The following is a 144179-nucleotide window of genomic DNA, read 5'->3' on the forward strand; positions in this document are numbered from 1 at the left end:
TGTGGAGAAATTGAGCTGTTGTCTGTCATCAGGAAGCCCCTATATGGCCTGATGAGTTTCCTTGTCGATGCCAGTTCCCTCTGGATCCCATTAACGGCTCCATTTAGTGCTGTTATGCTGCCTGTCTGGAATTTTTCCCAAAATTTAAAGGAATTCACTGCCCATTTCTCACCCGGAGTAAAAGGTTTACAGAAATCCCTTGTTGCAGTTTACAGAGCATTTCAGACCACTGAGAGATGTCATTTAACAGTACCTGTATTTTGACTCAGTCCCTCCAGCTGAGTGACCAGCTACACATGCTCTTGCTGACACTATGCGAGGATCTGCCACACAAAAGGCTTTCTCCTGAGTCAATTCTGGAAGCATGTGAGACACATCAGAAAGAAGCTGCTTTCTTACCAGCTAATGTCTATATAAAGAAAATGGTCTTGTTTGCTGTGGGAAGTGTCAGTGAGGTAGGTGCTACTCTCATATATATCTTTTCTTTGGTGAAAAAAGGAGAGCAGCGTCATGGTGAGCAGTTGCTTGAAATTAATGCTTGTATGAATTTAGGAAGTTAGATTTGGTTTTAGACTTCTAAGCAGGAAATTGTGTGGCCATGTGTACAAGCAAATGAAGCAATGAAGCCATCTCTCACACCACTCTTACACTCCTGGGAAATGACACAAATCCAATTTGTACCTTCATTTCTTTTTGTTAATATTGAAGCAGTCATAACCTTTACAGAACCCTCATATTGGCCAGTTGTCTTTACACAAAAGATTTCTCCTTTGCCCCTCTGGTTTCAGTCTTTGAGAAATTTGAAGAAATCACATTTACATCATATTGAGAATTCAATTTGTCATTCTTGACTGGAACTGAACACCTGCTGTTCAATCAAGCCTGACCATGTGAAGTCCCCTAAGTGAGCACCTGAGTCTTTTTCAAGATTTGAAATATCAACTAAGAATTTTTGTTGACAAGCTGAATGAAACCAGAAGAAAATACACTGCAGGGTTGTGGGTTTTTTTCCCTGTTTTCAACCAGTATTCATTAATATTCTGAGATGACCTTTTCCCTTGCACTCCTTATTACTCCATTTCCCAGTGTAAGAGAGAGTGTCCTCTCTTAAACACAGCTTGCATGAGAGCAAAAAGCCATCAAAACTCAATCCTGCTTTGTGTTAATCTGAGAAGATGAAGTTGTTTATACCAACACAATCAGCAGCCTCTGACAAGCAGAGGGCAAGGATCACTTCAATATGAGAGTCCGAAGTCCACATATCGTATGACATTGACTTGCAATACTACTGTCTTCTAGGTAGAGCGGGTAGTCAACGAAGACAGCACAGCCTCTCAGCTTAACAGAAGTCATGTGATAAGGAAAAGGCTGCATGAGAAAATATCGGACAGCTCACCACTGTACTCCCAGATGAATTTTCACCAAGGTAAAAAAAGACTTACAATCTGAACTGTGTAATAAGGATACAGCCAGCCTTTTCTGAGTCTTTCCCAGTATAGGCGACTTGTTTAATTTCATGCTGTGGTGATTACAAGTAGTGTTGGATAGGATATTTATTACTTTACATATAAATGACTTCAGAATGGAAAGACTCTGAGGCAAGTCAGCAAGGTTTCTGTTCCTTATTTCCACAAAGGACAGTAGCCTGAGGGCTGTGAAGCAATGATAACGAATCAGCTTGTACAGATTCAACTCTTAAAGCCCTTTGCGTAGGACCTGTGCATATAAAAAAGCCTGATTTCAAAAATGCTTTTTATATGGAGTATGTTTTTATATTTGCATACTCCAGTGTATTTCTGAAGGTAAAGAGCGGGATTCTGTGAAGTTATCCTGTTGCCATAAAGAATATATATTCATCCTTCCTGATTGATTACTCAAGCAAAGATTTGTGAATTCTTTTTTATTTTAGTTTTGGTTTTGTATTCAGAGATGTTTTATAAATTCACACATGGATTGCTGGAGTGATTTCAAGACACAAGGCCAAATCCTGCTCACTATATAAATAAACCAGCATATACTAATTTCACATTCCATTTGACTAAACTCAAGATTTTATTATCCCACAGACTAATTCTCTAGCTGTAACTAAATGTGAGCTTCAGGTTCAGACAGTTAATTTTTTCTAGTCTCTATATTGTAATGTTCACTTCAACAAAAGTCTCTAATTCTGTGGGAAAGCGAAGGTTGGACAAAGCTATATTGGCATTTTTTTTTGGATATGCTCAGTATTAGGCATATGAACAATCCAAATCCTATTCAGCAAATCACATGTATGTTCCATTAACTCCAGCTAGAATTAAACACATGCTTAAATACCTGCAAAACATTTCTGTCCATTAGGTATTACTGGTCACAAGAAAATGACATTCTTTTGAAAACATACAGATAAACCACCCTTCAAAGCACATCAGCTCATTCAGAAACTGAGTTTATGGGTTCACACTTGCATAAGCTAGTAAAAACTCTGCTACTGCCAAAAGGGATGGTCCCATCTTCAACTCCCTGTTAGTTTCAAATTCCTGCCATTTCCCTTCTACTGGTTCTCCTGATTATGTATCTGGGGTGATCTCTGTGTTTTCTAGGGATTCAGGTCATGTGGCTTACACTGAAGGGCTTCAATGAATCAGGATGTTGATTACATTGAGAATGTGTGAACCGCACTTCTCAAGGCAGCATTCCATTTCTTTCTTTGTATTTAATAAAAAATTATAGCCTTCAGAGGTTCTGGAAAAGGGCAAGAGAATGCAACCAAAGTAAAGTTAAGGTGCAACAAAAACATGTACTTCCTAATGACTTAGAATGACTCCTTAATGGAATTTCTGCAGCCAACACTGCTAGTGGCTTGTCTCTGGGCACTCTCCATCCCGCACACAGAGATAATACTTTATAGCTGAAGGTTTTGGGTCTCAGAATGTAGGAAAGGAGAACTTTGCAGGTTATCTGCACTTTGCAACCTTTCCACATAACCTGTGGAATAGAATTAATATGTTAGATTCGTTTTATTCAGAATGTCTTAGGAGAACTATAAGAACTATTTTGGGTGAGAATAAGATTATGAAAGTTGTAGAATTAAGTTACCAAGCTTTCCTTGGTCTTTAAGGAGTTGAAGTCAGTGTTAGAAGACAGTGGACATGGACTATATAAAAATTAGTCCAGCCAAATGTTATTTACATTATCATGCAGATACAATGATTTATAATTAAAGTATGGGATTCACCATATTTCTTTTCTGTTTCCAGACAAAGGGTCCAGATTAATGAATTACAGTCAATCAACAGAAGATTACAGACAACTCTCTGTGGACTACAGTGACTCTAACAGTATTTCTGAAAGTACATCTTTGATACTGTCTAACCGAGGACACAGGAGAGGTAAGATTTTCCTGAAAGATTATGTTTATGAATTACATACTCATCTCTTTTGTCTCCTGAAATGTAAGAATACCCATGGAAGAGCAAAAAGTTCCTGTAGCCAAATGCCATCAGCATCACCTAACAAACCAAGCTTACATACCAGCTCCCCACCTCAGAAACATGCACATTTCTGCTCTCTATTCCACAGTTACACACCCTCCCTCCTGTTTTCAGACTTTTTTTTCCATCCTGCCTGGGGCATTTGTCCTGAGCTTCCAGTCCCAGGAAGCTGTACTTTGGAGTTTACATCCTCACACTATGAGCCTCTGTAGGTAGGCTCCATAGGTACTAGGTCCTCCTGTGGCATGGATTTAAATGTGTTCTGCAAGCATGTGTGGTTTTTATCCCAGAAATTTCCTCCCTATAATCCTAACATCCACTGTTTCAGTTATGATGCAACAAGGTAAGCACACTGACTGGTTAGTTCGTTGATGCCATAAATGACAGAAAACTGCTGAGTAGTCCTTTCTTTTTCTCACGGGGAAGCATTAATTTGGGTTTATGATATCCAGCTGCTGATTGTCATGAGATTTGTAGGAACATATTATTTACACTCTTCCAAATGTGAAAAGTTTAAAATTTACTAGGCAAAAATTAGAGCCGTAGAACATGATCTCAAGGCACAAATTTCCCTAGGAAAGATAGCAAAAAGCCCTGGGTGCCAATTGCGTTATCAGAAGCCTGCCAAGAGATGATTCGCAGAGAGAAAACAAATACTTCCTGGGAAACAAAGCAAAAACCCAAACAAAACACAAAACACAGCATGTAACAGCCTCTCAGCCCCAAGCCTTTGGCCTCAAGGATGAGGAAGGTAAGGCTACTCATACAACTGCTGTTGATACTCCTTAAAGGCACTTCTCTGAAGCTCCAGAATTGCTTTCAATATCAGCAGCAATAAAATCCTGAAATTGCAGCTGCTCCCTATGTGACGCATACGTGTCAATCACAGACCTAGTGGCACACAGTGAAGGTAAGCCCAGGAGCCTTTTTTGTAAGTCTTTTTAAAAAAATAAGGACATAAACTTGACAAAGGCCCATTCTAGTGAATTTGTGCATGTCTCAGTCTTCACTGATACACTGGTAGCTGTTTGTACTCAGGATTTTGTATGAAAAAACTAAATTACATGAGAAAACAACGTGAGAACTTGTTTGCTGCAAACGTTCTTTGATGAGATAATGTATTAGAAAAAATGCATTCTTCTCTGAAAAAAGATATTACCACCTAGTAGAGCACCATTATCAAGAGAGACCAACATTACTACATTAATCATCTGCAGGATCAATGTCTTTGAGGGCCACATGTTACTTAACAACAGGAATGTGTTGGATTTGTGATCAAAGCACAGCAGTCCGGCCACTGAAACTAGTCACCTTGTCTCAGTGCCATGACAACTGAGACAGAAAAACTAAGGGGAATTTCATGCGCTTGTCAAAATATATTTACACAATTATGTGAAACCTATAGTGTAAGCAGAGAACTTTGCAAGGCTTTCTTGTTAAAAAGCACATAGTTTCAGAACACAGGACTGAATTTTAACTTTGGTAAATAGCTCTGCATATTTGGCTTATCTCAAATCTCCCATTTTGACGCTACCATTTGTGGCTTGAAAACCATTTTATGCATATTTTAGCAATGTGTAGCTTTTCTAGTTTTTAAAATTGCAATTGGTGGTTGGTATACTAGAATTCAATGTCACATTTTCATGTTGGAATTCAGAGCGAGGTCTCAGGTTGTAGTTAATGGATATTTTATCTGGAGAAAAAGCTGACCTGTATGAGTGCTTCCACATAGCTCATCTTATCACCACTGCTTATGTAATAGTTTGATATGCAGTTCTTCAAATAGGATCAGTGAAATGGTCCAACTGATGAAAAATTTAACCTTCCCACCCTTCCCTACAGGGTTTAAAACACCTCTGCTGCTATAAGAGATGTTCACAGAACTTTCATAACTTTTTCTGGTTCTACCTCTAAATTTCAACTTTCATATATTTTGACAGAGCAATGCCTATCCTTTCTGTAGCAGCAGAGATGACTGAAGGTGAGAATTATACAAAACTTATTTGCTAGTAACTCAGAAGCAGTCCTATATTCCTACCAGATTTTTATGCTGTAAAACCATTCACAATATATTAAATGTAGCAAATAACTGTTGGAATATTTCTAAACAGTTTTCCTTTCATATCCTACTCTGATCAAGCCAGAGAAATTTCATGGCTTCCCCCAGCCCTCCTTCCCAATTTTATGCCTGGAGATAGAAGAACAAAGAATACTAAGGGTAATTTCTGAACAGCAAAAGCTCTCCATATATATGGAAATAACAGCCATTGTACCTACACAGCTATTTTCCAAATTATGTTCACATGAAGAGTTATGAAGAGGAAGTAACAATAACTAGAGAACTGGGAATACTGCTGGTGTAGTATTCACTTAACCTTATCAAATACCTGTTTGTCATGCCCAAGTGAGGACACGAGAGGAGGCAGACAGTCTAAATTTCTTTCTTGTTATTGTCCGAAGGTCTGATGCCGAGTGCTGGTTCAATTGCTTCAATTGTGAAATTTCCTCTGTTCATTTCAGGGAGAGTTCCACAGACACACCGGTCATGGGACCCCACCCTTAGTGGGTCAAGGACACAAAGTAGCTACAAGCTCTTCATAAACAGGTAATCAGAACTCATGTTCCTGAAAGATGGATGCTGTCTTATTGCCAGGTGAAACAGCAACTAATGAGGCAATGTCATTATCAGAAAATGCCTGATTGCCATCTGAACCCGTTTTGATAATAGATACTGTTTACACAGAATTAAAGTGCACCTAGGCTCAGTTTGGCTCCAAGCGAAACAGTCCAAACACTCTAGTGAAATGGAGCTTTGGCCCTGATCAATCCGTGCAAAATAAGCACACTGAAGTTTTCTACCATTACTCTTTACCACTGTGTCCTGCCAGCTGTTACTGGCCTCCCAAAACAGCTGCCCCTAGCATGTCCCTGGCATAATTAGACAGGTAAGGAGCAATAGCTTGCTGTGCCTGAAACAACTGCAAAGCAGCTCCACAGAGAGTGTGGAAAGGAAAAACATGTTGAGAGGGTGCAAACAGGCATTGCTTTAACTGCCAAGGTATTCTGCAGGGTCTATAATTGTCTACATTCAGATTTTGTATCTGGTCTTGACTTGCTGTCACATTAGCAGAGGCCTGACGTGTTCTGGAGTGGTTATGACAGACCATGCATATGATCCATCATTTTCAGTGGTTTATTTGCATTTCCATCTCAGTTCTTAAATCGATTTGCCTTGCTTTTGTCAGCCATATCCAGGCCTGCACCGCCACTTTACTGAAGAGTTTCAAGTAACACAGGGACACAACCAGTAAAGAACTTGGCTCTGTCATAAGGATTAGCCTCATTTCAGCCACAGTCTATACAGCAGCCCTGTAGACATAGGCAAGGAAAGCTGAGAATTGTACAGCTGATGCTTACTCATTTTCAAAAGCTGGGGAAACACCACTGCTGCCAAACAAGAGTTTTCTAAACAGGGTGTCAGCATAGTGAAGCTGTAATCGTGGCTGTTTCCTAACGAAGAGATGTAAGTACTGTTAGCCTGTAGGCACCACAAAGCCCGGAATCCCATAGTTAAGCACCATGTAATCCCTACAGACATCCCATTTAAATCGAGTTCCTGACCCAGTTAAACAGGAGTTTCTTCTTTTAACCATGGCATGAGTAATTCAGGCCCACAGGAAATGTTCTATTTAGATCAACACCCAATTAAATGTACTCCAGGTAAACAGTTGAACTTCCTGATAAATCAGCCACAATAATCTGTGTGATGTGAGATACCCGAGTACACCTCTAAACCTGCAATAAAGAAAGAACTACAAGCAGGATGTAGGATAGTGCCAGTTTTTGTGAAGAAAGAAGCCTCTGTCTACCTGTCTAACTACACACAAAAACATACATATGTGTGTAGACAGACATCTATATATGCGTTACACACCTGGGAATGCTATCAGTAACAGAAGATTTATTTACAGAGTATTTTGGAGCAAATGCAATGCTTCTGACTACCAACCTGGGTATTGTCCCCATATCCTTGATCTAAAATCATGCTGCCAAGAAAATGTTCCCCTCCTCTGCTGAAAGATGAACTCTTTTCTCTAAATTTCCAGCAAGCTGTTTACCATAGAATTTCAGGGACTGTAAACCTTACTTTTGGTTGTAAGCATCTGCAAGGCCCTAATTTAAGTACCACAACAGTGGAGTTTAATTAGTTTGGAAACCACTAACTTCCCATACAGAAGGACAACCAACACAAAACTTAGTGATGGGTTTACTATCTCTAAAGCTTACTAATATCATAATTCTATAAGCCATCCAACTGATACAGTTTACATCTCATAAAGTTAAGCTTGAAGTACACACAGGACTCTGGCCTATATATAAAGAAGGCACAAATGTCAAGTCTCATACCTCCCACCTTGCAGGACTAATAACAGGAAGTGTTTTCCACAACAAAACAAAATCTTCTTAATACAGTGTCTTGGGTTTTGAGCTAACAGTATTTTCATACACACAAAAGTCACTTCAGGTCATTTTTTAGGTGTATTTCTTAGTTAAATGTTGATCTGTAAGAGATTGTGTACGTCGAAACAAAAGTATCTGGACAAGTTTATAACAGAGGAATTTAGGATAGGATAGGATAGGATAGGATAGGATAGGATAGGATAGGATAGGATAGGATAGGATAGGATAGGTTTGTTCAGTTCAGTTGGAAGAGAACTGCAACAATCATTGAGTTCAACTTCCTGACTCAGTGCTGACCAAAAGCTAAAGCATATTATTAAGGGCAATGTCCTAATGCCTCTTAAACAACTGACAAACTTGGGGCAGTGATCACCCCTCTAGGAAGACTGTTACAGTGTTTGGCCACTCTCTCAGTAGAGAAATGCTTTCAAATACCAAGTCTGAACCTTCCCTGACACAGCTTTGAACCATTCCCACATGTCCTGTCACTGGATATCAGGGAGAAGAGGTCAAGATCAGCAACTACTTCAGTAACTTTACTAAAAACATTTTGAAAACTCCATGAATAGTTCCCTGAAGCAACTCAACAACATGTAAAAGAAAAGGATAAAACTTTGGAATAACAAAAAATGTGTGACCTTGGCATTTTTTTAAAATGTAATTAACAAAAACCTACCTCAACAAAATCTTTCCTCCTATACCACATAATCAATATTTCCTCATTGGTAAGAGTATATATTATACTTTAAGTTTATTCTAAGCACACATGTTTCTGCTCATGTGGAAAACATCATTACTGTATGTATTAGAAGTATAGTGTAAAGACATCTTTCTGATCTGAGATTTCACACATCTTTGTCTTAATTAAATAGAAAATTCCGTCAGTTCTCTTAGACATTAATTTATTCTAATGAATTAGTATTAAGATAATTTAATTTCCATTCCTGGAAAACGCTGAATAATGCAATAACTAATGTTATGATTTTGGGAAGCTTTTTTGCTCCAGAAAATAAGAAATTAGGAATTTACTTCATCCTGCAGAATTCACAGAAAGACAAGGGCTAAACTCTTTGCCCGTTGGCTTCACCAGAATGAATGAAACCAGCTAGATCTGACTCATCAAACAACAACAACAACAACAAAAAAGCAGATTTTAGATGTATTTATAAAGGGTATCAGTAATATAATAATATAATCACAGTTGATTTATTTTTGTTTTTTTTCTGTAATGAAGCATATAACAACTTGTAACTGACAGTGCCCTGGATTTCATAATATTCTTGCAGTCAATGCACCTTAAGCTCTTTGTTCTCAAGTCTGTGTTGTTTTGATCGCATGCTATATATACTGCTCACTACGACATTTCTTTTGAAGATCGGTCAGTGCTGTAGAAGAAATCCCTACTGGAATTCAGAAGAACAGCAGACAGAACCTGCTAAATTTAGGTTCCACCTTCTCTGTGTCTACAAAGGACTACACAGCAGCTGCTACATCACAGAAATGTTTGTTCCACAGGAAGGAAAAGGTGACTAATGAAAAACTTATAAGCTAATTAAAAACGTAAATATCACTAAAGAGAAACTTCTTATCCAGTTGTCGTTTGCCAGTGACCTGCATGAGTCATATCATTAGATGAGTATTCTAAATTGACAAACTCCAAATTAGGCATGATCCTGTCCTGGTAACTCAGAACTGAAGGCAGTGAAAGCTCTTGTCTGTAAAGACTAAGCAAAAGCTTATAATCAAACCCTGTCTGACCTACATGTGTGGTTTCTGCAAGCATCAAGCACCATATGGTCTGTTTTCATTAACCACTTTGACAGGAGCTTTAGTACAGCAAAAAAAAATTACAGAGACACTGAACCCAAACACCTGCTGGTCAACAGTGCTCAAAGATCTTAAAGTGCTTTTATAAGTATATGCCTGGAAAGAAAGCATAGGCTAGCAGAGAGTGTGCCAAACCAATAGTTCACCTAAGGGTCTATTTCTAGTTGCTAATTTGTTGTAGGACTCTGCTAAATGGAAAGGATAATGTTGTTTTTGGCCGTTTGGTCACAAAAATCTATAAATAATTGAATCAGAAAACTCCACAATGGAGTTTTCTCCATTGTTTTGGAGTTTTCTCTTGTTTGGAGTTTTCTCTTTCAAACTACCATGGAGCTTTCTGGACAGTTTTCAGGCTGGTGAGTCCTTTAACCTATTCCCAATTCACCAGCTACAGACTGACCAGTGGCAGAACTTTGATCAAGAGTTTCAGTTAGATACATTGGGAAATTATCCTTTTATAAATAAATTTAGTTTTAAATTTTGTGAATATGGTTTTGCTGGGATAATAGAGTTCCTCAGGCATCCAGTAACTGTTGCAACAAAGTGCTAGACTCTCGTTATATGTGATACAAAATTGAATTGTCTTGGTAGATGATACTAGTATTATGAATCTAACCATATATATTCTCAAACAAAAATAAGAAAAAGGGAGATCTAACTGGTCAAGGTACTAAGTCACGGAGAATGGTTGGAAGGATCCACATCTTGCCACTTGCAGACATTCATTTTTTTCTGTCTGCTTGAAGGATATAAATGCATAGATGAATATGAAAAAGAACAATAAGCAAAATTCCTTGCGATAGATGCTCACTAAGAAAAAGCTCACTAAGTGCTGTTAAATTCTGTGGAAGTTAAAGGAGAAGAATACAGTGTCTGCTAATACATCAGTCAACTTTTATTACAAGGAAGAAAGTAGCTCTGTGTTCCAGTCTGGTTCCCTACGGAAGCTAGGCTTATGAAAATCACAGTAGCATGTATGTTGCTATATACATGTCTGTGACTGTCCTTATAGTAACTTGGGAATCAAATGACAAAAGGTCTTAGAAGAAATTAAGTTTCTGTGGGTGTCATGAAAATAGGTGCCTTGCAAAGGATCTTGGTTAAGTGTCTTTACAGAAGAAAAGGCTTCAGCATGACCTTACACCTATTTAGACCCCAGAGAGCCCATACAGGAGAGATTCCAAACAGAGAGAAGTCTTCAGTCAGCATTTCCATCTTATTAGACACTGAAGTCAATTAGCTACAACATACAGACAAACAGAAATCGGTTTCATTGGTACTGCTGTTTGGGATCTTCATTATATTAAGGAAACATTTATTAAATTTCTAAATTGCATCCTTACAGTTTTCAGGTCCAGAATTTGTTATTTTGTCTAGTGAACCACCAGTGACCTTACAGCTGCCTGGATCAATTGTGGTAAGTATGAACATTAAGAATTTAGAACTAACCTGGTGATCCTTTAGTTGGGGCTTTTTGTAAGTTACATATGAGTCCCAACTCAGTATTGTTGTGCTCCTCCCAAACCAAGTGAGGGTTACTGCAGAGGTATTGAAACTTGAAAGGAGGTCATTTAGTTTTCAGTGCTATGTATTTTTTTCTCTTGGTGTGAAATAGCTTAATTTATCCTTCTCAGCAAAGATGCTTACTTTAACACAAGACGTTTTGAGATTAAGATTATACATTGTATATTAAGATTATACATTGTATAGATGCAATGTGACATCTAGTGCCAATGTATGGGACTCCTTCAACTTGCAGGCACATCCTCTGCCTTTTATTAAGATAAAGTCTGACAGCATACAGCAGTGAAAATGAGGGTGATTGTAGAATCTGAGTATGCTTGGCTGTTTTGTTGGGATTCCCTGGGTTTTAAAAAATGAGAAATGTTTGGGATATTAATCTGTGAGAAGGGAGGCAGGGAATAGTATTGTGTTGTGACCAACTCCATCAGTTTATGTAGAGACAGGAGACTAGGGGGCCTCAGCAATAAAATGCGGTGGAACTTGCATTGCTTGTACTTGACACTCATTCTTCATTTTTTTTACATGTTCTTAGACTAAAAAAGGGAAATCCTATTTGTCCCAAAGGGATCTCAATGTGATTCTACTCAATGGGCAGTGCCTTGAGGTGCAATGTGACATCAAGTCCAAGGCAAGGGATGTTTTCAACACCGTGGTGGCATATGCAAACTTGGTGGAACATTTCTACTTTGGCTTGGCTTACCTGAAAGGTAATGAAACATAACTAACTAGAGTAACAGTTCTCCCCCTCAGTGCCTTTGTAGTCACTTTATTAATGAATTGCAACAAGTTCCTTTAAGGTCCTCAGATGAAAGTAGATCCAAAGCTTAAGCAAAAGTCAGGTATGTTGATTTACACTGTATTGCAGAGGTGTAAAGTATGTCTACCCTAGGGACTCTGCATTAGCACGACCATACTGTTATTATCTGATATTCTCATGCAGCAAAGGCTGTGTCCCAGCCTTACACTGGAATAATATTGAGCCACATAGCTCCCTTAGAAATTCCAGGAAGCACTGTAATGAGGAAGGCTGTCTGTTCCTAGATATAAATTGGAGTACAAGCTCAGCTATTTTATCTACAAGACACATATCTCGCTAGCCCATTTCTGATAGTAAGCATAGCTGAGGCGCTAGGAAGAAGCATACCTTGTGTGTAGGACATGAGGATTACAGTGGTGAGCAGAATACAAGCCCCATTGATTTTTGAGTAATTCCATAGACACCTCACCAATCCAGCATCAAACAATTGTAATCCTAAATTGCACACTGTTATCCTAATTTCTCTATCAAAGAAACAGTAAATTAAGCCATGATGCAGAGAAATATATCTCAGCTAACATCCATGATCCCTTTTATTTTTTATTGCTAGTGATGCACTGAACAAAGATAGCAGAACTTTGAGCAACTGAAGTATCTCCAGATTTATCACAGAATCCAAAATCTCATTTCAGGTAAAGAATTCTTCTTTTTGGATGAGGAGACCAAACTCTACAAAGTGGCCCCAGATGGCTGGAATGACCAACCCAAGAAGAAAACATCCATCATTAATTTCACGCTCTTTCTAAGGATAAAATTCTTTGTCAATCACTTTAATATTATCCAGTAAGTGTATGGTTCTGCTGATGGCAGGAAAAACAGAAGCATTTAAGGTGACTGTTCAATGCTTCGCCTGTGTTCCTAAACCTTCTTTATGTTCCAGGCATGGCTTGACAAGGCATCAGTTTTATCTTCAGCTTCGTAAAGATATTTTGGAGGAGCGACTGTATTGCAATGATGAGACTGCTCTGAAACTTGGTGCTTTGGCTTTACAGGCAGAGCTTGGCAATTATGCTCCTGAGGTGTGGATAAGTAATACAATATTTCTCAGAGGTCTCTCGTTTGTCATCTAGAGGTTAAAGAATAAATGTAAAAAGCACATAATTTCAGCTAAGTCCTTTAGTAATCACATTTCAGATTTAATTTTAAAAATTACAAAGTTTTCCTGATTAAAGAGCAATAATAAGCCAGATGAATTTGGTAGGCAATATGGCAGAATCATGAAAGACTCTTGGTCCTTCATAATTAATATTAGAGGCCAGAAACTCCAAAAATCTGTAGAAAAAATTCAACATAGGCACAGCTTGGATGTGTAGAGGGGTTTAAAGATATTAGAAAACATGGAAGAAAAAAAATAAACACTCCAGAATTCACAGCTATTTTGTGTGTTGGCTCAGATCCACAACCCGCAAAGACAGAAAATACCCCTTCATGGTCTTTGCCATATCTTCAGTTATACAAATCAGTGCAGCTCTATTAATTGAACTCTGAGTGGTCTGATCTAACTGGTTGGATCCATCCCTGCACTGGGTCTCCCCTTGTAGTTTGTACTGAGGCAGCTGTAGCTGTCAGCTCCACATGCACAACTGCAGGCATGCACAATACATACAGTAGTGTGTACTTTAAGCACCTGGCTGAGCGCAAGTACAAGAGGAATATTTGGCTGTCATGATACTACCTGCTGTTCCCCATCTTCTCCTAGGAAATAGCAACAGGGTGACTTCAGCACATGGGTCACCTTGAAAATGGAAATGCACCAAGTAAGAAAAGTCAAGAAAGAACAAAAAGCTCCTCTCTTCTGTTGTTTGGGTTGTTTATTTATTTATTTATTTTTCCTCCCAAAGATGCACGGGAAGAGCTATTTTCGTGTTGAAGACTACATTCCAGCAAGCCGAATAGAGAAAATGACCCTGGCACATGTACAGAGGGAGCTTGCTAAATTGCATCGTATGAATCGTTCCCTATTTGAGGATGAAGCTGAACTAGAATTTTTAAAGGTAACTTGCTATACCCCAAACACTTACTTATTTTGAGATAGAAAGCCCCTCTCTGTTTACACTGTCTATTATTTTTTTCTTGTCTGATACAGTATATTTTAGATATGGTGAACAAATTTGGTCAACAAAAACATGTGAATTTCATTCTGCTGCAGATACTGCTACTCTAAATAACTTCCATGACATTTTCATTGTAGGTTCCTTTTCACTGATAGTTCATAAAGGGTTAATATACATTTCAGTGTATTTTCAACATCCCAAGGGTTGATGCAAATTTTCAGCATGTTACCAACATGTCTGGGCTCCAGATGATTATAAATGCACCTACTGAATGTATTAGGGATGATTATAAGCATGGGAATAAGCACTTTCTTGACTTCTGAAACTACAGCAGCTACTCAGCTACTTTCTAAACATGTAGTAATTATTTGTTTAAAAATATCTGTGAACTCTGGAAGGGAAGAATAAGTTCTCTGAAGTATTTTCTCACATGACTCTTTCTCTAGGGCTCTAGACTGTCATGATGACATATTTTTTTCTTTCCTGATTTCTCATTCTCCCCCAAACTTCCCTGCTTGCCATCAAATGAAAAATATCAGGGATTTGATAATGAATAAGTATCAGTAGCCATTTAGATGCAGTGCCACATGTTTTTATTTATAGCATAATTTTAACTCAGTTGCTGTTTAATTATGTTAGTTCCTCATCCAGTGTTGTCAGTGGAATTGAAGAAATAGATTGAAGCTTAGCCTTAATGACAGTTCCATCGTGCGTGGCAAATCCAATGAAGCAGCTTTGTTAGTATCTGTTTCAATGAATAAGTTTATAGAAGAAGCCAACACATTATACAAAGTGAGAAAAATAGCCCCCATGGCAAGAACATGCACATTTCAAATATAAAAAGGATTAAAAATTAAAACCTAGATTCAGCTAATAATCATAGATGCCCTAGTTTTCAGGACCTAAATATTTGTGCTCTGGATGCTTTCTGAAAAACTTACTTTCTTTTATTTTTCATTGCTGAAAATCCCTTTTCATTACTGAAAAGTAATATGGGGATTCTACGTTAGCTTCTCCCCCCCCCCCCCAAAAAAAAAAAAAAAAAGCTGTAGAATACACTTTTACTGATCTGCAGATCACAAAAGAGAATGAAAAACCCTCTTCATATTCCATAGTTCTGTAAAGGGTCTGAGTCATATTTTAACATTTTGTTGCCAAGTGCAGGAGGTACAAAGGCAACAACCCAGAACCTCTGGGTGAGTTCCTCAGAGTATCCTCTGTACAGACAGATGGCAGGGGCACAAGCTGGCTCTTCAGTCCCTTGAAGTATATTCCTATTTAATGTTTTGCCTAGCAATGTTCATTGTGCAAGAAAGAAGTGACACCTGCTATAGAGTCTGGCACCGAAAGGAATTCTGGGACATTGAAATTCCCTCAAAAGTCACCACTATATCTGGGTGAGGTAATTTAAGGGGCAAATTAGCAAACCCTATAATTTAAGACCTTGGCAACAGAAATCTGTAATGTCTGATTTTAAAAGATGATGGCCATGAAGGAATGGACATATGTACCTATATGGACATATGTGTGAGATAGCTGCAGGCAGGGAGCTGTAGTGTCACTGTCCAGTTGGATGTCACTATTGTTGAAAGGAAACCACACAAGCCCATAAAAATGTCAGAGTATCCCTTGCACCAAAATATTAGCAGTTTTACTAAGACCGTCATATTTGCTGTACTTCATGGTTTCTGGGTTTGCTCAGGCAAACAAAGACACAGGAAAGAAAATGAAATGAAACAAGGTTTAACAGTAGTCAAGCAGCGCTAATCCTGCATGGATTTCTATTCAGAAATGCACACAAGTGCCAAGTAGCAGTAATGCTGAATACCTCAGTGGCAACGTGATGTTTAGATTATTGTGGAGGAAGGTATATAATCCTCCTGCCTCTTCAAATGAGCTACGTGTGAAAGTGTTGCTTCAATTTTATGCATGGAAAATGAATGCATGTAATGGTCCTATGACATACCAAAAGTAAAGGGATGATTCTGTGAGGCAGCAGATAGGAAAATTTGGTAAGGGTTTTCAAAGGTTTCTTGACAGAGTGAAAGAATATTGAGTAAAGAGACTCAAAACCATTTCCTTTCCCAGCTACTTACCTCTTCTTCCCATGCCTCTTTTTGAGTAATGCTTGGTAAATGCACTTTTTCTCTACAAGGTGACTCAGCAACTTCCTGAATATGGAGTCTTATTCTACCGTGTATCCCAAGAGAAGAAAGGAGCATCAGGGGACATCATCCTGGGAATCTGTGCCAAAGGCATCATTGTTTATGAGGTTAAAAATCAAACAAGAATTGCCAGCTTAAGATTCCAGTGGCGTGAAACAGAGAGAATTTCTGCTCATGTGAGTTGGAACCAAGTGATTCTCTTCTCCACTCTACCACATTACGCCCCTTCTGCCTGTCACTTTGATAAATATTGCATTCAGAGCCAGAATTAAACTCATTCTGTACAAGCAAGTCCTTTTTGAAAACAGTCTAAAATAGAGGCTGGGTGTGGATGTAGTTACCAAGATACCCAGCTCTCAGTGAGGTTTAGATCTGGAGGTTTTTTTGCCAAGGCTGGAGTCAAATTACTATAAAACTGAATAACCTGGTGTTGACTGTTACAGAAACTATGTCAAATCTCTCTATGGCACATTCCCTATTCATTCCCATCTTCCCCTCTCTCTTCGCCCCCCCCATTCCCTCCCCCCCCCCCATTCCTTTTGTTTTCCTACCCACAGCAGGTCATGGGATCACATCTCCGTCTTTCCAGATCTCATTATTTCCATCCTCATCTCTTGGTATACTGATGCCTGTTAACAAACTGGTACTGGTGACAAGATTGTGATCCCTTCTAAATTCTATTTTGCCATCACAGGTATATCAATCTACCATCGTACAGTGTAGGTGTCAACCTGCATCATACATTTCCCAGCCTGCCTGCTCTCCCAGGATGGCCTTTCTGCCCCTTGAAGATATTTTTGGTTTTACATTAAATTGGTTTAATTATTTTAACACCTGTAAGGCCAAATTTTGCCAGTTCTATCAACCTGCTCTCAACGTAGTCAATGTCCAAAGGCTCCTGACTTTTGACATAGGGTAGAAAACTGCCACCTCAGTAACAACTGCTGAATTTATGATAGGTATTTACTGTACTCAAAGGCATGAAACCAGGCATAAATACAACTGGACAAACCAACAAGATTATGTAAAATGAACTTTCAGTGCCTCATTGTAATGACTGATATATGAAGCAAGCTGTGCTTTTTATCCTTTTAGAGAAAAAAGTTCATGATTGAAAGCAGCTTCAGTGGCAAGAAACACACCTTCATTACTGATACAGCAAAGACCTGTAAATATCTACTGGACCTCTGCTCTGCCCAGCACAAATTCAATGCACAGATGAATTCTAGGCAACTTCGGCAAACATCATCAGGTGAGGTATAAATGCACTTTTCATTATTTAGGATATAGGACAAAGTTAGCTATTAGAAAAAGTGCATTCAGTGAAGCTGAGAATCAGAACATGCCACATCAGTTTCACTCTGTTTCAGTTTCACATTCGCAGAATAGAAAATAATGTCTCCAGCTCACTAGAATTTAGAGATGTATAAGTCTAGTTTACTCTCTGGATGAGAGTGGGCATGTGCAGGGGGTGGAGAGGGGTTCTCTGATGATAAAAACTATGTAGCTAACCCAGATTAAAAAAAAAACCCACAAACATGATTATACTTCCCTTCAGGAAATCTGCTGAGAAATCTGAAGAAACATATCAAGCTTACTCCAACTGTATCCTGAGAAATGTTGCTCAAAATGAATAAATATAGTAGTGCCCAGATCAGATGTGCTGGAGCTGAGCTTAGTTAACTAGCCATCTTTGCATAAGACAGGGGTTCAGCTGTATGGTTCAGTCCAAGGTCAAAACCACTAAACCCAAGGCACATCCATTATACTCACTCAACTATGTAGCTGCTAGCTGCTTTTATCTTAGATTTTGCCATGTCTGTGGAAGATATGACTAATACCTCCTTAAACTTCAGATTTTCTAGTTTCAAAGACAAATTATGCTCAACTAGGGCAGTTACACAGCACTTATCGTGAGGATCATTATAGGGAAACTGAGGCACATAAGAAAAAATAGCCTAAGCTGATAACTGTCATGACTCTTGACTTCAGTGGATCAACATGAGTTTTCACTAGCTCATCCACTGTTTTGAACAGAATCATTATCATTTACAGCCACTGGGTATTTGACCCAGTGAGTCATAGCGGGAGAGTCAAGTGTCATGCCTTATCTGCTGGGATACTCCTTTCTCTAGTAAAACTGGAAAAGCATAGGCAAAAAATTTTATCATGGAATATAACAGGATGATTGATACATGGCTTCTTTCCCACTAAAATTATTTCATGAAAGTGAAATTCCACCTGTACGTATTTGTTACCATGGCAAAGGCGCTAGGATGACATTTAGGTTCAAAGCATCTTTTGTTGCTTGTGCTCCTTTAGCTTCAAACATAACTTAGTGGGACTGTGATCTGTAGCATACAAATGAGTGCTAACAGTGAATCTTAAAGTTTCCTGTGTCACATTTGCTTGTGGTAGCATATCTTAACAAAAATTACTACATTCCATATATGAGAGCTGAGAAAATTATAACCCAAATCTTGATTATAAGCCCCCTCCAACCACTGAAAAAAAGTGAGACTTACACAAGCCATGTGACTGCAGGTTCTGAGGTTTGATATGCGCTTGCTGTCCCAGAAATAAAGGCTTTGTGAAGGCAATGACAGGCAGTAGTTCAAAATGCTGCCTTAGTCACCACTGTGGGGCTGTAAGACATTATAAGGCTCTTTCTTCATGAAGGAAACTTGTTTCTGCTGCACTCTTCAAATGTACAAGTCACCATCTCTCCAAAAATTGCTAGCAACCCCCTACTTTAAAATTATCATGGCAACTCTCAGACTGTGCTGAGACTGTGGACAGTTAAGCCTTCTGATGCCTCAACAAATGCCCCCTGAACAAAGTCACTGAGGAAAGAGGGAGCCTCAGTTTAATGCCTCACAGTAGCATTCTAGAAAGTTGCATTCAGGCTAACACTTGTTAGGAAAACACATGGCAGGTCAGCTGTCATGTATAAGCACAATTAAAGCCTGTATTTCTGCTAACCTATACCAAGCTTGTTTTACTTTCCAGCATCCCTCCTATTGCCTACTGTCCTCTCTCCTTCAAATCCCCTGTCCAGCCCACCAGCTGAGAGCCTAAATAAATTAACAATCCCTCCCCCAGCACTATCTTGTTTCAGGGAAATTAAATCTTTTGAGAGGATAGATTTGTATATAGCAGAGCCTAGATGTCATTAAGCAAGTAGTAGATTTCACACAGAGGTGGAAAATTGGATAGAAAGCATTGCCATCAATATGGCCCCTTATTCAACTTGTGCAAATCACTTAGAGCAAACAGCCAGCTCCTTGGTCCCTCTCTGAATTTAAGACAGCATGTGTTAGTGTAGCTCCTGTCTTTTCAGATACATATATGTCAGAGTGGTGTCCTGTCCATGAAGGACAGGAAACTACCAACCTGACTAATTCACTCTCTGACAGATGGGTATTTCTCCATACACTGAACATTTCCAAAGTATGCTTTACAGAAATATTCAGGTTTAAATTATACAGGATTGTCAATTTCATCTGTTTGTGGAAAGTATAATTCATAGAAATGAAATCTAACTACAACGTATCCTTTCTATGACAGAAATTATTTTGAAACCCTTTCCACCCTCTCCAAGGCCTAGGTATCCCCAAGGATACCAGAACAAATCTATCTGTGATGCTAAGCTTTTTTTGCTGGCATTTTCTAAAGGTTAGACAGAAAGTGCCTTTGAGCTTAAAAAGATGGGAAATTATCAGTGGATTTATCTCTCCTTCCTCCCTCTCTCTCCCTTCTTATTAAGAGGAAAGTAAATTTGTGGAAATAGACAAATCAAATTCTGCATATGCAGCTCAGCATGAACACCTTGCCCTGATTCAGAGATTGTCTCGTTCAGAGAATGTGCTCTATGGAGCAAACCTGGAAAATCTGTCTGCTGGGATGATGAGCAAATCTTGTGATAACCTCAGTGTGGAAACCAGCAACAGGACTAGACACAAAAGCAATCTTGGCAGGTGGGTTTGCTTTTTCCTCTAAACATGTATAAGAATACTCAGTCATGGACTATCACTGCAAACGTTTATGGTAAGCTGTGAGGCAGATGGGGATTTTTGCAGCCTTTATTGTGGCCACACCAAAAGTCCTGGGGTTCCATGGTGCCAGCAGTAGCACAAACACAGGCGGGAAGCTAATCCTTTAACAGAGAACTTCAAAAAGAATGACATTTAAATTTGTACTAGACTCAGGAATGAACCACTTACTGGGTTATGGAGAGGGATAAAAATAAGGGAGAATAAAATAAAAATCTTTAGTATCTGTATCTTCTCTGGAAATGGCAGTATGTGAACTCAATGCACAATTGGAAGCTGTTTTGAGCAGGTCTTGCCTAATTGATTCCTCCTTGTCTAAAGGTGCAAATCACAGAGAACAGTGTAAGAACTTCTCCCTTTTCATTTGCATTGGTACATTCACCAGTGTAGGCGGTTACTATGGCTGCACACAGTCTCAAGGCCGTTGATGAATTCTAGTTCCTTTTAGAATACTGAGAATAGAGCCGAGAAGAACAGGAACTACTATGAAAAGTTTCAGACAAGATTTTGTTTAAATGGACAGCAGGGCTAAATGAATCATGCTGAGACTATGCTCTGTTTTCCTGATGCCTGCACCCAGCTCAAAGAATACACAAGGCTAAATCAGTTGTGATGTGAGTGGTCTAATGGCAGCTGTTATTTGGAAACTAATGCTGGCAAGGTTAGACTACCTCTACTCTACAATGAAATGCGGCGAGAAATCAGAATAATCATTGAAAGGCTATAAAGACATGTGTTCCTAACTTGGCTCTGGCAGAGTAATGACAATGAGGAGTGCTAAATACCATTGCTGATTTGTTCCTGTAATGAGGTCTTTACCTCCTGCCATGCAGATCCACATCAGGACTATCCCAGTCAGAAATGCACATCAATTTGAATGGAAAGCAAAGGAGTTATGACTACCTGTCTACCCATTCAACTCAGAACACAATCAATGGTGAGTATAATAATCATAGAGACAGTACCCTTCCATGTTATTATTTTAATAGCAGGAGGCCGAAATATGGGAAATTATCATTCAACTCAGAACACAATCAATGGTGAGTATAATAATCATAGAGACAGTACCCTTCCATGTTATTGTTTTAATAGCAGGAGACCGAAATATATTTTACTTACAGATTAAAGAATATCCTTTTGCACTTCTAGTCCTGGCAATTAACCTAGATTTTAGCAAGACAAGCTCTTTTCTTCCCTTTCACACCTGCTTTCCATCAGGATTAGTGGTAGGGGACTTAATGATATAATTACTCTATCAATGGTGCCTAACGCTCTTCAGAAACATGGTTCAGTATCCCCAGGACTCTCACATGAGGCAATACCCCAATGCTCAGAGGTCATCATTTGATTTGCAATTAAGATCTACAACCCAATAAATAATGTATGGGATAACATAGGCTCCAGGTCCTTCCTCTGTTCCTGCATTTGTATGACACAAACTAGAATAAGATCTGGACACCTAATTGTCTAACATTGGATGTACAAGTGAGGAAATGTATGAAATACAAAGCTATGATTATTTGTTTGGTCCATTTTAAAATTAGAACTGTATTTTGGACATGCTGTGGCAATTGCACAATATTAAGTAGTGTTAACACTACAAAAGTCATCATCCTAATCAGTGCTGATTGGATTGCACTTACAGAGACAAAAGGGCCCTCAGGGACAAAGTCTAGAGTTTCCAAAGGAATCCATAGGAGATTTTGTCTCCAAATCACCCTCATGTTCAATGGGCACTACAAGCCTCTCTCTTTAGATGTCCTAATCTTAGAACTATTGCAGATAAATGCCTAGTCTCCCAGGAAGGAACATTATAGGAAGAACTTACACAGCTAGTGTACATATGCTTTTCTAAAGAATACAAATTTTCAGACACTTGTTTGAGCTTCCTTCGAGTTACATTGTTTCAGAAGTGATGGTAATGTTGAAAAGGACAAAATATATTTTTCATTTTGAAGCCCCAGTTTTTCATACTATATGACTCTATTGTCTCCCTGCATTAATCTGCATTTATTCTAGCTGTTTTGTTTCTGCAGCACCTGGATCACAAGCCATCCAAAAGGAAGTTTTACTAAGTGGTTTAGAAAGGGAAATAATTTGTGTCAACCTAAAACGTGACCCTAAGAATGGATTTGGTAAGTAAGGAGCACGAATGTTGCGTTTGTTACCGAGACTTTCAGATCCTGGTGCTAACACTGATAGTTGCTGACTCAACCTGGCCAAGACTGTAACCTTCTTCACCTCACTTATTCTTATAGAATAAAACTACCAGTCTTAGTGAAGGACTTAGAATATCTGAGACTGAAAAGAACTAAGCACATAAATCAAGACATTTTTTTCAGAAGATGAACTAAGGCCACAGAGGTCAAGGGGACCAAGTGCTAAGAGTACAGTGAAAGGAAAAATGGTCTATTTTTGTATCTGAAATGCAAGCTCAGTGATTTTATTTATCTTAGACATTACACAGGGGGAGATCATGTTCTGCAAACCTTTTAAGTATTGCCTGTGGAAGTGCAAAATGTGTACACAAGCTTAACATTAATGTTTCCTGACTTTTGGATTCTTACTCAGACAACATTTTTTGTTATATAATACATTACTACATTCTATCCTGTTCTTGTGGATAAGTTCAGAGGACCATCATGTTACACAGCTGACCATTAACAAAATTAGGCATTAAGTTTCTAAATGGTGCATGTCTGTGTGGAATATCCTCATCCCAAACACAACTATGCTACCAGAAAGAAGAATATATTCTGCAATAAGCAGAATATTCTGAACTAGGATAGTGAAACTGAACTCCTTGACAATAGATTTAATTTTCTTAGATATACTTTACATTTCCATTAGAAATTTACATGGCCCACCTGACAGGCCCTACACTACATGATGCAGAAAAATGTCTAATTTATTAAATGAGCTTTTATACCATTTTACTCCTGCAGGTGTTAAATACTAAGGTCCATATACAAGAGTTTATGACTCTTGTAAGAAAGTAGCTGGAATCTTTGAAAGTCCCATGGTGGGAAGGTATTCTTATTGAGAAATTATATACCAGTAAAGTCACCAGCACACTTTAATTATAATATAATACAAATTCAAAGCTCTTCCAAATCAAGACCTTTTTTTTACCTGTTTTACAAATGCCATGTAAATCAGAGCTCCCCATTCTCCAGACCATGTATAAAACTTAAGCCATTAGAGCAAGAGCTTTTTATGCTTCTAAGGTTCATCTTTTCTAATAATGCCAATGTTTCTGCATTCTCATGCTATCTCATTTTTGCAGGTTTTGTAATTATTGGAGGAGAAAATGTAGGAAAATTAGACCTCGGTATCTTTATCGCTTCAATTATCCCTGGGGGACCTGCAGACAGAGCTGGAAATATCAAACCAGGTCATTGTCCTTAGTTTTTAATTAGAATTAAAATACTTTCATGATTTAAAGTTAGCTATTCTGGATTTATGTCTCTGTTTAGATTTCCTCTGTCTTGGTTTTATCATTGCGGGGTTTTTTTTGTTTTTTTTGCTTTTTTTAAGGAGGACGACTCATCTCTGTGAATAATACTAGTCTTGAGGGTGTTTCATTTAATACTGCAGTTAAAATCATACAGAATTCTCCTGATGAAGTGGAGCTCATCATCTCTCAACCCAAAGGTATAAAGGCAAATGCCTTTCCTGCCTACGGAATGCAAATAGTTAACTCAGGACGCTGGTACTTATTAGGCACTGGGATGTAGTAGTACTTTCTTGCTGCTCAGTGCCTGTCATAATAACCATAGTTCAGCAGTGAAAACAGTCAGCTTCTAGTAGGTATCAAGTGATCTCTTTTCTACAGTCAGTGTGAAAAGATTATTGGCTGCTTTGCTGAATACCAAGGGATTTTGTTCATTTCTTTCTCTCATAGGGAAACAGTCCTCTGCAATGATAAAGCAAACACATTCTCCACATTCATAATAGCAGAGCTCCACTTTAAAATGACCGACTCATTTTATAGATCTGATTTCACAAGCACCTGGTGTAGGAAGTTATTTTGCCCTCCTGTGCTGAGGTATAATAGTATTTGCCTTCAAGTTTACTTACTGTTTGCATTCAGCAATGCTTTATTTTGCTATGGCTTTACAGACATATGTGAAGAAGGACTAAATGAAGAAAAGAATCTATCAAGAGGAAACAGCACTAGTGGATCTGAGATCTCCTGTGCAGACAACAGGAGAAAAAAGATTCAGGATTGTCATACAGCCCTCCCCAAAGAGCAGGACAGAAATGTAGATGCACTTGAGAAGGCCCTTTCCTGGAGTTTAGTACCAAATGTGGGCTCTAGGATTCAAGTTCCTTCAGCTGATAGCCTGGATGTGGAGGTAACTGAGATTCTGATGCAATTCAGTACTTTTATGCCCAGTATGTGTCTTAACAACATGCCAGCTTGTTGTTAAGAGTAGAAAGTAACCAAGAAATTAAAAAAAAAAAAATAAAGGAGAAAGAAAACCTTGGAAGATGTCGCTTGCTAAATTACATTGGAAATGTCAAGATGATAGACATGTCTAGAATATGTGAAAGAAAATAGGGAAACTGTTCCAGAAAATGTTATTAAAAATTCTCCTCCCTTTTCCAGTGAGGGTACAAAATTTTGATTGTCTCCTTGCATTTTCTTAAGTTTTCAACCTGACAGAGAACAGCAACAATTTGTGTCTAATTTTCCACTATTAGACAACCTCCCCGTTACTCAGCATATGCACATTTAGATTATATTTTGAGAAACATTACTGTAAGCTTGAAATAGTGTCAGGGATATAAATGTTACTGCTCCAGGCTTACAGTGTCAAACCCTCCTGGAAACTCTCCTTTTTGTTCCTCTTTACTCTCCTTTTTTATTGAGATGCTGCACTCTCATTACTGTTTATATTTTTGAGACAGGAAACTGATTCTTCGCACTTACCATCTCCATCTGAAACTAACTCAAAGGAAATTTATACTGTGGAGCTTGTTAAAGAAGATGGAACTTTTGGAATCAGTGTGACTGCAAGTGTTATTGTTAATCTTTCAGTGTGTCTGTCAAATGTTAATGACCAAGAAACACACAGAGAAGTGTATTTATGTGGAACAGAGACAGGAGATAGGCTGATTACAAAAGATGTTCTCATGGCACATTTCAAACCTAACTGCCCAACTGACTGACTGAGAAAGCATAAAGTACATGCTCTGCTCATTCCCCAGTGGTTGCCTGCAGAAGCTGTGAAAGTGTGCCAGCCTAAAGCACATGGCAGCACAAGCCCTTTTCAACCTTAGTCTGAGAACAAGACCTGCCATTGAGTTTGGTCAGCAAGGGATATTGCTAGGGCTTCTAGAAAATGCAGCAATTCAAGAATTCTCCAAGTCATGACTGGTTTTGCTGCTCCCCTACAGCTCCTAGAACTCAAAGGCTGTGTCTGTACAAGCAGGTTGTACAGGACTATGGCATGGGATCTTTTAATTGTTGACAGCCCTCAAAAGGGCTTTGGCCTGTGCCTCAACAAGTAGAATAATAGAAGCCATCCCATGATGAAAGTTTAGCTTGTGGACTCAGGCATGGCATCATGCTTCTTACTCTGGAGGCCAGAGAAAGGGCCATGGCCAATTTTGTTTCCTAATATAAGGAAATACAGTTGACTGTATATTCAGAGGACCAGAGAAGGCAGCAATAAAAACCATCTGGCACATTTGAATAATGATTCCTTGTCCTGGCTATTGAAGTTGAGTTTACCCCTCCAGGCTGAGATGTCTTTACAGTCTTTGTTGAAACGGAGTTGGAAGCAACAGCCATTTCATTACCTGCAGGAGAAATTGAGGGCTGCTTTTTCATCTAAATTTGCCAGGGCGTGCAGATGGGCAGAACATGATTCTTGGATTAATCTGGTATTCCTCTGAGCTGGCGGTTCTCACATGGCTGCACAAGTTCAGGTCCATGCTTTGTGTATTGTCTGAAACAATAATAACTGCATGGATATTGCATAGTGTGGAATCTGGGATAGTGACTGACTGAAAGATGCAACATCTTCTTTATGTCAGCACAGGGAAAAAATTAAGAACATTTAGTAAATGTTTTTATATAGCCAAGTGGAAATGCATTGCATTTTCCTGAGAAAAAAACAAAATTACTGCCTAGGGAAGTATATTACAACTAGATGGGACTTTGGAGTAACATACTCTTCTCCTTTTTTTTTCCTATATTTATATAAAATGTAATTCCTGAAGCAGTTGTTTTGCAATGCATGTAAAAATTGCTTTGATTTTGTCATGTAAAGACTCTAATCTGTAGGTGTATGTTTTGCAGGGTGGAATTAACACTAGCGTACGCCACGGTGGGATATATGTGAAGTCAATTATTCCCATGGGACCAGCTGATAAAGATGGACAAATAAAGATAGGTAACATGTCTGTCAAGAAAACTCTGGGCTGCAGAAGTCAATGTTAGCAAGGAATGCTTGTCATAGGGACAATGAAACCCATCTGGGATCGGAGATCATACTACTGTGAAACGTAATATGTAGTCCATTATTCGTCAGGCAGTCACAGTACTACCTATAGACATCCCATGGAAAAAACAGGAGCCTCATACCGACATTGTACAGTTACTCTGTGTAGCTGCACATCAGGCTAGTGACTTTAACATCTACTTTCAGAAGCTGCTATGATAACCAGATACTATCACTGCATTTTACTTACAGAATATGCTGGTATGTTTTAAGTGCTAGGTATAGAATGCTGTACAACAAGCAGTATTGCTTTCATACAAAGTAGCATAGTTTGACACTTGTAAGCATGAAGGTCTGTTGCATCATGGGTAGCCTCAAGGTTTACACCCACTGAACTTAGACATCAAAGCAACTTGAACCCTTTTTTGTTTGCTTCTTTGTTTTGTTTTGCCTCAGGTGATCGTCTCCTGGAAGTAGACGGCATCAGCCTCTGTGGCATCACTCACAAACAGGCTGTGGAACACCTGAAGAAGTCTGGCCAGGTTTGTACAACAGCAAAGCTCAGTAAGATACCCAGGAGACTAAACTGCATTTAATATGAAGCACAGTAGCAAAGCTGGACGAGGAGAAACTGCACCCCTCCCCCATCCATCTCTATTATAAAAGCAAAAGTAAAAAGAAAAGACTTAGGGCTTACTGTGTACTGTGTAACTGGAACCTGTTCATCATTATTTTAGATTGCCAAGCTGGTTCTAGAACGGGGAAACTACCAATCAGCAGAGCCATGCCTGACTGCTAATGACAGAAAGGAGGACCAATGCGCAGTTGTTTCTGTAGCGACATCCTTCACAGATGATATCAAGGACTACTGCTTTTTGACAGATGGTGAGTGATAAAAAAAAAAAAAAAAAATCTCAGGGTGACTTTTTACCGTGTGCAAGAAAGGAATGAATGAAAATAATCCTGTGAAATTTCTGTGGATTGGAAGGAAAACTGCATGTTGAATAAACATATAATGTGCAATATTAATGACATTATAAAAAAATCAATCCCAAACAAAATATTTCTGATGCACTTAGAGTTATAGTTGCTAGATATAACTGAATTTATCTTAGGCATAAATACTGTACTGTCATGAGCTGGGGCTGGCAGGGGACATCCCTGTCTGTACTCTATAGCACCACTGGGCATGAAGCAGCTGTGTTGATGTTGCCAGGTTGATACACAAAGGGAGGACCACCAGCACAACTGCTCATCCTATGTCAGTGATGAAGCCAGGGTGAACTGCTGCCCCAGGAACAGGACTGGAGAGTGCCAGCACTTCATTTCTTAAAAGCAGAAGGTTCAGAGATCACTCTCACTGAATTTAGCCAACAAATAAATGCTGTTTCTTTTACTGTAAGGCTGCCTCAAAAACACCATGCTTTCTTGTGGGCACACTTCTCTACATTGTCCCTAGCAGAATGGGGTTCAGCTGCAAATACTGTATTTGGAAAAAGTCTGGTCTCTTGTTCTTGTCTGGGAAGAGCAGTAAATTTTATTCTAGGTTATGCTGGTTACTGCAGGACCCAAACTAACATCAGGTATCAACACAGTAGTAAGATATACTCAACACTTACAGAAAGAATGTCAGAAAAGAATAGCATTTGAACCTTACTGTTGGCACAAAAGACTTCTTCCTTTATGAGCTTGTAGCAGATGGCATAAAATCTGTGAAGACATGGTGAAACAGAATCCAGTTATCCACATTCTACATGTGCTATTTCAAGGGCTCACATAAGTTAAAGCAATACCAAACCCTTCTTTTGCCATTATTACCAGTAGATATACTTCTGCAGGACACAAGGGAAAGGACTGCTGAGAGTATAATTTACATCAGCTGCATATGTGGGATTCTATGATTCTATGTGTCACATCTCCCACTCTTTTTCTAATCCCCACTTTGAACAGATAATATATTTGAAGTCAAATTAACAAAGAATTTGGGAGGCCTCGGCTTTAGTGTTCTGCAAATGGAAGGAGATGGTTGCGAACACCTCGGAGGATCTATCATCAGGATCAAAAGACTGTTTCCAGGGCAGCCAGCTGAAGAGAATGGCGAAATTGAAGTCGGAGACATCATTTTAGCTGTGAATGGGAAGCCTATTCAAGGACTCCTATATCAGGTACGAGGCAATACTATCACTGGAACTCCAGATAGGTAACATGATAACAAGGACAATGGGGTGAAAACTCCATTTGAACTTAATTATTACCAGAGGGAGTCAGAATTAACATATAGTTAATCTGATTTCTATGTAGGATTATTCTCTACAATTCTTAAGGAGAATACCCTCCCTAACAGAATTTCTTCGTTATTTAGTTTATAACTTTCTACTATTGATGCACAAAGTCTATTGTCAGATGCACACCAGTTGTTAATTAGTTGGACTCTTTATTGCTGTTCTGCATAGCTGGAACATTTTTTCCCCATGGTCATTTGTGTTTTGCAATGCCGTGCCCCAGATTCAGATCTCTACTGCATGAGCTAAGTCCAGTTCAACTTTCTTACTTAGAATAAGAAATTATTTCTATGAAGAAATTAAATGGTAAGAAAGGACTGCATGTGGATTTATTTTTTTCATTGTAAACTGTTTACCTTATGAAAAATGCCACTTTTGTATGTGAATATGCATATACCAATAGATGAAGTTGGTAACAAACAGAAACGTTGAAATCATACAATTTGGAATGGCATGTCACCTGTATCATTAAGTAGCTAGGGCAAAAGGCAAGGTGCTGTAAGTCCCAGACACCTGGAGAGCTGCTGTAATTGTACTCCATTTTGGTTTTTTTTTTTTCTTACCTGGAATTTGTCCCTTTCCAGCAGTGTCTTGCTTTCTGACATACAGCCTTTTTACTCAGTTTGCGCAGAGGGACAGACAGGGTGTTTTTGCCTAAAGCATCATTCCCCCCCTCCCCCCCTCCCATATTAAGTATTTCGTCTCTCACTTTAGCTAAAAGCTGAATGCCACTGAAGAGATATTATGTCAAGGAGGGGCTTTGAGAAAGTCTCCCTTTTATTAATATGGCAGTCTGCAGAGGTGTGCTGGTACAACTGACAGAAGATGTGTCACTGCCACATGCAACTTGAATGAATTTGCCTGAAAATCCTGTTTTCTTCAAGAAAAGAATTTAAACTTACGTGTTTATTGGTGGAACAAAAATATGTAAATAGAACTGACTTGACTTTAGATACACACTCACATAAAAACTATGGTCCACTTACATGACAATCATACAGTGGTGAATTTTGTCCCCCAGACACAACTGAGAGACACAAATACTAGAAACTGGCCATTCACTATAAAAATTGTCTCCATCCCAGTTGGTAAATTGACATGTACAAAAGACTGTGTTCCATAAGAAAGATAATATTCCTTCCTCCCGCTTAGGATGTCTTGCACTTGTTGAGAGGAGCTCCTTCAGAAGTCATACTACTACTTTGCAGACCACCAAAAGGTGTTCTTCCAGAAATAGAGCAGAGTGCCATGGTAAGGCAAAGCTTCTATCAGTAAGCTTGTTTCTGTAAAGTTGGAAAAACTATACCTTTTCTATCGAGTTTTGTATAAGGCAACCTTCCATTTTCCTGAAGGCCCTTTATTCCTTTTCTTTCCCTTCCCAGCTTCAACTAGAGCTCTAAAGTTCAACTGTTTCTTCCTTAGTAATCAAAATAATAGAAATCTGACAGATGTGAAACATGTTTATCCCAGTCCAACAGCTTTTTAATTACAGTACTGTCACTGAAGTGAAACAGCACATACCCTAGCAGATATTCTAGTGATGCTTCTAAAAATGCTCTACTAAATCCTCAGCCAAAACCTACAGTATTCTCAACTGCAGCTATTACAACTTTGTGGGCTTGAGGTAGCTGTATTACTCCCAAAAGTAAGAGGAAACTAAATAACTTTTCCCATACAGGCTACCTCTTAGTAAACTTAAAAATATTATGGTTTCAACTGGTTATTCAGCTTCTTATTGATAGTTAGCAGAATTTGCGGGGGGGGGGGGGGGAGAAGTGGGGGAAGTGTGGAGAGGAAGGGGGAGAAAAAACACAAACATTAGAGGCAGCAGAGACTAAAACAATGCCATTAGCTGTGGTATCATTATTATTCCTTCTTGTTCAACACAACTCATAAACACATACACAAGTATTCTTATAATGAACATGCATTTGTATTACTGTAGCAGAATGGCCCACTCATGGCTCCTGTCCCTCCAGGATTTATAAGAGCTGTCCATAGGCAGACAGAAATTACAGCCAGGACCATCTCCAGATAGCAAACTGGCTCCTGTTGCTCTCCTGCTATGTGCTCTTGCTCTTGACTGTTTTCTACAGTCAATCACACACCAGTCAAATCTGGAAGCTACTTCTACACAATGAAGAAAATACAGACACAAGTTGAGACATGATATGAAAAGAAATAAAAAAGGGCCACCTCTAGCAAAAAAAAAAAAAATACTGCGGAAAGTGGAATTGTGTAGTGTTGTCCTGGCAGGAACTCCTGCAGAATATGGAAGAAAAGCATAAAGACTGAACACTTATTTAGTAAAAGTACCTCCCCTCTTATTTTTTCCCCTCCCCGCTACCATTTCATATATTCACATTCACATGCTTATTGATGCTGCTTCTTCAAGTTATTTTGTTCTTAAAGAAGATGGGAGATAAAATGTAGTTACACTAACCTTTCTGTTACTTTGGTAGACTCCAGCACCATCTCCAGTTAAGGAGTTCGTGGCAGAAACACCAGGCAGTACAGAGTTAGGAAATAGTATGGATCAGTCAACCAGTGATGGAGGTAGCACCTCTCCAGACCTCGAAGACTGCCTGGATTCTCCAGTGGCAGCAGATTTCAGTGAGCCTCCCGAGGAAGACAGTTCAACTTACGAAGAGCAAGAAGCTGAACTTCCAGAGAAGCCCATACAGAAACTTATGACTTCCAGGGAACATTTCTATAAGCATCTTTGGCAGTTTCATCAAGAAGCTGCCAGTTCTGAAGTCTTTCATTCCCTCGAGGAAGAAATGAAGGAGAACTGCTACTCACCATGTGAATTTGGACGGGCCAAAAGGTAGGGAATGCTGAAATTTGCTCTGCAGCCTTTCCTTTGGCTCTTTGAATTTTGCGAGTGAATTGCTTGGATTTAAGTACAGAACTATGTGCTTGTAATCACTGTTGATTACTGAAGATTTTGCTTTACCATCTTATTCTGATTATCCTAACCTGCTGTCTCTATTCACTCTCATCTATAAGATTTTTGCGTAAATCTGCATTTCAAGATATTTGTATGAGTGCTGCACTACTGTAATAATTGATGCTGTTCAGGAGAAGCTGGCTGCAGTTGGAAATCAGTGGAAAGACTCTTGTTGGCTTAAATGGGAACCAAAGACTTTCTCATTTATTATATGGTCTCTTAATTTCATTTTTCTCAGAGTTGACTTAAATAGGCACCAAAAAATTCTTTCTTATTGTATGAGCTTTTAATTCCAAAATATTTCAGAGAAAATAAAACAAACTTGAAAGACAAACTACTTTCAGGTCTTTGAAAGCCAGTAGAATGGTAGAAGCTCTCAGCCAGAGGAGTTACACAATAAGATGTGGTGCAAACAGACTCAGCCTCCTTTAACATCCTTTTCAATATGCCAGACGCTGGCACACAAAACATGATCTGTTCCATTTTAATCATCCTTCACAATGCAAAGAATATAAATGATCAGAACAGAAATGATTGATGGAAAGACAAGTTAAAGGTCTTCTAGAAGCCTTTAACTTACAGCTTTAGTAATTTTATCTAGAAACTAATTTGTTTTTCCACCCAGTTGCTTGAAATCTTTTCGTTACTCTTGACATCAAGCGCAGAACCAGATGGTCAGAGATTCCAATCTCAAGAGTCACAGCCCAAGCTGACTTCAAAAGTCAAGTTGGGCCATCATGGAAATTTATACTTTGGAGAAACTTCACTTATGATTATGAGTGAAGCTCCTGCTTGCCTATATGGTTCCCTACTGCTTAGAGTAAAACCAACAGAAATATGTCTGTAGCAAACATTTTTGCCAACAGATACAGTTCCAACAACACTATGTTTACTGTGGGAAAATATAAATTCCAACAAAAAATTTGGATTCTTCACAAGAAGGAAGTACTGAAATACAGCTTTTTAAAATTTGTTTGGTGCATTCTCAGTATCATTTAATTTCAGCTTTTGCATTTTCAAAAGGCAGGCAGGCAAGTTTAAGATGGCATGTATTTTAAAGAATATTTTAATATAATCTGAGTTTAAACTTCTAGCTAGAAACATACAAAAAAACCCTCAAAAAGAAATAGGCATTAATGAAGGAATTCCTTTTGATTAATGAGGAAATTTCTTTCCTTCAGATTTCTCAAAACTGCTCATGCAAATGTAGATATCTTCTGATATGAATTTTAGAAGATCCCTGGTTCAGGGTATCGTATGGAAAATTCCTTTTATTCTTCTTTTTATCGCTACCAGTAAGAACCTTTGAAAAGGCTGCTTTGGAAAACCTTAGCCTGTACTTTTTCCCTGTGAAGTCCAGATGTACAGTCACAAGTCTCCAAAAGGAAGTCAAAAGCAGTGAAGCTCATGTTTGGGCCTGCAGGACCAAGACTCATGTTATTTCCCACAGTGATGTGGAGATCGGCTCAAAGTTGTGCTATGATTAAGCCTGTGCTGGCTCATTGCCTTGAGCTCTTGTAGCTCTGCCAAACACCTTCATACACTCCGAGGGTGAGCCAGCACTCCACTAGCATGTGACAGCTTCTATGACACCCACACTGACCAATGTCTATTGAACTTATACTTTTCTTTCCTGTCTCCAAAAGAAAGGAGCAGAGTGCCTTTGCTGTTACCCTTAAACAGTTCTTTCAATTGCCCCAGTCTTCCACGGTGCTGTAAGTATCTGTTGTCTAGCTATTACAGCACAAACTGTCAGCTTCATTCTTAGCTTTGCTGTGATACTCGAGATGGCCAACTTCTCTCAATTCCTCCCCGCAAAGATATAAGCTAACAGACTAGATTGGTTGTGTCACTGAGGGCACACAGCATGAGCCTACAAGCTTTTCTAATTTTCATCAGTATTTCAAAATACTATTGAGAGCTACTAGCTATATTCAACTAAAATGTTTGTTTTGCTAGTGTGCTTTGTATTATCCTTCTGATCATAAACAACTTTTGAAAGAAGAACTTAACACTGGAGATCTTCTGTGATTTCATGCAAGACACACAATATGCATTCATTTTATTTGTCTATGTTTGCTTTGGAGATGGTAGACACACTTCAGTTCTATCAGAGCGGAAGTTCCTAGCTGACATGTATGAAATGACATGGCACTTTTGCCATGTGAAGCATTAATAAAAGTTGTGTCATTTTAAGTGTTTTCTTCATTAAGATGAATGAAGTTTAACAATATTTCAATAAAGACTGATATAAAGAAAATACATACTTAAAAAACCGTGTTTCAAGCATTTCTATTGGGTTTAATGTTAAATTTAATGGGATTCAATGGTATAGTAATGAACTCTACTATAAAGTTCATTAATGCTAACAGCCAAAACAATATTAAACACAACAGATACGATTATAGTCTGGGCTTGAACATCCAAAGTGCTGAACACTATCTCCACTGTTGTGAAATAAAATCAATAGCAATTTCAATTCAAGTAATTGAAAAATCCATTGATTTCTGTAGGACAAATCTTATGCTTCAAGGCAAGCATAAGAATAAAAGCAAGCTTACAAAGAGAAGTCAGGACTTGAATTTTTTTTATGGAGAGACAAGAATCATATTTCATGTTTCTGGTCTGTGCTCTAGTTACCAAGGAAAGACCTGTAGGAGCCAGGAGTGTGGCTGGCATTCCTCTTTCAACAAAAATGCAAAATATAAAGATTGTAGTAGTATTGTAATGTACATAACACTGACCAGATACATTAATTAAGTTGTTTATGGCAGTGGCCTAGGAACTGTCTGATTATTCTTTTCAAGAAACAACTAAAGTACTAATTAATGTCTTAAAAAAAAAAGCGCAAGATTTTGCAAAAACTCTTTTCAAATTCTGAAAGCTTTTTAATCTTTTAATTAGCTTTGCAAAATATTGTAGAATCATAGACTCATAAAATAGTTAGGATTGGAAAGGACCTTAAGATCATCTAGTTCCAACCCCCCTGCCATGGGCAGTAACGCCTCACCCTAGACCATGTTGCCCAAGGCTCTGTCCAAGCTGCCTTGGACACTGACAGGGATGGAGCATTTACCACCTCTTTGGGCAACCATTCAGTGCCTCACCACCTGCACAGTAAAGAACTTCTTCCTTATATCTAACCTGAACTTCCCCTGTTTAAGTTGAAACCCATTACCCCTTGTCCTATCACTACAGTACTTGATGTCCCTCTCCAGCATCCTTGTAGGCCCCTTTCAGATACTGGAAGGCTGCTATGAGGTCACCACTATTGATTACTTATTTATTTTTATAGTAACACTGGAAGACCCACACAGCAATCTGATATTATAGCTAGTACTTCAGTTAAAATAAGGTTGTGTATAAGTAGTAGACTTTTCAGTGGCCATCTAATAAAGCATATAGAGGAAAACCCCAGCACTGCAATCTCTTTATTTTCCAGCCACATATTTAATAAGAGTGATGATGACCTGTTGAACATGAAATGTATGCCTGAAGCTCTCTCTCTAACCCCTATTGATGAAGAGTATCTCGTTATCAGCTCAACATCTGTGACCTCACTTTCATGGGGAGGAAGCTCCGAGACACTCTCCACAACTATGATGACCCCACAACCACATGCCTATGGTCCCTTCTCATCATCCATGCCAGCTAGAGAGACACATGACAGTGACAATGAATGGGAAGACTTGGAGGAACTAGAAGAAGAGAAGGAAGAAAAGGAAGATTGCACTAAGGTATGCGATAGGCACCAAAGTATTAATAGGTAGAATACATGGGAAAAGAAACAACTTTTAAGAATGCAACATTCTTAAACATTAATTTCAACTCATTATCTATGCTATTTCTGCATGGCTTTTTTTACTTTCCTGAATGTCTGGAATCCTCAAGTAAAGCAGACCTTCTGCAACACCCAGCTCTACAGAATTCTTTACCAATTGCCTTAAAGGCCAAGTGCTTGCTCTCGCCACCTTACTATTTCTGCAGCTTTCCAGAATTCTGCAGTGTTATTCCCAGTTTACAAAGGCCTAACAGTCCTCTAGTAGCTATAGCTACTAAAATTAATTGGAGTCAGCTACATGGGTTTCTTTCTGTCATGTTTTAAACCCATATGAAAAATCTCTTTGTAACAGTGATACTACTGTAATGTCCTGATAAGAAAGTGCGTTCCTTCTGCTAATTACTATACAAAATCTAAGGCTCAGTCTGAACATCTTGCATTCTTGCTGAAACTAATTTAGCTCTGAATTGATACTAATTTGAGATCACCAAGGCCAAAATTTATCTCCATCCATTTCCTTCAGTGTGACAGCAATAGCAGTATTAATAACAATAACAATCTCTGCACCCTAGTACTCTAATGCTTGCCAGCTCAGACTATTCCAAGCCTTACTTTACACATTTCAAATACCAAAATTCCAGACCCTGATGGTATTTTCTGCCTTATTAGGCCCTATCAGTCAATCACCATGAAGGTCCACTAGGTAAAAAGAAGTAAAATGAATTCTGGAGTAAAGCAGTGACAGATCAGAGAAGCCTTTATGTATGCTCTTATTCATATCATCTGAGGATCTGATTACTATCTGCATATAAAACACTGCATATAATCAAAGATATTAATGAAGCAACAGAAAAGCCTACAACAGACATATCTTGTACTTATTTTAATAGGAAACGGAGATTTTTGTGACTTTGACAAAGTCAGAGAACAACAGTTATGGATTCTCTGTAGTTCTTAACAAAGTGGACTCTTGCCTCTTTGTTGATGAAATCTTGAATGATCCTGCCCTGTCTGATGGAAGACTAAGAAGGGGAGACAGAATCATTATGGTACAGTAATTGACTTTGAGTTTATACAGAGGAGAAAATAATTGCAGATCAATGCCATTTATATTGAGGATTCTTCCCTTCATAGAGTCCAGTTTAACACATACTTAGGCATGCAAGTGCAAATGAATCATATAATAAATGTAGTTCTGTTGACTTCAGCAGGACACGTTTCACACTGAATAGGTTGTATGACCAGGCAAATAACATGAATCATCTAACAGCAATGCAAGACAACTGAGATATGAAATGCTTTCCCAATAAACTGAATCAATGTCATAAGATAGATTGCATATAAAGGATATAGGAGTTATGAATAAAGCCTGTTTTCAGTTTGGCTCATCTTCAGTTTTTCGTATTAGAATGTCTTCCTTGGTTATTTGCTACAAGACCTTGAATTTCAAGGAAAAAAAAAGAGCTATTTTTATGAGAGGTCTCCATTTAGAAAAGCAAAAGTCCAAAAAAGAAATCTTACTGCAATCTTAACTGTTGCATTCACTGACATTAAATACCACACCAAAGCAGTAACATGAAAGTGAAACTAATTTAAGTTCATATGCAAAATTAAGAGTGGAGGGATGAGTACATGATGGTCAATGAGATCTATGACATCATTTTACTGGTTTGTCATTTAGGTGAATGGAATTGATGTCACATCTTTACCATGCAATCAAGCCCTGACTTTACTGCAAAGCTCCCCTCCTGATCTGCACCTTGTGGTTGGTCGTGCTGACAGTGATCCACGTCCCTCTATTAGGCCAGATGAGATTCCTGAAATTACTCTCACCAAAGGTGCCAATGGACAGCTAGGTGTGTAATAAATATATGCTTGTTATTTTGGACAGGGATTATAGCAATCATAAGGTAATTATAGCCAACTGTGGTCTTAGATCAATATGATCTTGAGTGACCTTGACACCTTTATGCTCTTCACCATCACCCATGAGGATGAACAGCTTTATTATGGGTAAGGCTTTAAAGGGAAGACCAATATCTCTTATTAGACCAGTGAAGCCAGTTGGATAAATGATCTTTGTATTATGACCCTGTCAGCTAATGTTTCTTGCAGATCTCTAGTCTCATATTTTTATGTTACTGATATACAGAAACTGTTGGTTGTAGATAATAATGTTGTACATAATAATGTCTACTACCTGATGAGATACATAAATATCTTTTTGGAGGGAAAGAAAAAAAATTAGTTTGCTATTCAAAAAGTCTCCACTCAAATCCTTGTTTAACCATAAACACAAAGTTTGATCTACATTGTGCAAAACAAGTGATAAAAGAAATCCCCACACTGTATCTTGGTATTTTTGCAGAATGTGGTGAGTATTGTACACAGATACAACTGTAGACTCAGGAAACAGTATAACTATATTTGCTCAGGTATAGCATCCAGTTTCAAGTTCAAAACTAGCTTCTTCAGAGTTTTCTTGGATATTCTTGCACAATTCCATTTTTCACTGTATAGGTATCTCCTCATTTGTTTTATGCCTCCATTGCCTATGGCATTCTAAAGATTGCAGGGCACTTAAGCACTCTGGTAATGAGGGAGTTACTGCTATGCAGCTGAGGGTCTTACTCAAATGACTATTCAACATCAGGTGAAATGAAGCACTATTGAATAGCCAAAGCATAGAGATAGACAATACCATTAAGTTTTTTCCATACATTTTTAGCATCTAATTGCATTTCACTCTCCCTGTCCAGCTCTTATTCCCCATATTACTGGGGTGACTGTTATTTATAATGTCAGTGATTTGTTCAGCCTATCCTTCAATGACCCACATCTATTCCATTAGGCTGTATGTCACTGACAGTGAAATTGAAAACACGCTGCTGCAAAAGATGCTTTCTCTGCATTATTCTAGGCTTGAAGCTGGCAGGAGGGGCTGGAAGCAAGTTACAAGGTATTTATGTGCTAGAAATAGTGCCTGGCTCTCCCGCCAGTGTGGAAGGCAGTTTGCAGCCACGAGATCAGATTGTTTACATCTGTGGACTGTGGACTGAGGGCATTAGCCTGGATGATGCAGTGAGAGTGTGTGAAGCTGCCACCCAGCATGTCCAAATCAAAGCCACAAGGTAAATCTGAGCATACTCAACCTTCATCCTAATGTTGAAGCAAGTTCTTCAATTTTACATAAACAAGTCAAACAATAAAACCAAGACAAACTACAAGAAAAATGTTTTAACTCAAAGGTCTAAACATTGCCATTTGATAAATAACATCCATAAGATATCTTCACTCCTTGTAATTACAGCTAACACAATGAGTACAAGTACACTCATACAATACAAATGAGATATCTCCAAACTGTCACCCAAATACAAATGTGTACGTTTAACCACGAGGCTGGCTATCATTTTCAGGTATCCTGTTCTCTAGGGAAAGTCCTCCACTAGTGCCAACCTTCTGCATATAATCTTAGATTGACAGCTACAGGCAAGAAACTGCCTCTGATGGAAAACTCTGAGTTACTTACAAAAGCCAAACATTTTGACAAAAGATCATTCTGACTTTATATAGGAGGAACCAAAGCTGAATTCAAAATATACCACAAAGCAGTTCTATAATAGGACAGATGGCTCAACATGTTCTTTATTTCCCCAACCCAGGGAAATAAATAAATTAAATAAAAATGTTTCACTGTTGTTAAATACATATAAATAGTTTATATACTCATATAAATACTGTTTGGGAAAACACCCTTAACAAAATCATAGAAGTACAACCACAATTCAGACAACTGACTTTCTAAAAAGATTTTTCATATGTGCTTTACAAAGCATGCAGCTCTTAATGGCTCACATATTTCACTTTTTCTGCCCCCAGAAATGGCAATCCAGTGGTTCCTATAGAGCAGGAGAATAGTAAGTAAGGCTAATATGTTATTATTTTTTTTTTAGTTCAAAACTTGCTTCTGATTTTGGAAATCAGCATAAGGTATTGATTCATTGCCTTTAAAACATTATTAAGAGATTGTAACACGGCATTCAGTTATGGCGATTCTAAGAGTCTGAAGAAAATTTGGTAGGTCCTTAAAGATAGAAATTAAATGTATAGTTCTCTGTAAAAAAAGTATTTATTGTATTTTGCATAGTTTCTATTTTTTAAAATTCATATTAAAAGGGAATTTTAAGTGGTTGTATTTCAACATCTGGTTTGATTGAAACTATTTAATATGAGCCACTACTTCATCATCTAGACCAACTTTCCAACTTTTTAAACTGCTATCAGTAAATCTATAGAAAATCAGAAACAGGCAGCACCAATATCCCTTAGTTAATATAACAGCATTCCTAGAGTATATTTAATACTGTAACTAACACAAAACTACAGTAATCATCTGCACTGCAAAGACATGACCAGAACTGCTGCAGCAGTAGAAGGAAACTCAGCAAGCAGAGGTTGCATCTGCACCATCAGATGGAAGGATAGGTATCGCATCTACATCACTGCACAGAAAGTGCCTTACCAATGCGAGTCATACTTTCCAGTGTACATTTGGCTGCAGTTTTAAGTCAGGCCTGACCTTCAGTTTCATTTACTTGACTCAATATCTGATATTTTTTTTAAGAGATTTTTTTTTTTTTTTAAGATGACCTGAAAAAGTACCCCTGGAACAGAATTACTTGTATGCCTACACTCATCTTAATACTAGCATCTGACTACCTGAAGAAATTATTCTAAGTCAAGCTAGTTACAGGTTTCCGACCGTAAAACAACTAGTCATGTGTTTGCTTTTATAATCTGAAGCAGTTTATTTAATTTACTGAAGAACAAGCTTCTTTGAATTTTCTACAGCTAAAGTTACATGTGCTCTCAGTTCCTGTGGTATAGCTAAAACATGGTAAAAGCATATCCTGATAGGACCTTGCTTACACATCCTCGCGCCATGAGCTTTGCATATTTTGAGATTTCTCAAGACACCTGCAAAATAGGTTACCAGATTTGATCCACCTGTGATACAGATTTATGAACTCTACAATAGTACAGTTACCCACCTCTCTTATAGAACAAGATTCTTCACTTTTCTAAGGCACTTAAATCTATAGTAATTTGGTATTTTGTGTTCTGTTCTATCATCTTTCATAGATTTATAGAAAATCCATAACAATTTGCAGTTAAGGAAACAACTCTTCATTTGATAGACTCTCAATCACAAAAATGCATACTAAAATTGCAAATGCAACAGGGAGCTCTTTTTTTCCTTTAAAACCAGCAGAAAACTTACAGAATCAAAGAACAGTTAGGGTTGGAAAGGACCTTAAGATCATCTAGTTCCAACCCCCCTGCCATGGGCAGGGATGCCTCAACCTAGACCATGTTGCCAAAGACTCTGTTCAACCTGGCCTTAAATATTGCCAGGGATGGGGCATTCACCACTTCCTTGGGCATCCCATTCCAGTGCCTCACCACCTGCACAGTAAAGAACTTCTTCCTTATATCTAACCTGAACTTCCCCTGTTTAAGTTGAAACCCATTACCCCTTGTCCTATTGCTACATTCCCTGATAAACAGCCTCTCTCTGGCATCCTTGTAGGCCCCCTTCGGATACTGGAAGGCTGCTATGAGGCCACCAGTATTGATTCCTTCTTCCTTATATCTAGTCTGAACTTCTCCTGTTTGTTTTGAAACCCATTACCCCTTGTCCTATTGCTACATTTTCTATAATTCATACATTGAAGAATACTTTTTGGAAAACAACGAAGATCACCAAGATGATAAAGCAAAATCCCAAAACTGCGGCTGGGTGGCTAGAGGTGGGAGTGCCAAGAAATGCACATTTTTTTCTTACATATCTGTCTGTTCAGACACTAAAATGCCCTGCTTCTTCCTCTGCCTGATCATTGCCACATGTCTCGAACAACTCAGTCTGATCTCTGATTGTTGTTACAATTTTCAAAATAGCAATGACTGAGATGCAACATCTCTGCAATTCGTGACAGAATTGTTTATATTACTGTGCAAACTGGCAAACTTAATAACGCAGTAGTAAGTGTCTCAAACTGCCTCATGTAGTGTCAATACTGGATATTGATTCTTTGTTTAATAATCTAAGGAAAGAGTTTACATTCCACTGTGTATATGAAGGTTAGCAGGAGGCCTGTCAGAACAAACCTACATGTGTGCTTTTAGGGCCACCTGCTGAGACAGAGAAAGCCAATATTTCTTTCTCAGATGAAAACCTGAATTCCCAAGAACAGCATCTGCTGCATCAACATGGTAAGGAACTCAGTATTTTTCAATTAGGGTTTGTAAAATTACGTGCCTTCTCTTTGAAAGAAAATGAGTCTCTAGGTGGTACTGGCCACACCTGGGAAAGATTAATTCTTCATAAACAAAACTGCCTCCCTCAGCTTTTCAGAGCACATTTATACATTACCTGTCATCCATCTAGAGTGTCTGACCCTATAACATGCAGCTTTTAAAGCTTGTTTTGGAACCTGCTCACTGGGACATAACAAGTCTACACGATAATGCACAGAAAGTTGTTTGCAGTTCAGGAGTGTAAGCCCACATATATCCTCAAATTTTATTTTTTTTTTTGTATTTTACATGTCAAGTAGAAAATGTTTTATTACGCCTCTGAATATGATTTTGAGAGTTATACTGCTGCCACTGCTTTTTCACAGAGAAACATTTGGAGGAAACAAACTGTGATGCTGAGCAAAACACTCCTGATTCTCCAGAATGTAAGGTAAGTGACAAGTTTATCAAGTGTGACATGGTCCGTCAAGTGAAGTGAGCTATATGGAGTGAGATTTTTTTTTCAACAGTGATATTTCAACAGTATTTGATTCCTCTCCAGTTTCTCTGAAAATGTGAATATAATGCATTTGGAGAGTGTCCTGTGAAGTATTGAATTCCTTCAATCTTCATGGACTAGACTGCCTTGAATACTCCTGGAGTTAGGCTCTTCTATTACTGTTTTTCAGCGTATGATATCGTGGAATCTAGGGCAAATAAGTGCAACTGTAATTGCAAAATATTTTCCACAACAATTTTTGTAATCTCACTTAATATATTTCATTCTGAAATTCTCAGATGGGGGCATTTGAAAAGAGTGTAAAATTACTCAAAACCTTTGGAGTATTCTGCAGTATTGACATAAGCCCTAACGGTTGAATTTATCAAAATTAATGCCATTTTTGAAATGATGACTTCTTAAAATACATGTGTGCTCTTCAAAAAAAGAATTTCCATGCTCAACACACAATGCTTCAAAATTCTTACAAGTGCAAGCACCACTTCTGTTTGTGCAAAAATGTGGAAAATAACATTACATGGAAGTGAAATTGCCCACATTGGGACTGATATTTCATGGGAATTGATTTACTAGTTTTCTCTAGACTGTGGTTTGCAAAAGGCTGCTCTCTTGCTAAAATTAGACCTCCAACCTGGCAGAAAAATGGAAACTATTTTCTTACTTTTGATTAAGTCATCACTATTACTGCTTCTTCTGCACCATTTAATCCATGATGGTTTATCTGTTCAACATGCTAAAATAATTTCTGATGGTGACATTTGCAACACTGGAACAAGTCATGCTGCAAGTCATAAATATTTCTAGGTTGCTGCTATTTCTGACATAATATTTGACCCTAAGAAAGCAGCTTATTTTAAAACTGAATGAAACGCTAAAGCCAAACAGATAGGTATGTTGGGGTTGCAAGTTTAAGATTTGCAATATAGAATAATAAAATAATGGAGGATGTAAGGATCACCTGCTACAAGCTCAGGAGTGTTGCATCCCAACTAGAAGGAAGTGCAGCAGGAGGGCCAGGAGACCTCCTTGGATGGATAAGGAGCTGCTGGGGAAAATTCAGTTGAAAAAAGAGGCTTATAAAAAGTGGAAGCAAGGACAGGTGTCCTGGGAAGAGTACAGAGATGTTGTCTGGGAAGCTAGGGACCAGGTTAGGAAAGCCAAGGCCCAGTTAGAATTAAACTGAGCTAGGGATATTAAGGATAACGGGAAGGGATTCTATGGGTACATAGCAAATAAAAAGCAGACTAGGGACAACGTATGCCCTCTAAGGAAGCTCTCAGGAGAACCGGCTACCCCGGATTTGGAGAAGGCTGAGGTTCTGAATGACTTCTTTGCCTCGGTCTTCACTGGCAAAGGCTCTGACCAAACCACCCAAGTCTCGGAAGGTAGACACAGGGACTGTGAGAATGAAGACCTTGGGCCCACTGTAGGAGAGGATCTGGTTCGAGAACATCTTAAAAATCTGAACGTGCACAAGTCCGTGGGTCCTGATGAAATCCATCCGTGGGTCCTGAAGGAGCTGGCAAATGAAGTTGCTAAGCCACTGGCCATCATATTTGAGAAATCATGGTAGTCAGGTGAAGTTCCCGATGACTGGAAAAAGGGAAATATAACCCCCATTTTCAAGAAGGGGAAAATGGATGACCCGGAGAATTCCAGACCAGTCAGTCTCACCTCTGTGCCTGGCAAGATCTTGGAGCAGATTCTCCTGCAAGGCATGCTAAGGCACATGAAAATCAACAAGGTGCTTGGTGACAGCCAGCATGGCTTCACTAAGGGGAAATCCTGCTTGACCAATTTGGTGGCCTTCTATGATGGGGCTACAGAGCTGATGGACAGGGGTAGAGCAGTTGATGTCATCTACCTGGACTTGTGTGAAGCATTCGACACTGTCCCACACGACATCGTTGTCTCTAAATTGGAGAGACTTCAATTTGATGGATGGACCACTCGGTGGATAAAGAACTGGCTGGATGGCCTCACACAAAGAGTTGTGGTCAATGGCTCAATGTCCAGCTGGAGACCAGTAATGAGTGGTGTCCGTCAGGGATCGGTGTTGGGACCGGTCTTGTTCAACATCTTTGTCACTGACATGGACAGTGGGATTGAGTGCACCCTCAGCAAGTTTGCTGATGACACCAAGCTGTGTGGTTCGGTTGATACGCTGGAGGGAAGGAATGCCATCCAGAGGGACCTTGACACGCTTGTGAGGTGGGCTGATGCCAACCTCATGAAGTTTAACCATGCCAAGTGCAAGGTCCTACAGCTGGGTCGGAGCAATCCCAGGCACAGCTACAGGTTGGACAAAGAAGAGATTCAGAGCAGCCCTGTGGAGAAAGACTTGGGGGTGTTGGTTGATGAGAAAATGAACATGAGCTGGCTTAAGTGTGCTTGCAGCCCAGAAAGCCAACCTTATCCTGGGCTGCATCAAAAGGAGCATGACCAGCAGGTCGAAAGAGGTGATCCTGCCCCTCTACTCTGCTCTTGTGAGACCTCACTTGGAGTATTGTGTGCAGTTCGGGTGTCCTCAACATAAAAAGGACTTGGAACTGTTGGAACAAGTCCAGAGGAGGGCCATGAGGATGATCAGGGGACTGGAGCACCTCCCATATGAAGACAGGCTGAGAAAGTTGGGGCTGTTCAGCCTGGAGAAGAGAAGGCTGCGTGGAGACCTCATAGCAGCCTTCCAGTATCTGAAGGGGGCCTATAGGGATGCTGGGGAGGGACTCTTCATTAGAGACTGTAGTGACAGGACAAGGGGTAACGGGTTAAAACTTAAACAGGGGAAGTTTAGATTGGATATAAGGAGGAAATTCTTTCCTGTGAGGGTGGTGAGGCAATGGAATGGGTTGCCCAGGGAGGTTGTGAATGCTCCATCCCTGGCAGTGTTCAAGACCAGGTTGGACAAGGCCTTGGGTGATACGATTTAGTGAAACGTGTCCCTGCCCATGGCAGGGGGGTTTGAAGTAGATGATCTTAAGGTCCTTTCCAACCCTAACCATTCTATGATTCTATGTACTGCATTACCATCATGCTGGAGAGAAGAGTGACTTGTTTGTCAGTGAAGGTGATGTATTTGAGATGTTATAAAAGGATTACAAAAGTAAGTTTTTCCTTGCTATTAAGAGGTTATTTTCCCCTCCAGCAATTATTGAAAAGGATTTTGGAAATAAGTATGTACTATTTTCATTCTGATACATACATGCAGCTGCTATTTTAATATATGGAAGCTCTATATACCTATTCAGGAGAAGGATATATCCCATAATCTACATAACTGAGTGAGGACTGTGAAGCATAATTGGATTATTCAGTATTAAAAATGCAAAAAAAGCATAGCCCTAACTAAACTCCACTTAAGACTACACCCTTGTCTATTGTAGGACTTCATTATTAAGATTGAGCTGGAAAAAGCAGAAAATGGAAGCCTAGGATTTGCACTTGTAGGTGGAAGAAATGGCAGGGCTATCCTAATAAAGGCCATCAGCCCAGACAGCATTGCAGACACAGATGGAAGGCTTCAAGTTGGTGACATCCTGCTTAAGGTACTGCTTGTTCTTCATTGTTTTGGCCTACAATTTCTCTAGGTATTCTATGATCAGCATTCTGTTCAGTATAAAGGCTGCACAGGTTGGAAATCTGGGGCTGCTTGGCACAGTAATATGTAGAAGATCGTGCCCCTCAGCTTCTGAGGGTCAGACGGCTGTTCTGCCTCCCTAACCTCCATCCCTCGCCTAACATTCAGCTTCCTTTGGGACTGGGCCTCTCTACAGCTGGAGGTGGCTGTTGGCTATTCCAGCAGAGAAGCAAACCCAGAACAGCAGGGCAAGTGACAAAGTGCAATCACTCTGTAGTGTAACTGTGCACAGTGAGGATTACACATGGTTACACATGAAAAAAATCAGGGAAGGAAGAGTTAACTGACCAAGCATGCATATAACAGCTAACCAAGAGGATACTGGGAGGAATCTATCATCAGTGCCAGTCAGGTATTACCAAGACAAGCAAAAAGCACTGGAATTAGAACTTTTGAATCTTTAATTAAAATCTTACTATTTAACCATCTCTTAATGTAAATCATGTTTTGGATTTTTGGGGGGTGTTTGAGTTTTATTTTTACCCCAAATTATTTTTTCCTCCCCCTCCAGGAGTTTCAGTAGTTCTGTTTGCTTTTCTATTTTTCATTTACTTCCATCTCTCCTTCATCTTCCATCTGAATTATGGGGGGAACAATGCCCTCCTAGTGTCTCAGAAGAGGTGCAGACTACACTTTTGTGCTGTACTGCTGGCAATCATGGTATAAAGAAGTACACAGGAGAGGATCAAGCAAGTTACTAAAGTGGGAGGGGATGAGGACACATGAAGTGCAAAGTGCTCAATGCAGATTAATGCGATTAAAAAACATTTCTGTTACAGGAACCTGGAAGTATATATCATTGTATTTTTTCAGGTGAATGAGACTTTTGTGTCTGGCCTGCCACGCCAAACAGTTACAGATTTGCTGCGCAAGGCTCAAGGCACTGTTCAACTCACTGTGTGCCGAAGGATGGCTTTGCATTGGGCTTATTCAGGCAACCAAAGTGAGAGTATACCTTCGCCTCCAAACACAAAAGCAGGGCCTGGTAAGCAGCTACATCCACTCAGTAGACAGTAAAGTGAGATTATGTGTTGCCTGGGTTCAACAGTACAAACTTTACAGTTAGTCCTGATTCATAGCTTCACATACAAACACATTCTTCATCCTCATCTGCAGCTCTGGATAAGCTACTCAAGACATAGGACCATAGGGAAGGAATGCCCAAGCGTCAGTTTTAAGTCTAGAAATAGTGGAAGCAAAGCTGCAAGACCCTCACAGAACCTTTAACTCAGCTTTTATTTTTAAGTCATGGAGGCTCCTGGTCTGATTTTACCCAGTTTTATTCAACTCACTGATGGAATCACAGCCAGTTATTGACCCAGCTGCTAAAACACATTTCCCATAAATTTCACACCCCAGCACTCTTACCTTATCTCTAGGAAGCATCAGTTCTACCTGACAAACAGCTCCTCTCCTTTCTGTGTGTGTGCAAACCCAGAAGCCTTGGCTCCCAGATTGATTGCTACTAATTTGAGAGCACATCAATGTGCACAGGGCAAAACTCGCACAGCTGACTAACTCAAATAGAAAAAAGCTTATGCTGCAGACTCTGCTCTAATGAACATTCAAAATCAAAATACTAATTAAAGCTGTGAGTGGAAGGATGGACATACTATTAACAACAGATTATGGGTTTATATACCTCAACCACCTATTTCCTTGAACACTGAGGAGAAAATTCAGTGGGAAGAATATATAATTCCTTCTTAATATACCTTCTAGCTCATCAGTTACAAATTGGAGGCTTTGTTTCAAATCTTTGTAGGCAAGAAGCTAGTGTCATTGATATTTACTTTCTCCTCAGCTGATGAGGAAGAGATGCTGAGCTGACTGCGGTTTTGACATATTTTAGAGCAAACATTTATGCATCTAGTCAGCTTTACTGATGCGAACTTGCCTGTAGAGGTATTTTAGGCAATTCTGCTGTTAGCCAGCAGCTGCTCCATAGGGTTCAAAGATCTCAGTTTTTTCAGTATCTATTAGACTGAACCTAATCATCTTGAACTTCTAGCCAGTGTCTTAAGCACTGGATACTCCTTCACTTACTGGAAGCTGCCTCTGAGTTTCAAGAGCAAAGCTTTTCCATAAGGATGTAAAAGCTATGATCAGCACCAATTTCAAAGGAGGATGTTCACTGGCCCATCTCTATTCTAGTTTCTGGGGGTTAATAATGAAAATAAATAAATAAATAAATAAAGTAAGGATAGCCAATTATAAAAAGGCTGATTGGAGCTCTTGCTCTATTAAGGTCTGTGGAATTATTCCCATTCACTTCAGTAAGACTAGCCTTTTCTCCAGCTCTGCAAATTCAAGGAATTAGTTGTGGGCACATTTATTTGCATCTCACGACACTGGTGAATTACACAGTTGCTGGAAAGTTTAAATTGTTTTCCTGGACCAGCAAAACCCAGTGGTATTATAGAAGCACTGGCATTAAAGTTCATCCATGGTATTTGGGCTTTAGGAATGGGCTGGATTAGAGAGGGCAGAATTAAATTCTGTTTCAGTTTTTTTAACTGCTATTGATACAGGGGTCTCTTCAGTGTATCTTCTGGCAACCTGAATTATGCTGGCTTCTTCAGTGGTGATATATAATATCTGTGTTGTACTAACCCTCTCAGAGCATCCATGAAAGGGATATTCCATGCCAGTTTCTGGCAATGTATCTCAGTGCTTTTTCCAAGGTTGAAGTCCTCTGGTGTGCGTGGCACAGAAGAAATGACTATATTTTCATGCTTCGTAGGGATTTTGTTTTGATTTTGTTTTCTGGTGTTCAGATAGTGCAGAGGGAAGCCTGCGAGCTCAGCCTGTTCTCACTTTCAAGGAAGAAGAATCCAACCAGATGTGTACCAAGGTAAAAATCTGAATCAGGCTTCTAGAAGTTATCAGGCAACGTACTCACGTTTGTTTACAAAATGGGTTTGCTTCAATGCAGGCAAGAACCACACCTTCTTAACAAGAAAGTATTAGGGTGAGGGAAGTGTGCTACAATGATGGGAACTGCTAACATTTGAATGTGTCAGGGGGTTCCACTGAGATAAGAGCATATAATTAGTATAATATATATACCCTAAAAAGGGGAAGGGGGAAGTGGAAGGCTGCATATGCAAGTCTAATTCTTGTACTTTTTAACACTGGAATGAATGATAAATTAATTTTACCATTCTTTCAGTTTTTTAAAAAAATACACTTTAGAAGATTTCTATTCAACTGTCTTCTATAAATATTCGTAACTCCAAGGGTCCCAAACTTCTTCAAACATGTTCATGTTTTTGAATCTTACTAAGTCCTGTGAGACGTTCCACATCAAATTTTACAGCATCTATTATTTCTAAGTTTACAACTGTAAAACCACTACTCAGGAAATGTGAGAAATGTAGGTCTTTTTATCATCCGCAACAAATAAACCAAAATAATCAAACTAGAAAAGAAAAATGGAAGAAATCATTGATGTGAATAAGATGAGAAAACTTTTAAAAGGAATTTGTTTGAGGAAGTTTTAAGTACTCTGTTGGAATGGGTGTTGAACTAAACTGTTAAGAGATTGATGAAATGTAATATCAAAACAAGGTCATGCCTATATTTTGACAAAGAAGTACACCCAGGAAATAAAAAATGAAATAAAAAATAGGAGATAGTACTAAGGTTACAGTTTCCTTATTAGATCCCCAAGTTAGCAAAGTGTTAATGCACAAATGTAGTTTTAAGCATGTAGTAAAGTCTATCTAGTTAAGCATGACACATGCTTATTTCAAGCTTGCCTTTAGCTGTTTCCTGTGAATAGAAACTATTTATGCTTTACTTTATAGAGCACAGCTGCCATCTACTCTAAAGATGTAGACTCTGAAAATGACAACCCATTGAAAAAAATCACAGATGCAAAAAAGCAGCAGTAAGATACCTTTCCTTAGCAAATAGAAAAAAAAAAAATCTATACAGCATTCTCCAATCAATGCAGTTAGTAGGTGCAGAAACTGGGTAATTTAATTCATTATTAAATAGGCAGCCATGAATTTCCCTGTTCTAATGGGAAAGTACAAGCACAAAAGTAAGAAAATAAGATGCAAGTGGAAGCTACCATTAAGATTCTGTGGGGCATTCAGTAGTTTATACTGTATAACATGTCACAGTACTCTGAGTACATCTGGAATATTAAGGAGGGAAAGAAAAGGAAACACCACTGAACTAGAATTTAAATCATTATCTATCAAGGGTTTCAACTCAGAAGGAGCCACTTCCACAAACATGATGCAGATGCAGATGTCCTGAATCACTATTTAAATGCAGAATCCATTTATAATTCTCTAGGATGGAAAACCAGCCACCAATATTATCACTTCTCCTGCATATGGAGGGTGATCAAGGGTCTGCCTTCTCTGTTAGTTGAGGGCTTCTTCAGTAGAGCAGCTGCACCCAGCTTCTACCAGCTGGCATCATTGTGTCTGAGATAGAAAAAGGAAATTATTACCAACAATTCCATCTCAGACAGTGGTGCTTTCTCCCACTAAGAGCTAAGGAGGTGAAGAATACAGTGTGACTCACGATTCCTGTGACTGCATTTTCTTTATGAGATTGGGGAGGATATGACTAACATGAAACTTTTCAAAGTTTAGTCATTAATACTAAGTTGTAGGGATTGTGAAGACTGTATTGTTATGAAACTCACAAATACTTTTTACACCTAGTGGCTTCTTACTCCTAGTAGATACTACAATGCTGAATCGAAGTTGCATACTTTCTTCTGAAAGTGGAAACTATTCTGTTTTCCCTTCCATTCCTGACTGAAGGACACATTTTTACAGATATAAGAAACAATGTCAATGAAAGTAACTACTTGCTTGATGTTTCTATGTACTGATTTTTCACAGCTTTTTCATATTTTAAACCTGTAGGATCTAGATAGCACACACAATTTGCTTCTGCAAGGTCAGCTGTCTGGACGAGACTGTAAGGATATAATCGGTAACATTTCAGACAGGTAAGTCTTTCAAATGAATTAAAACTATTAAAATAAATAGTACGACTAATTTATCTTTTATTTCCAGAACTGTCCTAATATGGAGTGCAAATGCACCCATGTGTCCGAAATGACAGAAATACAGTTCTATTGGAATACAGCTCCATCTGCAGTAAGAAATGCTAAACAGCTTCCATGCAACTATTAAATGAAACACAGGCTTCTAGCTCTAACAGCTCATGCAGACATGCCTAAGCTAGCTTTAGCTTTTCTAGCTGAGGAGGAGAGAGAACAGTGGTACCACTATCACGTTGCTGTGGGGAGGGTACCTGTGGGTTCTACTAAGTCTTCTGAGCAGCACTTGCAGCCTGGGCTGGACCTTGTGCTGTTATGCCTGTAGCAATCCAGATTTTGAACTCTAGACATCCGAGAGTCAGGATAATTTGAGACTGTTACTCCAAAGAAAGTACATGCTACAGGAAGAGAAGAATTTTACTTCAAATTTGAAATTCACAGTACAATGGGAAACCAAAGTTGATAAGACACGGGAAGTTTTGTCTATTAAAATGACATGGCATAGATGAAACATGACTATTTTCTTTATCACTTACAACCCGCATAAATTGGAAAAAAGACTAAATATTTACTTAAATTTTGTGAGAAAACTTAACATTTTGTAAGAACAATATTTGGCCAACCAATTAGGGATGAAAATCTTCCCTAACTCACCTGCTTGCAGAGCTGCAAGATGGTTTGAGAGCATCTGCATGTAAGAACATCCATATGAACAGAGGCTCAGTGTCCCTTGCTATTACCTCATTGCTAATATAACATTATCTTGTCATATACCAGGCAATTAGGTATGATTATTATTAAATTATCTTGCTCTGTGGGCAAGATGCATAAATGCATCTATGACTAACACAAAGTTATCATATATAACAAGTATGTCTTCTGATTGTTTTGCAAATAGGATGGTTTTCTGGCCCCTGTCATGTAATCTGAATCTTTTTACTACCAGTACTTTCCAGTGTTCCTTTTGCTACTTGCAAAAGCCTTGTGTAACTTGAACATGCACAGCTGCAATGGTTACTGATATTCAGAAAGCTGCTATTTATTATCTTATTCTCCCTCTTAAGTGTACTTTCTACTGTTTCTAACATTATATATTATTATCACACTGAGGATAGTACAATGCAAGACTCTGATATGCTTAAGCCTGCTAACATAGTTAAATGTTAGGTCTGCGGGTACCAGAGTTAGCCAGTAGAAGAACATCTGACCCATTCTGCACACCATTATAGATGTATTCTGGATTGTATGCATGTCTTCTACCAAAACATATTTAAGAGCTCCAAAATTTTCTAAATACTTTAGGCAACAGTAACAAGCAAAGCCTATATAGGTATGGCTGCCTAACAACTGAAAAATATCATACATGAAAAATTGTCTGCAACTGTGACAAACCTTACTTCCAAACACTACTCTTCACTATGCTATTACTCCTTGGATTTATGCTCTTTGGAGTTCATGCTAATTCTTAAAAATAGTTGCTTAAGAAAGTTAAAAGTGATAAAAAATAGATTAAAAAAACCCCAAACTATAAAAGTTTCTGCTGCTTCTGTAAGCCCATTCAACTGATGCTGTTTTACAGGTTACAGAAATATGCCGAATGTGAAGGCTGCAGAAGAGAGACTCAGCAGCCTGTGGCAGACAACCAGAATGATGAAGACAATGATATGCCCTACAGGATTTCTGTTCTACCTAGAAGTAACCATGCAAAAATTTCTGTTCTTTTAACATTACAGGCCAGCTCCTCTGTATATGTACAGTCAGAACAACACTAATCACTTATATATAAGCTAAGTATTTGCTCTTTGTGTCTCAAAGACCAGAGCACTCAGGACACAATTTTTACCATGATACATATGAAGGCCATCAAACCTTTGAAACATCTGCAAGAAGAAGGCCTACATCAGGAGCTCTCCAGCTCTTTTGGGGAACAGGAGGAAGGAAGGAACACGAGTCTGAATGTAGTTAGTTGAATTCAGGGAGGGCAGCTGTGCTGGCCATCACCCACTCACCACTGCTCAAAGCATCTCTGCTCTGGCACCCCAGTTTCAAAAGGATGAGCAAATTTTTTATTTTTTATTTTTTTGTGTGTGTGTGTTTTTATTTTGTTTTTTTTTTGTTGTTGTTGTTTTTTTTTCCCATGCTCCATATCATGTCCTTCCTCCTCAAAGGAAAATCTCTGAATACCTTGATTAGACTCAATCAGGTGTAACTGAGCTGTAAACTGAGCAAAAAAGAGGAAAAGAAAGTTCTTGCATTAATTTGAGCAACTTCATAACATTTGTTCAAGTCATGCACTATGGGATCGTGCAAAGAAATGACACACTGGCTCAGGGGCTGAATGAAAAAAAGAAAACAAAACTAGTGCAATTTGGGTCAGAAGCAAAATTGTGGGAGCTTCCCAGTGCATAATTAAAAATGTAAATTCTTAGTTTGTTCCAAAATGAATGAAATAAAAGCAGATGGCTTTGAATTTCACATCATATAATGAGTGAAATTAAAACCTCTAGAACTGATGTGCTTAAACATACTGAAGCACTTTCACAGCTCAGGTGCTAAAGCCGTTCTGATACCAGAAAACATTTACAGAAAGAATCTGCCTAGTTGTTCCTATAGGAAATAAAGCTGCTTCCGCTCCAAACAAGAAAAATTTGTGAAAGCAATCATACTGCAGTATCCTATAGATTCTCTGAAATACAGGTCTCTCCCTGCTTCTTCTTGCCCCGTGGAAGCAATGAATTGCTCATGGCTCTTAGAAGAAGTAAATCACAGTTATCTCCCTCACACTACCAAACTGTGCTGGCTAGCAAATAGAAAATTATAACCAATCTCTCCTCTCATACCTGCTCAGATTTTTGGCTTTCTTATTCCACTTGATCTGGAACAAAAGAGAGGTGTATAGGAAATAGCGTGCTGTGTCTGGAGTGGCAGATCTGTCTTGACTGGCACTCTCAACTAGTTAATAGAAATACCCTGGCATATCTTATGGCTAGAGAACAGAAAGTGGACAGAAATCGTTTCAGAAGCTCAGGCAAGGCAGGTGCAAGTTGTAGCCCAGACAAAAGCATAGAAAGCACAACAGTTTTGTTATGGAGATTGGTTAAGAATAGAGATGACATCTTACAAGAGGAAAAGAGAGCATTGCTTCTTGTCTTCAGCATACCACAAACCTGTAGAACTGATCAATAGGGTTTCTTTGAGACAGCTGGCATGTTATCCTTTGCCAACAGTAGCCTATGACTAAAAGGACAAATTCCTAATTTCTCTGCCTCAAACAACTATTTTTTACCAAACAAGCTACTGTTTTCCTCTACATGGTAAAAAAAAAATTCACTTGCTACAGTAAAGTAGTCATATTTCTAGAGATATAAATGTTTATCCATTGTCTTAATCTGTCAAATTTCATATCAGAACATATACTTCAGAGTGAGCAAATTAGTAAAACTGAATCCTGATTTTGTTGCTTTGCATCTCATTCTTGAAGAGGAGTGTGAGGTAAGATGAAAAGGACAGAAGATCTTTTACTTCAGGGAAGAAGAATTTGCAGTGATTATTCCTAGCACTGGGGTGTGGCAGTACTAATTTTCAGGAAAGTGTTGGATAGATGAAGATGATTCCTCGTGAAGATGTGGTGAAAGACTCCAGTACCAATAGAATTTCTGCAAGAACACTTTATTTAAACAGACTGTATTTAGAAACTGTATGAGGCAATAAGCTGCAATAGTTGGATCTGCTTCCAAATGACATGAAATGTGGTGCTGGTTGTATCCATGGTGCTGACTTACTCTTCTTTCTGCTGTGAACATAAGTAAGCCAAAAATATTTTTTCACATTTCACTTCCACAGTATAAGCATCAAAATGTACTCATGTACTGCAGCCCCCTAGTTTTTAAAGCCAAGAATTTGTACTATGAACAATGATAATTAAAAACTCCTTTGTTTTTCTTTGTTGATATATAGGTAGAACCTTTGCTTCTGGAGATGAACTGACTCACTTAATTAACTTTAAAACATCACTGGCTGGAATAGGTCCAACGACTGGCATCACAGGTCTTATTCGAGACCTTCACTTTCGGATTGAGACTCAAGAGGTGTTAAAGGAGTTTGTGGTAAAGTGTGATTACTTTTTAAGATCTGAGTGTGTGACTTTTATCAGCTTTCTGCATACTGTATGGGAGATTGGCTTGTATATCTTTACTGACTCCACTTTCTCAGAGAATTATTCCTGCCAGAATGGGGTTTCTACTCTACTGTTTGGGTGATGCTACAGTATTTGGATCTTTCTTTCCACACAGCTCAGGCTTTCACTATTCCCTGTCCAAAGACACAACCCACATGGAATGAAAAATAATACACTAGAGTATTAATCACTTTTTCCTAGACTGACTTCTTCCTATTACCCCCTCAGCTCTGCTGAACATCTCCCTAAGAACTATTTTTGAGGCTGCACTAAAGCAAGAAATCCATGCTGCTAGGGATTCAGTAGTCCTGAAACACTTAGTTGAAAACAAAATGTTTCACGCAATGCTCCAGTGAATCATGGAACTCATTGCCACAAGATGCTATTAAGGTTGGGAACTTTATGAAATTAAAAAGAAAAAAGTAATGTAACTCCACAGATAATGAAAACACATAATTACATCTGATGGCATGAAAATATATAAAATTAGGGAAGCATATAGAATCTCTTGTTTCAGGATATAAAAAGAGTACTCAGTTATCATCAAATTCCTAAAGAACAGATTATTTCGTAACTCTTCAGCACAGTACTGGAATTTCCTTTAAAGGATGTACTCAAAACCAGGGAAATAGATTGCTACCACTTTTCAATAGCAATTACAACATTATCAGTTCCTTTCACTTGCCTTTATATCTCTGACTTTCTGGGTAGAAAATCCCACAGGCTGAAGTGTATAGGATTTGCTGACTTTCCCTAAAGGCTCAAGGGCATGTATTAATTTCCATTCATTCCATTCTGTTACTGGTCCAGGCAGAGCATATGAGCTGAAACACGCGTCTGCACAGAAAACATAAAGATCTAACAGGGAATGCACTCGTTACCAAAGCCAGTGGATATTTTATCTGAGTAAAAGCTGTAGTAACAGATGAATATATTAAAGAAATGTCACATGTATTTCAGCCCATATACACTGTGTAGTGCCATAATGTGATGGTTGAGCATTGTGCAGTGCATACCAAAGAGGTTAAAGAATAAAGAAAAGTGAAGGTAACTCAAAACTCTAAACGAAATTAACTTTTACATGCCTGCTTCCAGCTACACTGCACTATTCCCCTAAATCTGCTATGAAGTACTCAACAATCACATTATTTGCACTTTTCACCATTGATGCTGTTCTCTATATCCATCACTTTCCCTGTCACTGAAAAGTATTCACTGACATTCAGTACTGGTTAATAGAGCAATACTTGGTGCTTTAGTTAGTATGTCATCAATTATGAATACTGACATTTGGACATTTGACCAAGACACTATTCCAAACATCCATTTCACAGCAGTATACAACAGGGATTTGTAATGACAAGGGTTGAGGATTTGGGTTGGAAATCTCACTTGAAAACCCCAGAAATCTTGTGCAGACTGAAGAAAGTACAAAGCAATTTGAAGTTTAGAGGGTGATGTACTGATTCTCTTCTGTAAGAAGTCTATTTACCAATGTTGGGTCACTTACAGCGGTACAATTTGCTCACACCAACTCTATAAAGGTTGTCTATGAAGGATGTGAACAACATGGATTATTTCTCTTTGTTCTAGGCTTTAGAACGTTTGAAACCAATAGATGACTGCAGAACTGGCAAAGCACCAGAAAACCGGGATAAAAACAGATACCGAGATATTCTTCCATGTAAGTATGCGCACTAATGAGAACATACGTTCAGTTAACTGGAAAAGAGAAAAGCAGTTTTAACACTGATACAAAGGAGATGCAAATCCCACTACATTCTTAGCCACTGAGAGGTATGCTAACAATGAAACGTGTTGAGATTTTTCCAAAGGAGGTAGAGTTCATGTAAGGGTGTCAGCATTGCACAGTATGTAGTTTTCTGAAGTATCATCTTCCACAAGGTGGGACTTTGTCCGGTAGGGGGCAGCTATCTGAGTGTTTCCTTCCCATTTTTCTCAGAGATACTGATCTACATTTCTATGGGCAAGTGTAACTTGAACTATAATAGCAGATCTTTAAATCTATTTGAATGTACAGCTATATCTACTGTTTGTGACACAATGGAATTCTGGAAAGCATGGTGGAAATCATGGAGTTATGCGTCTCTTGGAAAAATAAAGATGTTTGCAGAAGTGTTTAGAAGCGTAATATACGACCAGAGCTTTTAGCTGCTCATCTCTGTTCTAAGTCAGAAACAAGTCTGCTCACTGATGAGAAGTCATTTTAGTCATTTAGAAGATTTCAGTGCAAGAGCTGAATATCTGCTGTTAATAAGGATTTCCAAAAATTCCTGTAATACCCAATGATTCCCTGAGAGGTATCACAACAGAACGGGAACGCTTGCTGGACCCTTGATGTCTTTCTGAACTGCAGCAGCAGGAAAACACATGCAAAATTTGTAGCACAGTCACCTTTCCATATTAGTGACACAGTGAACGTTCTCAGGAGTTTCCTGCTTTAAAACAGCAATGTCCAGTGACAATATTCCCATCCCATATATTAAAAGCCATATTGGATACACTATTCTGAATCATTGCCATACAATTCTATGGTAATTAGAAGGCTTGTCAGAGCGTTACACAGGTATCTTAAGAGAAATAAAGCTGAAATGAACAATACAATTTATCTGTGGGAATTCCTATTAATGGTGATTAATACTAGTGGTACTTGTCAAATGTATTTGAAAATCCAGAGGCATACTTTGCTGCTTGAGGCTGAGGTTCACCATCCCGACTGCTAGAGATGGTAGAACTCTTGTTTCAGATCTATAGCTGAAATAACTACTTTCTGTTTCTGTACAGATGATAGGACACGAGTTCCTCTGGGAGAAAAGAATGGCTACATTAATGCAAGCTACATTAGAATGAAAGTTGGAGAAGATGAACATTTCTATATTACAACCCAAGGGCCTTTGCCATCCACTGTGGCTGATTTCTGGCAAATGGTCTGGGAGAGTGAATCAGATGTGATTGCCATGATGACAAAAGAAGTGGAGCTAGGGCAAATCAGATGTCACCGATACTGGCCTGAACCTCCCCATGACTCTATAGACCTGGCTAATTTCCATCTCAGGCTAGACAATTACCAGATTCTGGAATACTTCATAATTAGAACAATAGAAATGATCAACAAGCAGGTAAGTTGAGTAGGCTTAATATTTTCGTATATGATGAAATTCATTAGGTATTTTACATAAGTATATTCTAATATTATTGTTTGCGTCTTCCATAACATTTGCTCAGTAATTTTTAGGAATGTAAAAATCTGAATAACAGGCATGAAATTAAGGTTATACAAGAATGTCCAAAAGTTAGTCCCTTAATAGTCACAGAGCTGGTGCATTCAGTGTTTTGCAGAATTGCTTACTGTTCTCATTAAGTCAAATCAGTAACGGCTGCCAGAGTGGATTCACATTCTCTAATGCTGGCTGGAAGGGGAAGAAAGTGTTTTTTTTAGATTTTACAATTAATGATATTTCTTTCTAATGTCAAAAGAAGACGTGAATACAGAAACTACAAATACAGAATCGAAGTGTAAGAACATGGAAACTGGGCAACTATAAGTCCATCAGTCTTGCCTCAATAGCTTGCCTCAAAGCTTTACTTAACTTTGCAAAAATTTCTGCAGGACATATAAATTAATGAAACCATTAAAAGATTCATTCTTGTTCCAGACTAAATTGGTCATTTTCCATCAAGAAAAAAAAATCTCTATATAAAGAAAAGCCAATTTACTTTATGTCACTAAGTGTGAGGCATAGTAAAACATTTGATATGAGTTTCCCCAAAAGATTATTAAGATGAGAAGATAGGCTGTTATATGTAATTGTTTCAATGGTTATCTTAGTTTGCTATGTCTGTATTGGACCAATATTACATTACTGCAGAAAGACATAGTTTTACTTCAGGAGAAATCCAAAAATGCATTCACTTTTTTCTGATTGTAAAAATCCTGGGTAGTTCTTTTGCATTCAGCTTAACATGGCAAGCTGGCAACAAGAAGTACTGTCCCAGGACCATTCTGTTAATAATACTCTTTAATTTACCTACATTATGATTATTCTTGTAAGAATTTTTTTGTTTGATTTGGTTTGTGTGTTAGTGTATCTAATCACAAATTGTTCTTTTATATCTCATACCAGAATAGCATTTACAATCTTGCTATCATGTCTATCATATTACTACTCTTCTATTAGTATGACTTAGTTCGGTTACAAAACTAATTTTACTATACAGTACTGGAATGTAATTTAACAAATGTTTTTGTTTTTCCTTTCTAATCAAATAAGATAACTACATCCAGAGTAACTTCAGTGTGTCATATATATTATATGAAGTAAATATCCTAGGCCTGTGTCTTCTGAGTACGTTTCTGAAAACCTAAAAGAAACCTTAATAGACTCAAGAATGAAAAGCTGAGGAATTGTTCAGTAGACTAACAATTGACTAAGAATGAAGCTAATGGAAAATTTATCAGTGGAATTACTTGAAACTTGGTCTTAGAACTGGTCATTCTTAACATTTTTGGTCTTGCTCTTCCAGACAGAAGAGAAGCGCATTATAAGTCATTTGCAGTTTACCACTTGGCCAGACCAAAATACTTCCGAACTGCCTGAGCAGCTTGTAAAATTTATTTGTTACATGAGAAGAGCTCACAGCACAGGACCTATTGTTGCTCACTGTAGCACTGGCATTGGAAGAAGTGGAGTTTTGCTGGCTGTTGAAGTTCTGCTCAGCTATATAGAAAAAGATTTATCTGTAAGTATCAAACAGATTGTCATTAAGTATTACAAATTGGTATGGATGTCAAAAAAACCAGTGGGAGTATCTTAGACCAGCATAATTCCTGTTAGAATTCAATGTAACAAAATGGAACAAACCAGCTTTTATTGTTTTAAGCAACAAAGATAATAACTGCAAACATACTATTTGTAACAGAACTAAGTCAGAACTTCCCCATCTGAACTTGCTTAAATCTTTCTTTATAACTTGCATGTCAACAAAATAAAACCTGTTCTCTTCTGATAGTTCAACATCAAGCAGATAGTGAGAGACTTGAGACATCAGCGATTTGGCATGATCCAAACAAAGGTAAGTTTTCAATATTCAACTAGATTATGATTTTTAAATGTCTCAATCATGCTTTGATAAATCTGGGGCTTAAAGCATAACTTTAACCATGCCAAGTGCAAGGTCCTACACCTGGGTCAGAGCAATCCCAAGCACAGCTACAGGTTGGGCAGAGAAGAGATTCAGAGCAGCCCTGCGGAGAAGGACTTGGGGGTGGTGGTCAATGAGAAAATGAACATGAGCCGGCAGTGTGCGCTTGCAGCCCAGAAAGATAACCCTATCCTGGGCTGCATCAAAAGGAGCGTGACCAGCAGGTCGAAGGAGGTGATCCTGCCCCTCTATTCTGTTCTCGTGAGACCTCACCTGGAGTATTGTGTGCAGTTCGGGCGTCCTCAACATAAAAAGGACTTGCAAATGTTGGAACAAGTCCAGAGGAGGGCCATGAGGATGATCAGGGGACTGGAGCACCTCCCGTATGAAGACAGGCTGAGGAAGTTGGGGCTGTTCAGCCTGGAGAAGAGAAGGCTGCGTGGAGACCTCATAGCAGCCTTCCAGTATCTGAAGGGGGCCTATAAGGATGCTGGAGAGGGACTTTTCATTAGAGACTGTAGTGATAGGACAAGGGGTAACGGGTTAAAACTTAAACAGGGGAAGTTTAGATTGGATATAAGGAGGAAATTCTTTCCTGTTAGGGTGGTGAGGCACTGGAATGGGTTGCCCAGGGAGGTTGTGAATGCTCCATCCCTGGCAGTGTTCAAGACCAGGTTGGACGAGGCCTTGGGTATGATTTAGCGTAAGGTGTCCCTGCCCACGGCAGGGGGGTTGGAACTAGATGATCTTAAGGTCCTTTCTAACCCTAACGATTCTATGATTCCATGATTCTATAAATTTAGCCTTCTCATTTGAGGAAAATAACACCCTTCCAGCCAAGCGGTGTCTAGATCTAAATATGAAAGGTCTGTTTCTTACTAACTAATGGAAATAAAAGCAAAGCACCATTATAGTACAGCTCCCAGTCCCATCCCCATTCCCTCCCCACTCCCCCACTTTTTTTTTAAGGAAAAAGAAAAGCAGGGATCAACAACAAAACCAGTGAGACAGCATAAACTCTACCCTGAAAAATTGCAGCCTTCAGCTGAACTCTTTGTATTCCTAAGTTATCACCACCTCAGTAAAGCCTACTACTGCTGAGTTAAACCTACCCCTGAAAAGAGCTTTCACACAGGAAAAGATAAGATGTGGCTAACTCAGTTTTGAGCAAACAAGTGGTGTGAAATAAAATAAGACAAGACCAGGGTACGTTCTTCCTGTAGGCAAATATTTTGTCATATGCTTTGATATATTTTTCTTCAGGATAATGATTGAGTGTGTGATAAAAATTAAGCATTTACTGACCTAAATGAGGCTTGAGCACATGCTTACAGGTACTGCACTGAATAAGAAAACTTTCATGAGCTTTTCAAGTGATGGAACAAAAAGAACAAAGATTCTCTTAAATATCTAAGTTTTTGTGTCGATGTTACATAGATGCTGGTGTTATAAGCAACACTTCAAACAGTTCATTGTTCTTTGTCTAGAATTTATGTTGAATGTAATTAGATGTTTCACATTGATGTGTTTGCATCCAGGATGAGTATTTATTCTGCTATGAAGTTGTGCTGGAAGTCCTTCAGAACCTTCAAGCAATGGATTCCGACTGACTGCAATATGACTCTTCCCTGTTGCTGTTCCCGTTGGACTCCAGGGACCACTCAGTAATTGCTTTAAAGCAAAGTCAAGCCAGCACAGACAAGTGTTATATTACATGCTTTGTTAGATTACTCTGATTTCTAAAGCATTTCAAAACCTTGCTTAACATGTCGTTGGTAAGTCATTTAAGTCTTGACACACAGTTTGGAGAAACAGCCAACCAGTGCTGCAACACTGCTGTTAAATTAAAATGGAATTTGCGTGCTCTGTAAAATAACATATCAATTGTATGGAAAATATTTTGGGACTCTGACAAGGAGATAGCAGCTTTTGGAATTAGTTCCACTTTCGGGAGGCAACTATGAAAATCTAAGGTTCTGCTGGTGTTGGTGGAAGATTAGTTGTCCCTTACATATTCTTGGGCACTATTGGTTTCTGGACTGCAAATCAGCATTTTCTACAGTAGTTATGCTTTTGTGTGGAAGGACTCAATTTATTTAGCTTTGGTTGCTTGAACAATGTAGAATCATTTCCAGTCATCACTCCAGCCCAGGAATTTATACCACCATCAAAAGACATCTTAAGAAACTGACAGAAAAATAAGATGCCTTTAAAATCTAGTGGGTTCTCTTCAAAGCAGAAAGAGTGTTCTAATAATTGGATAGAATATTATTTTTTCCCCAGCAATATGAACATCTTTAGACAGCATCAGTATTCTTTCATTCTGCATCCATGTGAAAAGGAATGCAATGCAAAGCCAGATGAAAGGACTGTGTGTGCATTGTGGCACACATTTACCTTTCATCTTCCCCTGATCATTTTCATTAAGTATCTTGTAATTGCTGGTCGATGAGAAAATGAACATGAGCCAGTAGTGTGCGCTTGCAGCCCAGAAAGCCAACCGTATCCTGGGCTGCATCAAAAGGAGCATGACCAGCAGGTCGAAGGAGGTGATCCTGCCCCTCTATTCTGTTCTCATGAGACCTCACCTGGAGTATTGTGTGCAGTTCTGGTGTCCTCAACATAAAAAGGACTTGGAACAAGTCCAGAGAAGGCCCACGAGGATGATCAGGGGACTGGAGCACCTCCCGTATGAAGACAGGCTGAGAAAGTTGGGGCTGTTCAGCCTGGAGAAGAGAAGGCTGCGTGTTGACCTCATAGCAGCCTTCCAGTATCTGAAGGGGGCCTGTAGGGATGCTGGGGAGGGACTCTTCATTAGGGACTCCAGTGACAGGACAAGGGGTAACGGGTTAAAACTTAAACAGGGGAAGTTTAGATTGGATATAAGGAGGAAATTCTTTCCTGTGAGGTTGGTGAGGCACTGGAATGGGTTGCCCAGGGACGTTGTGAATGCTCCATCCCTGGCAGTGTTCAAGGTCAGGTTGGACGAGGCCTTGGGTGAGATGGTTTAGCGTGAGGTGTCCCTGCCCATGGCAGGGGGGTTGGAACTAGATGATCTTAAGGTCCTTTCCAACACTAACTATTCTATGACTCTAATTTTTATCCAGGATCTGAACCAACCTATGGGAGGTCCTACTGGTTTCAGTTTAGAGTAAATAACTCTCTGTACAGTTTATTTCTCTTGTAAAAAGTGTTTTCATTAGTGTGAGTTTGAGTAGATTTGACCAGAAATCTGCTGTTCAAGTTTGTAAGACTGTACTTGTTTCTATAGTGCTACTTCTAAGTCCTCTATCTATAAGGTGGGGTGGTTGCATTGAAAGAGTAACTTTTAAACATAGAATATAATAAGAGAATTTATTTAACTCAATTGTACATATTTTTAAAACTTCTTTGATTTCAGGAAAGGACAAAATCCTGAGGCATTTGAATATAAAACTGCAGTAGAAACAAGACAATAAAATAGCTGTTTATTTTCATTATGAATTAAAGGTTTATAGTTCAGAAAGAAGGATGGATTAAATAGAAATTAAAAATATGACTTTCAGAAAAAGCCGCTGTAATACAATTATAATTAAGGCCAAGGGCCATTTTTTCTGTCTGTTGGAAGTCAGGAAATGATAGAAATTAAATTTATAACAATGAGCCAGATGCTAATTTCAACCGTATTGATAGAGATCCAGAGTAACACTAAGTTAGTGGAGTAACCCTGGAATTAAATTGGCATAAATATTAACAGAATTCAATGTTTTGTCTTAAATTCATTGAATCTGAGCCTTCCCAGAAGCATTGCTCTCCATGCAGTCTGCATTTGCTACCTTTATGTTGCATGTAAAGGACTATTTGCAGTTTTGTCCGATGTCATCAGTCAAAGTTTTATTCATAACTTTGTTACCTTCATTTGGTACTAGGCCTTTCATTTTGATTTTAATTACTGCACATGTACGACTATGCAATGAATGCACACGAATGCACAATTCACTTTATGTATCAGAACAGCTTTAAAAAGCTTCTCAGTGAAAATATTCTTGTGCTTTATGCAAGAGTGCTTTTTCTGTAAGTTAGGAAAAGCATTCTGGATTTACAAGGCAATCTTCATGGCATTATTTGTTTATCTGCATTTGTGCACCATCTCTACAGCTGTTCAACAGAAGTGTTTGCTGTTTGACGGAAGTTTTTCCTGATTTATAGGGATATTACAAAGATTTCTGGAAGCACTGTGTTTCATTTCAATTTCTTTTTATTGAGATCTAGGGAAAACAATCTTTTATTAATTGAGTCTTAAACTTCCTGTAAAGGCAGATTTTGGGATTATGCTACCTTTTGTACATTTCTGTAAAGCAGGTATTACTGACCTCTGAGACATTCTGCATATCCCATGTTCCTAGCCTATAGGAATATAATAATCAAATGCTTTTAAACAGATCCTATGGTTGTGATCCCCATAATGGCATTGTCACTCAGACTGAACTTTGTTTTGGATGAAACATACAATTTACACAGATCTTGTCCTTTAAGGCTGCTAGCACAGTAAGATAAAACAGAACTGTCCTTCCAGATATTTTGTAATCTGTTTTATAATAAAGAAACTTTCCCACAGAAAATCTCAGAGACTCTCAAACCCACTCTGAGTGCAGCCAGATAGACACAAATAACCACATGCTGGGTGACAGACCCTCCATCTATCACAGTCCCGGAGCAATCTGATAGAGTCTCTCAATCCACAGAAGGAAAATATTTTAAGGAAACTGGAGACTTGCAAAGGTTCTGCACATGTTTGAAGCTAAAGGCTGGTTACCTCCATACTAGTACTGATCATGAACTCCACTGCTGACAGTCAGCCTAGACAGCCTATATATTTTGAGGAGGAAAGGAATGAAATGATAGATGCATCTTCTCCCTACACCACGTTTGGAGAAATAAACAATGAGTCATCACCAGAAAGTGCTCAGCAGATGTGGCTGATGTATACGGTGTCTTGGAGATGCTAAGGAACCATCTGTACTCAGCTTCCCCTTTAAAGGTAGGATTCAGGGATTCAAATTCCAGCTCTGCTGTAGACTTCCTGAATAAGCCAAACCACTTAAATGGGATTCTCTCTGCACCTCACAGGTTTCTTCTTTTACGCTGCACTACTAGGGTACGCTTATATTCTCTATAGATGGGGCCACTGAACTCAAAGCGTAGATACACTGCAAACAGTTAGAAGACATTTATGATGTGTTTATGTATAGGGGAATCTGGCTACGGAGAACAGGTCTACACCGTCTCCTCCAATACACAGCACAAATGAGGGTCATACTTCTGTGTTCTTTATTCATGCTATTCGGGCTTCCTTTTAATTTTTATTTTTAGAAAGCCTGAGAGATGAGTCAGAAAGTTTTCTCTAACTGTATTTTCAGTTGGAGTTTATGGCCTTCTGTACAACAGAATCTTCTGTGGTGGAACAAATACAGTAAATGCAAGTATCACCAGGATATCAAAAGGACAGCAAACGCTGCCATCTATGGGCAAATCGCCACTGCCACAGCATCCACCACAGTGATTCACTCATGTCCTTGGCACAGAATCACTCCATGAACTTTCACTGAGGCTCTTTCACAAGCATTACCAGAAGAGGGTCGGCAGGATGTAGCACTCTGGCTTCAGCCTGACAGGTTCCTGCCTGAGCAGGCAGGGGCTGCATAGTGCTGACAACTATATAGCCATACTGGTGCCAGTCCTACAGATCCTAAAATAAATGATAAGAAAGTACTCATTGTCCTCAGGAACAGGATCTGTCCAAATCTGACAAGAGCCTAATTTATAAATAAACTTGCTCTTGATCTTAAAGCAGTGGTGCTTTTGCAATGGAGTGCTTTCTTCCTTCATTTATTGAAAATGAAGAGTAATGGTAAATCTTCCTGGAGTTTTACAAGAACTGGTTTTATGAAACCCTGTGAGCAGCTGAATCTGATTGGGTTAGGATATATTAGTGTAAGATAATACATGTAAACTGGTTTCTTTCATCAAGTATGTTGCAATTCCATCTGCAGAATGACTACTGGAGATAGTGTCATATGTCTCAGTGTAATGATCCCAATCATTGCACACCAACAATGGATAAAGTTTAACCTGAGTAGGCCAATGGCTGCGCTGTACTGCACATACAGCTTAGCCTTCAGTCCCCTCTTCTGCTGTGAATATCTCAGCTACAGAATAAACACAGGCAGCTAATTGTAACAGAGAGCCTGTAGGCATCTCCCACTTGCTACTGGTGATCATACCACCTTCAAGTTCTTGCCTTTACCTAGAAGTGTAGCAAGAATTTCTTATGTGAACACTCCTTCTGTTGGGTAGTAGAAAAATGGAGTTGTTTTCTTGTCCAAAACCATATAATAATTCAAATGACCAAAAGAGGGAAACCCCTTCTCAGACAGAGTCTGCATGATGGGCTGCGCCCGGATCATATGCTGCCTTTTTGATGCTGCACAGCTCAGAATTTCTGCCATCTGAAGGGACATAAGATTATCTGTACTATCATCTCTTCTTCTACAGTGTTAGCATCAATAAATAGCACTTTAAATGACACTCTGCATAGTCTGAGTGCCTTTCTTACTGGATTTATAATGGAAGAGCATCTCCAGTGCTCCAGTAAACTGTTTTACCTCCAGTAAAACAGTTACCGTGAAGGAGAATAGTATTTCTCACAGTTGCTAAGTCACAAAGCTGGGCTCAACATGAAGATTGCCTGCCTACTGACTGAACATTATAGCTGAGATCCCTACCCCAAAAAGAGAGCTCACCCTTGCAGTCTAAGCAGACTGAGGGTGACAATCCACTATTAGATTGATCTTTTAAATGACCATTCATGTGTGTGATGGAAGGCCACAGAACTTATAAAAGATATCTGTAACAGTGAAGTGTGATTTGCACATAATTTTGCACTCATGTGGCTCTGTAGGTTTAGAAAGAAGCTTGTAAAACCAGGAAAATGTTCTGTAGTGACATACAGGTACCATTTTTCTTGTCTTGGTCAATTACTTAATGCAAACCAGGAATAACAGAACCTCATACTTGTTCTCACTTCTGTAGACCCAATAGCACGGAAGCATTAACACCGAAACACAAATCCACAGAATAGATGAGATTGGAAGAAAGCTCTGGAGAGCATTTAGTCTAACGCCCCCAACTCAGACCAGTATCATCTACAGCTTAGGACTTTGTTCAGTTGGGTGTTGAGTATCTCCAAGGATGGAGACTCCATGATCTGTCTAGTCAACCTGTTCTGGTATCTGACCACCGGAGTAAAATTTTTTTTTTCTGAAGTTTAAATGGAATTTCCTGTATTTCAATTTGTGCCCATTGCATCTTGTCCTGTCACTGGATGCTACTGAAAGGAGTCTGTTTCTTCCTTCTTTACTTGTTTACTCCCTCTCCTGTAGGAATTTGTACATATAGTCCCCAAACATTCCCATCTCCATGCTAAACAACAGTTCTCTCAGCTTCTCCTTATATGACAGATATTCCAGAAGATGAAGTTTGGAGCATCTCCTGGGTGTCAGTCTGCGAGATCTGCCAGTGACCAGCTCTACTTTCTAACTAACTCTTTGCTGTCTTTCTTTGTGCAACTGAGTTCTGTACATAGCTCCCTCCCACAGGAAGTAGGTGGCTGTTCAGAACTCATTGCTCCTTCTGCTCTGCACCAGATACACAGGCATGCCTGAGGGCAAGTGAACTTTTTGAGAGCCTGCTCTGCATTTTGCAGCTATTTAGCTCACTCATTAAACCATTCAAAACCAAAAGCCAGCTAAAATGCCCGGGAGCAGTACACCCCCAACCAGGCACAATGGACACAATGGAGACTATACAGTAGCTGTCCAGCACCCCAGCTCATTACACAACCTAGCAATTAGCTGAAGTTGCCCGTGATCCCTCCCCTCCCTGTAATTGTCCCCTTGAGAGATGACAGTTTCTTCTCCTCCTTCCCGTTCAACCCTCTTGGAAAGGGGCACTAGTGATTGTAGGCTTGTCTTTCCCATCACACTGCTGTAAGAAAGGTCCTGTTTCCCTGAACACTTCCTTCATGGTTGAAGTAGATTTAGCCCAGGCAACAAACCAGCTGCAGTACCTCTTGGCCATTCTGTACACCTGCCAATAGCTCCCAAGGCAGAAATTACATGCTGTGAGCTCGCTTAATGCCAGGATCCTTGGATGAGCGACAAAGACACTGGGAAATAACGAGCATTAGGGAAATGTAGCTATAGCAACACAAGTATTCACATAAAGCAAACCCCCACCATAAGTGCAAGGAAAATGCTGTAATTGTACATGTAAAGGTTCTGATAAAGCAGCAACTTGGGCTACAGCATCAGGAGGGAGCATGCCTGGCTTGCAGTCTTGCCACAACCCCTAACACATGCAAAAATCACACCCACAGCAGCCAGAAACTTAGCTCACACACTTTTGGAAATGTTGGGTGAAAAAACACTTCCGAAACTGTTGAGTCTTTACAAGGAAATCCCAAACCTCGCTCAGCTGGCTCCAGATACCACTGCAAGTTTAGCACCATGTCACCAAAGGAACCACATACTGACAACACTGTCTTGGCGATCAGGAGGCTGTCATTGTTGAGGCAGGAACTGAATCTTGGTCTCTCACTAAACTATCCTGCCTCGACCTCACACCTATTTTATTCACTGAAACCAGGCAAAACCTGTATTTGTGTATTCAACAGGAACACAGACAATGCTTTCTGACTTTTGACTTTTTTTTATCCTAAACTGAAATAATTGAATGACTTTTGGGGAATTTTGACTTTCAGTAGATAAATAAAAAAATAGTTCATGTAACTTGAAATAGCATTACACATATTCCTCCAGAACTTCTTGGTTAATCTCTTCATCATACCTATAATTCATTGTAAGACAAATTCCTTAATAGTATCACGCCTCATTTTCCTTGTCAACTGTTTTGTCATCTTAGAGGAGATACATGGCTCACAGGTAATGTTTGTGAAGTGTTGAGGAAGTACTCAAAGAAAAAGACAGCACAAAGCACAAAATATTCTCCATGTTTGCACTTTTCAGTTATCACACATTCCTCTTCACCACTGTGTGTGAGGTACAGTACAAGTAGCAAGCACCTGTCTCTATTATTAGGAAATTTGTCCTGCTTCATTAAGGGAAACAGTTCACACAACTGAGAGTAATTTTTGCTGCATGTGCCTTTCCCCTGCAAAGAGGAGGATACTGCTAATCTATAATTTGAACAGTGAGTAGGAACAAAGTGGTTATTTCACAGCAAGAATACCATTAATATCACCTAACTTGAGCCACTTAGCACAGATTAAGCATCATTCCTTTTGCTTGACAGCAATTTTAGATCTTTTGATCTAAAATTGCTCCCATAATCAGAATCCAGATAATGCCTGGGATTCCAGGAGCAGTGGGATGACCACATCTCTCAGCTCAATACAAATGCTCAACTCCTTCAGAGCAACATTGCTCTAGACAACAGCAGCTCCTTCCAGAGTACTCCATTCCAGCTCCTGCTGAGACTTTCAATCCCATGGAGACTTCTCCACCTACTCCACTTCTCAGCAGCATTCACTTAGATCCCTAGCTAAGAATGTGGATGGCTGCTGGGTTATGTCTTCTGTTAGCCTTTGTCAGTGGAAACTCAAAAGGCTCAAAGGGCCATGTTCAGTTTTCCAAGGACTTACATAACACTGGTTTGAACTCTACCAAAGCATCTGATGAAACTGAGCTATCTCCTTGGAGCTCTGAGAAGGACACAGAATAAGCTGGGAACACCACCACCAAGTAAATATATTAAAATTATCCAGTAAATAAAACTTTTCTTCCCTCCATTTTGTCAACAGTTCTCCCTCCTTAGTTGTTTAGTTGATAGGGCAACAGTTTTGTAAACCCCAATTGCGCACTTTGATTCCCAGCTTTTTGTCATTGAATAATTCAAAGTGCAGCCAGGCTACCTCTAGGTTCTGGAGACTTATGGAAAAGGTAGCATATACCATTTCCAATCTATCTCATATCACAAATGTACATGATTTCTACTTTCTGGAAGAAAACCGGCAGGATTGGGAAAGATATCCTTGTAAATGTGGATGCATTCACCAGACTACAATACTGCAGGAGCAGACAGATGACTGATGCAGGCCAGAAGATTATGCAGGAAATAGGGCAGGCGCATGAAATTCCCACCCTTCTTTAACTCCTTGGAGAAATGCCCTCTTTTCTTTGCTCTCATCCTCTGCCAAATCACAGAATAATCTACACTAAAATAAGACATTAATTCACTCCTCAACCTATGCGTGTGTTCACTGCGTGTGTTAACTCCTCAACCTAATGTGTGTTTGTGAGTGCACAAACATGTATGCATGTAACACTGCTCCCTGCAGAACAGAATCAAAAACATTCAACTAAGTGCCCCATTACAGCTACTCGAGATTTTGTCAATGGGGATTTTATCTTTAGTCCTGTCTGTACTTTGTACAGGAGAACCTTCCTGCCCCAGAAGATGCCATGTGTATAGCATGATGGTGAACATGGCTTTCTCTCTGGGTTAGGACTTAACAATTTATCACTGTGTCACAATAGTACCATGAACACCTCAGTATTAGCAGAATATTTTCCTGCTCCAGTGCTGGTCAGGGAACCTAAAATAATGGGCATACCTAACACTAAACTCCAAAGACTCCATATAGTCTGCTATGTTAAAGGACTAAGGTCTGTTGATGCATTTGCATGCAGATCAAATGAGATAAATCATCTGAAGTTCAAGAAACCCATTTTCTCTTTCCTTACCAGATTTAGCCTGAATATAACATTATCTTCACTACCTTTCCCTTCTCTGAAGTTTTGCACCAAATGTCAGACCCATGCCTAATCCAAACTTTTGGCACACATATCCAACTGCTTGCAAATGGGTTGCTAAACATAGTCACAGTGGTACTTCCCAGGCTAGGGCATATAAGTGCTTTGTGCAAAGTTTAAGCATGATGGAAACTGGTTATATGTCAGGGACCTGGCACTGCATGATGAGCAAATGTAACCTGCATGATTTGCTTTTTACAATGATATTCTGACCAGGTTGATAAAAAGATGGTATTTACATACCTGCAAAACCCCAGTCCCAAATACCTTCCATTTAAGCTCTGTTATGTCCCATCAGCATTTTAAGCCCTTTGATCTCTAAATTATACAGTGCTCAATATGCACCATTATAACATCATGTTTGCTATTTTGAGTATAAAATCAATAGCAATCTTTGTGACTAGTTGGGGGGAAATATTTGTAAAATTTTTTATAAATTACATGCGATCCTTCCAATTCCCACCAGATGTCACCAAGCTCTCAAGGATCTCTGGAGTTGAGGCACCAGAAGCCTCTTGCTTGAGTGCTTTTCCCTTTTGAAGAGAACAGGGTAAAACAGCAAACGTAAGGAGTTGAGGAAAGAGCCTTTCCTTGTGTCAGTGGATAAAACAGTGGATGACATAAGCAGAGCCAAAGCTCAATCTGAGCTATCAGATTTGATAGCTCAATCTGAGTCAAGCTCCCTTCATTTACCAGTAGTGAACACTACAGTTTTGCTCTGTACCTGAAACACACAGCAGACTAGGGAGGAGATACAATAGTATGCACAAGAAGGAAGACTATGCTACTGCTTTCCAGCCTACAGAGGAACCTACATAGAGAGTCGTGAGCTAAATTGAGCACAAAAGCCAACTTTCCATACCTATCTTGAAAAACACTTGCCAGTAAGCATCTTGCTTTTCAAGGCAAGGTGCTTGGTGACAGCCAGCATGACTTCATTAAGGGGAAATCCTGCCTGACCAATTTGGTGGCCTTCTATGATGGGGCTACAGAACTGATGGACAGGGGTAGAGCAGTTGATGTCATCTACCTGGACTTGTGTGAAGCATTCTTCACTGTCCCACACTACATCTGTGTTTCTAAATTGGAGAGACATCAATTTGATGGATGGACCACTCGGTGGATAAAGAACTGGCTGGATGCCCGCATTCAAAGAGTTGTGGTCAATGGCTCAGTGTCCAGCTGGAGACCAGTAATGAGTGGTGTCCGTCAGGGATCGGTGTTGGGACCAGTGTTTTTCAACATCTTTGTTGGTGACATGGACAGTGGGATTGAGTGCGCCCTCAGCAAGTTTGCCGATGACACCAAGCTGTGTGGTTCGGTTGATACACTGGAGGGAAGGAATGCCATCCAGAGGGACCTTGACATGCTTGTGAGGTGGGCTGATGCCAACCTCATGAAGTTTAACCATGCCAAGTGCAAGGTCCTACACCTGGGTCAGAGCAATCCCAAGCACAGCTACAGGTTGGGCAGAGAAGAGATTCAGAGCAGCCCTGCGGAGAAGGACTTGGGAGTGCTGGTCAATGAGAAAATGAACATGAGCTGGCTTCAGTGTGCGCTTGCAGCCCAGAAAGCCAACCTTATCCTGGGCTGCATCAAAAGGAGCGTGACCAGCAGGTCGAAGGAGGTGATCCTGCCCCTCTGTTCTGCTCTTGTGAGACCTCACCTGGAGTATTGTGTGCAGTTCTGGGGTCCTCAACATAAAAAGGTCATGGAACTGTTGGAACAAGTCCAGAGGAGGACCATGAGGATGATCAGGGGACTGGAGCACCTCCCGTATGAAGACAGGCTGAGGAAGTTGGGGCTGTTCAGCCTGGAGAAGAGAAGGCTGCGTGGAGACCTCATAGCAGCCTTCCAGTATCTGAAGGGGGCCTGTAGGGATGCTGGGGAGGGACTCTTCACTAGGGACTGTAGTGATAGGACAAGGGGTAACGGGTTAAAACTTAAACAGGAGAAGTTTAGATTGGATATAAGGAAGAAATTCTTTACTGTAAGGGTGGTGAGGCACTGGAATAGGTTGCCCAGGGAGGTTGTGAATGCTCCATCCCTGGTGGTGTTCAAGGCCAGGTTGGACAGAGCCTTGGGTGACATGGTTTAGTGTGAGGTGTCCCTCCCTGTGGCAGGGGGGCTGGAACTAGATGATCTAAAGGTCCTTTCCAACCCTAACTATTCTGTGATTCTATGACTGCAGACAGAACACACACAAATTATTCACTGCTCCATGATTACACCATCCCAATTCCGCTTCCTGAGGAGGAAAGCGGAACTACTATCCCAGGCTGGGGTTTCTCTCCATTGTTTCTTTCTGCATCAATTAAACAGTTATCATGAACTCCTTTTCTTTATCTGGGAACTTCTCTTTTTCCTCAGCTGGGCCAATGACTAAATACAGTATTATAGCATTTCCAATGCTTCATTTTCTGACAGAATCATAGCTTCTCTTCCTGCCATAAACATCTTACTTTGACAGGTACACAGAAACAACCAACATTCAAAAGGCAAGGTGGACATTGCAACCCTTCCCCTTCTGGTACAGAATCAAATTACCCTTCTTTTCTTCTCCCATCATTATTCATCATCATGCATGCCCATGACAACCCCTCCTTAAACACACATGAATAGGAAGTGACTTTGGGATTGGAAGCACAAACCTCTGCCACTTACAGAACGCTGCTTCTCTCCTCCACTACAGAGAGACATGATTGCAACTGACACAGCGTATTTGCTCACACAGCAGCCAGCTTTGTTCAGTTTCTGGTGGAGCTGGTGTTATTGAATGCCCACTGCTTCTGGTACCTGACTTAGCTAGACTTAGTAATTCTAAGAGCTGGCAGCTCTTTTGCAGCTATCTGAGCTGCGATCACATGCATAAGCACAATGTTGCTGTAGACTTGAAAGGCCATCTGAACACTTTGCTTGTTAATTATTTTGTAACTAATGGGAAATATTCCACCTTTGGGGCTATTAGAAGAAATAAAAGCCATAAAGCAGAAGGGTAGCAGGATTCTGACCAGCTGAACACTAACTTCTAATCTAAAAAGCCTGTGTTTTACTTCTCTTTTCTTGATCCATTTGCCTCCTCGAGATTGTTCTATTTCTCTTCTGTTAATTATAGCAGTCAGGTTTTTTCCCAATTAATAAAACAGATGAAGGGAAAAGAATGAAAATCAAAACTAAAAAAAATAATCAACAGTGAATTTCAAAATGGATCTGAAAAGCCAAAACCCCTTTGGTTTCCTGAAATCTAGATAAAAACTGCAGAGGCACCCAGGAAAAATTCATGCTTCCAAGCAGTTCAACAAACAATTTGAGCAAGGGATTACTTTATTTCTTCTCTAAAGAAGATTCCTTAGAGGGCATCTAATCTTGAGTCATCCTGCTAAAATAAGATATTAATGGAGAGAAATCAATTTCCAGTACCACTGCCACGTCATGATCCCAGAAATAGGTGCACCTACCATGGCTCAGGTTTAGTAACTTCGGTCCTGCTGTAGAGAGGCAGCACTACCTGTTGCCTGGTGCCACTGCAAAGCAAACAGCACATATGTTATCCTGTGAAAGCACACAGATATCTGGTTCCTTAATTGCACCAGTGGTCCTTCCTTGCCTGTGTGTACTTCCTTGACTAAGAAACAAGTTTCTCAGAAGCTGATCATACAAATGTCCTTGTAGTGAAGGTTTGTGGTTTGTACCAGTCATGCAGTCCCTACAGGCATTGTTGCATTCCAGCCTGTGTTTGAAAAATTGCTAATGGAAAATATTTCCACAGCCAGTGCCTAATTACTTTCTCCCTCAGAAGTAAAATCTTGGTTTTGTTATGAATGTACTACCTTTTAACTGCTAGTTTCAAGTGTAAAGGTAGCAGAAAGACCTAAAAGAGATAAGGAAGATCCTATAGTACCAATAGTACTGCTCTTATTATACTTCTGCTCATTTGTTAGATTCTTGTTTTAAGTAACTGAAAATTAGGGTTTAAAACCCAGTTTGGTTTCTGTTTGATTTATGTTTGAAAATCTAGACTACAACAAATGTGTTAGTGATAATTCACTGAACTTCCTATAAATCCCAATATTCCCTATAAGGTCCAGTGTTGCTGGCAACAAATGCCTGAAAATGAGAGGCCTTTCTTCAAGACTGTAAGTAAAAAGTAAGTATTTTTTAGCGAGGTGTTGGGGTGGTGCAGCAGTTGCTTTAGGTAACATGTTCAGATTTCCTTCCCTGGCTACAAGCACTTTTTACTTCATAAGCACATGACTGAGCAGGTTTTCAAGGAAACAAAAAAAAACACACTAAACCAAACAAAAAACAAAACAAACTACAAATGTTGGAAGACTTTCCTTTACAGCAGAAGACTTAGTGATGCTGACAATTCCTATATGGCTCCAAATGACAATTACACACAGATCATGGGTTGTAGGCAGTTTCTTTCTGCTACTCACAAGTTCTGTTCTCCTTCCTGCCCCATCACCACCAAAAAGGAAAAAGATAAAAATACGAACTATGATGATGTTCTTTGAAGGAAACGTAACATGTTAGCAGGTAGGAAAGGGACCACAGTGCTCTTCAGAAGGCTCCTCAATTTGGATTATGAGAGGCATTGTGGCTTATATGTACTCCAATTTCAACCATAGGAGTTGTGGCCATCTAAAATGGCCTGCACAATATAGCCTGGAGAGTCAAATCCCCTCATTCAGAACCACAGTTTAGGGGTAAACAATGATAAATGTATTAGGGGAAAAACCGATACTCTGTTCCTTCTCATTCACAACCTGGACTTTGAGAAGCTTGAAAGCCAGAATCTTTTGGACCATATCTCCGTCCAGATTTTGGCTTAGCTGCCTCTTCCAGCAGAAAACAAAGCATACTGAGCTCAAACAGTCCCTTAGTTGTCCATCCAATTGGGACATCTGGCAAGCTAAAAGTAGCAACAGAGTGTTGGGAGTGAGAAAAGCAACACTGAGAAATTAAGTCATTTGGTTCCTGAGCACAGCTGGCTGCCTTCACGTCCCTGAGATGGCTATGGCTTGGGGGAAGGGTATAAATTGCTTGTTTCAAACTGTCCTTATTAACTAGACATTTCATTTAAATTGTACTTAGCACCTGCTTCCAATTACCTGACTTCAAGGCCCATGCGTGACAGAAGCTGGAGCTCTGATTAAATCCATGCTTCATACTAGTGAGCCATTAAGCCAAATCAAGGCTTGCTGGAGATCATTTGTCTTCATTAAAAGTGGCCATCCTTGATTGCCCTGACAGGAGCTTCTCTCTGCAATAACAAGGTCTGTTATTGTTGAAGGTAAAATAATGTATTGCAGTCCCCTAGAGAGTGATGTGTATTTATTAATGTTCTCACAAATTACTGCACCCTGATTAACATGTGACTATGACAGGCAGTGGGGTGTGATGCTCATCACAGCCATTCACTTTGGTCACTGTCTCTCCTCAGATCACTAGATCATAGCAGACTGTAAGGAAGCTGCCTCCTACCCTTTAATGATGCCTTGGATCTGTCAGGGTGTGATGGACTAATCACATCTCTGATCACGTTCTAATCTCTGTCCAGGTACAGAAGACTACACAAAAGTCACCTTCTTTGCTAGTAAAATAATACTCCATATTCTCACCACTCTGAACCAGTATTGCTGAACGAGATTTTAAAGTGTTTTACAAAGAAGATCCAACTTCAGTGGTGGGGAAAGATTAAAAGAGGAAATTTGCAAACTGTCTTTATGATCACCTGGGAAGCCAGGAAAAAAGCAGATGCAGAATTCAGGTCTTTTGAACCACTAGCCCTGCCATTTGGCACATTGAAAACAGTACAAATATCCCAGTGCAATTTGCTTTTGTGACAATCAAAATCAAACTAGAATTAGTATAACATGTTTTTTCATGATGATATTGTAAGTAAACCATCTCCAGAGGTCCCGTTCACGGATAACAGGAAACATACAGGAAATTTAGAGGTAGAAAAGTACCTGCAATACCCAGTGCAGTGGGACTGTTTGCTAGCCCATGTCAGGGTTCCAGCCCAAGGTCTCTTTTGTCCACCTCCCTGAAAATCAGAGTTTCTAATTTGGGACAATAGCCAGTTCTGGCTAAAATGAGCTCATTCCATACCCTGGCCTTAAGGTAATTTTCAGTATGCCACTACGTTAGTTCACTTTCTGAGGCAAAACAGTGGCAAACACTTCAGAATGCACTGATCAGGGAACAGGAATATTGTCTGAATAGCTGTTCTCATCTGTACTAGCAAACTTCTGTTAGTTCAGCAGAGTTCAAATAGGGATGTTTGATTCAGACCACCATAAATAAGATACAGAGTGGGGATAAGCTGAAAGAAAGCAGAACTTCAGAGCAAATTCAAAAGGGGTTTTCCATTGAAGCTTTAGCATGTAGTCAGTTCCAGATGTTCCTACTATATTTCCAAGCCAGAGAAGTCTATGATTACCACTTCTATGTTATTAGTTCTCCCTAAATCCATAACCAAACTGAGCTGTTGATACAGTGACAGAAGCTTGCAAAAACCCTAAATGGATTTGTGTTCTGAGTGCTTTAATGCAGAGATGAGAACCTATCAAGTAGAAAAGCTTCATAGGTAGTTATGAAGGGACATCTCTTGGTTAAGTACAACTGTGTCCATTTAGAGAGCAGCAGCTGGTGTTCTCCAAATGAGCACAGTCAGTAACATTGCAAAGTGAGAATTCTGATCGGCCAACATACATCCCCTGTCTCATAGTAGGACTTACACTGCTATGGGACATGACTTTCAAGGGGACCCATCTCATGCCCTTCTGTCAGATATTCTTTTGCTTGTCCCACTGGGCCTTGCTGTACCCCAGATCAATAGGTTGCAAAACAGTTGGAAGAACTTGGTGTTGCAGAGATAATGGAATGTTTCTTCCTGTTAGGTGCTGCAGTAGTAATTCTGTTCCCTCTAATTTGGTCACTGACATTTGTCTGTGCTGACCTTGTCCCATGATGTCTGGAGACAAGGAAAAGAAGAAAGCACTTGGCTGCCAAAACAATACATTTAGTCTGACTCAGCACTATCTCTACAGCTGAGATGCCCCCAGAAAGAGAAGAGGCAATAGCCTGTGGGCTGGATAAACTGCTCTTGCCGACTGAAGCTCCATCTTGCTCTAAACTCTGAACGTCTTTGATTTTGGCAAGTCTTCTCAGTTCTTTAAATACACACTTCTTAAGTGTGTATTATAAACAGTCATGTGTTTAGAATTGATTTGCTGGTGACATTAGCCAGATGAAGAAGCAGAGCGTATGACCTTAAAATTCTTCAAATGTCTCTTTGAAACTCTTTTCTGTAAAGATCTCTACAAAACATTGGGCAATGTATAGACAGCTGAAGTGTCCTTTGCACTTGTTTTAAGTACCCCACTGTCAGTTCACAAAATCTGGATTTGCTACAGCCATCCCTTCTGAGTACGACTCTTAATTCATTAAGCCTAGCAGATCAGAAGCTTCTATTTTTGATCAAATTTCCTGTCACACTGGCCCTGAAAATAGCCAGCACTCCATAATTACTGTTTATTACACTGATCCTTATTGTTTAAATCTCACTTTGTACATCTTTCCTTCTGTTTCACTCAACTCTTGTTTCACAAGTGATATTTAGATGCCATATAGAGCTACACGCAGTATTTCCCATGGAAGAGTTTCACTGTTAGGTACTGACTTTAACAAAGTAAGTAACACTTGAAAAGTATTCAGGGAAGGGAAATCTTACTTGATAATTTTAACTTCTATATTAATGAGTTTTGATTTCATAATTTGTATTCATTTAACCCATTTTATGCAGCACATACATGTGTCTGGGTGAGCAGATATATGAAATAATTTAAAAGTGTTGTCTTATAAGGTATATTTATTGTTCTGCAGTGAAGATTTCTATAATTCTCTTTCCCTGAGCACTTTTGAAATGAAACCTAAGTACCAACCAGGGATCTAGGCCACTGAGCCCAGTTCTATCACAAACCACATATGCAAACATTCTTCTGCTCTACATATTAACAGTACAAGTGCTATGGGGAGGAATTTCTGAAAGTACATATTGAAAAGAATAGATTTCAACTTCATACTGTATTTTACAGTCAAACAACTGACAGGTCAGCAAGAGGAGAGCAAAGTGTTCACGTGGGATGTTAGTGCCCTAGTGAGAGTAAGCTCTCTGCTCTCACAAGTTGCCTGGCTTCCTTGTAATTCCTTACATGAAAAGTAAAGCCTGTCATCTCTCTTAATGTGTGGCTGAGAACACCAGCCACTTATCAGAAGCTGGATGATCTGGCAGAGTCATGTTTGTTGGGATGGAAGGATCAGGTGGCTTTGATCATGCCTGTGCCATTAAAAATGGGGTAGTGTTGTATATCATGTGAGTCTCCCCACACCACAGAATTCTGGATTTCTCTAGTCTGACCCTGAAGTCTTTAATTAGTTTATTACACCAACCCTTTGTCATTTCCTCTCAGCCCAGGAATCCTTTGGTATCCTGCCCTGTTATCTCCAAGGAAAATATGAATAAGGGTCTTGATGATTAGATAAATAGTGCAAAAAACAGATGTGAGGAGCTGCAAAGTGTATACATTATGAATAGTATTGCAATAACATCTTTAATCCCTTAATGAGGCCACTTTGTCAGGGTAAGGGAAGATAGAGATACTGAGGGATTTTGCTGCTGTATACAGAAGCCCAAAGAATGCTCTTAAACTAACAAACGTAACCAGCGTCGACACGTTCTTACTTATCTTCATACTCCATGAAACTTGAATTGATTTGCACATGTTTTAAGAAATGCCATTTTTATTTTTATGCAAGGCTCCTTTTCTATATGTTAATATATTTGTCTGTGACTTTAACGACAACATATGAGGAGAGCTGTAAATTGGAAGACAGTTGAGAACAGCTGAGATCTACACATCTTTGTTAAGCATTTTGGGCAATACTTTTCAAGATCTGCTCACTGAAGTTGCTGCAAGGTGGCCTGGTTCTGTGCTTGGAAAGCCCTGATGTGCTGCATAGATTTGCTTGGAAAAGTTTGCATGTGCTCAGTAACCAAGTAAGTAGAGAGTTCATGGCCTGACACTGCATTACTTCCCATAGCTCTGGGGGTGCCTGCTAATCCTGTAACACAGCTATGCCCTCCTGGGGGGCAGGCTAGATTCCTGTCCATGATCAGAAGTAGCATGCGAGAGGCTTGTTTTGTGGTATTATGGCATTTCTGCCTCCAGACCCAGATGGAAAACAGACATGAAACAACATCTTATTCCAACAGCTGAGACACTCCAAAGATTTGGAGTATCTATGGTGCTAAAATGATGGCAGGGAAGTGGGGAGACAGGAGGAGGGTTGGTACAAACAATTTTTCCCTGTTCCCACCTAGGTTTGGGTTATGGTAAGATGTTTGCTTTCCTTTTTTTCTTCTCTCCTTTAAGTTGCAGACCTAACATGTATAAGAGAATTTAGCACTACTGATGCCTATGGCTGTTAGTCCATGCTCACTCATTCCTGATGTTCTCTGACCAGCCAGCAGTTACACTCTTTTCACCTTACAGGCAGCAGCAGCCTGACACTTGACAGATTGCTGGTTAAAGATGCAAAAAAAAAATAAAAATGTTGGAATAAAGAAATAACAGGAGCATTTGTGTACCAAGCTAGTGTTGCAAGCAGTGTACTGATCTATGCAATTGTTCAGAACAGTGGGGGTGAATAAAGTACTTGAACTCTTAATGCAGAGTTATCATTAGCCTTCTTTACAAGTGTAAAAGGCCAGGCATGGAAAAGATGAAGAGTTCTGCCTCCTCAGTACATTGATGAGCATAAAGGGTATGGCACAAGAAAAAGCTACCCCTGAAAAAATGGTTGGAAAAGTTCAATGTGATTTTAGTATAAAAAAGAAGAACGCACAGCCATTGTTTCCCCTTGAAGTGACAACCTGCTTCTAGCCTTGGCCTTTACAGCTTTGTGCCATAGCATTCTCAAAATACATTGCAATCTGCCAATACTAATCTTATGTGGACAGGGTAGGGTAAAAATTGGAAAAGTTTCTAAAAAAGTTGTCTGTCTGTCTCTAGATCACAACCAAACTATCTTAATCTGAACGTGCAAACATAGGCCTGGTAAGGGGCATCCAGACCATCAAAGCCAGTCCCCCACAGCTGTAGACAACCAAGCAACAACTGAGCTGGCAGATATATGCAGGCTCTTTTGCAAGATTTCCAGGACTTCCAGCATCTGGCTGGGCAGGAAAACCCCAGCCTGTGATGTGGAGCATCACAGCGTACTTGTGTTTCAGACTCTGGCTGGAACTAGGGACCATAGAGACAGCCATGAAAAAGAATCACTATTAACAAAAAAGGGACACTTTGAACCAAGCTTTTCCAAGCTGCTAAGAGTAGCCACAGAATCCATTTATGCAGACATTGTCTCAAGCAGAACAGAATGGAAAGACTGGAGTTTGCATCCATTTGGATGAAATGCAGGCAGGTGGTATAATGTGTCATGGCATTACCAAATGGGGAAAGGTACTATTAACTGAGTATGAAAAGGTTTCTGGAATCTCTGCCATATGTATATTCTGGCATCACAGAAACATGGTGGGAGGGCTCCTATGACTCTGGAGTGTTGGAATGGAAGGTTATAGGCTCTTTAGGAAAGACAGCATGGATGAAGCCCTCTATAGACAGACGAGAACAGATGTCCCTCAGGGGTCAGTGTTGAGACCGATCCCGTTCAACATCTTTGTCAGCAACATGGACAGTGGGATTGAGTGCGCCCTCAGCAAGTTTGCTGATGACACCAAGTTGTGTGGTTCGGTTGATACACTGGAGGGAAGGAATGCCATCCAGAGGGACCTTGACACGCTTGTGAGAAGTGAGCCAATGCCAACCTCATGAAGTTTAACCAAGCCAAGTACAATGTCCTACACCTGGGTCAGAGCAATTCCCAGGCACAGCTACAGATTGGGCAGAGAAGAGATTCAGAGCAGCCCTGCAGAGAAGGACCTGGGGATGCTGGTCAATGAGAAACTTAACATGAGCTGGCAGTGAGATGCCTTCACTCAGCGCCACCCTTCTTACTGCTAGCAGAGAGGTTGACAGATAGATAGTACTCTGACACTGCAACACTTTTTTTGTGAATGTTTCAATTTCTCCTCTCCCTGTTCTTCCAGACATATAGTCTTCAGAGGTGAATTATTATAAATCTCAAACCTTTTAAGTTCAGACCAGAGATTTCCACCCAGCCTATATTCCTTTAGCACCTTGGTGATCTCAAGGGAAGTTGCAAGTCCTTAGCACTGTCCAGATAAGAAAAAGGCACAAAAAAAAAGTCCAGCAATTTGTACAATTGTACATATCATGAGACATAATCAACTTCTAAGGATTTTCCATGTTTTATAAAGTCAGTGGCTGCTCTGAGTAGTGCCTGACCATATATTATTTAACTCCACGTTTGAGGTTTGTTGGGCTTTTTTGCTATGCTGAATCCATTCACCATGTGAATCAATAATGCAATTATAAGAAAGTAGCTTTTTATTCTAGTGAAATGTGAATTTACAAATCTCAGAGTAAAAGGCCTTTCTTACCTGTGGTATTCAAAAATCTTCACCCTTTCATCTTCCTTTCAAATGGCATGAGGGAATAAATAAGATTAGCCAGTAAACCCCATTTCACGTCTTTGATCAGTTTGCAAATGAACTTCAAGACAGCTAATCATTCTCCAAGTGGGGAAGCACAGCATCACCAGTGATGAATTCTCATATTTTGTGACAAAGTCTATTTCCATCTGTGTTGAGACTTCCTAACAGCACACATGTGGCAACTTGTGCACCGCTGCATAATGAACTGGATTGGAGAAATTGAAAAGCTTCTTACTCCTTCTATGTACAGAGTGGGCACACTGCCAGGCCTAGGTTAAGTGCCAAGTTTCCAGATGTCACGAGTAACTACTGCTAAAAAAGAAAATATATATATGTATATAAAACATACTCTTCACCTTCTCACTTTAATTCAAAGTAGCCAAATTCAGGACAGTTAACTCCTATCTAAATATTTGGCAGGAGAAGGGGAAAGTCTCTTCCTTCTCTTCTAGTTTTGTATTCTACAGGAGTGGGTCAATAGCACCTTTTTCCAAATCCTACAAAGCGTCTATGGAATAACACACATTGTCTATAATCTCATGGGACTTATCTGATAAAATTACACCTTATACATCTTATTAAATTAATAGAAAGCAATGATTGCAGCATGATTAAGAATAGATCTAAATTTAATTCCAGTCACACTCACTTTTGCCTTTACAGACAGATACATGGACAATTTCCTGTATTAAAGTCTAAATTCACTTTCTCTTCAAAGTGTTTAGCCATGTCCCTATAGTAAGGCTACTCTATGATGAGGAAACAAATTCAGCAAATAGGCCCAAGTATATTTCACATTAAGAAGATAAGTTAGTCATTATATTCTGTCTAGAAAAGCTTCACCACTGTGTTTGCTAAGGGATAATGGAGCAGGTAGGCAGCCTAGGTTTGACCTACTTTGTGTCTGTGTCACACCAAGCTGAAATACAAGCACCCTACATCCTAGTGGTGTGCATAATGTAGTCAGGTCAAGGGGCTGTGCTTTATTTAACATGCTTGCTCATCTGCATTTTGTCAGGCAGTACAGCAGTAGACTGTATGACCCTGGGGATGTTTACACCATAAAATGCAGCTACCACCATGCAAGCTGGTACTTCTAAATGATGCAGTGTCATACTTTCATTAACACAGGCTGATATCAGACTGTATTTTGGCCATGAAGACTATCACTCAACAAGACAGTTAGTTTAACTGAGTGCCACTTTTATATGGCTTTATTGCTTCCAGTCTCTGAAGTTTGATCAAATGTTGCTAGCTTGGGGTATCTGTACAGGACAGCAGCACAATACTGTGCGAGATAAATGCACGCTTCATGCCTTTCTGGGTTTCACGTCTGTAAAGCCATAAAATTATTTGTCTATTTGGGATGTTAGATGTTAGTAAGTGATTTATTTCATCTACATTTACACACTGTAGCAGGACTTAGAATTTGAATATCATGTTCAGTTGCAGAAGCATCAGTTTAGGCTCTCTTAAATTATAACCACACCCAACTTGGTGGAGCTCCCGCCTAATTTACCCCACTGTGTGATGAGCATTAATTGAACTATATGCAGATCTGGCAGTGTCATATAGCCGTTATCTTGAAAACGTGACCACAATTTAATGAATTGCTACTAAAAAATAGTGAGTCTGTCTGAATGTTCTGACCCAACAGCAATATAATGATTCCCTCAGATTAAAGAGAATAAATATTTTCCTTTATTTCTGGCTGATAATGTCTCTTGAAGAGCTGTAATAAAATGACACTTGAAAACTATGTGACAAACTACAGAGAAGGTGATTACTGAGCAAAGCAAGCTGCACTTACAAAGAAAAGCAACCAGTGATTTTTCAGCAACATACAAAACTCTCATAGCTGCAAAGCGTCAACATAAACAAACCCCACTCTTTGTGAATTCAGAATGGAGCTCTAATTACACCACACCAGTGAAGCCCATGGCATTGTTTGAAACACAAACCAAAGAGACAAACTGGTTTGCAGTCGTTTTTTATGTACTGTAACCTTTGCTGTGGGGGAAAAAAAAAAAAAAAAAAGAAGAAAAGAAGAAGAAAGAAAAAAGAAAAAAAACAAACAACAATCTTCTAAGTAGGGTGAGAAGAGGAGGAGGAGGGGAGTGGATGGGTGGGACCCCAGACCGAGTGTCTCTTCCCTTTAGAATTTGTTGCACATGTCAGCATTCAACAAACCAGCGGTATTGTTCAGGGCAGGCCTTATTAATTACTGTTCAGTAGGTGGCAGATGATAGCGCCCACAAACTGCAATTGTCATTGTGCCGCCAATCATCCCACTCCATACACTTTCCAAAGCAGAAGCCTTTATATGAAAAAAGCAAGCACAAGCAATGAGCACACATTTGTGATGACCTACAGGGGCTGCCCTGGGGAACTGCTGCTCTTTGGATTCTCCACCTTGTGATTTTTCATGTCCTAAGAAGAGCAGCCCCTCCTACCACTTTGCTCTCTAAACTAATGGATCTTGTTCTCATTAGGGGGTGCCATCTCTGCTGACTGGCTGGATTGGCATGATAAGCTTTTGTTCACATAAATTTGTACTGCTCATATAGCAAATACTCTTTCACAGCACAGGAATCTAGAGGAGGAAGCCAAAGCAAATGGAAACTCTAAATACTATTGTCGAGTGAAGGCTTCCCATTTTTTGGCTGTGTAACTGGAATGTTTATTTTTAGAAATGAAAATATTGACTCCACCCTGCCCCATTCCCCCAAACAGATGGAAAAAGAAGTCATGCCAACCTGTATCATTGAAAAGCATGTTCCAATACTTGGGGGAAAAGCTCAGGCACAGTTTATACAAAGGAAAACACTAGTCTTGTGTTTTGTGGCCAAGCAGTGGCAGCTGGGGTTATCTGCAGCAAACATGCCAGTTAGACATGCCCAGAGAAATGTCAGGCTTTTCCAGCCTGCTAACTCATAAACATAGTTCTGGTCAGTACCACTGATTTTTCACTTGTTTATGTCAGGATCTCTTTGCTTAGTCCTTCCACCTTCCAAACCTTGGCAAAAAATTTCTGCCAGTGATGCATTCTGCTGTAATTCCAGAATCAAGTCTAAATATGATAACTCCTCCAAGCCAGCCTACCATGCTGGAATGGAGTCTAACTGGACCTCATGAGCAAACAATATCATGACTTTGTTCAGTGTGCTAGAGGAAATGTTCAAAGATGACCTGAAGACTGCAGCAGACAGTGCTAATTTTTCTGTGGTAATTGTTGTCCTTCTAGTTTCAGGAACAAATCTAATACAATATAATAATGAGGGCTCTGTACTTGGGTTTTGTGAGGATAGGCATTTTGGAGATAAAGCACAGTCATATGATTGTGACTTCAGGGAGATTCCAGTTCTTGAAGTCTTAACCAAACTCTGGTTATTTAGAAGTTCACTCATTACTTGCAGACCAGTTGGGATAAGGAATTAATTTGCATTGCCTGAAAGCTCATACCCTGGGAACTATTTGTTGTATTCACCTTTTTTATTGCTAAGTTGTTCTTCCAGTTCTCAGCATGCTTTTCTGCTGTGTTCCAGGAACAATAAGAAAGTTCTCCCATTGCATACTCAATGCATGAGTTTCCATGCTTGTAACCTAATCTCATAAAGCTTAGAAAAAGTCAAGCTGGTGTAGCCAGTGATTTCCTTGAAATTTACGGAGTGCTGCTTAGGTTCTGGTAAGCAGTTTCTTAATAACAAATGTCTTGTTTACTGATCGTGATGAGCAACACCATCATACTGAAGCTTGTTCTTTGTCATAAGACACACATGCTACTGCTGAAGCCTGCTTTTACTATCCCCAACAGAATCTCCTGATGCTGAAACAAGACTGTTTCTTTCAAGCAATACTGTTTAATGCAATATAGTTGGTCTCTCTTAATGATGGGTCATAAGAAGGAACAAGCTGACAGACCAGTTTGCCTATGCTGCCCTATACAGCATGCACCCTGAATATAATCCAATTTACACCTCCCTAACTCTTTAACTCTTTGCTTCACATTTAAGCTGATAACAATACAGTTAAACTTTCATGTGGAACTGCCTTCCCTTTTGAGGATCCTGTTGCTCTGGCATAATTTTGATTTCTTCAGAAGCACACACAAGCCCTTTTACATAGTTGGGGGGGCTATGCATCTCCTTAATATTTACTAACTTGCCCTGTAACTCTGTGCGTATGAACTTGAGCATTACACTTACATCAACATGTAAAATGGTTTAAAATATCATTCTTTCTCTTCCTTTGTATTAAGAAGTGATTTTGAAAATCTGTGCATAGGAAAAAAGCAGACTATGAGCAAGTTGTCCAAGTGGATAGACTAGAAATAGTTTTGGCTTATGAACACAAGAAGATACATAACACATCTTTAGGAGATATTATGCCAAGAGAAATGTGTTGAAAAACAAAGGAGGGTCACTGGGCTTTTATGCAGACAGACCATACCTCCCACTAAGCACAACCTGTAAAATCTAAAAAAGACTGCAGATCCCAAAATAAAACAATAAAGGAGAGCTTCATGTGATTCCTCTGGATAAAGAATTATTGTATTTATCTCACAAACATATATAAAAAAAAAAAACTTCGACATATTTTAAGCAGGAACACAGAAATGCTAATAGCACTGTAGCACTGAATGTATGAAAATTTAACACCAGGTAAGAGAAGGAAGAAAAAGATCATTAAGAAGGAATTCCACATTGGGCTGTGGAATCAGAGCAGTAGGGTGTAAATTAGGAGGGATTCTGGAAAATTTCTGACTGACCTATTTCATAAGTGTGACAGTGTGCTCTTCCTCCCAGCCTGACCTTTATATATTTCGGGTAACCCTGCTTAACTGATAACCACTAGTGGCGGCAATGGATGCATCTGGTTATGATGGCTGTATCCAACTCAAACTGGATTCAGGGGAGACAGATAACAACACAATATCCAAGGGCTAATCTGAACAATGTGCACCCCCCTTAACCATAATGCCAGTTAAGGTCTGACTCAGGATAAAACCACGTAACTTCAGTAGTCGGTATGCAAATATGACTAAGAGCCAATTAGCTTACTCCATAAACAGTGAACAGCCCAGGCCTCATTGAGGCCTCCTGCATGGCAGTGGGCTGCATGCCAGGATCTCTTCTTGAGTAGGGATGCCACTCAAGGAGCAGCCTTGAGCCTGAGAGATTCCTTGCCACAACAGATTCTCAGTAAGTGATTAATAGCATGCTAAACTTTGAAATCTTAGCTAAATGATATAAAGGAGTGACTGTGCACATATAACCCTGTAGACATAAATTGTTGACCAAGCCTGGATCCAGCCGCACCTAGATTATGAGGAAAACTAAGAAAAATAGCATGGAACATATGAACTAGAATTGAGAAGCTTTTCAAGAAGCATGATACAGCTTTTCTCTCATGAAAGTGGATGTTATGGTAATGTTGCACAACCAGACACAACTGTAGGATTCACCACTTAAGCATTCTCCAGCCTGTGTGGTGGAATATCACACCAAGGAAACAGTCAGATACTGGCTGCCCAATACACTAGTGATGCCTTGCTCCACTTCACACTTAGCTGTTCAACAGTCCTTAGAAAGCCCAGTTTTGATCTCCCTTTGTGTTATCTGCAGCTTCACAGGTTCTGCTGAGTACCTGACAGGAGAACAGAAACTACATTTTTAGACATCTAGCTCTATTTGCATTGTGTAGGGAGTCTGATCACCTAATTCAGGACTGTAATTCAATTTTATAACCTGGCATCTAAGTTAGACATTGTAACAATGAATCTTCACTGCATCACACTTGGAATGAAGCTCAGAGTATATCTGTTCTCTATACAATGGGAATTTGTACAGTATTACATAGCATTGTAGTATTACCTCACTTCATGTGAAAGAAGAAAAGCTATGAGATGGCTATGCTGCAGGGGAGGGCTGTACAAATGCCTTCAGAAGGTGACAGTCATACTGAAAAATGACCAGCATGTAAGATATATGCTGGCAGAGCAGGATGGGGAGTTGTTTTTCCAGTGTCCTTCCTTTTCATTTCTCCATACCCAGTACTTTCATTCACTGCTTTCAGTACAAAGTTCACTAACATCTGCCTGAAAATCTTTGTAGTTATTGTTTCACTGACGTTCAAAAGCACTTTCCATTCTTGTCAAATGGTTTATGTAATTGAAGGCAGCCAGACATTCAGGTGTTAGAATATAACACACTCCTACCATGGCTTCCTTTTTCGTGCTCCTTCCTCCTAGCTTTGTTTTGCGAGTGCTGATAGGTTTCACTTGCATCTGGGATTTCTTGCTTTATAAGCTATGACTAACACATGTTCTTCTCCAACTGGGAACTGGACGAGCCTTTGCTAACAACACTCATATGCTGACTTACTCCTGCATGAAGTTCTCTTGGCTTTTATCCAAAGCAGCATGGTTACCATCACCTCACATTGCTTTCTACAAAGTCCTGGGTATGTCCTCTGTTCATAAAAGATAAACAACTCCATGGACCTCAGTGAACTGATACATACTCAGCTAGGGGAAACTGATAGCTGTTATCCGTTTAACTGTATCCTGTTATGTTTAACTGTGTCCTCGGCTATGTAACCATACCCTGGGCTGCATACCAAAAGGAACGTGACCAGCGGGTTGAAGGAGATGATCCTGCCCCTCTACTCTGCTCTTGTGAGACCTCACCTGGAGTATTGTGTGCAGTTCTGGGGTCCTCAACACAAAAAAGACATGGAACTGTTGGAACAAGTCCAGAGGAGGGCCACGAGGATGATCAGGGGACTGGAGCACCTCCCGTATGAAGACAGGCTGAGAAAGTTGGGGCTGTTCAGCCTGGAGAAGAGAAGGCTGTGTGGAGATCTCATAGCAGCCTTCAAGTATCTGAAGGGGGCTATAGGGATGCTGGAGAGGGACTCTTCACTAGGGACTGTAGTGATAGGACAAGGGGTAACGGGTTAAAACTTAAACAGGAGAAGTTTAGATTGGTTATAAGGAAGAAGTTCTTTACTGTAAGGGTGGTGAGGCACTGGAATAGGTTGCCCAGGGAGGTTTTGAATGCTCCATCCCTGGTGGTGTTCAAGGCCAGGTTGGACAGAGCCTTGGGTGAGAAGGTTTAGTGTGAGGTGTCCCTGAGGGTCCTTCCCAACCCTAACTATTCTATGATTCTATCCTATGCCTCACTCGCCTTTTCACTTTTCCCTGTAAGCCAGTTTGGTCAGTCCATATCACAGTATCACACAGTATCACAGTATGCTAGAGATTGGAAGGGACCTCGAAAGATCATCTAGTCCAATCCCCCTGCCGGAGCAGGAACACCTAGATAATGTTACACAAGAATGTGTCCAGGCGGGTTTTGAATGTCTCCAGGGAAGGAGACTCCACAACCTCCCTGGGCAGCCTGTTCCAGTGTTCCGTCACCCTCACTGAGAAGAAGTTTCTTCTCAGGTTTAAGTGGAACCTCTTGTGTTCCAGTTTGTACCCATTACCCCTTGTCCTATCATTGTTTGCCACTGAGTAGAGCCTGGCTCCATCTCCCTATGGAGACCCAGCTCCCTCAGTCTTTCCTCATAAGGGAGATGCTCCACTCCCTTAATCATCTTAGTTGCCCTGCGCTGGACTCTCTCCAGCAGCTCCCTGTCCTTCTTGAACTGAGGGGCCCAGAACTGGACACAATACTCCAGATGGGGTCTCACCAGGGCAGAGTAGAGGGGAAGGAGGACCTCTCTCGACCTACTAACCACCCCCCTTCTAATACGCCCCAGGATGCCATTGGCCTTCTTAGCCACAAGGGCACAGTGTTGGCTCATGGTCATCCTGTCGTCCACTAGGACCCCCAGGTCCCTCTCCCCTACACTGCTCTCTAACAGGTCGTTCCCCAACCTAGACTGGAACCTGGGGTTGTTCCTGCCCAGATGCAGGACTCTACACTTTCCCTTGTTATATTTCATCAAGTTACTCCCTGCCCAACTCTCCAGCCTGTCCAGGTCTCGCTGGATGGCAGCACAGCCTTCTGGCGTGTCAGCCACTCCTCCCAGCTTAGTGTCATCAGCAAACTTGCTGATAGTACACTCAATTCCCTCATCTAAATCGTTGATGAATATATTAAATAATACGGGTCCCAGTACTGACCCTTGAGGCACTCCACTAGATACAGGCCTCCAACTAGACTCAGCCCCATAGACTACAACTCTCTGGCTTCTCTCCTTCAGCCAGTTCGCAGTCCACCTCACTACCTGATCATCCAGTCCACACTTCCTCATTTTAGCCGTGAGGATGCTGTGGGAGACTGTGTCAAATGCTTTGTGAGGTCAAGGTAGACCACATCCACCGCTCTGCCATCATCCATCCACCGTGTTATTTCCTCATAAAAGGCTAAGAGATTGGTCAAACATGATTTCCCCCTGGTGAAGCCATGTTGACTGCCCCTGATAACCCTCTTATCCTTGATATGCCTTAAGATGGCACCAAGGATAAGGTGTTCCATCACTTTCCCAGGGATGGAGGTGAGGCTGACCGGTCTATAGTTACCCGGGTCCTCCTTCTTGCCCTTTTTGACATTTGCTTTCCTCCAGTCCTCAGGCACCTCTCCCGTTTCCCAAGACTTGGTAAAGATGATGGAGAGTGGTCTAGCAATGACTTCCGCCAGTTCCCTCAGCACCCGCGGGTGCATCCCATCTGGACCCATGGATTCATGGATGTCCAGATTGCTCAACTGATCTCTAACCCATTCCTCATCGACTAAGGCAAACCGCTCCATTGACCTGACTTCATCTAAGGTCTCAGGGGTACAGGGTCTTCAGGACTGCCTGCAGCAGAGTAGACAAAGAAGGCATTCAGTAACTCTGCCATCTCTGTATCTTCTGTCACCAGGGCACCCATCCCGTTCATCAGTGGACCTACATTGCCTCTGGTGTTAGTTTTGTCTGCCATGTATTTGAAAAAGCTCTTTTTGCTGTCCTTGACCCTTCTTGCCAGGTTTAATTCTAAGGATGCCTTAGTCCTCCTAGCTGCCTTCCTACATCCTCTAGCAGCGGCCTTATATTCCTCCCAAGTGGCCAGCCCCTCCTTCCATGACCTGTAAACTCTCCTCTTCCACTTGAACATACCCAGCAATTCCCTATTTAGCCGTGCAGGTCTCTTGGCCCTCTTCCTTGACTTCCTACGTGTCGGGATGCTCCGATCTTGAGCACGGAAATAGCAGTCCTTGAATGTCAACCAACTATCTTGGGCCCCTTTACCTTCAAGCAGCCCTGCCCATGGGATTTCCCCTAGCAATTGTTTGAAAAGGCCAAAGTTTGCCCTGCTAAAGTCCAGGGTTGCAATTCTACTTGGTATTCTACTAGTCCTGCCACACAAGATCCTGAACTCCACCATCTCGTGGTCGCTGCAACCAAGGCAGCCCTCAACCCTTACTGCTTCGACCAGATCCTCCTTGTTAGTGAGGATGAGATCCAGCAGCGCTCCTCTCCTGGTCGGCTCATCCACCATTTGCAGGAGGAAGTTATCATCCATACACTGGAGGAACCTCCTGGACTGCGGCTGGGTTGCCGAGTGGTCCTTCCAGCAAACATCAGGGAAGTTAAAATCCCCCACGACGACCACGGCCTGTGACTGTGAGGCCGCTCTCAGCTGCCTGTAGAAGGCCTCGTCAACTTCCTCACCCTGATCCGGTGGTCTGTAACAGACACCTACAACAGTATCCCCCCTGCCAGCCTGCCCCTTAATTCTCACCCACAGACTCTCAACTTGAGTACAAAACAGGTCTTGAGTACAAAACAGGTATGTTCTAAAGTTTGTTCATATTTTCTTCATGAAGCAACCTTGCTGGAAAACAACTGTGCTTGGAGAGGGAAAACCTCAAAATATGTGGAAGTCTGACTAACATTTTTCTAATTTTATTTTTCTTCTCAATGTGAAATTTTGCTTTGAAATTTGATTTGTATGTACAAAGTGCAGACATTTTAAAAGATCAAAGTGAAGCTATGTTTTTAAACTACTGAAATGACATTTCAAGAAATTAAACCTTACTTTTTTTCTATTTCAACTAACGATTTTCTGGATTTCATTTTTTCATTCCACTAAGATGAGAAAATATTAGGAAATGGCCAGTTTTCTTGTGGAATATAACAAAATTTCCTGCTATTTCTGTACTTGAGAGATCACAACTACAACTACTCCCTGTTACCTCTCAGAAACAAGGAAACAGGACTAATACTTCAGTCTCAGTTTGTCAGCTACCAGAAGACCAGACTGTTGTACAGGGAGATGGAAGTAAAACAAGCATAACATACTGCATCAGCAGAGGTAACACTGCTCCTGGACTTCAGTGGGATCCTTGAAAATCAATACTGTTATGAAAGAGTGGGGTACAAAACTATTCATCAGTCAAATATAGACTGAAGACTTTCCACAAGCCCTAGAAAGATGGGAGCATTCCTGCTGATGGTCCTGACTCACAAAAATACAAACAGATTAAAATAAGAGCCAAAGTTGTCCAACTTATTTGTTTCTCAGACATATGTACTGTATGAACAGCTAAACTGATAGAAATGAGCATCCTGAACTACAAATTATAGCTTGCTATATCAAGGAAGCCAAGAGAGATTTTGAGTTTCCTCAATATATTACACTAACTTGCAACAAACAGCAACTGTTTCAGGATCAGTTAAACTACTCATATAGTGGTGTAAAGACTCTCCAAGGGGTAGTCCAAGGGATAGAAGTGAAGAAGACAGAAGCAGGTGATGATCTCTGTAACCTATTTCTATGAGTTAGAACACCAGGTACTTTGCTACAGGTCACTTGAGCAGAAGTATCTGGTAGACCTCAGACACAAAGTACGCTCTGCTGAGTACCAACTCATAGCTTTACAAAGCCAACTTCCTTCTTTTGACCTTAAAATATAAATTTTATCCAACCACCCCTCTCATGTCCCATGAAAAAACAAACAAACAAAACAAAAAAAAAAAACAAACAAAAAAGTCTCAACAAAAAAAAAACACCCAAACAAAAACAAACAGCAAACAAACCACAACAGAAACAAATTTTTCTAAGTCTGTATAACTGCTAAAGAAGATAAGATCATTACATTATTTATTTATAAGAACTGAATTATCATAAAGATGCCAGCTGCTGACATGCATGGCAAACATTAGTAAGCACTGGAGAAACAAAAGGAGGTTGTTTTTAATATCTGGAATATTTCTCAGGTTCTGTTCTGAATCACTTTGAACTTCAGAGGCAGCAACCTCTTGCGAGGTTGCATGATCAGAACAAGCTAAATGGGACATTGTGAGCAGTTCCCATTTCAAAGCGTTTGAAGGTCTTGCACCATGATTTGATTCTTCTTAAGTAAATCTTGTAAAACACTAGAACATCTTGTAAAAGCTGCAGAGAAGACTGTCGTTCAGTCTCACATTCCTCCCACTGCCCTCCAAGTCCCTAATTGTTCTGTCCCCACAGTCTTGTCACAACGTCTCCGCAACCTCCCAGCCTCTGCAGGAACAAGGAGCTCACGTCCAACTCTCATGGACTCCAGCAGAGGTTGGAGAGGTTCAAATATGGGTCTAGCTGTCAGTAAGTTCTATTTCACATGAATAAAACTTTTATTGACATTTAATCACTACTGAGGTTAACAGAGCTAATTTGTTTCCCCTAAAGCCTCTTCTGGGTAAAGTCAGAATTTCCAAAATTTTTGTTGTTTGGACATGAGAAGTGGCAAATTGCATGATCCTTCCCATCTTCATGTGCCAGGAAGGGATCTTGGTGAGAGAAAGGAAAGGAGACATCTGTGGTAAGCATGGTTTGGAGCAAGCTTCCTTTAAGACTCTCTGGCAACAGATGAGAGCCTTCCACCACAATATCATTATTTCCAGTTAGCAAATTCAGATTTCATGACTAGTCTCAAGAGACCACTGTCCTGCTACCATGAATCACCAACATCACTGAATGACCTTCTTCAAGTCCAACAGCAAGTCTATTCCTTGCGTTCAAGCAGAAAATAAGGCTTCATCAGCCACTCTCCATATCAAAACCACCAGCATAAGAAGTGCAAGGTTATTACCCATTTATTTGCAGCAAGGACCACAAAAGCATAACTTCATTCCTCCTCCCTAACATTAATTTTCCTCCTTTAAATATTTTCTGTACTACATTAGGAACCCATAGTTCCAGTTGAGATCATTGTCACATTGCAGTAAATGGTCTGTAAATGCACACAGTAAATCTTCACTGTAGACTTAACTAAGACTTTTATTCACAATTGTCCCACACTGGACTTGTGCCTGTGCAGCAATGCTGTGGAGTTACAGCTTAAGTTAACAGGCCCAAATGAGGCTCCCTGGTTGATTAGGAAGTTCTTAGAGAGGTTCAGCTAGCTGCACATAATTTGCATTTAGTCAGCCTGTTGGAGCTGGTATGGAAACTGAGCTGCTCTGGAAATTGAATTAGAAGACTGCATTGCATATTCATACAGCTCCTTCTGCAAGGGATCCCCTTTTTAATCTTTCTCTCTCAACTTCTCATCCACTCCCTATTCCTTTTCTTCCCAAGCAGTCTTCAGTTCTTGACTGCTGAAAAGAAATCTAAATATATTGCAAGAACAATTTTATGGTTATAAGCACAATAATTTTATAGGAAGGGGAGTCGTATAACCAGGTACTGCACAGAGTCAGTTCCTTTTCCTTCCCTCCACTTAAAGACTTCCCCCTACTCCTCATTGTCTGTCTTCTAAACTTCTTTAGCAACAGCCATTTTCTTCTCTTCCCGCTCCAGCTCAGCATTGACAGCTCACATCTGTTCCTTGCAAAGCTTTATTAGTGTCTGGGGTCGCAACCATCTTTTCTTTTTCCTCTCACACACTCACATAACATTACAGATGTCCTCATTTGTCAAAGACTCTTTGACTCTTTGTGCTCCTCCTCTCCTCCTGGGTCTGTTCTGCCCTGGGCCCAGTGATCCTACTTGAGTGACTGCTATATCCAATCTCTTCCTCCCTCAGAAGTTGTGTTTGGGAAGGGATCTCTAATGACTAGTTGCCAGGCTGTAAGAGGAACTAGCACAGGTGTTCTCCTTGCACTCTTTCTCTTTCTATGCTCTGCACTTGAAGGGCCATCTCCTGCAAAACTGATTTCGAACTATTTGTTAGCGAGGACCAGAGGTACCTGTGATGCTTTTCACCTAGACATACTAAAAGGTGAGGAACACAAGATGTCCCAACTTCAGATACACGCCTGTTTTCAGCTCCTTACAGAATGCACACAAGGAGAGAGCACCATGCTTAGTTCTCAATCCCCACAGAACCTCTACTGATGGAAAGAGGCATAGCAAGGCAGAACATGGGGTTTGTTTATTTCTCCTTTATCAATCTCTGCAATGAACATCTCTGACCCCACAAGAAATAGAAGTCACAGAATTTCATCTATGGCTTTCCATCCCTTCTTTTTAACACTCTCCAAAACATCTGCAGACTGATGTTCGCCTCAGTCAGCTGCTAGGGAGCCTAAGTATAAGCCTAGTATTATAACTGATCCACAGGTGTGGTAGGGTAGCAGGAAGAGAGTGGGACTGGCTTCTTTGCTTGCTGGAGACCCAGCCAGAAAGCGTAGGACAATCTCTACTCCATAACAATATTTTGGGAAGTCTTTAAAAAGTGATCAGCTTTGAGTGAGGAAAACTAAAATAATTTTTTTCTTTCAGTTTCTTCTGCAAGAAGTACAGACTATTTCTTTCTGAGCTGCCTCAAATATTTCAAAGCACTTATCTGCCACCATATGGTTATATGTATTTTTGTATTCCAGACCCCATGGTCTCTGCAGTTTCAACAAAGCGTTTCAGATGAGATCAGGCAGAGAAAAACATTAAACGTTTTCATTTCTGAATGCTGAAACATTTTGATTGAAACAATGACAGCCCCCTTTTTTTTTCAGAATTATCATAATGCAGTGTATTTTTTTCAGCTTTTTATTTCACTGTGTAATGAAAATAAATTATAACCTTTTCAGCTAGTTTTATAACAAGGCATTGTGACTAAATGGAGGGAATAATCAGACACTGGACATATTTGCTCTCTATTTTTCTGAAGCTCTCCTGTAAATCTGACCAAGGAGATTAACATCATGGGTTAAAGACAGTTTCAAAATTAATGTCTATTTTTATATTGCAGAGAATTAGCATGCTGGTCAGGTAAAGTATGAACTCAAGTCTGCATAGTTTTTCAGTGAATGCTCTTGAAAATCCAATCATATTAAATCAACAGCATGGTTAAGGTTTGGATTTTTTAATGGACTAAGCCAATACTTGTCATCAATGTCTTACCACTGAGGCACCAGATTGGATTGTTGTAGGCCTGCTTTTTCTCAAAATCACATTCACTAATGCTTCTGAGCAGCCTACAGTCATTAGGACTTATTCCCATACTATGCCTGTTTCCCAAGGGAATACTGAACCCATCCCAGAGACGTGAAGCAATCAGCTTATGGTCAGAAATTGAATTTCTCCTTTCTGGATTGCAAGGCCAGACTCATTCTTAATTATTTCCTTTCTATTTTGAACAGGCTTCAGCTTCCAAAAGCCTTTATCTCAGATATTCTACCCAGACTAACAAAAAAATAATTTAGAAATCTCTTCAGTATGTAGATGAAAACATTTGTCTGCTTTTCATTAACTATTGTGATCACAGCATTGAGATACTGAGATTTTCCTGTGCGAAAGAAGGATCATGGTGACTTGGGCAACCCCCGTTAACAACTGGGATATACTGCACGTGGAAAGACAAAAAGTCCTCCCTTTACCTGTTTCACCACCTCACCTGGCCTTGAAAACACCTACCTTGTGTTTTGAAAGTAGCTCACAAATATGCTATTGGCAAAGAACCTGAAGCACAGGTTGTTATAGACGAGGCTTCTGACGTAGCTGCAGTAGAGGGAGCTGTTTTACCAGCTAAGGACGAGGGAAAAGGGTGGGACTCCTATCTTGGCAGGTTTTCTTCAGCATTTTCACAATGAAGTACATCAATTATTCCCTTTGACAGCTGCATCATTCTATTGTTCTGGACTATCTGGATTATTATTATCTGCAGGCTGTAATTAAGCACTGATTTCTGTTGAATGTTAACTCCTCACTCTTTCACCTGTACAATTAGATGCAATGAGATTACAGAGTAAGAAAAGGTGTTTTTTCTTAGTGCTCTAACCTGCAAGTGAATCCTGTAACATCCAAGTGCCTGATATGATAGATACCAGCTGTCAGATATCAACCTAGAAGAGCTCATCACCTCTAAAGGGCAGAACAGCTTCACAATGAGACTGTGCCACACAATGAGGCCAGATTCTGCAGGTGTTTGCCCTGGCCATGGGATGTCTTTCTACAGGGAAGGCCACGTGCTTGCTGGAAAGTTGAAAAGAAATCTAAATATATTGCAAGCACAACAATTTTATGGTTATATGCACAATAATTTTATAGGCAGGGAGGTTGTATAACCAGCTGCTGCACAGAGTCAGCTCAGAGATCATCTCTACTACCCCAGTAGCATACTTCCCAGCTAATCACCCTTTAACTCAAAGGTGACATGTTTGGTCAAATGAAATTTGTTTTTGCCTTAGGACTGTGATCTAGGACCCAAGCAATGTAAGAAAACAGAAAGAGGGTGACACAGAAAGGGCTTGCAAGGGAGTCCACCTAGTGCATTGCATTTGATCCACGAAAGGAGAAAGGTGAGTGAATTTCAGTATCTAGAAGACATGAAATCCTTCCAGTCACAAAGTTCTACTTGGGATCCTTTATCTCCTGTTTCTCTAATGCAGTAGTTTTATCTGGATTCCTTACTTCCTCAGCTGGAGCAATAAACAAAGTGGAAACCTGTGAAAATCAGGAAAAAAAAAAAATCTTTCCCCTCCTTTCAAACAATGTTTTAAATATTATTTTCAGTATCAGATAGTGAGCTTGCAGTGAGGCTTCACAGCCTGACTGTATCCTGGCCTTCTTAAAGCAGGATGCCATAGAGACAAGGAGTTTTTCTCTTTTCTTTATGAGAAAATGTCAGAAGCTATCTGAAGGATGGCACTCAGCCTAAAGAATATGTAGGTATACAAAATACTGTGTGGACACAGAGATCCATGAAAGTGTATCACTGTATACATTTGGGAATGCATGACCTGAGTAATTATTGCATGACCCAGGTAATTATAGACCGGTCAGCCTTACCTCCATCCCTGGAAAGGTGATGGAACAACTTATTCTTGACACCATCTCTAGACATATCAAGGATGAGGGAGTCATTAAGAGCAGCCAACATGGCTTTACCAAGGGGAAGTCATGTTTGACCAACCTTATAGCCTTCTATGAGCAAGTAACTAGGTGGATGGATTATGGTAGAGCAGTAGATGTGGTTTTTCTTGATTTGAGTAAGGCATTTGATACTGTCTTCCACAGCATCCTCATAGATAAGCTAAGGAAGTGTGGGCTTGATGATCAGGTAGTGAGGTGGATCAAGAACTGGTTGGAAGGAAGAAGGCAGAGAGTTGTGGTCAATGGGGCAGAATCTAGCTGGAGGTCTGTGACTAGTGGAGTCCCTCAGGGGTCGGTGCTGGGACCAGTGCTGTTTAATATTTTCATCAACGACCTGGATGAGGGAACTGAATGTACCCTCAGCAAGTTTGCTGATGATACTAAACTGGGAGGAGTGGCTGACACACCAGAAGGCTGTGTTGCCATTCAGCGAGACCTGGACAGGCTGGAGAGTTGGGCGGAGAGGAACTTGATGAAATTCAACAAGGGCAAGTGTAGAGTCTTGCATCTGGGGAAGAACAACCCCATGTACCAGTACAGGTTGGGGGCTGACTTGCTGGACAGTGGTGAAGGGGAAAGGGACCTGGGGGTCCTGCTGGATAGGAGGATGACCATGAGCCAGCAATGTGCCCTCATGGCCAAGAAGGCCAATGGCATCCTAGGGCGCGTTAGAAAGGGTGTGGTTAGTAGGTCAAGAGAGGTTCTCCTCCCCCTCTACTCTGCCTTGGTGAGGCTGCATCTGGAATTTCATGTCCAGTTCTGGGCCCCACAGTTCAAGAAGGACAGGGACCTGCTGGAGAGAGTCCAGTGCAGAGCTACAAAGATGCTTAAGGGAGTGGAGCATCTCTCTTATGAGGAGAGGCTGAGGGAGCTAGGACTCTTTAGCTTGGAGAAGAGGAGACTGAGGGGTGACCTCATCAATGTTCACAGATATGTAAAGGGTGAGTGTCAGGATGATGGAGCTAGGTTTTTTCAGTGATGTCCAGTGATAGGACAAGGGGCAGTGGGTGTAAACTGGAGCATAGGAGGTTCCATGTGAACATCAGGAAAAAATTCTTTACTGTGAGAGTGACAGAGCACTGGAACAGGTTGCCCAGGGGGGTTGTGGAGTCTCCTACGTTGGAGATATTCAAGGCCCGCCTGGACAAGTTCCTGTGTGATGTACTCTAGGTTACCTTGCTCTTGCAGGAGGGTTGGACTAGATGATCTTTTGAGGTCCCTTTCAACCCTTAGGATTCTGTGATTCTGTGAGTGTCTATAGAGGTGGTATCTGGTCACTTCGGATATGGTGAAAAAATAACACCATGTGAATTCGTGCTTCCACCAATAAACTGAAGGGCAACGTATTACCTGCTGCCTGCAGGTATTTGGGTAAACCCTGGAAATCACTTTCAGAGATTATGCCAGGTAGAAAGTTTGCAGTTTACAGTGATGCATTTGGTTCTTGATGCAAGCTGAGATTTTTCCAGATCAGATACATTTTGAAAGAGTTCTAGGACCTCAGTTTAGCAAGGCTTTTACATAGTACCATGATGAAAACCTCAAGTTCAGTAGTGACAGGGACTTCTTTGGTTAACTAGAATAGATTAGGTACCAGAAAAGGAAGGTGTATAAAGTGCCTTTATCCACCATTTACATATATTTTATACATAAAATCAGAGGCCAGTGGATTTTGCTGCAAGCAGCACATTAAGAACAATAGCCTACTCTGGTCCATTCTTATGTAGCACATTAGATGATATTAAACTGTGATATCATCAATTGATAAAAATAAATATTTGGATAAAAAGCAGTGGGATCTAGCCAGAATAGGAGAAAAATAGAAAAAGACTTGGGGAACAGCTGGTGAGACATTCTTCTCTATTGAAGTGTTGCCACTTCAGCATCTTCTTGGTCTCCCCTCCATTTCTGGGCACCAAAACAGTACCCATGGCCAAGAATACTTTTTATGTATCACAAGCTGGCTGGTAGGCTATACCTTTCTTCCTGGAACCAGTCATAGCACAATAATCCAGGATTTTGTCTGCAATACCTCTACCTGTTACCAACCGCACATGGGCCACCCAGGAGCTCCAGCTGAATCAACAGTGTAGAGCAACTTGCCTCTTTCATGGTAAGGGAAAGACAGATGCACTGACTGGGGTTTCTTGCTATAAATTGGTACAGCACAGACCCACTTAAAGATCCTGGCATTGATCTTAAAGGGCTCAATGACTAAGCTATTGACTGACAGCTAATGATAATAGCTATCAGTGAAAATGGTTAAGCTCTGCAGGGGAAAATAGAACTAAACCAGGAATCTTGTGTTTATTGTGTAGTTTTCTTAGGGGTCAGAAGGGTCCAAAGATGTTATACTCTGTTCTGTGGTGAACTGGAATCACATGAAAACTTTATGTCAGGGAGCTTATTACATACTACAAAGAGATATGTAAAGGAACTTCTGTTAATAAAACCAGATTTGACAATTTGGATTAAATTCAGAAATATGTTCAGTCTGAAATAGGTACAGATGAAAAAAAAAATCAAGACATTTAAAACATTTTGGATTTGACTTAAAAAATAAAAAGTCTTATTTTTTACTTTTGAAAGCATTACTTTTCAAAATGACCTTAAGGGTTACGTACTTTCTGCCAAATTAAGACATTTCAAACAAACAAATATTATTTGCACCAATTTACTGCATGGCCTTTGGGCAGTGGATGTTCAGGATGTGGTTTATTTCTCTCTCCACCCTTTCTGACTTGCTCCCTCCATCTGTGGCATTTCCCTCCCTTAACGTGAACACGGTACCAGACATCCATGTGCTTCCTGCTTCTTGCCACCTATGAAAAAGTTAAGCCACAGAAACCCACACATGCACAAAATTAATACAAAATAAATTTGGTTGATTACATATTTTTCTAATAGCTTTTTGGCTTAGTTGCTTTAGGCATAATTATTAAAAAGGACAGAGCCAAGCTGAAATCACTAATTGCTGGGCTGTACAGCCTGATTCCTAATCTTAGGCTGGTCTAAAACTGGAGTGACTCCAGTGGAGTCCAAGAATGAGTTCCAGGGACACTACACATGCAGCTGGTGAAGTACAATGATGCTCTCATGGCTTTGGGCAGCCTAACTCCTCCTCTCCTGTGAGCCAAAAGAAAACAGAAAAGCTGGGCAGGCTGCACAGAGTTTCTTAGCAGTTACCTACATTATTAAGATGCTGTTCAAAGATAACAAATCGCTAGCCAGAAGTGTTCCAGTCTGACAAACATCAGAGAACTCAGGAGATTAAGATACGCACTAGATACCCCAGAAAGCTTCCCCTGTACAACACCTGAAGAAGCCTCACACACTGAAACTTTCCTGACCTTTTCCAAAGGACTACCGTACAGCCAAATAATTCTTCATTTCTAATCCAAGTGCACACTCTCTTATTTGGCAGATGACATCCTACTGATATTTAGAGGCCAGTAACCCTAACCTCACCTATTTCTAAGATACATATTTATATGGCATAATAATTCTGCTCCCCCTCCCCCAAGATGAGTGAGAATTTCTACCTGTAGATGCCCTTCTCTCACCCTTCACAATATTATTTAAAGCCAGCTTCTCACTACATTTTTTAAAATTACTGCTATTTTTTTTTTAGCATGTGCAGTCTGGAACAGAGGTTCAAGTTTCACAGAACATTTACAGGTATTACTTAAACCAATCTCTGTTCAGCAAAACTTGTCAGCATATACTTAATTGTAAGTATTTACTCAAAACCTCTGCAGAGCACAGAAGGACTGTTGGAATGGGGCATGCCTCCAGTACTGTTTGTACAGCCTCTGTGATACAGACATTTCTAGTGCAGTTTCTGGTTATTCAGGGTGATTCATTTCACACCAGAGCTTTCCTGTTAATACTCCAACCCTCCACAAGAGATAAACATAAGCTGTGCTAGCTAGATTTAAGGCAATGTTTAAAAAGAAGCAGCCAGTCAGAATACATCCTTGCAGAGCTTTGGGCATCAGCTCTTCTTCTAGTCTTAGGTGGATTTTCAGCTCCAGCTGAGCATAGCCAGTGAATGCTTCCCCTTGCCTATCTGTCTGTGGTCATCACAGCAAGATTGTTAAGCCTCTGACGCTTTGCAGTGCCACACACGCGTTGCAAATGCATGAAGTGAAAGAAGTCACTCCCTGCCAGACATGTTCATACAGTTCTGTGAAGTGCACAGTCTGGTATCTAGTACCTAATGAAGAACAGGGCTTGGGGGCCTGCTGGTGTCTCAGCTTTACAAAATGCATAGCTTAAAATGAATTTTCCTCCTAAAAAGTCTTGCTTGACTTCTTTGAGAAAGTAGTCCTACTGATTTGCAAGCATACTGTTCTCTTTAGAGAGGTGAACTCAAAATATATTTCAATATGATTTTCTGGAATGGGAAGAAAGAGCCTCAAGCCAGCCTTTTGTGTAGCACTTAAATCTCATATTAGCCTTTGCCGCTTGTATTTGAAAAAGACTTTGTATAAGCAATTTCATTCTTGTATAAAACTGAACCCTTGGGAAAATTAAAAATAAGTTCCATCATTCCTAAGAAATAACTGCATGTATAATTCCCATGAAGACCCATGGGTTTTAGTAATTTAAGTATCTCATTATCAAAGATACAATCTATAATAAATTAAACTTAAATGAATTAAATTTACAGCAAAAGCCTTTAATGAGACCAAGTAATATTATCTGTATTTAAAATATGAGTCATTATCTGGTCTCTAATACTGTTTGTATGCACAGATAAACAGTGCATTGTGTCAGACAGCATGTAGCCTAGTAGATCCTACTTAATCACAGACCAACAGATCAGCAGGACAGAAACACTGCAAAATCTCCATCTTGGGTGGAGCTTTTTGCTGCACTCGGTTTTAGAAAAAAAAAAAAACATGCTGACTATGTTTCATCTTTAATCAGTACTTAGAAAAAAACTCTGCCATAAGTGTTAACTCATGCTTAATTCTGGTTACTACCAACTAGACACATTTTGTGTGTGGATTTTTAACTTTAATTCTTACACGCTTTTTCGACTGGAACACTGAAGAGACAGAACTGGTAACTTCCATTAATAATTAGATAAAGCTTAAAAGATCCTACTGATTATTAAGAAGATGGTTTAATTGCTCCCTATTTTTAAATATATGTTTTATCATTCACTGCACTTTTAAAAATCAAATTGAAATAACTTTAATGCCAGTGGAAAATTTAATGAACAGTTTGTCTCTGCAACTCCCTGCTGCCACTTCCTTGCAAACCCATCAGCTCTCCAACACCCTCCCATACAATCTCAATCCTAACAACTTCCTTCCACCATGTACCACTGTTAGTGGAGGAACCAATGATAAAATGCAACCTCTCCAAACATACCTTCAGTTCACTGATAGTAGCAGCTGTTGAGTTCTAGCACTCCAAGAGACACTGAGCATGATTTTGCCTTCACTGCTACAGCCTCTTTAGGAGAGGAATCATTGTGTATACACCTCCTATCTTTCTACGCCAAGCACCAACTATATTCCTGAAGTGATTCCTGGAAAAGCTCATCTTCAGAGACCCGCTCCTATTTCGAAATTCTTGCAACTGAAATATATACATACATACATACATACATTATCCCAAACACACGTAAAACTTTGGATTGGTCACCTTGGTAAAGTCTGCACCTTGAAGAGATTTGTAAATCCAAAGCTATGAAGAGGGTTCAGCTCAGTGGCACCAGCAGCTATGAAAGTGTGGATTTCCTGATATGCAAAAAGGAGCACACCCCCTTACACCAGGGTTACTTTGATTTTTCAAATGTTCATAGCTGACAATACTGTCAAATGGCCAGAACATGGGGAAATTTCCGCAGCACACAGGCATACAGAATGCATCAGCTGCTCTTTGTGGTCCTTTAAGATTTTTTTCATTTGACTGGGAAGAAGCAGCACATAGAAGGCAGTGGTGAAGAAAACTGTACTGACTTACTGCTTACATGCAGATTCCAACAAGCAATAATGATATGAGTGTGGCCCAAGCACATAAAAGGACAAAAGAAAGGAAAAGACACCAATCCTGGGATGCACTGCCCTGATTTTAAGCAATTTTGCTCAAAACATACCTGCAAAGTAGGTGAAGAACATAATTTGGACTTCAAGAAGCTTGACTGGTAGAAGTTAAAAAGTACCCTGAGGCAGAAGAATAACCACAGGAAACCCTATTTGCTTACATGAATAATTGTAGAGTAAATACAACTAAACATGTGTACATATACCTACGTATGTATAGAAATGTATGGTGGAAAAAATGAAGTGTCATTTAAGTGCCTCACACAGTTAATCAAGCATCAGGAGATAACATGGAAAAAGATGCAAAAGAGTGTCCAGACTTGACTTATAGCATGCATCTTCCTGACTCCCTGTGTACTCTCTGGGCCCATCAGTCTGCATGCAGTGGGATGTTTCCAGCAGCTAGGAAAAGTGAGAGAGCCAGCCCCAGCATTCCCGGGACTTACAGCAGCACTCACTCCTCCAGAGAGCAATGTGCTACCATGCGGAGACCCAACAAAGTGCCCCATTGGTTAAAGCATGGAGAATGGCAATTTCCTGACCTCTTACCTCGAGTTCTAAACTCCATCATCACAGACTAAGCTCTTAAAAAAACAACTTAATCCATTGTAAGAGTGACCATCATTACCACGCTGTTTTGGTTGCACAGATTATGTTACAGGAGTGAGGAGTAGATGGAGGAAAGAAGGGAAAGTTTTCCAGTTCATATAAACTAACTCAGAAATAAGAAATGAAAAACAAGAATCTCATCAACTTTTTGGTCCTTATGTATGATGATTTTTTTTCACAGAAACTTTTTGTCAAAATCCTGAAGTGCAGCCCTCTTCCAACTGAAACATTTCATGAACAGCTATTTGGAAATCTTTCCAGCAAGAAGATTGACATTTTCATTCTTCTCCCATTCAAAATTTCATTCAACTAGAAACAGCCCTGTGCTTGAAAAGTAATTTTATGAAATGAAATTAAATGTTAAATCACCTTAAAAGACTCAGCACATCATTCAATTCTAAAAAAGCCATTATCTCCCCTTTTACAATAGTTGTTAGAAAAAATGTGGGGAGGCAAGAGGAGGTACAAAACAGATTTTAGTTTTGGTTCATGAAAAAAAAAAAAATTTATAGGCCTAAGCAAGTTATTTGAGTTGAACAACTCTTAATTTCTTACTGTCCTACAGTACAGGTTTTTGACTTGGCAAATGGATTTCTTAGCCGGCAGCATACAGTGCTAGCTGCTATCATGCATTAACGCCACCATACCTGAACACTGACAACTGCATTTTATAAGTGGATCTTTATGTAAAGATCTTTGTGAAACCACAGAATCCCTTTCCCTTCCAGGCTCAACAAACAGCTTAGTCAAGGTTTTGACTATCTGTTTCATTTAATTACATATCCCTTGATTTATGGTTCAGGAAAGGCTGTAAATGAGGACATCACATTTGCAATCCAACCTCAAAATATTTTCAAAATCAGCAACAAAAATCCTCACATGAAGTCTTATGAAAACAATCCCCAGGGGAACCACATGCAGTGCAGCCTAGTTAGCTTCTGTGTTTACTGAACAGCAAAGATGAATGGCTGACTTTGATTTTTGCCTAGGTGTGCAAATAACAAGCATTAGACTTGCTTATCCTGAAGTGTTTACCTTCATCTGTCAGTGTTGGGAGCTGAACACGTGGCTTTGTGCCTCAGGGGAGGCATGGGCCAGGAGATGTAAGGCTGAGTTAATGTGGCTTGGCTGAACCACATGGCACCAGAAAGGCAGAAGAAGGGACACTGTCAATTAACAGGGGTTACAGGCACCAGAAATAATGAAATAGTTTCTAGATGCTCAGTCAACCTACCTCATTCAGATTTTAGCATCTCCAATGAGCACATAAAACAACAACAAAAAAAGAGAGGCAAAACCCCTCAGGAAATGTACACCAAAACCTTGCTCCCAGCATACCTGAATTGTGTGGGCATTAAATTCAAAGCCTTCCTCAAGCTCCATATTCATCAAGTGACTGCTATAGCAATAGTGAAAGAAAGTCCATCCTTAAGCTTTCTGTTCCATAAGTGGTTCAAGGCACATGATTCATGTGACCAGTGACACAGAGAACAACAGCATATCTGGAATCCTCTTCATCCAGAGCTATAGCAAGGTATGTTATGCACTCTGGCAAGACATTCCTGGGTGTATAGCTGGTAGAACAGAAATGCCAGGTAGGAATAAGCACAAATAATTAATCTCATTAACAGCAACCTTAAAGGAAGTTCTGGGATATGGGATAAACACAGAGGCAGAGTCCTACAGGGTATGTAATCTTGTATTATCCAAAGCATCTTTTGGTTCATAGACAGGCAAACTTTAAAAACATATGAGACTACCAGAATCATCTACGCAAATCCACACAACGATTTATGCAACAATGCTATAGCACATGGTTAATCTGCTGTGTAACTTTTAAAGTTGTGATGGGTGTCTTTCCAACTACCTGCCAGTGGTAGAGAATCCAACGTATTTCTGGCAAGTTACTGCATTAGTGAATCACATTCTGTTATATAAACTGCTAAAATATTTTTTTTATTAACAGATTAAAACACAGACCTCACTCTCTTGTTGGTGTTTTGTTTTACCTCAGATAAGATTAAAATTTTGAGCTTCTTAAATTTCTCAATTTATGGCAGATGCTTAAAACTTTCATTCTTTTCAAACTGCAAAGGACTGGAAAAAGAGACAATATACCCTTGAATGAATTAGTACAAGGACTAGTCCCACTTTGAGATGGTCAATACATTTCTATTTTTTGCACTTATGTTTTGCTGGGAGTTACAGATTCATCCTCATGCAGTGCAGTGGTTGAGGTGAAAATTCAAGCAGGAAGTTCAGGTCTAGGGAAGAATTTCTGATCAAACTGTGAAAGCAGCTTTTAGCACAGGCAATGTTCTGTAACGGGGTAGTCACATGAGTAAAGAAAAATGACACAAAAGTTTCTGCTCTAGGACAAATGCATTAAGGATGTGACCTTTGGTCTCACAAGTCCTTGATAAGGTTTTTCTTATCTGCTGTTTCATTTGTTTCATTTGCATGATAATGCACCACAAAAACAGAATTTGAAATATCTCATCTATTTTTAAAAACTGTAATTCTTATTTGCTGCTCAGCCTCAGATATTTCAGTGGAGGTTCATGAGGTTTACAAACAGAAGTAATTAACTTCTCTCATCCTACTTGCCATTACTGTGACCATATTCTGGCAGCAAGCAGAGTTTTAAATCAGAAAGTTTAAAACAACTCTTTCAACTGCAAAAGTTTTCTCAAGAAAAATTCCCTTTTTATGTTTCTTTATAAAAATTAAGTGCACTGTTTCTTTCTAGGTTATTCTGCACTAAATCACTGGATTCATATCTCCTTCAGAAAGAACGCGGAGGAATTTTACCATTCCTACACTGGCTCACTCAGCCTTAGGGGGACAGGAAAACTTAAGCCTTTTTCATATGGCTTATGAAATGTCTTACAGGCAGAAGATGCAGAACAGAGGCCAGAGAGTGTGATGGCCAGGGTAAATCTGCCTGAAGTGCCAAGCAGCTTGCTCTACTAAGTGCTGTGAAGAGGCTTTGTACACAGTAGTCTGGAGATGGAGGCACCCTGCTTCTGTTCTCACACCCACTTTATTAAATGGGCTCTTGTTAGGCTTACAGTTAAGATCAGTGCAGCTCAATGAAGTATCAGCTCACTGACTCTTCATTTGATTTGTAAATTTCAAAACTGGATAAGTAATTGGAGTATCTCACCCCCTATGACTTACTGTATTCTCAAAGTTCACAGAACAATTCAATAATAAACAGCTGTTGCTGATATTAAAGTTATTTCACACATATTGAAATGGTTTGGATTCAGATACATGGGGGAAATTATGGCTTTAGCCACTGGTTACTCTGAGATAGGAAAAGCTATATTTTTGCATTCCTTTTGTACCAACTACCATGGGGCAAAGTTTTATGCAATCTCTTTAGTATTTGCATTCATACTGCATTTCTGCATATAAAAGTTTGGATCTCAAATCCAGTCCCTATCTCTTTTTCTTTCTTTGTAAGAGGACACAGAACCCACACTGGTGCTAGGCTCTTACACCATGCTAACACACACCTTGCCTCTCCCACTCATGACAAGAGAAAACTGTGAGATGGCATATCTGTCTAACATCAGGAGCCATATAGACTCCAAAAGGCTGTTTTATTTCAAAGCAGCAGTGGTAATATCATGAGATATCTTTAAAAGCACACTACAATGTCAGGTGAATGTCACTGCTGCATCTCACATTGGACCATGAAACACCACCAAAAGCACATACAACACAGGACTTACAAGTCTGAGTGTTTGTTTCTAACTCTTGCAGGAGGAAAAAACATTACTTTCAGAAGTCCACGATGCTCCAGACTTCTTGTGCTCAAAAAGCTCTATAGCTCTTTTTGTTGTAAAAAAAAAGCCAATTTCCTGATTTTGGGGATTTGGTTTCTGATTTGGCAATTTGACAACACTCTAGTAAAGTTCCATTTTGTTTGTTGAACCTCTGTGTGCCTCAGAAAGATCATCCTCACCATCTCTGTCATACTCCCTGCTACATCCCTGACTGTGCTGCTTGCAACCTCTTTGGCTGAACCAGCTGCCTAATGAACTTGCACAGAAACACCAGAATAGGTTGCCCCCTTAGGAATATGCTGGATTCTGGCATGCTATTCCAAAATTCCTATCTCAGTCACTTTCCAAACATGCTTTTCAACAGCCTGAAGACTCTATTTTGTTCAACAGCCTATTAAGGTCCATGTAGTACAGCCTATCAGATTATACATGGCAGTCTTAACATCCCTAGCTCAATCTGTTTCATCAGTAGGCCAGAGCAAAGGGGGAAAAAAAAACCCACTGAAGAAATTTCATAAAATACATTTCTCCCACCCCTCACCACTCCCTGCGACTTTGAAACAGCTTGTTCAAGTAACTTCAAATTTGATCACATTATCAACTGCCTACAGTCCACTTCTGCCAAATTTGAAACTCAACAGGGTAAGAAGGAAAGTGCTTTAGCAGAGATGCAAATAAAAGCTGGATTTATAGAGAAAAGCAAATCTTGTCCTCAGCTAAAGAGTCTGATTGTGAATTGGACTTACAGAATGGTGTTCACTCAGTTCTGACTGATCATTTTTTCCTCCACATAACAAAAAAACAGACAATGCACGCAGTCCCACCAAGTTACCTTCTGAGGACATAGCAAGAGATTGTCTCTGCTTCCAAGATCCTGCAGTTCAAATAAACAAGATGCACAGTGGAAAGAAGAATTCACTTCATTTTACATCCAGGCACAGGAAGACCAAATGAATTATCCACTGTCACTGAAGGAATGGAATTAAACTCAGATCTACTGAATCCTATGACTAAGTTTTACCTGCTTTCAGGTCCACTTATATCTTTTCTTTCATATTTATCAGTATTTCTAAAGCAATTAGAGATCTGTTATTGAAATATTAGCAAAATAGAATATATTCTTAACTATGCTACAGTAGAAACATACCCTTATAAAAGAAGCAGAAAATATTACATGCAGATAAATCAGAAATTATAAGCATTTCTCACGTTGCCCATAATTACCATTGATTAGTCAGTGAACTAATTTTTAAGTGTAGCATGTCTTGAATGAGCTGAAACTTTAATAAAGTTTCCAGAGGGATGAAACCACTCCCCTTTTGACCCCAGAAATATCTGTATCCTAACAACTATGCAAAACAATAGTGAAGTGTGACTAAACGTGAATGGCAATGTACTGCTGACAAGCTCTGACCATTAACATTTTTCTTTCTGTTTAACTCAGCAGGCAAAAGGCAGCTAACAGAAACTGTCTGCTCTTATGAGCACTCACAAACATTTCATTGTGAGCATGCAAAAGAAAATGAGTGTAATTCTCTCTGAGAATGCTACTTTCTAGGTTTGCATTATTTCTTTGCAGCTTAATTGTGGATAAATGCAAACAGCATATTTAGAAACAGGACACTTTCTTCTGTTGAGATCTTTGAAGCCTGCAACCAAAGCAGGTGAAATAATTGAGACATACAAGGCCAACATCTGCTGTGCAATTGTACTAATATGATTAGTTTTGTCACGGTGTTACTAAAAGAAGAATATAGTCATTTTATAGCTCAATTGATCACATTTAGATGTTTGGTGAAGTCTGAATGCAATGGGAAAGCTTCTGCAGGGATCAAAAGTGACTCCCTCTCACAGTAGTACATAGCTTCATTATTAAGTGATATGCTGAGCTCCCTCAGACTTCAGCAGGGTGTGAGGGGGCACAGAACTCAGCTCTCCTCCTTTCTATGTGAAATTTCTAGGTACTCTGTTCTTACATAAAAGGCATGTCCTGCTTTACTTGTAGTTGGGTTTAAAAGAGAACAATGAGCCCTACTAGTTCTCTGGAAAAAGACTGATAGGTGCTTATATTCAGCAGATGAGTGATGACACTGGATCCTGCATGGATGAAAGAACCTGTGTGCTGTCTAGACTGCAAATCTCTGTTCCAGAAAGGGCTCTGTGCTTAACACTTCCAACTGGTTACTCTACATGACTTCCTGCTCTCAGCATTGGTTGCTTTGATTCCCATTCTGAGACACCTACTTTGGCCCACCAGGTATCAGGAACCTTGCTACTTAGAACTAAATTCTGAATTCCATCAAGAGGACCTAGCACTTACATTTAGGGATTAAAACACCTTTCTTTTGGGCATGCAGGCCTGGTAATTCTTTCTGTACCACGGCCTCCTGTAAATAATAAGACCAGTTGTTAATTCCCTTTGTAATGTTACAGGATCAGTCCACAAAAACTATTCTAGACATATTAACCAGTTAATAAAGGGCATTCCTAAAACTATTGTTACAGATTTCACTGTCTACAGTGAAATGACAGGAATGAGATTAGATTAATCCTTAATCTGCTGTAAATCAGTATTGCTATTGAAATTGGTACAGATGTGCTGATTCACACCTGATGGAAACCTAGCCAGTAGGATCAACTAAAACAATTAACTTAGGAGATAAATAAAAACTGCCCAGTGATGTTCACCTATAAGAAAGACTCTTTTTGTAAATGTCATGTTGTAGCTATCTGCATTGCTACTGGAGGTTTCTACGATACTACGATAAAGGGTCAGTTTTCAAGTACAAGAATTAAATAAAGAAAAGCAAAGCTCATGCTCAGTGAATTATGGAGAGTCCATGAAGGGTGGTAAGTGTGAGAATCCAACCCCTACTCACAGAAAGAGCCCTACTGTATGTTCCTACAAATATTGATGTTTGAAATCCAAAGCACATGTGATGCATTAGTGTGAAACAGGGATTACATACATGCTGCTCTCTGCTCTGCAGTTCAGGAAAAGTCCTTATGTAATGAAGAACTGAAAGACTTATGAGGGAATCCAATGGACTGTTATCGTGTAAAAATACCAGTGCTCTCCAAAGTCAACTCACAGTTGCTCAAATGTATGCCGGTATGTGTTTTGTTTTCCAATAGGCCTGAGAAAGAAGGGACTCCATTCATGTCAGACCCTGTTAATCTCATACCTACAGCTCGGTCTGTGTGAATGAAACAGTGACTTGGGAAAGCCACTGCTTTTCTTTCCAGTCAATTCTCAAACATATAAAACCTACCACAGGAGATCCAGACACACTCAAACAATAACAGGCAATTTTGCCAATTACAGAAACTACTTGTAGGCAATAAGAAGGAAACTGTTCATTCAACTAGGGGCTCTGATTTTTGGTGCTGGAACATTAAGAATGATTTCTTGAGGCTTCCTTTATCTGTTTCTCCCAATAGCCATCTGAATCCTGTAAGTTTTAATTATATACTATACAAATGCCTGGAGAAATTGTTGATTTAAGAACTTCAGAACAACAATAAAAAAGAAAAATTAAGAACAAAAACCTAAGCAAAATGTAACAGAGCTCTGAGGTTGTGTAGTCCCAACATATTACAGATAAAATACTTTTATTTTAGTGGCTCTCCTCCTTTCTAGATGAAATTACTAGTTATTCTGTTCTTACATAAAAGGCATGTCCTTCTTTGCTTGTGGTTGTGTTTTAAAAGAGAACAATAAGCCCTACTAGTTCTCTGGAAAAAGCCTGATAGGTGCCTATATTCAGCCTATATTCTGCATCCAAAGAATAGGACCAAGCCTCGGGGTTTTTATAGGCCAGTCTCTGCGCTCTTTTCAAACTAAGCGAAGCTCTCACTAGCTTAATGGCAACTCAGTAACAGTTGCAACTGTCTAGAAACTGCTAAACAGGAGCTAAAACAAGGCCTTCATATTCGCTTCAGACAGAGCAAACAAACTTTGGGATAGTTTGTTTTACCCATCATGCCTTATCCCCCATATTAAAACCCCACTCCCCCTAAAGAGTGCTACAGAATTACTGCTATGGAGTTAAGACCTTTGCTTTTGAGAATTTCTCAGAAACAGCATGCAAATCCTTGGCTCTGTTTCAAATCTCTAGTAAGACATGATTAGTATCATCACCTGAAAAGTTTAAAACAGTGTATAATTGAGTATTTGTATGACAGAATGTTTTCACTTACTCTACTTACTCTTGTTCCTGTAGCCAAGCTAGCAGCAGCATCTATGCTTCTAGATCAACTAAGACCCAGTGATACTGTGTTGGTATGGAAAAGTCATAGAACACCTGGGATAATGGGGCCTCTGAGTCATCGAGAGATGGAAATATAGAACAAAAGAGCAAGAGTCCTTTACGTTCCCCAGGCTAGCCATGAGAATGAAATTTTTTACAATGAGAGTGGTAAAACACTGGAACAAGTTGCCCAGAGAGATGGTAAATGTTCCATCCCTGGAGACACTCAAGGCCATGCTGAATGTGGTTCTGAGCAATTTGATACAGTTGGACTAGATGACCTTTGAAGGTCCCTTCCAACCCAAACTATTCTATGCTTCTATGTTCCATTTAAATAGCTTGGGTTTGGTGTGCTTTCATTGAAGAGTCAGGGTGGAAATTGTTCTGAGCCTGTCTGCATTTCTAAATGCCTTACGACATTATCTGATCAGGTCAGTATCTGATTTGTAGCTCAAGAGGTGTATTATTGCACTAGCAGGTCACAGAAGCCCCATAACAACAGCTGTTCCACCAGATCTTTTTAGGAGAGGAAGGCGCAACCTATGTCACTGCAACCAAGGAGCAGAATAAGCATGCCGTGTCTGAAGACATCAAGACCTACACAGGTTAAAACTTTAAAAAATAAATCCTGATTTTCATTTTGCTTCCCCACAGGCCACCAATTTCCTCAAGAATGATCTTGATGACAGTTTTTACATTTGATTAGACTTTCAAAAAAGGATTTATTTTAAATGCATGCAAATTTTGCAGAAATAGAGGGCACAAAACTTCATGATGACATGATCCATTCAATAAATTCTCCTGTTGGAATAAGACTGACATTCTGGAAATGTTCCAGTATTTTTTTTTTAACAGCAAAAGTTACTGTGCCTTCAATTAGTACTATGTAAGAATATCAAGTACTTATACTCTGAAACATTAGCTCAGTATAAAAAAAATACTGAAACATTTCACAACGCTGGGGAAATAAATGTTATTTATAATATAGGTTCTGGTCTTAACACAGGACTCTCCAGTTAAGAATATATAGCTTCATTACTCAAGAGGTCACAGTTCATCTGGGACTCCATGGAAATCACACAGAATTTCAGGTCTTGCTTGAAGTATTGTATGCCAAAAAGAAAGAATGCAGGAAAGGAATAATCAGAGCAGAAAGTAACCAGCTTTGCTTTAATAGCAAAAGGCAATAGTAAATTCAAGAGAATTCTCAGTTACAGTTGGCTTACTCTACAAAGCACAAGAATGTTATACTCCTCATAACTTGCCCTGGATGATCACATTCATCTAACTGTTTCTGAAAACCTAGTAAACCTTTAGTCTCCATGACATCTGCACCAGAGAGTCCTTCAGACCAATCATCTGTTATGCAATTTTTACTGTGTTGCCTTTTGATCCCTGCTTTCAAAGAAGTGTGCAATATATTTTCATTAACTTCTTCCCTAAACTTAGAATCATAGAATCATAGAATAGTTAGGGTTGGAAAGGACCTTTAGATCATCTAGTTCCAACCCCCCCTGCCATGGGCAGGGACACCTCACACTAAACCATCTCACCCAAGGCTTCGTTCAACCTGACCTTGAACACTGCCAGGGATGGAGCATTCACAACCTCCCTGGGCAACACATTCCAGTGCCTCACCACCCTTACAGTAATGAACTTCCTCCTTATATCCAACCTAAACTTCCCCTGTTTAAGTTTTAACCCATTACCCCTTGTCCTGTCACTACAGTCCCTAATGAAGAGTCCCTCCCCAGCATCCCTATAGGCCCCCTTCAGATACTGGAAGGCTGCTATGAGGTCTCCACGCAGCCTTCTCTTCTCCAGGCCGAACAGCCCCAGCTTTCTCAGCCTGTCTTCATACGGGAGGTGCTCCAGTCCACTGATCATCCTCGTGGCCCTCCTCTGGACTTGTTCCAACAGTTCCATGTCCTTTTTATGTTGAGGACACCAAAACTGCACACAATACTGCAACTTTTGCCAGGCCTTTCCTTGCTCCTTGCCTCTTGAAGTTCACAAATCTGAGATCTTTACAGCTACACTTAGTTGTCCTGTGGTAGCAGGGCTTAAGCTTGTTGAAGCTCCTTGTCTGGTTTGTTGTGTGTGAATTGACCATCAGAACAAAAATTAATCATGTGTAGTCTTTCTCCAATGCCTGAGTTCATGTACAGTCAATGGGTTCACTTCAGACCAGAGCTGCAATAAGAACTAAAATACAGATCATGTGGACAACAAGGTCAAAGTCTTGCCTGAAATTATCATGATGTTATAGACATTGTCTTAGTCTGTCCACATATAGAACAGACCCCTGCCTTGTAAGAATAATTACTGCCAAAAATATATTTAAATAACCAACACCTGTAAATAAATCATGAATCACTGTGGACAAGAGATGAGTAGAAAAAGCAGGACATGTTTGTTTTCTGGAAAGCTTTTTGCAGGTTCCTTACAGGCTAATACGAAATGAAAGCACAACGGGGCAATTCTGATGGAGTCTTTGTATTTCCCAGGTGTGGAACAGAGTTATTTGTGGATTTAAAGAATACCTGTTTCCGAGTTGGAACTGGGAAATACGAAATCTACTGTGTACATTTCCATGTAGAAATCTACCATGTAGCTTATGAAATCTACCATGTCCTTCCTCTACCAAGGCCTCTGCAAAGTCGTAGAAGACTCCTTCCTAACATCAGCATCAGGATGCCATTTTGCATCACCTCTGGCATTTTCTGTAGATGGGCATTACTTAAGAGTTTTCTTTGACTCTAGCTCACTATTCTCCAGCCTCTAACAAGGGGATACCAATATCTTAGTCATTGTCAGGGGTGTTTACTATGGCTACTACAATACAAACTTTTGTAGAGGCTCACTGCCTCCATTTCATGCTCACCCTACTTTAAGAGCCTTATTACTCCTACTGCCAACAGCTACTCCAGCTGAGTGGCCTTAAAATGTCCAGGAACCTGGTGTTTGTGGCTAGGGAAAGCCCAGGTCTCCTAGCCATAGTACTGTAGGTGTTTAGATGGAGTATAACTGGCAGGAATACTTCCTGCTCTGTTTGCTGCAAGATGGGCTGAACATCCTTCTGCCCCTTACACGACATGGAGACAACTGTAGTGCACTGGTCACTAGACAAGGAGTTTTAAAGCCAGGATCTGAGTAGGAGCTAACAGAAGTAGCAGCAAGGAAGGAGAGCCTTGTATGATTATTAGAGCCTCCTCCTTCTGAATCTACTATGCACATGCCTAAGAAAACTCTGCCATATGCACTTTAAGCTCATAGAGATGAGAGGAAGGAGGGGTTTGTACCACATGTGCTGCAAAGCCTTTGTAAAGAACAAAAACAAACTGTGGTACTGGCTTTGTCTATGAAAAACAACAAGGCCACAACCATGCTGATGTTTTGTCAAAAACTATTGAATCACTTAGTGACCATAACATTTTCAAATAGCTTCCAAAGAGCAAAACATATATTGGCATAAATAAAATCTGCTCTCTATTGAATCCTTATATGGCAAGTTTCAGTGCAGAAGGAATTCTATGCAGCAGAGTCATCAGGCTGGACCTTTGCAGCAGGAGAAAACTCTAGGTGGCAGATGTGGCACAGAATGCAAAATTATCACTCCATGGTTCAGGCCTCTCCTTAAGGCCAACTGGAGTTGCTAAACGGGTGCCAGTGAGACTCCCTTTAGGCAAAGAGGATGAATGTTTCCACTTAGCACAGTAGCTGTATAGATCAGGATTTTGTCCCCCAGGACTCCAAGGTAAGTTTTTAGGAGTCACTGTAATTTGGTTTCAGTCTTCCTTTGTCAGTCAAAACCCATGAAGTGATTCGCATGGTGATTTGATCCTCTGAACTGATTTCCAAATTACTTTCTTCCTTCTTGAGAATAATACAGAATGGCATCTGCAGTGTTAAGCTTCTCTCCAAAAACATTTTAGCTTTGTCAGTTTGGGGAATTCTAATCAAGTGAAATATTGAGTCTTCTTTCTTCCATCCTAACACTTATACAGAAGACAGCTTCATAGAATGAATCATAATATCATAGAATGGTTAGGATTGGAAGGGACCTTAAATATCATCTGGTTCCAATCCCCCTGCCCTATAGTCTGTACTATAAACTCTCAACATTGTCAGATCTAAATATTCTTAAAATATTAATAAAGGCTTTTTATTAAAATCTAAGTTCTGAATGACCTGTAAGAAGGGAGGAAAAGAATGTATTCAGTTGTGTTTACCACATCATACTAGACTTAGTCATGTTCATTCAGCATTATCCTAATACTGCTTGTACACTGAGCAGACACTCCGAATAACTCTTTCATGTTCTGAAAACAGAAATAAGAACCACTTAAATTTGTAAAGGGCAATCCAAACCTCAGCAACACATACTACATTCAAAATTTATATTTGTACTGTTCATATTTCTTTTTCTAAAAACAAAACCCAATCAAGCCAAACCCAAAACATTTTAGCAAAGTTGTCCAACTTCTACTGGTGTTTTTGCTGCTTCTGGGAATGTGGCTTTGCGAAGAACTCTTCATCCCCTACTGTCTGAAAGAAGTCAGGTGTGATCAGGTCAGCATTGTCTTCTGCACAGATCAGCCTTTTTCTCATATTTTAAATGACAAGGTGATATGACAGCTATGTTCAAAGTGTGTGTTCAGAGTAAGACAAAGAGGATTTCTCGTGCCAGATCATGAAAAAAGGGTAAATATAAACTAGTACAGATCACCATGAATGTCCATACATACACACACACAATGTCGATCCCTCCTGTATTGGCTCCTATACAGTCTGTCTGCTCAGGAGTTAATCAGAAAGCCTCTGCAGCAGACTGTGGGTTTCACATCTGGACCCTGAGGTTTATGGCTCCCCAGGGACAGCCATCGGGAAGTACTGGGCCTTTTTCTCCAAGTATGTAACTGGGGTTTCCCCACCTGCTATCCTGCCTCTATGCACCTTGTGTTCATGAAGACAGGCCTTTTAACAGGCTGACTGATCTTCTGTGATAGCCTTAGGAATAGCCCAGTCAGGGTATTTTTTGGGTTCCCGCTGCTATTTTTCTTTGTTCCTCTGGGTCTGTGTTCCATGCGGCTTTTACATGTAACCTAACAGTCTTTACTCAAAGGCTAACTTGTAGAATCAAAACTAGCCCCTGCCATGGCTTCTTTCTTGGTTCTCTTATTCAGCTGTACAGCTGTCTCTTCTCAAGAAACACAGCATCGATTTTCTTAAAGTCCAGCTCAGAAACTCTTAAGTCACTCTAAACTTTGCTCTCACTTTGATTAGTGGGTTTCTTATCTCCAACTTTTCCAAGGCCTGCAATCCCAGCTAAGGAAATAGCTCATCTTTAAATTAACTGCATAATTTTGGATATAATACAGTATAGATACATAGTGGAAAAAACACACACACACTGAGTACAGCTGAAGCATGGGAGATTTAATTTGTATTTCTAAAGTATCCTGAAATGTCAAAACAAAGACCATATTTTAAAGTGATTTTTTTTACCCTAAGTTGTACAGGGTGACCAATATTCATCTTACAGATACTAGGCATATCCTTGTTTTTAAGGATACTTACATGACATTGCCAAAATTATCTGTTAGAACTAAAATTTCACACGCTAAATGTCTGCCAGAGAATTGCTATTCTTTTATTTTTCACACTGCTGAAATAGGTTAGCTGTTTAAAACAATGAAATTAGGTGGGAAATGTCGTTTTGTGCATATTAAATATATTCTCACAATTTTTCTTGTTTTCAGAAAGTTCTGCTGAAAAACAGATTTGAAATTTAAATGAGTTTCCCTTATTTCAGAGATGAGCCTTTTGTCTTCCCCCAAAAAAACAATTCATAGTTGGCCAAACCCTAAGTCACTGGGGGCAGAAATGAATACTGTGCCTATGCACAATACTGTGGTACAGCTCGACAGTTAAATTCTACAGTCAATTTCAAATGAGGGATTCAGGGGCTGATTAGAGTTTTCCCCAAACCTGCTGGCTAAAACGTCAAATCTGATATTAAGGGGAATGTTCCCTTGTTATCTACAGGGCTTAATTGTGCCTAGGTGTCATGGACTATAGAATCACTAATATGGGCCTGAAAAGACCTTTAAGATCAGCAAGTCCAATCATAAACCTAACACTGCCAAGACCACCACTAAACCACATCCCTCAAGTGCCACATCTACCTGTGAAAGTAGCCTGACTCAAATGTGAAGATAAGAGAAAAGCATGACTGCATGGAACTAGAAATACCCCAGGAGACAAGCCCATCTGGGCAGGAGAAAGAAGGAGGAAAGGAATAATGATGATAGCAATTTTGATGATGATGGTCATGAAGGGATAGAAAGGCAAGAGTTGGAAAGTAAGTCAGAGAAAGATTCAACCAAAGATTTCCACAACTCACTACTTCTTTGACATAGCAAGTATTCCCAAACTGTATTGGATGTTAAAGAAGAGATTCAGAGCAGCTCTGCGGAGAAGGACTTGGGGGTGTTGGTCGATGAGAAAATGAACATGAGGCGGCAGTGTGTGCTCACAGCCCAGAAAGCCAACCATATCCTGGGCTGCATCAAAAGGAGTGTGACCAGCATGTGGAAGGAGGTGATCCTGCCCCTCTGCTCTGCTCTTGTGTGACCTCACTCGGAGTATTGTGTGCAGTTCTGGTGTCTTCAACATAAAAAGGACATGGAACTGTTGGAACAAGTCCAGAGGAGGGCCACAAGGATGATCAGGGGACTGGAGCACCTCCTGTATGAAGACAGGCTGAGAAAGTTGGGGCTGGTCAGCCTGGAGAAGAGAAGGCTGCGTGGACACCTCCTAGCAGCCTTCCAGTATCTGAAGGGGGGCTATAGGGATGCTGGGGAGGGACTCTTCATTAGGGACTCCAGTGACAGGACAAGGGGTAACGGGTTAAAACTTAAACAGGGGAAGTTTAGATTGGATATAAGGAGGAAGTTCATTACTGTAAGGGTGGTGAGGCACTGGAATGTGTTGCCCAGGGAGGCTGTGAATGCTCCATCCCTGGCAGTGTTCAAGGTCAGGCTGCACGAAGCCTTGGGTGAGATGGTTTAGTGTGAGCTGTCCCTGCCCATGGCAGGGGGGTTGGAACTAGATGATCTTAAGGTCCTTTCCAACCCTAACTATTCTATGATTCTAAGTTTGGTGTGCTGGAGCTCTGGGGACAAATGATGTGCTTTTCCTCAGGTTTTGCCCTTGTTACCGTTGTTTAAAAGAAACACTAGAGATATGCAGAGAAAGACTACATGTAGCACCTATAGGCTGCACAGCCAATTGTCAGGGAAGAACACTGAGGCCTGGATTAGGCCTCTGCTTGCCCATCTCTGTGTTACTTTGCTATACGCTCCTAAATCTGCTTTCATTACCTGTATCAGCATTTCCCTGAAGGAACTGGAATGAGGAGTACAACAATGAAAGTTCCAGTATATAACATCCAGCTGGCTTCCAATGTGTTGGCATCTAAATTTTAAATTGGAGTAAAGGAAATTTAGGCCAATTAAACAGATCTGCTAGTTCCTCTACTCTTTCTCCAGCTACATTCAGGAGGGGTGCTATACACATAAGAAGTCCACAAAATCCAAGAGGTTCAAACAGAATCTATGAGATTCAAATGATTGTTGTACTGAAGCCAAAAAAAAAAAAAAAAATGGAAGAACCAGTTGCACTCTTTGGCTTTACTCAAGTAGTAGTACACTTCCAAGTGTTACTACAGAGCAGGACACATCATATCTAGTATTAACCCATTCCACTAGGAAACTCTAAATGCCCAACCAAACAAAATGGAAGATGTAGAAATGCGAACGGGCTGATCCATCTCCTTCGTATTTCTCTGTTCCCCACTGGTATCATCCAACAATGGCAATTGGGATGCTGCTAACTTTGTAACAGAAATAACACAGTAAAAAATTACGAATGCACAGAGTAAGCAATTTTATGGCTTCTTAACTTCTGAGCCCTTCCCCAGTCTTCACTTGCCTGACATTAAGTTTCACGTACCTAAAACTCTCTGATAATTTCTCAAACTAAACTTTCAGCTTCTCAGATGTTTTCAAAATTATGAACTTCTATAGAGATGATAGCAGCTGAAGAGGTTACCAAACTCTCAGTGTAGAATTCCATTGAACTTACTAAAAGTATACATAAAAGCTAGACAAGTGTTAAATAGAATAGTAGAATCATAGAATCATAGAATCGTTAGGGTTGGAAAGGACTTTAAGATCATCTAGTTCCAATCCCCCTGCCATGGGCAGGGACACCTTATGCTAAATCATATCACCCAAGGCTTCGTCCAACCTGGCCTTGAACGCTGCCAGGGTTGGAGCATTCACAACCTCCCTGGGCAACACATTCCAGTGCCTCACCACCGTAACAGGAAAGAATTTCCTCCTTATATCCAATCTAAACTTCCCCTGTTTAAGTTTTAACTCGTTACCCCTTGTCCTGTCACTGGAGTCCCTAATGAAGAGTCCCTCCCCAGCATCCCTATAGGCCCCCTTCAGATACTGGAAGGCTGCTATGAGGTCTCCAAGCAGCCTTCTCTTCTCTAGGCTGACCAGCCCCAACTTTCTCAGCCTGTCTTCATATGGGAGGTGCTCCAGTCCCCTGATCATCCTTGTGGCCCTCCTCTGGACTTGTTCCAACAGTTCCATGTCCTTTTTATGTTGAGGACACCAGAACTACACACAATACTCCAAGTGAGGTCTCACAAGCGCAGAGTAGAGGGGCAGGATCACCTCCTTCAACCTGCTGGTCATGCTCCTTTTGATGCAGCCCAGGATATGGTTGGCTTTCTGGGCTGCAAGCGCACACTGCTGGCTCATGTTCATTTTCTCATCAACCAACACCCCCAAGTCCTTCTCCGCAGAGCTGCTCTGAATCTTTTCTCTGCCCAACCTGTAGCTGTGCCTGGGATTGCTTCAACCCAGGTGTAGGACCTTGCACAGGATATCACACACAGTATGCTAGAGATTGGAAGGGACCTCGAAAGATCATCTAGTCCAATCCCCCTGCCGGAGCAGGAACACCTAGATAATGTTACACAGGAATGTGTCCAGGCGGGTTTTGAATGTCTCCAGGGAAGGAGACTCCACAACCTCCCTGGGCAGCCTGTTCCAGTGTTCCGTCACCCTCACTGAGAAGAAGTTTCTTCTCAAGTTTAAGTGGAACCTCTTGTGTTCCAGTTTGTACCCATTACCCCTTGTCCTATCATTGTTTGCCACTGAGTAGAGCCTGGCTCCATCCTCGTGACACTCCCCCTTTATATATTTATATACACTAATAAGGTCACCCCTCAGTCTCCTCTTCTCCAAACTATAGAGACCCAGTTCCCTCAGTCTTTCCTCATAAGGGAGATGCTCCACTCCCTTAATCATCTTAGTTGCCCTGCGCTGGACTCTCTCCAGCAGCTCCCTGTCCTTCTTGAACTGAGGGGCCCAGAACTGGACACAGTATTCCAGATGCGGTCTCACCAGGGCAGAGTAGAGGGGAAGGAGGACCTCTCTCGACCTACTAACCACCCCCCTTCTAATACGCCCCAGGATGCCATGGGCCTTCTTGGCCACAAGGGCACAGTGTTGGCTCATGGTCATCCTGTCGTCCACTAGGACCCCCAGGTCCCTCTCCCCTACACTGCTCTCTAACAGGTCGTTCCCCAACCTATACTGGAACCTGGGGTTGTTCCTGCCCAGATGCAGGACTCTACACTTTCCCTTGTTATATTTCATCAAGTTACTCCCTGCCCAACTCTCCAGCCTGTCCAGGTCTCGCTGGATGGCAGCACAGCCTTCTGGCGTGTCAGCCACTCCTCCCAGCTTAGTGTCATCAGCAAACTTGCTGATAGTACACTCAATTCCCTCATCTAAATCACTGATGAATATATTAAATAATACTGGTCCCAGTACTGACCCTTGAGGCACTCCACTAGATACAGGCCTCCAACTAGACTCTGCCCCATAGACTACAACTCTCTGGCTTCTCTCCTTCAGCCAGTTCACAGTCCACTTCACTACCTGATCATCCAGACCACACTTCCTCAATTTAGCTGTGAGGATGCTGTGGGAGACTGTGTCAAATGCTTTGCTGAAGTCAAGGTAGACCACATCCACCGCTCTGCCATCATCCATCCACCGTGTTATTTCCTCATAAAAGGCTAAGAGATTGGTCAAACATGATTTCCCCTCGGTGAAGCCATGTTGACTGCCCCTGATAACCCTCTTATCCTTGATATGCCTTAAGATGGCACCAAGGATAAGGTGTTCCATCACTTTCCCAGGGATGGAGGTGAGGCTGACCGGTCTATAGTTACCCGGGTCCTCCTTCTTGCCCTTTTTGAAGACTGGAGTGACATTTGCTTTCCTCCAGTCCTCAGGCACCTCTCCCGTTTCCCAAGACTTGGTAAAGATGATGGCGAGTGGTCTAGCAATGACTTCTGCCAGTTCCCTCAGCACCCGTGGGTGCATCCCATCTGGACCCATGGATTTATGGATGTCCAGATTACTCAACTGGTCTCTAACCCATTCCTCATCGACTAAGGCAAACCGCTCCATTGACCTGACTTCATCTAAGGTCTCAGGGGTACAGGGCTCTTCAGGACTGCCTGCAGCAGAGTAGACGGAGACAAAGAAGGCATTCAGTAACTCTGCCATCTCTGTATCTTCTGTCACCAGGGCACCCATCCCGTTCATCAGTGGGCCTACATTGCCTCTGGTGTTAGTTTTATCTGCCATGTATTTGAAAAAGCTCTTTTTTCCTATCCAGGATATCAGCATGAAGAAATTATTCACCTCAAAATTATCTTCATGAGCCAGGTACTGTAGTGGAGTCAAAACTCTTTGTTTGCCTTTACTGTGTATAATTTGTGATTCCTACATTTTTCCTTTTTTTCAGAAGGGTTTGTGCATGCGTCTAACAAAAGAATGTCCTGTCAGTTGCATGAAACACTAATTTTAAGATAGAAAAAAATTGGTAAAAAAGTTGTGACAAGCAGTATTAGATCAACATGCATCTGCTGCTGTGTGCATTGCAGCCATAGTCCATTAATTTTTTTTTCTTTAAGCTGTGTTTATCCTTCTGTTTTTGGTTCCACAAAGCTCTGGTCCTCCTGATCTGTTCATTTTATGACAACTTTTATGGTCAAATCTTGACTTAACCACTTGCTGTGGCAGTCTCCTAGCATACATACTGCCCTGTGCTCACATATGGTAGGCTCAAACCCTGGGTATATAGATATATTGATCTGTTTTCTAGAAACTTGTTACTTGGACATGATTCTGACAAACCAGAATGTCAGCCTAGGTTTTTTTGGCAGTATGCCTCTGTTTTCTGTTTCCGTGAGAGGCCTTTACTTTCCCAAGCTCCTTGTCCCACTGGTAGTTTTATAAAAAAGCTCAGCAGGTCCCTGGAAGTTCACAAAGCCTTCTTCATTCATAAACAAGCTGCTTGCGAGCCCCTAAACAGAATGGCTCTATCCGTGACGTCTGACTGACCTTCAAGAACTGCACACATGACAGAAAAAATAATAATAATAAAAAAGGGGGCAGAAAGTTTAAGGAAATAGACAAATGAAGAACAAGGGGCCCATCAGTGTGTTAGTAATGTGGTGAATGCAAGAATTAAAGATAGAAATATCATGATGGGCTGTATTTGCATTGCCACAGTCTGGTTAAAAGAAAGAACCCTAGAGCTAGGAACCGATGCCTCTTGCATCCTTAATGGCTTCTATATAAAAATTGTCATTTTCTTTGTATGATTGAAATAAAGAACATCAGCAAAATACACTCGCCCTTCCTACATGTTTCCTTTAGTGAATCTACTGCTGATAGAAGATGCCAGTTTAACAAGTTTGCAGACAGAGGCCTTCTGTCTGCAGAATAGGCGCAAGACAAGCAGTGGCAGGGACAGGGTCTCTGCCACACACACAGCTCACTCAGACCACTGAGACCACCCCAAGAGGGAAAGGAGCATTTGGTTCTTGGCCTCCTTCCTGACAGCAGCAGTTTGGGAGCCAATCAGTGCTCTTTGCCAGAGCAAGTTTCAGGCGGTCTGAAGTGCTAACAGTTTGTCTAGCTTAATTTTCTACTGGGTGCTACTGACAACTACTCTTGGGAGTATGAGGCATGTCTCTACCACATGGATCATTCAGGTAACTCTCATTTCTAGTTATTCTATTAGTCACCATTCCGTGTCCTCTCTCTGTTCACCTACCTCCACCAATCACCCTTTCATCCTACTTTGAATCAGGGGGTTCTTTCAAAACAACACCAACCCTGATTTAGCCTCCCCAGCAAGCTCACTTGCACTCTGCCTCCTTCATACTGGAATCAGTTCCCCTCCTTCTTCCCATTTGTCGTTTTGATTTTGCAACATCTTCCAGTGTTGCCATTCCAGTGGAATCCCAACAAGGCAGCAAGGACCTTCTCGGCTTTGAGCTGTTAACAGCTGACCAGTTCTCTCTTCAGTGAATCTCCTGCCCACACATTTACAACTGTAAATTTTGAAAATCAAAACTTCAATATCTTTCCCCCCTTTCTTTCCCTGTTCAATTTCTACACACTGCCTCCTGACTCTGGCAAGAGTTGATGGTAGAGCTGTGACCTCTGCAGTGCAAAGCCTCTGATGGCAGGCTTTGTTCTGATGGCGAGCAACTTCCTGGGTACCTTTTTGTGATACTGAGTATGGGAGAAGATAGTGTGTTACCTCTTTTCCCCACTTGATCTAATAATTTGTTACAACACCAGAAAGGATGCTATGGACTTTCATTTTATGTCAAATTCCAACACTTTAACCAGCATGTTGACTTACAAGATTGTCAGCACAACAGAGTTCAGTTCTGACTAAGGATAATTGCAAGCCAGGATCAGGTTCTGGCTGCAGGTGACCTTACCTCAGGTTAACTTCTGCACCAGAGGCTGAGTTTCCAAGTGTCTAACAAAAATCATAATTTTAGGTAGCATAGCTGATAGCTACCCATCAAGATGCCTACAAGTGAATTAGTCACTAAAATAAATTAGGCTTTATTAGTCTAGAAGCAGTCACTCCACTTTAAGACTAAATAATGCTGGCAAGGCACTGAAGATAAAACACTGGCATTTCCTAAACTGCAAGAGCTCCATGGGTAAACAAGAACTTTCATCTTTAAGTATGTGAATCCAGAATACCCCAGAAGTGTTCTCATCACAAGGAAATTATCTTACAGGCCTTGAAGGACATAGGCAAGGTATGGTAGCAAGCCAGTGAAAGCTGTCAGTGGGGACTTCACAGTGACTCAAATAATTCTTCTGGTGCTTTGCCAGTCTGGTCTGTAGAACTATAGGCACAATTTATTTCCCCAGAAGCATTCGGGTAAACAAGCTATGATTTCCTGACATTGAGATTGATTTAAGACAGCACGTGGCTTGTCTAAGAGGGCTAATATGTCCCCAAACATGCTCTTTGGTACTAATATCAACAAGCATGGAACAGTCCCCCTCCATGACATTAGTTTCACTTACCCTGTAACAGGGTGGCCGTATCCTCAATGTTTATTACAAGCTGCTAACTCCTGAACCATGCCCATGAATTGTGTAGGAGATTTCCAGGTGATAGAAGTGAAACTGTGCCAGGAACTTTTCCAACAATCTCATAGCACAGAGAACTGAGTTCCATTACTGAGGAATGCATCCTGGCACAGTTTACTTTACTTGTAGATGAAGCCTACAGGGACCCTTTTTATTGCTAGCTTTGCTGTGCTCAGGCACCATTAGCAAAAATGGCAATGTATGAAAGCTTTCCAACTCTAGACATGGCTCCTGAGTACTTGAACATGTTCTCCTTATTGTTAACAGAGATTTCTAGAAGATTAATTTCCTCCTCTGATTCTCAAGAATACAGTCATTTTTAGCCTAGTTTCAAAAAAGAAACAATCAGGTCTTTATTCCCATTCTTGTGTCTTTAGTTCAGGATTTACCAGTTTTAGGCAGGTGCTCATAGGTGCCTTCTCTCTGCTTACAGATCCTTATCCTTTATCATTAAAAATTAATTAAGCCCCTCTCAGGTGATAATTACAGTACTTAACTTTTCAGCAGATACATTCTTCTCTGAATCTTTATGAATATTGATGGGATTTCTGAATGCAAGTTGAAGGCAGCAGTTTAGAACAGGAAGCATGAAAACAGACTTTTAATGAGGCAACAGAAATCCCATTTTGAGATAAATTCTGACATTTCACGAATTTATGCTCTTCACTGGAGCAAAATTTGAAATATTCAAAGGTGCACAGCAAATGGAAGAACTAAGCCAGCTGCATAAACAAAGAACACTGTTGGGAGCTGGAAAACAGGCAAAGAATTAAACTTGCAGAGGAAGAAAGGATGGATCATCAATATCTAGATATCAAGCAAGGCTCTTGCAGAGTAAGACAGTTTGTCCTGCAGTTGGTTTAATCTTGGCTCTCCTCTAAATGAGCATCAGACAACATACTGTAATTATCAGTTCATTCCCCTCTGCTTGCAGATCACATTTTGATCTCCAGAGCTGCTAAAACTCAGAATTCAGGCGAAGTCCCGTTTTGGAAAGTGCTTCATAATTTGTTCTGCAAGTCCAGATGCAGCAATTACTGCTTTGATGACTGAATGGGGAGCTCAGAGAAATCCATCAGCTAGGCTGCTGGCTTCTCTGATGTCAACAAAGAAACACCTGGACATCATCTGCTTGGTTTACAAAAGGTGTCCTGACACTAGCTCTCCTCAGAAAGCTCAGCATCATTTAATATCTCAAAAAGAATCATTACCCTCACGAATGCTTACAAAAACAAAACTATTTTTTTCAATTTTATTTCCATTCAATAAACCAATTTTTCCTGTTTGCAGAATCCAGTCACACCAACTTCAATTAGCCCTGGTAACCATTCATTGCAGGCACATTTGGTGATATTTTTATGTCTTCTAATAATCTAGTAGAGACAATAATGCTTTATTATTGGTATACATGAAACTGAACGGATTTTCACTAATATGACTCCAGTGTCACATAGAAGAAAGGCAAATGAAGCTTTGTCTAATTTCCTGCCTCTCCAGAGATGTTGATAGGCTCCCATCCAGACATAACCTGGAACCCCCAAGAACTAAAGTTTCTTCTCTTCTACCAATAGATGACTATTGTGACCTTCCTGACACGCTCCCTGACACATAAATGAGTCATTATCTTGGACATCACAAGGTACAAAGTCTGAAAACAGACCTCAACTCTTTTCTGTGTGTGAAACACCAGAGAATATCACACATGGAGTCTGAAAAGCCATTTAAGTTCTGAAGTATCTTGACTACACCTACAATTAACTGGTAGGCAAACAGCTACTCACAGTAAGAACACCAATATTTGAACTATTCATTCCTCTCATTTTACACAATTATTTTCTGTTAATAGTGTTTGGAAAAATCAAGTCACTACAATTTCCAGAGTTGGTTTTATAGTTGGCTGAAGACTGCTTAGTAGCTTCTTAGCATTTCCTACTGAAACAGAAAGTGTAGCTTACAGCATAATGCAGGTGGCAAAATATTCAGCAGTTACAGGGAGGTGGAGAAGATCACCTACACACAAGTGTACAAACTTTTATTAACTGGTGGACCACTAAAAAAAAGGACTCGTCATTCCTTCCAACCTCGTAGAAAACCATCAGAGGTTTTATAGAGTATTGATTCTACCACTCATCTTTCAATCCATCACCCACTGCCTCAGAGACACTGAGTTTTGCAGTCTTGTCTCAAGACAAGAGTATTAAAAAATGCTATGCAGTTCCATATACAATGAAATAGGGCAAAGACTGAGCTTCAATTCTTAACAGACTTTTTTGTGGTGATGCACTGAAACTGTCCCCCAAGGCACTGGAAAGAAAGATTTTATCTTCTTCAGGAACGTGCCTAAACTGAAATGTCTGAGACCTCAACAAGCCCAGACAAAATTAAGCAGAACTCTCACCTGGTCACAATTTTCCATTTTCAAATTTGTGGAGTAGGACACGTACATTACTACATCCAAGTTAGAACACAGAGAAAACTGATGAAGAATTCAATTATCTCAATGAGAAATTGAAGATGCTCACTAAGGCTAGTACCTGCCAATGTTTATGAACATCTTAAATTACTACATTTGGTAAGAACTTCAGTTTTACCAATTACGAATGGTATTGTTTTGCTTTGAAAATATTTTTAATATTTAAAATACTTTTTGAATAACCAAACATGTTTCAAGTCTTTTCTATGGTTCAGTTGTCCTTTTGAAACACAGGCTTTGACCTTTACCTGTTGGAACTACCTCAGCTGCCTGGGAACAAAAACCAGACATATTTCTGATTTTCCCAGATGTTCAGCAGTAAAAACCATACAATTTTTAGCAGCTTCAATGTAACTTTCATAACTCTCTGATGTTTTCTAGCAGGGGTTATGCACACATCTGCTCTAATGTTAACTTCCTATCTCTCCTTCTCTACCCGCTTCTTCCCTCTCCTGGACAATCAGAACAAAATACAAAGGTCATGAACCTAACTGCAAGCATCTCTTCCTGCTTCTTGTGTGGTTTTCACCCTGACCTTGATACTCTTTCTGTTTCCCTAGTGGCACCTCATGCTCACGCCACCCCCTCATGCTTCCTTACGAACAGGAACAGCAGAAAGAGGGAAAGAAAGTCTGGCAATTAGAAACATACCTGGAGATTTCCTGCTTCTAATGCCTATTGCAAAGGGCTGCTGTTTCTCAGTTAACAGAGAGTAAAACATGAGAAAATTAGTGAGCTTAGCAAATTGAGTACAAATTTAATAAAATGGGGCCAAATTCATCCCTGATGGCTTTTCTTTAAGGGCAACAAAAGGATAAATTTATCTTGATATTTTTAACTGGGTTTTAAGGATACAAGGGAGGATATGAATTTTTGTTAATGTTTTGGTTTGGTTTTTTTTTTTTACCATGCAGTCATTTGGTCTTTGCTACCTAAACTACTTTGTTAATCTTCTGTAAATAAATATTGTTATTATATTCATATAACCAATATGGTAAAGAGTGGAAACACCACCATCAAATGGCTGAGTTACTACCACTAAGGACCAGCAGCTGAAGAGTGGCATAACCTGAGACAAGTCACTTCTGCTCTCTGTGCCTTTGCATATCCCTGGCCTAGATCATTCCTTTCACACAAGATCTTCAATACAGATACCATCTCTTCACTATGCTTTAGTTGAGTTTTCTGCTTACTGACTTGATCTAAGTGAATGTTTATTATAATGAAATATCTTAATGATATACCACAGAACTATAACAAGGACACTTCCACAGTATTCAGGTGCAAAAAACTACTATATACTTGTCGTGGTTTAAAACCAGTCAGGCAACTCGTTCACTCACTCACCCCCTTCTTGCCCTCCCCCTACTCTTGGAGGGATGGAGAGGAGAATCGAAAAGAATGCAACTCCCATGGGTGGAGATGAGAACAGTTTAGTAACTAAGGTATAACACAAATCACTACTGCTACCACCAATAATAATAATGATAAAGGAAACAACAAGGGAAGAGAATACAACACCTCAGCACCAGCTGACCCATAACTTGCCCCCCCAGCCTGACCAAGCACTGGCCCATACCTCCTCCAACCCTGCAGTCTACCAGCCCTTCTGGCTAACTCCCAGTTACATCCTGGGCATGATGTGCTGTGGTATGGAATACCTCTTTGGTCAGTTTGGGTCAGGTGTCCTGTCTCTGCTCCCTCCCAGCTTCCCCTCCTCCCTGGCAGAGCATGAGGCTCACAAAGTCCTTGACCAAACCAAAACATCCTTGTTATCAGCTCTGCTCCCGAGCTGAAAGTTAAAACACTGCACTGCACCAGCTACGAAGAAGGAGAAAAATGACTGCTACTGCTGAACCCAGGACATTCAGCACTACGAGGCGTTGACAATACTATCACCTAGTAGACTTACTTGGTCTTACGAGAAAGACACTTTTGGCTTGGAATTGTTACAGAGCTTAAATACGCCAATAGCTGGGAAGTCAAAGAGTTTCCAGTGAATCAAATACTAATTTTTATTAACCACACTTAAACTGTAAACCTACTATTACATCACATGTAAATGAAAAGCCTTAAATCAGGTGTGAAATGTACTTGCAGACAAACACTTCTTAGCAATAAATTCAAATGAGGCAGCAATTGCCCTGTTGTGGCCTAGGTGGAGCATTTGCAAGTGCTGCACAAAGAACTGGCTATTCACATGGTTCTGGCACTCCTTCCTAGTTTCCTGCTGCTAAATTACATTAAGAGACTCTAAACATACTTTCTTAATATCCCTGCCCCCTGCAGGGAATTACTGTGGTTGCCACAAGAACGTTACTTGGTTGTGATGGGGCAAGTAAAAGGCTTGGTACAATCCTGAACAAGCAATCCATGTAACCATCTCTGGGGTCCTAATTCAGCCTGCTGTCTCTTCTCAGCAAAATATGTGGCCCTCTGTTTAACTTTCATAAGGGGTTAGGTAAGACAGACTGCAACAAGAAATAGCACAGGTTTAATTTTCTCTGTGATGTCAGTGGAGTGTTGGAGGTTACCCCAGGCTGTACAACTGGACATATAGTCAGTAAGCTCTGAAGAGCATGGACTGTTTTATAATTTTATTTTGCTAAAATACTTCTTACCATTAGGGGCGGAGTTTTAATGGTGGCTCCTGCAGTGCTACATTAGCTACATATAGCATTACACCTGCATAAAAATATAGACATATTAAGAAATGAAAACAGAAAGCCACAACATCCCAACAGTTTGATCATTGCACTGTTCTGATGCCAGCCAGTGAATTGCCATGTAGTTCAAATTGAGTCATTTCCTTGTTCCTGGGTCCCAGTTTACCCTAGTCCACTTTTCAAACTCACCATTCTTAAAATTTCTGGTCATATATTTACCTGTGAAATACACACTGCTGAAACAGCATTCATTAATAATGCTGAGTAAAAAATACCCAAACCTCTGTTTGGGTTATGCTTTTTGAGTTAAATGCACTTGCCAAATTCTCATTTTTCACTAAATATAAACCAGCAACTTTAAATCCATAGAATCATATCAAAAGCCAGGCATTCTGCTTAGTGATGTCTGCAGTAATCCACAAACCTCTGATTCTGCTACACAAACTGTTAGAAGTAGCCTATCTTGATCAGGTGGGTCATATTTTACTTTGGATCATTGTAAGCACAGCCTTACTTGTTATAAATTGGTCAATCAAATGAAATCAATTTAACGAGGACTTTACACAGCAAAATGTCTATCTAAGGGATTTCAGGAGTGTCCATGTATGCATTGGTATAAGAATCTACATTTCTTGCAACAAAGTGATGAGAAAGCCTGACATAGGGTAATGATGTTTCTAAAGATTGCCTTTTAAAAACATGAGACACCCACAGTCTGTGCTGCTGCCACGTATGAGCTTGTAATCGCAGCAACTACAGGTTCTGTCAGTAACAACACTGCAGGATTACAAAGGGAAAAAATGTGAGTTTTCAACCTTTGACCTGTCTTGTGCTCTCTTGACTTGTCTTTGCCCTGGTTTCTTACATTGATCTCAGCTGGTAGAAGGACCTGAGAGATTTTGTGCATCTCAAAACTGAACGGTGCACAGGTCGTCCTTCCCACTGAATTGCAATTTAGATGGGAACAAAGCAAAGCAACTACATTTGTTTTGCCTAGGGTCATAATTGCTCCTTGCAACTTTCTCTACCATGGCTCTTCTAACTACTAACTCTTATAAACAGCCCATGCTTTGTACACATTCCCCTGTATTCTGGGATTTAAACTGTCAGACTTGAGCATACTTTTCTTGTTCATGGTGTCTTATTTTTAACACACTTTTTACCAAGTACTAGCTTAGCAGAGAAAGCTGAGGAATATGATACCCCATTCTCCTGACACTGTTCTTTTTATCTGATAGAGAGAACAGGAACTTTCCTTTCACAGATGCAGGTAGAGAAGAATGAAGGACTTATGCAGAGGCTGACTCAGAGACTGAAGGAACACCTCTCATACTGGTGCTGTTGGATTCTGGCTGGCAATACTTTCAGCACAGTATCACAGATCCCAAGGTCCCTCCTCAGCTCTCAGCTCCAATGGTGCCTGATTGTAGGTTTGCAAAGTAGTTTCACGAAACCCAAATCTGCCCATTTGTAAAATACGTCTATTAAAATTTACTTACATCACAGGTAAGTATGGTATACAGTACAATGCTTAACTTATTAATATTTGAATAATGCTTTGATGTCCTTAATTTATGAGCAAATTTAATGCTTATAACTGGCTGCAGCTGGGGTCTACCAACCTATGTGTGGACCAAACTCAAGACGAACCAGCCTACTAGCTGCTCTGACAATGCATTTGCTGGCCTTCAGCAAGCTCCATTTCTGTTGCTCAGTCTCCTCTATGCTGGGTCCAAGCCTCCTCACTGTTGCTACATTACCTGCAGTAGGGACCACAGAAATTAAGTGCAGCAGGGTTTGCACTGGGCCCATGTGTGATGAGGACATCCCCACACTGGTTGAAAACAGTAACTAAGACTGCGCTCCTGTTATATTGCATAAGCAGAACATAGAGTGGAGAGGAGGAGATGGATGTTAATCTAGTTTTGAAATTAACTTAAGCTCCTATTTATTTTGTAATACTCTATTCAAGCTCTGATATTTTCACATTTCAAAATAATAAAAACACTTAAACCCCTTTGATAATAGACAATGAAATGTAAATTATGCTCAGTTAGAAGCTTTTCAAACCAAAGGCATCTTTTGGACTTAATTAAAAAGCAAGGTACCCTCATATGAAATTTAGCAACATGTAGCTATTGACTTCTATATTAACAACATATTGCCATATGCCTATGGAGCTGAAAGCCAGAAGCTACAGCACACGATTTCTCTATTCTGCTTCACTAAATTGTCCCAGAACATGAGGAACATGATATTAATATACTAAGAGTCACTATTACTATGACAGAACTAGCAGCTTTATTGAAGGCACCTACTCTGGCTGTGCATCCAAGGGCTAATTTCTAAACACACATTCTGGAATCTGCATGTGGAAGGCCTCCTGCAAATCATCAGGGCTGGATTCTAAAGATCTAATCTGGCCTTGGTTAGGATGAGGTCTGTTTTACGCCGCTTTACTGTGCAGTGTGAAAGGTTTTGAAAGTGTGTGTGAGAGACAGACCAAGAGACACCCCTGATTGATTTTATCTGGTACTCTGGTACAGATAGATATGATTATGCACATAGAAAGCTAAGAATGTGTGCATATAAATATAAACATTACATGGCTATATATGTATTATTTATCTTCAGTTTCATCAAAACTATTTTTACTCCCAGTGAGGCTAATAAACATGGGAGAAAATACTTAATTTTTTATTATATTTTTATATGACTAAAGCATATTAATTAATTAAAAGAAGAACTTTTTCATGAAAAGTTACTTCTGAAAAATGATATATTGTTTTTCTTTATGAAAAATTATACAATTACATTTGTGTGTCCTACTTTGTGGAAGAGATATATCAGGGAAGCTAAAAAAAACCCTACTCCTCCCTTTCTCTCTAAGCATATATGGTATGTTGCTCCTTGCCGCATGAATGAAAAGAAGCTATATCAGTGTGTAGCCCACTCACTTCATCAGGAATACAGCTGCATCTGGCCAGAGATTGCACGGTACTTCGCAAAAGAATGATAAATCCTAGATGGAATTCTATGGTTGCTTTTTGCAGGAAGTTGGGTGAGATAAGCAAAATGATCCCTTTTAACTTAAAGAAACCCAACCAACCAAACAACAACAACAAAAAAAATCCCACAAAACCCCACCCTGGGAATCAGTACTTCTCAGTTTCTAAATTAAGAGGTGGCTACATAAAGGGAAGTGAATGCTTAAAATCATAGAACAGGCCTGCAAGAGATAGTTAAGTAAAATTTTGCTGCCATGATTACTGTACCATGATCTTGTACCTTATTTCCTTCAAAGCAAAATATGACAGAATTAACACTTTTTCATATGGGAAACAACTGCCCTTAGCAACTGCCCTTAGCAACTCATGCTAAGTCATATGTTGATTTTCTCTGTTTAGCAGGTTTCAGAGGCTGCTATCATCATTGTTGACTCAGCACAATTCTATACCATTCTAGTTAAACGTTTTCAATTAGTTATGATCAGAAAGACTGTATCTTCTCAGGAGTTCACTGTAGTTTGAAAGGCGAAATGCCTTTGACTGTACACTCTGCCTTTGCAGCAATTCCTATATCATTATATAGGAGCTTCCATGCAAAGACATAAATCCATTTAGAAAAATTCTGATTATAATATCATGATGCTCAGTTTAGTGGCAGAATCACTACTTGAGCCTAGTTACTTCACACACTACATGGAGCATGTTCTTGATCTAAAACTTATTGAACTTAGTATGTTTGAGATAAGGTAGGCTCAGGGCAAACATAACTGTTGTGCACCATTTGGGTCCCACAGCATCTCTGCTAAACAATGATTAACCCTTCTAGTGTTGTTTTGCAAATGGTTGAATTTCACTCTGAATCTCATTTCGGAGCTAGTAAAGTAATTTATCCCTTGCAGGGGGGATATGAGGGGAGGAGAGCACGGTAGAGGCTGACTCAGGGTCTAAGCCTTAATGATTTTGACAGTCTGTTGTTGAACCAAACATCTTGTTCCCATAAAATGCTTTGCATATATATTGACAATAACTATCTGATCACAGCTGCAATGCAGGTTATTCCATAATGCGTGGTACCCTTATCCAACCAGAGATAAGAATATTTTTCTTACCATACATGCCTCTAGAATTGAAAAACAATCTGAGTCTCCACAGTACATTCCAGCATTGCTGCTTTTTCAGAAGAAACTCCTGCTCCAGCTGCAGCTTGGTGCCTATATAACATAGGCATTATACCCTGCAAATAGGGAACAAAACAAACTTTGAGGTTCCTTTAAACTAACACAACTATTTCATCCTTCTAGCACATGCCTGTGCATAGATTCCCATTCTGCAACTGATATTTATTGATCTAGATTCATATGATCCAAGAAAAGCTTTGACTGCATTGCCTTGTAGTAAAATTATAAGGGGAAAAACTGGAATGTGGGGGGAGAAGGGAGGAGGAAAGCCAAGCTTTTATAACTCTTTGTAAAACTGGTTTATGTGAGCCTAGCCAACCCAAGGTCTAAATGATCTGTTACACTTAAGAAGTGGATGTGAAAGGCAGCACTGTTGCTGAGCTGCTGGTGCCCCACAGAATCAAAATATTTCTGCTGAGCTACAATTTAAACAGTCATACTCCAATTATGGGAAGCAGCCCCTGTGAGGAAGTATGTTTTCCTTCTCAAAGCACTTTACCTTCAGCAAGTAAACATGCCTAAGTGTAATATTAAAAGCACTAAAGTTTATGTACATTTTTATTTTGTGCTAATAGAGCAATTAAAAATGCACAGTCTCAACTTTCCATTTTTATTCTAAAGAGGTTTCAGCGTTTTCCTGTGGATTCAGGTCTGATCTGCACATTGCTATCTGTCAGGAGAATATAGATCTCTTCTGCCTTCATGCTTTCATTAACATAAAAATTAACTATTACTGGTTTCTGCTTAAACTATCAGATTGCAATTCCCTGATACTGTGCCTTGCTCTGGCACAAAACTCCAAGAAACCATCTACCAGCTGAACTCCTCCTGCCTGCCACTTGTTCCCCTGCCTGCCTGTAATGTATATGCTGTACTTTTACTTATTCTTATAGACTCCAGAATCAATCTGGAATAGTAGAATAATATTTCCCAAAGCATTAAACCACATTTATATGCAGACTCTCCATCTTCTTCTTCCTCCACACCCATACCATGAGTCTGTACATTTGGCAGATAATAAAACCACCCTATCGGAAACTTGTAAACTTTCTGATGGTGCTGAATGAACCATGGAAGAGTAAAAAGACTTGCGCTGGCAATCAGGTAAAGTGTCCAGAGAAGTGCACATGATGATTGTGAGAAACCCGTGTGGTAGTGGGCAGAAAGGGGGAACATTTACTCTTTTCCAGTGAGTCTGTACAAACAATTGCCAAGCAACACGTGAATCAGAATAGAGCTGTATTTTTAAAAGACACATCCACACAAAGTGCGAAGGTTTTTCAAGGTCTTCAACTTCTATTTACCAACCTTTACACACACTCAGATCCTTGGAAAAACTCAACATGGAATTGATTTAATGTATATACCTACAGAGGTGCCTGGCCCTTGAAAATCTGGCATCTTTTCTGGGTGTATAAGCCTTAGAATTCTGAGAGGAGTTCTTTCAGTAATGTGTTTAGAGGCTGAAAATTAATTTGAAATGCCATATGGCTCTCACACAGCTTCTCTGCAAAGAATTTATCCATTATGGGAAAGAAAACAGAAAAAATGCCTGGAGGTCTGTCGAAAAAAAGGTTAGCAAGAATTAAATCAAGCTTTTTCCTGAAGAAAAACTTCATGCAGGTTTGTCCTGGGTTTAGCAGTAGCAGTCATTTTTCTCCTTCTTCGTAGCTGGTGCAGTGCAGTGTTTTGACTTTCGGCTCGGGAACAGAGCTGATAACAAGGATGTTTTGGTTTGGTCAAGGACTTTGTGAGCCTCATGCTCTGCCAGGGAGGAGAGGAAGCTGGGAGGAAGCAGAGACAGGACACCTGACCCAAACTGACCAAAGAGGTATTCCATACCACAGCACGTCATGCCCAGGATGTAACTGGGAGTTAGCCAGAAGGGCTGGTAGACTGCAGGGTTGGAGGAGGTATGGGTCAGTGCTTGGTTGGACTGGGGGGGGGCGAGTTATCGGTTGGCTGGTGCTGAGGTGTTGTATTCTCTTCCCTTGTTATTTCCTTTATCATTGTTATTATTGGTGGTAGCAGTAGTGATTTGTGTTATACCTTAGTTACTAAACTGTTCTTATCTCAACCCATGGGAGTTGCATTCTTTTCGATTCTCCTCTCCATCCCTCCGGGAGTAGGGGGAGGAAAAGAAGGGGGGTGGGGTGGGGGGGGTGGGAAGTGAGTGAACGAGTTGCCTGACTGGTTTAAACCACGACAAGGTTAGAGTCTGAAAAGATCTGGGCTGATGCTCAAAGCTAAGGTGATGCTCACCTCACTAGATCTTCTGTTGTGTACAAAGATGTAATGTAGAATACAGCAGGGGAAGAAGACAAGACATACTGTGAGGATGGTTAAAACTGGAGCAGATTTCTGAGTCCACTAACTGATTTTTCACATCTCAGGATCTGCACCTGAAGAGTTGCAGACATGCTGACTGGAAGATGTGCTTTAGACAAGAAAAATGGTTCTTAGATTCACTGCTTAAGTAACCAGATGAGATTTTCTGGCCTGTTACACTGATAGTCAGGCTAGATGATCTAATGGTCCCTCCTGGCCTTAAAAATCTGTGAATCTAGAATTACACACTACTATAAAACTTATGTTAGGGTAGGGGAGAATAGAGGCCAAAGAATTACAAAAAGTATTTACAAGCCTGCTACAGTCATCGCTAATGTACATATAGTACTCTGACGCATTTACATCAGAGGCCAGTTGCGACACGTCCATTTATTGTAGGCTTGCGCATTTCATTATAACTGAATTACTGAACATATCTAAGCCATTTATAGTGAACTGTGGCAAACTCTAAAATAAAGTAAACACATGTGCAGGGGTTATTGATGTGGTATGGCTGTTCTGATATTTAAAGGCATTATAAGTGATTTGCAAGGCATTTAATAAAAGTGACCTATATTTATATAGCGCCTTTTATCCTGAGGTAAACTAAAAATTCCATAAAAACTGTATAGCCTGCCACTGCATTACTCCAGGCTGACACTTGTGACTCTTCTGAAGTCAGTTGATCAGTCAGCACAGACGGTGCAATGCCATCATGCTGGAGTTAAAATGCAACTAATTCAATCTTGCATACATAAATGGTGAAATGGAAGGAACAGTTGTTTCACAGGACCCGAGAACTTAAGAAGCCATTGGATCATGTAATATAATGTTTCATATTACTTAGGACACCTCTGGCAAACAGGCAAAGGACCTTTTTTTACATGTCTGAGCATTGCAGCTCTCAAACCTCACATGTAAGCTTGCCTCCCAATAATCTCTTTCTTATACATTCCTCTTGGAAAGAGGGACACCAAAACTGATTTAATTAGTTCCATGTAAGAAGCAAAGTCACTTCCCTCTGACCATTTGATATTTCCATTTTATGGCCTTTCTAGCCTCTTACAGGATCACACTGTCCTTTTTACTTTAAGTACTGCACTAACAGCTTTTGCTAGGATGGTTATTTATAACATCTCACTCCTCTGAGTTTCCAAGACAAGTCTCACAGCATGTGGGAATACCTTGCCTTCTTAGTCAGCAGTCTGAAAGCTCAGTTTGTTGGAAGAGCACATGCCAAGATGATTCCTATCACTCCACAATAGAAACTTGCCTTCATTATTTACTATTTCATTAATCTTTACTACAAAACTATCACTCAAAACTCTGTTTTGTTGTTTAGCTCATTGAAGACAATACTAAATGGTATTAGAGCAAAAAGCAGTCTGTGGGGATCCCTCATAGCATCTCTTAACAAATAAATGAGATTTATTGGTGATACACCTTTTAATTCATCATTTTAATTACAAATAACGATCTGTACAAAAGGACCCTTCAGCCCCATTCTCCATCTGCACCTTGTGTAAGGAAAGATACGTGAGCAGGGAGGGAACTTCCATGCACTCCACTAAGTGTTCTGATGTGATCATCAAAGGATTAGGGGCAAGGTGATGGGACCTTACAAGAATACCTACCCTGGAATGCAGCTGAAGCCTATCAGTACTGCATCAAAAGCCTTGGAGAAAGCCATGTGGAGAAAGCAAAAGGAACTTTTGACCAAAACTGCAATATGGTAAGCCGCAGTGGAACTGAAGCAAAAACCCACTAACATTCCTGAAAATGGCATTATGGCATATTTAATTGACACTTAATGGTCAGGGTATAATTGTAGGGCTTCTCCAAAAATATTACCCACAGCAGTCCAAAGCCCATAAAGCTCTGACTCTAATACATCATTTTTTCATAGTATAGGAAGGACCTTTCTAACAAAACCCCCAAACAAGTGCTGTTATCCTTTACACTTTCTTTGTGAGACTGTTGGGTGGTACCATAGCACAACTGCTGGTATACAGAGACCTGATAATGAAAACAAAATGCCAAACTTCTCAATTTCTTCCAACTCTCTGAAACTAATAAAAGACAGTACTTCTCCCTGCAGACTATGCCTGTCATATCATTATGTCTTCATCTCTACAATCATATCACTAACGCAGTCTGCATTCTGCTGAGCTTTACTGATAATTAATGCATATGCTCAGTATATTCCTCAATTAAAAAAAAGTCAGCATTGTGGGAAAGATGATGTGCTTGAGCTACAATATATTCACCCTCATCTAAAGGCAACTGTTCAGAATACTCTTAAATTCACTGCAAGAATCACAAACTGGTTTTAAGGAGTGAATACTCTAAAATACCCTGAACTGGCTTAGGCAAGCAATCAAGGCAGATGACGGTAAGGGACCCTCTACTTGCATATTGTGAAGATCCTTTATTAAGTAACTGTCAGAAAGCATTTTCCCCTCTCATTCTCACCAAGGAAAAATCTAGCAAAGTCAACATGCCTGGAGTGATAAGAAGTTCTTTTACCCCCCTTTTTTTTTTTTGGGGGGGGGTGGGGCAGGGATTGGAGATTTTCCATGTTGCATTTTTTTTTAAACAGGTCATTTCTTAGACCACTTTAGATCACAGTTACATGAACGATTTCACTGGTATGACCAAAGGCTGTGATGTCTCACAGGTGGCAAGAACAAGCAGCTGACAGATGTAGGCAGGCTTGGCAAGGACAGGAGCAGGAACCCCTTACACTCAGTTGTGAAAGGATTTGTAAAATGGAACTGCAACCTCAGGAACTTGAACTTGCTAAACGCTAATGACAAATCAATGAGAAACTCAAGATGTTCCTAGATAAACGCTTTCTCTGGTGCCAAAGCTGACTTAAGAAGTTCCTGCCTGCCCCTGCACCTGCTAACTCTTCTTCTCTCCCTCCAGCATTGCCAATTGCACCACTGAAATGTGTCAGATTAAAATGAAAACTTTTAACCCTGTTTTAGTTCTGGTTAATAAAGTGGCTCCAGAAACTTTTGTGGCATAAGTGAAGAGCTGGAGCACAGCACCACAGGAAGAGACAGATAGGCTAGAATGAAGGCAGGGGAGAAGAGGGTACCTGAACAACACAATTATAACAATGGCAAATACACATCTCCTGAGCTTTGGAACACTGTTTCATACCATACTTCATCTAATCCAGAGTTTCCTGGGAGTTCATAGATAAATTCTCCCTGATTTCAATGACCTTTGAATGAGGTCCCAAAAGCAGGTACTGTGCAATAACAATTTTACCCCCTTTTGGCTAGAAGATTTTCTTAAAGAAACAAATACTATTTAGAAAACATTCAAACTCTCCTAAATGTAGATCTATCTAATGATTGTTATTTTTCTTGTCCCATATTGCTACCTTTAAATTTCATTTTTTACCTTTACCTCAATTTTATGCTACTATCCATAGATTCATTATATAGGTTCATGTGGTTTTACAGCTGCCTCCCACAGTCTATGAAATCTCAAACACGCTTGTTTAGACTATGACCTTGTTTGTTCTGGACTCTGATGACCAAATACACTCTCTGAAGCTAATGTGATTAGCTTGGCCAAGATGATTAGGAAAGAAGAATGTCAGGAATCCATCTTCCAGATGTAGCCTGCATTACGTAGAACTTTCTCCATCGTGAGCACAGTTCCCAAGCTCCACTTCACATAGAGGGAGAAAATCCAAAGATACAAAACTAAGGAGGTAGAAGGAGGGGTGGGAGAAGGCAGTGATTGTTTTAGACATGTTCACACTTAACGGAATTAATGTTTACTGATACAATGGAACCTAAAGAGGCAGTCACATCATTTAATGTGTTAGACTTGCAGACCTTTGACTCTTTTATGGTTAATTAGCCTTTAGCTTAAGAAAGCCCCAAGGTCATAGAACTTCCATCAGCTCTGAATTCAAAGCTTTGCCCTCTCTCACCCTGGCAGCCTACAATGTAATGATGATTGATAGCCAGATGAAAGCATTAGTTGGGGCCCATCTTTTTGCATTGTGCTGGGAGAGAAATGTAATGATATCTAGCTGCAATGGTTTAAGAAACCATTTTCGCTGATTGTGACCTTAATTACCCACTTAAGCTGGCTTTGGCCAAATTGATTTTATACTGCTTTATTCTACAGAAGGTTAAAAATTAACCCTGCAATCTTAGATGTATTTTACAAGGTTTCTATTCCCCTGTTACCTAAAAAGCCCCTAGTGAATACGATCTTAAGCTGACATTCATGAACCCAAGCAAAATGGAGGAATGATACCTTTTAACAGTGAAAGATTTATACTCTGGGGAGATATTTAGCAAAATACTTAACTGCTATCAAAGTTATACTCAAATGACAAAAGACCTTCTTATATTTGGTTAGTGTGCAGTATGTAAGCCAGTTTCCCACCCAAACCAAAGGGTTTTTTCGTTAGTCCCAGGAATCACACAGCTTTAAAACGCTACAGACAAGCAGCGGCTGTTGGGATGGGAGACCTGCACATATACAGGAGCAAAGTGGCTGAATTTAGTGGCCATAGTATAGAGATTAGACTGGCAGAGTATTTGGAGCAGGAAGCACCATACTTCCTCTCAAGAAGCCCTAAATCACATATGTATGAATTTTTTTCGAGAGAGAAAAAAGGCAGAAAGGATCATAAAGACATGATCTCCTTTCCAACATAAAAAGAACCCTCAACAAATCTATATAATGAATATATACAATAAAATGAATCTACATAATAAGAAGAACCCTCAA

At 40.1% G+C, this 144179-nt stretch overlaps 1 protein-coding gene and 1 long non-coding RNA gene across 5 annotated transcripts; both read left to right on the forward strand.

Moving 5' to 3' along the window:
- The first annotated feature begins 259 nt into the window (after window positions 1-259).
- On the forward strand, window positions 260-63101 carry FRMPD2 (FERM and PDZ domain containing 2). Of its 4 annotated transcripts, XM_061459265.1 has the most exons (43): window positions 260-455; window positions 1300-1426; window positions 3240-3371; window positions 5994-6078; window positions 9309-9459; window positions 11107-11178; window positions 11818-11992; window positions 12735-12885; window positions 12983-13121; window positions 13944-14096; window positions 16312-16497; window positions 17417-17573; window positions 20088-20298; window positions 21207-21310; window positions 22410-22508; window positions 23660-23767; window positions 23911-24027; window positions 24496-24731; window positions 25288-25392; window positions 26684-26777; window positions 27282-27367; window positions 27563-27710; window positions 28776-28990; window positions 30260-30358; window positions 31570-31934; window positions 35599-35794; window positions 36729-36887; window positions 37520-37694; window positions 38759-38969; window positions 39721-39758; window positions 42028-42114; window positions 42525-42589; window positions 46042-46203; window positions 47109-47280; window positions 49073-49149; window positions 51188-51273; window positions 52907-53022; window positions 55285-55433; window positions 57098-57188; window positions 58310-58644; window positions 60050-60265; window positions 60536-60598; window positions 62206-63101. In XM_061459265.1, exons 1-43 carry the CDS (start codon window positions 297-299, stop codon window positions 62275-62277), a joined length of 6144 nt encoding a protein of 2047 aa, XP_061315249.1. In that variant the 5' UTR covers window positions 260-296; the 3' UTR covers window positions 62278-63101. The 4 variants fall into 4 exon arrangements, with proteins under 4 accessions (XP_061315249.1, XP_061315250.1, XP_061315251.1 ...); XM_061459266.1 differs by lacking the exon at window positions 39721-39758 and having other exon boundaries at window positions 35500-35794; window positions 38759-38797; XM_061459267.1 differs by lacking the exons at window positions 38759-38969; window positions 39721-39758 and having other exon boundaries at window positions 35500-35794.
- Window positions 63102-63766: 665 nt separating this feature from the next.
- LOC133272275 (uncharacterized) lies at window positions 63767-67234 on the forward strand. The gene is made up of 2 exons (XR_009744379.1): window positions 63767-65687; window positions 67084-67234. It is a non-coding gene; the product is annotated as an uncharacterized LOC133272275 (long non-coding RNA).
- The last annotated feature ends 76945 nt before the right edge of the window (window positions 67235-144179 follow it).

The sequence above is a fragment of the Pezoporus flaviventris genome, unplaced genomic scaffold, assembly GCF_033815535.1.
Source record: "Pezoporus flaviventris isolate CSIRO_AGI_PZ_B2104156 unplaced genomic scaffold, CSIRO_AGI_Pfla_v1 ptg000029l, whole genome shotgun sequence".
In the NCBI taxonomy this organism is placed as follows: domain Eukaryota; kingdom Metazoa; phylum Chordata; class Aves; order Psittaciformes; family Psittacidae; genus Pezoporus; species Pezoporus flaviventris.

Coding starts and splice junctions, on each gene's coding strand:
- FRMPD2 (XM_061459265.1), top strand. CDS start 297: ATGCTCTTGCTGACACTATGCGAGGATCTGCCACACAAAAGGCTTTCT. Junction 26,778..27,281: donor AGATGGACAAATAAAGATAG/GTAACATGTCTG, acceptor GTTTTGCCTCAG/GTGATCGTCTCCTGGAAGTA. Junction 42,590..46,041: donor CTGATTCTCCAGAATGTAAG/GTAAGTGACAAG, acceptor TGTCTATTGTAG/GACTTCATTATTAAGATTGA.